This window comes from Moschus berezovskii, chromosome 17 (assembly GCF_049115385.1).
Source record: "Moschus berezovskii isolate FMDL1 chromosome 17, NW_MosBer_1.0, whole genome shotgun sequence".
Lineage (NCBI taxonomy): Eukaryota > Metazoa > Chordata > Mammalia > Artiodactyla > Moschidae > Moschus > Moschus berezovskii.
Window position 1 is genome coordinate 65,429,691 of NC_142476.1, and position 143,375 is coordinate 65,573,065.

General features: G+C 47.8%; 1 protein-coding gene and 1 pseudogene across 2 annotated transcripts; one reads left to right on the forward strand and one right to left on the reverse strand.

Moving 5' to 3' along the window:
* Positions 1 to 3,214: 3,214 nt before the first annotated feature.
* CAPN8 (calpain 8) lies at positions 3,215 to 78,418 on the forward strand. Of its 2 annotated transcripts, XM_055418844.2 has the most exons (21): positions 3,215 to 3,451; positions 13,400 to 13,469; positions 41,871 to 41,989; positions 42,765 to 42,898; positions 43,934 to 44,102; positions 45,103 to 45,186; positions 47,185 to 47,270; positions 49,624 to 49,698; positions 50,419 to 50,579; positions 53,587 to 53,759; positions 57,922 to 57,933; positions 61,111 to 61,322; positions 62,409 to 62,445; positions 62,736 to 62,804; positions 65,529 to 65,586; positions 67,526 to 67,590; positions 73,486 to 73,554; positions 73,959 to 74,037; positions 74,575 to 74,691; positions 75,863 to 75,921; positions 78,395 to 78,418. In XM_055418844.2, exons 1-21 carry the CDS (start codon positions 3,215 to 3,217, stop codon positions 78,416 to 78,418), a joined length of 2,109 nt encoding a protein of 702 aa, XP_055274819.2. The 2 variants fall into 2 exon arrangements, with proteins under 2 accessions (XP_055274819.2, XP_088701194.1); XM_088845068.1 differs by lacking the exon at positions 57,922 to 57,933.
* Positions 78,419 to 119,429: 41,011 nt separating this feature from the next.
* On the reverse strand, positions 119,430 to 128,939 carry LOC148775189 (NADH dehydrogenase [ubiquinone] 1 alpha subcomplex subunit 3 pseudogene; annotated as a pseudogene).
* Positions 128,940 to 143,375: the final 14,436 nt, after the last annotated feature.

Sequence of the window (143,375 nt, forward strand, 5' to 3'; positions counted from 1 at the left end):
GGAGGATGGGGCCACCCAAGTGAGACCAGGAGCAACGTTAGTGAAGTGAAAGTCGCTCAGTCGTGTCTGACTTTTTGCGACCCCAGGGTCTATACAGTCCATGGAATTCTCCAGGCCAGAATAGTGGAGTGGGTAGCCTTTCCCTTCTCCAGGGGATCTTTCTGACCCAGGGATCTAACCCAGGTCTCCTGCATTACAGGCAGATTCTTTACCAGCTGAGCCACAAGGGAAAAGGTAATCTTGAAATTCGGATGCGCTTACTATTGGGGCAGACGGTGAATCAAGGTGTGGTTGAGGAAATGCAGGTAGGACCCCCAGAGAGATGAGGGCCTAGCCAGTCTGTGATGCTAGCTTGAGTCTCCGAGGGTCATTTTTTGGCCTTGAATCTCTGGTGAAACCTGAAACCGTGTCTTATGCCGGATGCCTTGGGAGCAGACACTTCTTTCTCTTTGCCCAGACCCACCTGCCTGGTGAACTGCTTTACATAGAGACAGTGGCTGGCTTAGAAGATGGGAACCTGGGGGCCTCAGAATTCAGCTGGTTCAGAGCTTCTCAAAGTGTGGACCGTGGATCCCTGCATTTGGCATCATCTCTGTGATAATAGTATAAAAACTGCAGACTCCTGGGTCCTACCCCACACCCACTGAATTAGAACTTTGGAGGGAGTGGAGAACAAAGGCAGGAGTCAGCATTTTAATTTTTTAAAAGCTTAAAAAATTTTTTATCTATTAGGTGACGCCATCAGGTGGGATCTTTGTTCCCTGACCAGGGATCAAACTTACACCCCTGCAGTGGAAGGTGGATTTTTAACTCCTGGACTGCCAGGGAAGTCCCAGGAATCAGCATTTTAAGCAAGTATTTCATGGGAGTCTCACACACCCTGGATTTGTTTCCTGTGGCTGCTGTAACCAGTTAACAAACTTGTGGCTGAAAACAGTGGGACTATGTTCTCTCTCAGTTTTGGAGGCCAGAAGTCTACAATCATGGGGCTGAAACCAAGGTGGTGGCATGGCCACACCCCTTCCAGAGACTCTCGGGGAGATTCATTTATGGCCTCTGTCCGCTTCTGGTGGCTGCTGGCATTCCTTGGCTTGTGACAGCGTCACCCCAGTCTCTCTGCCTCTGTGGGTACCTTCTCCTTTTCTGTCTGTTGTTAAAACTTCCTCGACCTCTGTCTCATGAGGATACTTGTAATTACACTTAAGGCTATGATAGTCTTCTCATTTAAAAATCCTTAACTTAATCACGTCTGCAAAAATCACTTTTCCACATAAGGTGTATCCTATTCACAGGTTCCAGAGATTAGGACTAGATATCTTTGGGAGACCATTTTTCAGCTTCCACCACCCCCAAATTTTAAAAATCACTGATGTTCCCATCTTAGGGTAGACCAGGCCTAGGAAATTGGAGCCCTGAGAAAAACGATAAATGCAAGGTCCCAGAGCCTATTTCTCTACTGAGATTAGAACCCACAACTCTATCTTTTTTTTTAAGATGATACTTCCAATCCAAATTGAGGACTGGCAGAATTTTTATTTAATCTTTTTGATCTTAAGTATGAATCTCCCTTACCCCATTTCCAGAATTTGAGTTCTAACGGCACCAAATTATAGAATTAGAATATCAAATACTTCTCCCATAATATGCACGCAATAATTTCAAAACAATGATGAAAATTTTACTACTAACCGTGTGTTTAGTGAAAATCGTGTAAGATTTTTTCTTGTGGTTTCATAAGTTTTTCTTCCAAGATAAGTCGTATTAAAGGTTGTAGCCAAATAACTTGTGTTTTTTAGCCACTTTGAACTTCTGAATGGTGTGCTACCAGTATGTTCATACCATTTTATTTGATGGATTTTTTAAACGACAATTTTTAGGATTAAATATTTACACGTTCCAAGTCAAACCTATAAAATAAGTCTAGTTTCTGTTCTGGACTGCCCCTCCCTATTTCCTGCCTCCCCTCCACTCTTCATATTACATTACATTTTCTTTCCTGTATTAATTTTCTATTTCTGCCATAACCAATTATAACAAACTTAGTGGCTTTAAAACAACACAAGTTTGGTTTCTATAGTTACATTGCAGAAGGAAATGGCAACACACTCCAGTATTCTTGCCTGGAGAGCTCCATGGACAGAGGAACCTGGCAGGCTATAGTCTATGGGGTCACAAGAGTCGGACACGACTGAGCCACTAAGCATAGCACATAGTTACATGGGTTAGAAGACTGACAGCTTTCACTGGGCAGAAATCAATTTGTCAGCAGGCTCTGCACCTTTCTTATGGCTCTATGGGAAAACCCATCTCCTTGCTTTTTGCGGCAAGGATGGCTTTCAGAGGCTATCCACAGAACCCACCACTCTTGATCCTCAGGCCTTCTCTTTCTGCTGCTGGTTCCCAGGAATGATGATGACTGGTTATTTACTGAGTGCTTCTTATGTACTCTTCTAAGCAAATTCTATGGCCTATTTCATCACCCTTCCAAACAACCCTATATAAGGTAGGTCCTACTATTACCTTCCATTTTACAGGTGAGAAAATTGAGGGGATGAGAGGTTAAATGACTTGCCCCAGGTGACAGGGCTAATTACTGGTGGAGTTGGGATAGATGCCCAGGAAAAGGCCAAGCCCTTCACTCACAGGTGGGGCCCCTTTGCTTGGGGTTACTCTGATGCTTTCCATGACTCACCCTTTTCTGATATTTCTGTCTTTCTAGAAAATATGTAGCCAAACTTTTCTGGAAAAAAGGGTGACCCCTCCAACCGCTTTCCCTTCTGCTGAGAACCAATTCTTTGGTAAATACTGGCCTTAAGCTACCCAATAGGACTTTTCATCTCAGCTGATGGTACCAATGACGGGTAAGCAGGTCTTGTAAAGAGATGGGGATGGGTGACTGTGATCCTCAGGAATGTCTTAGGCCTATGGCCTGGGAGGGGCCCTGGAGAGTTCCTAGCCTCCAAACTGTCTGCTGAAAGGCAGAAGGGGAGGGCAGGGCAGGTTCACCTGCACCCTGGGTACATATTTGCTCCTGGCCCTGACTCACTGCTCTCTGGAGCGGGGCCAGTGGGGCGGGGGCCCTCAGGGGAAATGTTTACCTGCTCCACCCACCCCTCCCCTGCTTCACGATGCCTTATAGCTTCCCTTCCAGCGGGACAGGTCTCTGAGAGCACGGAGCAGCCCTGCCCTCTGTCTACCCCACCGAGCCCTCAGCATGGCAGCCCTGGCGGCCCGAGTAGCCAGGCAACGTGCGGCTGCCGAAGGCCTTGGCTCCAGCCAGAAGGCCGTGAGGTACTTGGGCCAGGACTTCGAGACCTTGAGGCAGCAGTGCTTGGACTCGGGGCTCCTATTTAAGGACCCAGAGTTCCCAGCGTGCCCGTCAGCTTTGGGCTACAAGGATCTGGGACCTTGCTCCCCCCAAACTCAAGGCGTTGTCTGGAAGCGGCCCACGGTAAGGAGATGGGCTTGCTGCTGAGAGTCAGGATGGAGGTCCCTCACTTCTGGGCAGTAGTTGAGGGAGAAGTTATGGTTCTTGACCCTGTGTTCCTGGATCCCATATTTCAGACAACCGCCACCCTCCACACCCCTACTTAAAATTTTTTTTTCAGAGACAATAAAGTATAGAGGGAAGAGTGTGCATGGGCTTTGGAACCAGACAAGTTAGATTGGAATCCTGGGATCAGAATCATCCCTTACCTCCAGCTATCTCTTCCCTTTCTGTTTTCATCCTATCAGTTTTACAAAACAGTTACCGCCCCTGGAGAAGGAAGTGGCAACCCACTTCAGTATTCTTGCCTGGAAAATCCCATGGGCAGAGAAGCCTGGCGGGCTACAGTCCATGGGGTTGCAAAGAGTTTGACACGACTGAGTGACTGAGCTCTGCCTCTGAGCATTAACTCCTTGGCCTGGCCTCCCTCCAGCCCCTCCATGGCCATTTTCCACCCCTCTCTGGAGCCTATCTGGGTACTTTGGGATGTTGGCAAAATCCAGGTTGGGCTTATGGTCTAATGTCAGGAGTTGACAGCCATGTTTCATTTCAACAGATGGTTTTTTTTTTCTTTCTCTTTTTAGGCCTGTTTTGGGCCAGCTGTTGGCTCTGCCCTGTTTGGGAAGGTGGTTGGGGAGAAACTGAGGGATCAACTGTGGTCTCAGCTCTGATGGAGGTTGTGGGGAGGCAGACAGGTGAATGAAGGACTGACATCCTGGGCAGAATGAAGGAAATGCCAACACAGACATAAACCATGGGTGTGGGACCCTGGGGTGTTAAGACTGATTGATGGAAAGACTTAAGGGAAGAGGATGCATTCGAGTGGAATGAAGGCCCCCAGGGAGCCTGGGGGAGGTGAGATGGGTAAGGTGGGAGGGGAGAAAGCTTCATTTGGTGACCAAAGTCAGGTATCGTTAGCCTTTGCCTAGTGTTTCTCCTTTGTTTGAAATTCCTGTGTATATATATATATATATATATATATACACTGTGTTCATTCATGTCCTACTGTTTGCGACCCATGGACTATAGCCTGCCAGGCTCCTCTGTCCATGGGGATTCTCCAGGCAAGACTACTGGAGTGGGTTGCCATGCTCTCCTCCAGGGGATCTTCCCAAGCCAGGGATTGAACCCAGGTCTCCTGCATTGCAGGCAGATTCTTTACCATCTGAGCCACCAAGGAAGCCCATATATATATACATATATATATATATATATATACATGGCTATATTTGTGTGTATATATATATGATGTGTGTATATATGATGTGTGTATATATATATATATATTTGTGTGTGCCTGGACTTAGTTGTGGCATGCAGCATCTTTAGTTGTGGCGTGTAAACGCTTCGTTGCAGCATATGGGATCTACTTCCCTGAGCAGGGATGGAACCTGGGCCCCTGCATTGGGAGCACAGAGTGTTAGCCACTGGACCACCAGGGAAGTCCCTCCTTCATCTGAAACTCTCAGAGCCCTCACCTCCTCAACCACCTTCTTCTCTGGATTGTGTCTTCACCTGGCCTCACTGTCCATATAAATTTGGTAATTTCAGAATGGAGTGCTGATTTGTGCCTGTCAGCAAAATGCTATAAAATCCAGATGATGAGGTAGTAAGTAGAACCTGATTAGTGTGAAACCTAAGGACTCCCATTATTGAGAGTTTTCAGATGAGTGAATAAAAAGCTTGTCAGAATTGACCCTCTCACATTCCCAGTCATCAGTGAGGATTCTCACATGGCTGCTTTCGGCTAGATTGTGCTCACACGTCACATGGCATGTTCTAGGACCCAGCTTTATCCTCTCTGATCTTACAGGTTTTTGAGTAGGCTCCTGAGTTGGTAATGACCCTGATTCTGTTATTAGAGATGTGCCTCAGGATCTGGGAAAATCAGCCTGATCCCAAATGCTTCATTTCCTTCCTCCTTGAGGTCTCTCAGGGGCCTGCAAGAAGGTTGGGGTGTCCAGAAATGAGGTGCACCAATGAGTTCATTTGCCTTCTTCCCTCCCTCGCCTCTCTTCTTCCCCTTCCCGCTGCCTCTTTCTTCCATCTTTCCTTCCTTCCTTCTTTTCTTTTTCTTAGATTGTGGTAAAATACACACAACATGAACTTTACCATCTTAACCAATTTAAGTGTATAGTTCAGTAACAGTAGGAGCATTGACGTTGCTGTGCAGCTGTTGTCACCAGCCATCTCCAGAACTTTCACAGCTTGTAAACATGAAACTCTGTACTCACTAAACAATAACTCTGCGTCTCTTCTTCCCTTCTACTTCTGTCTTTATGAGTTTGACTATTCTGGGTACCTCCTATATGAGTGAAATCATGCAGTGTTTGTCCTTTTATGACTGGCTGATTTCACTTAGCATAATGTCCTCAAGATGCATCTTTGTTGTAGCATGTGACAGGATTTTCTTTTTTAAGATTGAATAGTATTCCACTGTATGAATATTTCACATTTTATTTATTCATTCATCCATCAATAGACACTTGGGTTGCTTGTATCTCTTGGCCGTTGTGGATATGGTGGACAAACAGCTCTTTGAGACCTCTGCTTTCATTCCTCTTGGGTCTGGATCCAGAAATAGAATCAGTAGATCATATAGTAATTTATTTTTGATTTTTTGAGGACTAATTATATTGTTTTCCTTAGCCAGTGCACCATTTTATATTCCCACCAGCAGTGTACAGGCTTCCAATTTTTCCACATCCACATCCTCACCCTCACTGATTATTTTCTGTTTTGTGGTGGTGGCCATACCAGGGAGTGTGAAGTGCGATCTCATTGTGGTTTTGATTTGCCTTTCCCTAATGATTAGTGATGTTAAGCATCTTTTCATATTTTTTTTCCCATAAATTTTCTTTCTTTTCAAATTTTCTTTGTTTATTTTTGGCTATGCTGGGTCTTGGTTGCTGTGTGGGCTTTCTCTAGTTTTGGGGAGTGGGGGCTGCTCTCTAGCTGCGGTGCTGGGCGTTGTGGTGGCTTCTCTTGTTGCAGAGCATGGGCTCTAGGGCCCATCTAGTAGTTGCAGTTCCTGGGCTCTAGAGCACAGGCTTAGTAGTTGTGGCATGTGGCTTTCTCTGCTCCTCACTATGTGGGATCTTTACTGACCAGGGATTGAACCCGGGTCTCCTGCATTAGCAGGTGGATTCTCTACCACTGAGACATCAGGGAAGCCCTCATGTGCTTGTTGATCATTTCACAAATCGTCTTTGGAGAAATGCCTTTTCAAGTGCCCAGTGTTCCATGGATTTGTCTGTTTTTTGCTTTACTTGCTGCTTTTGAGGATGGCCCTTTACCTCCTGGTTTTAGGCACCTAAAGCCAGCTGCCCGGGTGTGGCTCTTAGAACCCTTGTTCCCACAAAGATGTTAATTTTTACTTCCTTTGGGAGAAAGGCGATGAGATGGGCTAAATTTATATGAATATTTGTTTTTTCCCTTCTCAATCGTATATAAAGCTTGATACTTAGATGTTTTCCGAACTCATAAAATTTGACATCCTGCCCCTGCTGGGCGGAGAAGGCAATGGCAAGCCACTCCAGTACTCTTGCCTACAAAATCCCATGGATGGAGGAGCCTGGAAGGCTGCAGTCCATGGGGTCGCTAAGGGTCGAACACGACTAAGCGACTTCACTTTCACTTTTCACTTTCACACATTGGAGAAGGAAATGGCAACCCACTCCAGTGTTCTTGCCTGGAGAATCCCAGGGACGGGGGATCCTGGTGGGCTTCCGTCTATGGGGTCACACAGAGTCGGACACGACTGAAGTGACTTAGCAGCAGCAGCAGCCCCTTCTGGGTGTTTCTGCCTATTTTAAGTCCTGAGTGAGAGGTTTGGTTGGGCTCTTGAAGTTTTGGAGGACAAGTTTGCCCAGACTGAAGATCTCATGGTCAAGCTTAGGTTCTCAGGAGAAACTTTGGCTATTCATGATCCTAAGACAACACTGCTTTTACTAGTGTTGGACACAGACCACAGTCCTATCACAGATGATATGACTGCCTGTGGGAGCGAGGAGTACTCCTAGAAGCGGCTTCTCATCTCCCTGCTTCCCCATGGCCCTGGGTTGATGTCCAGCCTGGCCTCTCTGGTTTGAGGGATGCTCAGTGTGTGCAGGCCCCAGTTTGGCCCAATCAATGATTTTCTTCTCTGTCCTTTTTTTTTTTTTCTTTCTGTAATTAAGCAGTTTATTGATCCTAAGGAGAAATACAGAGAGAGAGAGAAGTGAGACAATGTCAGCTGCATGGTAAGGACTTGTGGAACAGCCACCTCCAGTTAAGAGAAACCTGCTGGGTTGACCTTTGGGAGATTTGGATAAGGATGAGGGGGTGAGGCCTCAGTGTGGCGCTTTCACTCTATCCAGCTGCTGCCACTTAGGTGAATGAATTTGGGAATTTTTAACTCAGCCTTGATTTATTGAGTGCTGGTCATGTACAGATGCTAGTGTGGAGCCTTTGTGAAGTTTTGCTAGCCAGGGAGACAGTCAGATAGCGGACCAGCAGCAGAATGGCCAAAAGCTTGGGTTTGGGCGACAGGTGGATCAGGATTCTGGTTCCCTCTCTGCCATTTATTAGCTGTGGGGCTAAGTTACTGACCTCCCCAGGAATCAGTTTCCTCATCTATAAAATGGGAATAATGGGACTTCTCTGGCAGTCCAGTGGTTAAGACTCTGTGCTTCCACTGCAAGGGATATGGGTTCAATACTTAGTCAGGGAGCTAAGATTCCACATCCCACATGCCATGCAATTTGGCCAAAAAACAAAACAAAACAAAACAAACAAACAAACAAATATGACTTACCTCATTGGGTTATTACGGAGCTTGAATGAGAGAATGAATTTAGCCCAGTGCCCGGCGTGTAATAGATGCTTGATTCTATGAGCTGTCTCTAGCTATTATCGTAAGACAAAATGTCCAGAGAGTGAAATATAAATATGGACACAGTGTACAGGAGTTCAGGGGCAGAAACAGTTAAATTGACTGTGGGATTGGGGCAGGTTAATTACTGCAGACATCTGAAGTGAGGCGGGGGTGGATGCTGGTGAAAGAAGAGGGTCATGATCAAGACCGAGAAGGCATGGTGTGAGCAGAGGCACAGGGCTGTGGCTGTTCATTCAGAGCTTGTTCAGAGGACGGCAGTGGCCTGTAGTCAGAGGAGAAAGAGCACCGTGGGAAGCAGAGAGCAAGGCTGGAAACGTCAAGTGGGGCCAGACCCTAGATGCACAGGAGTGCTGGGCTGAGTCCCATGGGCACAATCAATGCTGCTGCTGCTGAACATGACAGCATCATTGGGTTTCCCGAAAGTGCACAGCCAGGGCTCCTCAGATGCCAAACATAGACTATCAGACATGGAATAATACCCTGGGGAGCAGCATTTCCAAGTCAAGTCACTGAGGATGTGATTTAAATCACTTCCTACCTTGAATTTCTTACTGATACTGGTGTTTCTCTTGTGACTGTTCATCAGAGGCTGATACGATTCTTGAGTTTGTGGTGTGTTTTGATTACTTGAGAAATTGTAAACATTTTTGCTGCTGCTAAGTCACTTCAGTCGTGTCTGACTCTGTGACCCCATAGACAGAAGCCCACCAGGCTCCCCCGTCCCTGGGATTCTCCAGGCAAGAACACTGGAGTGGGTTGCCATTTCCTTCTCCAATGCATGAAAGTGAAAAGTGAAAGTGAAGTCGCTCAGTCGTGTCCGACCCCTAGCGACCCCACGAACTGCAGCCTACCAGGCTCTTCCATCCATGGGATTCTCCAGGCAAGAGCACTGGAGTGGCTTGCCATATATTTGTTCTTAAGGAAGAAAATATAGTGTCCCAAGTGTAGGGAGTTGGGAGCCTGCCTCTTTGCAGGGGCTTGCCTCTTCTAAACGTCTTTGACTGCAAGGTTACTTTGTATCTCTGATCTGATCTGAGTTCTGATAGAAAGTTAGTAATGGAGAGAAGACTTTGGGAATACTCTTCAGGCATAATGCTGAGATGTGATCTCCTTGCAAGGCTGAGGACATTCTGTGGCCCCTGAGAGATTCATACAACATATAAGTCAGGGAATTTCCTGGTTGTTTTCTCTTGGGGAGTGGTGGTGTATATTTTGAGTTATGCTAATGAATAACATGTAATCAAATGAGCATTCCATCCCCTCACAACCCTCTTGGGCTTCCCAGCTGGCTCTAGAGTTAAAGAACCCACTGGCCAATGCAGGAACCGTAAGAAAACGTGCATTTGATCCCTGGGATGGGAAAATTCCCTGGAGGAGGGCATGGCAACCCACTCCAGTATTCTTGCCTGGAGAATCCCATGGACAGAACCTGGCAGGCTATAATCCACAGAGGTGCAAAGAGGTGGACACGGCTAAAGTGACTTAGCAGGCACACACAGGAACCCCTTAGCACCACTCTGGTTATAACACTTTCTGTTGTCTCCAGCCTTTGCAAACCACTCTGTTTTTCAAGCCAAACTTAACATTTTAGCTGAGCTTGGTAGACCTATTAGGTATGAGTCTAGTGCACTTCTACCACATAGACAGTGTGACATGGGTAATTGAATGTACAGCTCAGGGGAGTGATTTGGGAGCATCAGCATAATCTATAGTTAGCAACTGAAGCCACAGGTCTGGATGGCGTCACCCAGGGAGGAGGCTTCGGGCATGTGATTGCTCTATGAGATGGGGTCATGCCCAGTACTGAAGACCCAGCTCAGGGGTCCCTGGTCCTGAGGATGAACAGAGCAGAGGAGCTCTTGAAGGAGACTTGACAAGGAGTAGAGAGGTGAGAAAGTCAACAGCGCGTGAGGATACAGACGCCAAGAGAGGAGGGTTTCAGACGGTGGACCAGGCAAGCGTATTGAGTGTAAAGAGCAGTGAGATGGAGGAGGGTGCGGCTCATTCTGTGAGTGCTGGTGACTCAGGTGAGAGGGGTTCCATGGAGCCCTGGGAGATTGGAGCCAGGCCTCAGGAGACGGATGGATGGATGGGAGGTGAGGAGCTGGAGACTCTATAAAGAAGGTTTTTAAGGAGAGCAATTCTGCCTAACCTCTGTTCAGCGTGTTCTCAGCCCTTCCTTTTTAAGACAAAACAAAACAATACATGCAACATTTCTTTTTGTCTCTCCATTTTTATTAATTAAAATTTCAAATCTCTCTACCTTCTGCCCACCAACCGAGAATGTCTGGACTCTGGGATCTTCTTGATCACCTGGGATTAGAATTTGCTGCTGCTTACTTTTAGAACCCCTGGTTTGGCTCATGTCACTTTTGTCTATAAATTGCCACTAGAGGGACAATTGGTGATCCAGTGGTTAAGACTCCGCGCTCCCGATGCACCGGCCCCAGGTTTAACCCCTGGTCAGGGAACTAGATCCTACATGCTGCAACTAAGACCTGCTGCAGACAAATTAAAAAAACAAAAAGTTGCCGCTAGAGGTTGAAACAAACAAGCAGGACTAAGCTCCATCACTGGAAGGCTGGCTAAATAACTCATGGTGCTTATAATGAAATGATAAAACTCTGTCTATGCTGAGCACAGATATACAAAGCAGAAAATGTATATATGTAAGGTGTGAGTCACTCAGTCGTACCTGACTCTTTGTGATGCCATGGACTGTAGCCCACCAGGCTCCCCTGTCCGTGGAATTCTCCAGGCAAGAATACTGGAGTGGGTAGCCATTCTCTTCTTCAGAGGATCTTCCCAATCCAGGGATTGAATCTGGGTCTCCTGCATTGCAGGTAGAGTCTTTACCATCTGAGCCACCAGGGAAGCCATATATATGTAAATGTGCTTTTACATCAAAAGACTTTCTGGAAGGGTATACAAGAAATGTTAACAGCAAGGAATCTAAAGTGAAAGGAATTTTTTTGTTTGTATAGCATTATTTGCTGTTACTTTTTTTTTAACCTATGGGCATACACTTTTTAAATAAAAAACAAGTTAATGATTTTTTTTTAATATTTGGAAGAAAAAAAAGTCAGCCTAAAGGTTCTATCTCTGCCCGTTTAGACAGGAGCTTTATACAAGGATGTTAGGGCTGCCACTCAGAAGCCTCCACCCCTCATGGTCCCAGAATCTCAGAATCCCAGCTCATGGCTGCATACCCACTCTCTCTGTCTGCCTTCAACCCATTATTCTCTTGCTTCCCCTTTCCTTTTTGACTTACGGTTTCTTCATGGAGTAATATGGGCTTCCCAGGTGGCGCTAGTGGTAAAGAACCTGCTTGCCAATGCAGGAGACACAAGAGACTAGGGTTCAATCCCTGGGTTGGAAGATCTCCTGGAGGAGGGCATGGCAACCCATTCCGGTGTGCTTGCCTGGAGAAGCCCATGGACAGAGGAGGCTGGCGGGCTATAGTCCGTGGGGTCACAGATAGTTGGACATGACTGAAGTAACTTAGCACGCAGTCACTCATAGAGTAAGGTGGAAATATTTCCCATTCTTTGTGGTCATACAGTCCCTGATGTAGCAAAACCGGGCTGGCTTCCTTTTTGTCCCTTGAGGTCCCATCTTGCCCCCTAAGAGTGTGCCTGGTGGTGAGACAGACACACCTCTCCTTTGGGAACCAGTCTTCACATTTGCTAAGTCACTTCAGTCATGTCCAACTCTTTGCAACATGATGGACTGTAGCCTACGAGGCTCCTCTGTCCATGGGATTCTCCAGGCAAGAATACTGGAGTGGGTTGCCATGCCCTCCTCCAGGGGATCTTCCAACCCAGGGATCGAACCTTTGTCTCTTATGTCTCCTGCATTGTAGGCAGATTCTTTACCACTCGTGCCACCTGGGAGGCCCGTAGTCTGTCCTAGATTCTGCTTTCCTCATGCACATGTATCATCTCCTATCTGATAAGTCTTTTCAGGCATAATCCCTCGTGGGCATTTCTCCCTTTTCTCCTTTTGTTTTCTGTGGTCCAGTATTAGGCACAAGGCTTTTCCTCTGATTTTTTTTTTTTTTAAAGAAAATGTTTATTTATTTATTTATTTTTTTGGCCATGTTGCGTGGCCTGTGGGATCTTAGTTCCCCAACCAGGGATCCAACCTGAGCCCCCTACAGTAGAAGTGCAGAGTCCTAGCCACTGGCCCGCCAGGGAAGTCCCTTTTCTCTGGTTTTTATCATGGATCTCTATCTTGGTTTCCCACATCAGCTGAAAGCACCTGGAGGCCAAGAACCTTGTGTGTTCTTTTCCTCTGTGTCACCGTGCTCCCTTCTTTCTCCTGCCTGATATGGCACAACTAGCACTTTGTATAGAACAGGCGTTGAGCACATCCTTGCTGGGTAAACAGAAGAAAGGAGGCCTACAGGATGCCTTCTTGTGCCCTAATAGAGCTCTAGGGCCATGAGCTTGCCTGTGACAAATGCCACCCCGAGATAGATGAGCAGGGAGGCGGGGGAGTGCAGGTCAGATGTGGGAGTGAGGTGGAGTTCTCCTCTCTGGACAGACACTTCCTGAAGCCCCAGTGTTTCCATCAGCACACAGGGTCATCATCACGGAGTCAAGTGTTTAATGAGTGTCCGCAGGGTGCAGAGCATTTTCTTAGAGTGCTAAACATTAGCCTCATCCTCTCCCTAAAAACAGGGGTGTTGTCCAAACGGTGAGATCATATTTCATGTCATTATCAGCCTTTGCCTTTCTCCTGCCTCCCCCGCCTTCACACCCACACACTCACACCATAGGTATAGTGATAAAAAGCCTGCTCACAAGGGGAGCTGTGGACTCCAGTTCCTGCTTTGCCACCCCTGGCTGTGTGACTGTGGGCAGCTTTCCTGCCTTCTCTGGGCTTCAGAATCCTCAGCAATAAAATGCGGTTCGTGCAATAGATAATCCCTTGGGTTTCTTCCATGAATTTTGTGACGATCAAGCTCCTTCACCCTTGGTGCCACCATCACTGGGCATCTTTGTGACTTGTGTTTTGTCCCCTGTTGTTTCCAGGAATTGTGCCCCAGCCCTCAGTTTATCGTTGGTGGAGCCACGCGCACAGACATCTGTCAGGGTGCCCTGGGTGAGTCATTGGGGAGAGTCCTATTTGTTTTGGGAGAGGGCAGGTGTGTGTGTAATGAGTAACATCAGATTAAACTTCACTGTCAACACTAGGTCTGTCACTCACCTGTATGAGTCCTTGAGACTTCACTCTCCACTCTGGGTCTGGAATACTGGAACTCCCTTTGGTTCCTTTTAACCAAGAGATTTCCCATATGCTCATTTAACCCTTTTTAATGCTAGAGTCACAAACTAGGATTATAGGCATACAGTAGATAACTGTGCTAGCTGTGTTCTTTTTAAAAAATATTTATTTATTTGACTGCTTCAGGTTTTAGTTGCAGCATGCTGCATCTTTAGTTGTAGCTTGCAAACTCTTAGTTGCAGCATGTGGGATCTAGTTTCCTGACCAGGTATCAGACATGGGCCTCTTGCATTGGGAGTACGAAGTCTTTGCCACTGAACCAGCAGGGGAATCCCTGTGCTGTGTTTTGATAATAGTTTTCCGTAAGTGGACATGATTCGATCTGTGGAGTGGCCACATGTATACAATTAAGCATGCGAAATTTCTTCAGTCATTTCAGACTCTTTGAGACCCCTTGGACCATAGTCTGCCAGGCTCCTCTGTCTGTGAGAGTCTCCAGGCAAGAATACTGGAGTGGGTTGCCATTTCCTCCTCGAGGGGATTTTCTCGACCCAGAGGTGGAACCCACGTCCCTTAGGTCTTCTGCATTGGAGGCGGATTCTTCACCACTAGCGCCATCTGCTGTCACAATAGACGCTCTTATCATGAGTAAGAAAACAAAAATCCTAGCTTTGTAGCCAAGCTTTCTTTCCTAGGCCAGGAATCATGGGATTAAGAACCTTCACTTCCCAATCGTTCATATTCCCTCCAAATCAGGCATAGTTAAGTTAGAGGAATAATGTATTTTGTTTTGTAAATTCTAGCCTTAAGTGTTGGAAACCAAGGTTCTGTTTGATAGCAGATTAGCATTGTTGATCTCATAAGCCCTCCTGATCCCAGGATCTCATGGTTTCTGCATTGAGTTGGACAACACTGACATTTTAGGGACAACATGGCTCTGAATTGAATTCGCCGGCTTTCCAAACGGCCAGCCAGTGACAGCTGCAGGATATAGAACTGGAAACGAAGACAGGAGGAAATAAATCCTGCTTGCTTGAAATTCAGCCAAACAAACAAAATCTCCGCATCCACGTGTCCCCATCGCCCTTTATCTTTCCGGAGATTTCCCCTCCGTCTTTCTTCTCCTTGCACCACAAACCTGTTCTCTTCAGCCTGCTGGAAACCTTTATGATTTTGAAAATCACCGGCATTCATTTTAAATGCTTCCAATGTTCTCTCCTTTAATGAGTATAGCAAATATCCCCTTAGCCAGAGCTCATGGAGCGTGAATACAAAGCAGTGAGAACCATTCGGGTACCACATAGTCGTGTGCCCCAGTCCCTGAAAGCCACAGACTCCGTGTCCTTAGCCTTTGAGCAAGGTGAAGGCTCCCAGAGGGGTTGTGTTCTGACCTCTTCTCGTTCTGGTAAGTATGCTGTGCCTTTTTACTTCAAGCGAAATGTTTAACCTAATATAGCACGCATCTCAGGGAAACACAACTTCACATTTATGCTTTTAACAACTTCTTGTTGTAGACAGGTTGACTTTGGAAAAGGTGTTTAGTAAGTGTCTTTTAATTGATTAACTTGGCGAGGTCCTCCTTTGAATAGTTTCAAGCTCGGAGGGAAGAGAGTTTCCCAAAAGAGGCCAGAGCGTTACCATGGTGAGCGTGTGCTGCTGATGAAGCCGGCGGCTGGAGGAGCAGGAAATGAACTCGACTCCCCGAATCCAACTCACATCAAAGTGCTGGGGCAACGCCGTGGAGGCCGCCCTGGGTTAGCCCGGCGCTGCCTTGGTGGATTTTAATGAACAGAACGGAAAGGCTTGTTGAGTCCAATTTCCTGAAGGGTGCTTGGTACGGGGCCAGAGGGCCTGTGGACCAGATGGAGCCGCAACAAGCATTGAAGTGGGTACCTGGGCGCTGGGCCTGCAACTTGGCCCCAGGGTGAATGCCAGGGGCTGAATGACAGCAATCCGTGTGGCCTATGAGACTTGGGCCTGGCGGCTTTAACAGTGGGTGGATCGTGGTGAGATTAAGAGGCGGTGTTACATGGCACCTGTCAGGGAGTGACAGGGATTAATACTTGCCCTGTGCCTTGCAGGCTCGACAGAGTCCAACATAGCGCAGTGGGGTGTAATGCATAGTTTAAATATTATTGTTACTTTTTTACAGTTTATCTATATAATGACAGTGATGTCCTTTACACAGCTTTGCATCACTGTTGTTTTATTTTTATTTTCAGTACACACTGTTCAAAAATGACAAATGAAAGGTCCAGAGTGAAAATTCAGCTTCCATATATTTCCATCTATTCTACTGTTTCCCTGCAACCTTTTAAAAATCCATCCAGTATTTCTTTATGCAAATTCAAGCAAATCTTAAAATGTAGTCTAATATGTATCTCTTTTTTGCCTTGAAGATAGCATTCAGGAAATACTGTTTAGTACTTTGCCATTATTTGTCATTATTTCACTTAATAAAATGTCTTGGAGATCTTTCCAAGACAGTGTATGAAGGGCTTTGTTCTTTTTTTTTCATTTTTATTTATCTTTTGGCTGCACCTCATGCTGTGTGGGGAAAGAAATGGCAACCCACTCCGGTATTCTTGCCTGGAACATCCCATGGATGGAGGAGTCTGGTAGGCTGCAGTCCATGGGGTCGAGAAGAGTTGGACACGACTGAGCGACTTCACTTTCACTTTCATGAATTGGAGAAGGAAATGGCGACCCACTCCAGTATTCTTGCCTGGAGAATCCCAGGGATGGAGGAGCCTGGTGGGCTGCCGTCTATGGGATGGCACAGAGTTGGACACAACTGAAGTGACTTAGCAGCAGCAGCAGCATATATAATCTAGTTCTTGCAAGAGCTTCGTGTGAGTCCTCACCCAGTGAGTCCTTGGCTCCTACCAGAGTCAGTGCTCATGTGCAGTCCAGGAGCTAACTTTCTTTGGAGACATTTTTATAGGATGAAGGATTGGGAAGTCTGCGATGCTAAAGAGTAAGTTGCTCCAGATAATTACTCACAGTGTCGTGTGCATATTGTTGGGTGACTCAGTCTCGGCCAGAGAACATGGTGGTTTGCCTTCACACACATTATCAACGGGGGGTCTGGTGATGAAACAGCCCCTAGACAAAAGCCCTCCCTGGATCCTCAGGCCTGGCGTGCATCACCTTGGTGCACTAAGAAGGGGTCCCCTTCAGCCTCAGCCTTTCCGTGCTCCATCTTCCTGGCAGAGCCCACACTCACCAGATCTAGCAAGGGCCACACACGCGCTGTCCCTCCAGTATGCGGGGATCTAGGGGGCCTCACCGTGTCATGAGCGATTAAGTTGTTAAGTGTGGGATTCCCTGTAGGGCACGTCTGTGGTGCCCGTTTCCAGCAAAGGCTCATGGTTGGTGCATCACCCAGGGAACTGCAGGCACCTCGCTGGTCCCTCTGCTGTTTGTCAGGACTGTCTGTCTCTCTCTTGTTGACCCATGCGTGTCCCTCTGAGGCCACAGAAATAGATCCTGTCCCGCCATGAAGTTCATGTTTCTGGCTTCATTCACCTGATGCAGTATGTCATGACCGTGCACTGGGCAGAACTCCTTTGGTCACTGCCTTCAGAAGTCCAACTCAGTCAACTTAAGGAAACAGAAGTTGTTGGCTCATCCCACTGGACCATGGGAAGGGGAGGGCAGCGCTGGCCTGGGGAAGGCTGGGGCCAGGATTCTAGATGTTCCTGGAGCTCTCTCTGCCTCTCATGTTTCCACTGGTCTCTGTGTGTCATCCACCCTCTCCCGTGCCAGGAAGGTTCCAAGCAGCGGAAGAGATGACCACTAGGGTTCCAGATGTCAGCTTGGTACGATCATGAACCAGTTTTGGTTTACTCTCAGAAAAAGTCTCGGGTCTTGTGGTTGGGTTCTTTGCCCACTCCTTGGGGTCTTTCAGTCGGAGGGGTGAGGTACTCTATGGTTGGTTTAACCTGGGTCATGGGCTTACTCTTGTGACTGCAGGCCTTCCCCAAAAACACTTCTCCAAAAGGAGGCGGCACTGGGCTGAGAGAATGGAGAAAGCCTACCTCAGTGTGTCCGTGGGCTGGCAGGCATCAGGTCTGGCCACACGGTGCTCTCCCCACCCCAGGTCACCCCTGCTCTTCTGACTCATTGGTCCTGCCCTCTTCTCTCCCCCTCCAACCCCTGCCCCTGAATCCACCACCCTGCAGTGCTCCGGGAAATGCTCCTCCCCGAGGGCCGTTCTCCTCTTTCTCTGGATCTGCCACCAGAAGTACCTAGTTCACAGCTGGAGTGCAAAGAGCCCTGCAGGGAGATCTGGGTCGGGTCTTCACAGTCTGCCTGTGGCCACACCACCTCAGTTAGCACAGCTGTACAGTGGGGATATAATCACACCAGCCTGCCTGGTGGTTGTGATGGATAGGGAATTGACACGGCTCCTTGTCCTCCCAGCAGTGGGCAGTAAGTGGGGGCGGAAGTGGATGTAATAACCCTGGGTGCCCTGCCTATACACACCATGGGACTGACTCTCTTCTGCATCTCTGTAATCCACAGTGCCTGGGGGTGTAGCAGGGCTCCATGAATGTTTGCTTGTATCTGATCTGTTTTCTAAAATCTTTGCCTTGTATCATTATTAAATAATGGAAACAGGGTAGCCTAAATCAGAGGCTACTTGTGTTTTTACTTCCTTTATTGCCAATATCACTCTTAGCAATCAGGCTGGATCAGGCATTTGGAATATATTTGGAATAAAAAATCCCATCCTGAAGTTGACAAAATGTCTTTATTTTTCAGTTCAGTTCAGTCACTCAGTCGTGTCCAACTCTTTGTGACCCTGTGGACTGCAGCACGCAGGGCTTCCCTGTCTGTCATCAATTCCCAGAGCTTGCTCAAACTCATGTCCATCAAGTTGGTGATGCCATCCAACCATCTCATCCTCTATCGTCCCCTTCTCTTTCTGCCCTCAATCTTTCCCAGCGTCAGGGTCTTTTCCAATGAGTCAGTTCTTCGCATCAGGTAGCGAAAGTATTGGAGCTTCAGCTTCAGCATCAGTCCTTCCAATGAACACCCAGGACTGATCTCCTTTAGGATGGACTGGTTGGATCTCCTTGCAGTCCAAGGGACTCTCAAGAGTCTTCTGCAACACCACTGTTCAAAAGCATCAATTCTTAAGTGCTCAGCCTTCTTTACGGTCCAACTCTCACATCCATACATGACTACTGGAAAAACCATAGCTTTGACTAGATGGAACTTTGTTGGCTTTTTAATGTCTCTGCTTTTTAATATGCTGTCTAGGTTGGTCATAGCTTTTCTTCCAAGGAGCAAGCATCTTTTAATTTCATGGCTGCAGTCACCATCTGCAGTGATTTTGAAGCCTAAGAAAATAAAGTCTGTAACTGTTTCCATTGTTTCCCCATCTATTTGCCATGAAGTGATGGGACTGGATGCCATGATCTTAGTTTTCTGAATGTTGAGCTTTAAGCCAACTTTTTCACTCTCACTTTTGTCAAGAGGCTCTTGTCTTCCTCTTCACTTTCTGCCCCAAGGGTGGTATCATCTGCGTGTCTGAGGTTAGTGATATTTCTCCTGGCAATCTTGATTCCAGCTTGTGCTTCATCCAGCCTGGCATTTCACATGATGTACTCTGAATATAAGTTAAATAAGCAGGGTGACCATATACAGCCTTGACGTACGCCTTCCCCAGTTTGAAACCAATCTGTTGTTTCATGTCTGGTTCTAACTGTTGCTTCTTGAGCTGCATACAGGTTTCTCAGGAGGCAGGTCAGGTGGTATGGTATTCCCATCTCTTGAAGAATTTTCCATAGTTGGTTGTGATATACACAGTCAAAGGCTTTGGCATAATTAATAAAGCAGAAGTAGATGTTTTTCTGGAATTCTCTTGCTTTTTCAGTGATCCAGTGGATGTTGGCAATTTGACATCTGGTTCCTCTGCCTTTCCTAAATCCAGCTTGAACATCTGGAAGTTCATGGTTCACGTACTGTTGAAGCCTGACTTGGAGAATTTTGAAAATTACTTCCTAGTGTGTGAGATGACTGCAATTGTGTGGTAGTTTGAACATTCTTTGGCATTGCCCTTCTATGGGATTGGAATGAAAACTGACTTTTTCCAGTCCTGTGGCTACTGCCGAGTTTTCCGAATTTGCTGGCGTATTGAGTGCAGCACTTTCACAGCATCATCTTTTAGGATTTGAAATAGCTCAACTGGAATTCCATCACCTCTACTAGCTTTGTTCGTAGTGATGCTTCCTAAGGTCCACTTGACTTCATATTCCTGGACGTCTGACTCTAGGTGAGTGATCACACCACTGTGGTTATCTAGGTCATGAATATCTTTTTTGTATAGCTCTTCTGTGTATTCTTGCCACTTCTTCTTAATATCTTCCACTTCTGTAAGGTCCATACCATTTCTGTCCTTTATTGTGCCCATCTTTGCATGAAATGTTCCCTTGGTAACTCTAATTTTCTTGAAGAGATCTCTAGTCTTTCCCATTCTATTGTTTTCCTCTATTTGCATTGATCACTGAGGAAGGCTTTCTTATCGCTCCTTGCTATTCTTTGGAACTTTGTATTCAAATGGATATTCTTTCCTTTTCTCCTTTGCCTTTAGCTTCTCTTCTTTTCTCAGCTATTTGTAAGGCCTCCTCAGACAACCATTTTGCCTCTTTGCATTTTTTTTCCTTGGGGAAGGTCTTGATCCCTGCCTCCTGTACAATGTCACAAACCTCTGTCCATAGTTCATCAGGCACTCTGTCTATCAAATCTAATCTCTTGAATCTGTTTGTCACTTCCACTATATGAAGTGTAAGGGATTTGATTTAGGTCGTACCTGAATGGTCTAATGGTTTTCCCTACTTTCTTCAACTTAAGTCTGAATTTGGCAATAAGGAGTTCATGATCTGAGCCACAGTCAGTTCCTGGCCTTGTTTTTGCTGACTGTATAGAGCGTCTACATCTTCAGCTGCAAAGAATATAATCAATCTGATTTCTGTTTTGACCATCTAGTGATGTCCATGTGTAGAGTCTTCTCTTGTGTTGTTGGAAGAGGGTGTTTGCAATGACCAGTGTGTTCTCTTGGCAAAACTCTGTTAGCCTTTGCCCTGTTTCATTTTGTATGCCAGGGCCAAATTTGCCTGTTACTCCAGATATCTCTTGACTTCCTACTTTTGCATTCCAGTCCCCTATGATGAAAAGGACAACTTTTTTGGTGTTAGTTCTAGAAGGTCTTGTGTGTCTTCACAGAACCATTTAACTTCAGCTTCTTCAGCATTACTGGTTGGGGCATAGGCTTGGATTACTGTGATATTGAATGATCTGCCTTGGAAATGAAGAGAGATCATTCTATCATTTTTGAGACTGCACCCAAGTACCGCATTTCAGACTCTTTTGTTGACTATGATGGCTACTCCATTTCTTCTAAGGGATTGTTGCCCACAGTAGTAGATATAATGGTCATCTGAATTAAATTCACCCATTCCAGTTCACTGATTCCTAAAATGTTGATGTTCACTCTTGCCATCTCCTGTTTGACTGCTTCTAATTTACCTTGATTCATGGACCTAACATTCTAGGTTCCTAGACAGTATTGCTTTTTACAGAATCGGACTTTACTTCCATCACCAGTCACATCCAGAAATGGGCGTTGTTTTTGCTTTGGCTCCATCTCTTCAGTCTTTCCTGAATTATTTCTCCACTCTTCTCCAGTAGCATACTGGGCACCTACCGACCTGGGGAGTTCATCTTTCCAGTGTCATATCTTTTTGCCTTTTCATACTGTTTGTGGGGTTCTCAAGGCAAGAATACCAAAGTGGTCTGCCATTCCCTTCTCCAGTTGACCACGTTTTGTCAGAACTTTCCACCATGACCCCTCCGTCTTGGGCGGCCCTACAGGGCCTGGCTCATAGTTTCATTGAGTTAGACAAGGCTGTGGTCCATGTGATCAGTTGGATTAGTTTTCTGTGATTGTGGTTTTCATTCTGTCCACTCTCTGATGGAGAAGGATAAGAGGCTTATGGAAGCTTCCTGATGGGAGAGACGGACTGAGGGGGAAACTGGGTCTTGTTCTGATGGGCGGGACCATGCTTCTTAAATCTTTAATCCGGTTTTCTGTTGATGGGCGGGACTGCGTTCCCTCCCTGTTGTTTGACCTGAGACCAAAGTGTCCTGGAGGTAATGAAGAGAATGGTGACTCCCTGCAAAAGGTCCCATGCATGCACTGCCCCTCACCCTGCAGCAGGCCACCGCCGACCCATGCCTCTGCTGGAGATTCCTGGACACTCACAGGCAAGTCTGGGTAAATTTTCTGGGGGTTCTCAGTCCCTTTGCCAGATCCCCAGGTTGGGAAATCTGTTGTGGGTCCTAGAACTTTATTAACAGTGTGAGAATTTCTTTGGTATAATTGTTCTGCAGTATGTGGGTTGTCTTTATTTTTAAAGGATTTCAAAGTTCATGCAAACCAGCTTGTTGGCTTATTTATCCTCAGATCACCAAAAGTACTTAGGTCCCAGGGACATCGGGAATGACATTGTCCCAAGGCCCTGTGGTGGCTGTGAGTAAAGGAACATGGGGAGGAAGCCAGCTCCTTCTGCTTGCTGGATCTTGTGGCCCCCAGGGGAGGACTCTGCTCTGAGTCAGCCTGTTTCTCCCGGGCTCAGCAGAACCATGCAGGCCCACCACCCTCGCCATATTGCATCCTCAGGTGGGGAGACACTGAGACAGGGTATCACTTATGCCTACAGATGTGAAAATGCAACAGGGCTTTATGTGTCTTTGGGCATCTCTTGTGCCCTGCTACTTTCAGGAATGAGGAGCAGAAGATTTTCTTCCTTAACAAAGGAGAAACAGAGACTTGAAGAATTTAGATAGGAATTAGAGTTCTTTCTGAATAACAAATGTGAAGCAATGTTAATCCAGGCTTTTGATCTAGTGGTGGTTTATTTTCTGTGCAGAGCAGGATTAGTGAGGGAGCTAAACTTTTCTCTGAAGGGTTTGGTGAGTACTGGGGTCTCTCTCTTTATCCTGCTATTTTCCACTCTCCGTCTTCTCTCTCTGTGTGTGTTCATGTGTGCTTATCTCTTCCTTTCTCTAGTGACTTGGTTTTTCTCTTCACCTTTATGAAATTGATATCTTTTTCATCTTTGTTGTATTTATCGAGTAGGGTTTTTATATTTGATATTTTTGTTTCAAAAAAGGAATGACTGGCTGGTTTCATTTGTCTCTACAGACAAAAAAGAGGGAACAAGGACACCTAAATCCACCCACCTTCTCTGATGCAACCCTTGCATCAATTTTTCTCTGTGAGCCACACTCCCCCACCAAGAGAGTCCTGCTCTCCTGCAACAGAGGCCAGGCCCCCACAGCCCTCAGCATTTGGGGCTGGTGTCAGCATCTACACAGGCATTTTTCTTGATACCTTTTGATCTGTAGCATCCTTTGAGGGCTGGGGCAAAGTAAGTCAATTCACTAGTTACTTTTAATGAGAAATCCAGGGAAGCCTCAGAGAACTCAAAGGGACCAGACCCCCTCATTGGTTCTGGAGAGTACAGGTTAGACTTCTGCAGATGACAGTAACTTGTAGCCCACTCATTATGTGACATGGGGAAGTTTGCTTTTGTTAATGGTCTTCTGCTTTCAGTGATTCCCCTTCTTTGTGAAATATCTTTCCCTTCTATTTGGTCCCTAGTGCTTAGTGTCCTCATGTTTGGTCCCGCTAACACCACTGTCTCATCTACTCTGAGAAAAGGGCCCAGGACAGCCATTTACACTTTAGTATGAATTTGAACCAGTGTATTAAGGAGGATTTGTATGTAGAACAGAATCTTAAGAGCATGAAAGAATTGTACTCTTACATCTTTAGTTACACTAACCCTCACTAAGTTATTTCCTTTTGGTATGAATGCAAGCAGTGAAGCACAGTAATAGAAATCATGGATTGTATTCATATTACATTACGATTGTTGCAAATATCTCAAAATACCACTTATATTCATCATTACTTCATAATTATGCTGTTCATTAGACCCCACTCCAAATCTTTTATATAGAATATTAATAAAGAAGTAGAAACCTTACTATAATTTTTAAAACGTATTTCAATAATAGTTTCAATATAGTTTCTGTAGTCCTATATTTTATTTTATCCATTTAGAAACATTATCCTGGGATCAGATCTTGATTTCGCTAAACTGCCAAAAGGTCCAGACATAGGAAAGATTAAGAACTCTGCATTACTAGGATATTAGGCTGCTTCTACTGTTGGAGAAGACTCTTGAGAGTATCTTGGACAGCAAGGAGATCCAACCAGTCCATTCTAAAGGAGATCAGTCCTGGGTGTTCACTGGAAGGACTGATGCTAAAGCTGAATCTCCAATACTTTGGCCACCTCATGTGAAGAGTTGACTCACTGAAAAAGACTCTGATGCTGGGAGGGGTTGGGGGCAGGAGGAGAAGGGGACAACAGAGAATGAGATGGCTGGATGGCATCACTGACTTGATGGACATGAGTTTGAGTGAACTTTGGGAGTTGGTGATGGACAGGGAGGCCTGGCGTGTGTGATTCATGGGGTCGCAAAGAGTCGGACACGACTGAGTGACTGAACTGAACTGAACCAGGGGTAGATTTCTTTTTGCAGCAAAGGGAATTTTGTCAGTGCCCTTCAGTTTTACTAAGAGATGTCCTGACTATCCCTCACTTCCTAAGAGAGATGCAAAAAGTGCAGGCCAGTCTCTGAGTCCCTAGGGAGACCACCTCTTGCTCTGGAGGTTACTAACCTGATAAGTAGGTGGCAAGTGGTACCAGCCAGTGGGGGAAGAGCTTGTCGAGCTCCACCTTGGCTGAGCAGCCTGAGGTTTGGGTCTGAAAACCCAGTTCAGAGTGTGACTGATTCCTGCTCAGAGAGGTGGTGGCAGACACATTGGGTTGGCCAAAAGGTCTGTTCAGATTTTTCTGTAGTGGCTTACGGAAAACCCCGAACGAACTTTTTGGCCAACCCAATACTTCTGCCCTATATTTTTAGAGGACCATAATTGTAGTGTCATCCACGGACCCAATAGGACCCCCACTGTTAAGGCCTGACTCTGTGCCTCAGGGAACTCCCATCCCCGGGTTGCTGCTGCTGCTGCTAAGTCGCTTCAGTCGTGTCCGACTCTGTGCGACCCCATAGACGGCAGCCGACCAGGCTCCGCCGTCCCTGGGATTCTCCAGGCAAGAACACTGGAGTGGGTTGTCATTTCCTTTCAGACACCACCCCAGGGCCCAAGGACAATTTCCCCATCAGGCACCGGCTGTGAGTCTTGGGTTCCTTCCACCCTCTCTGGATTCTTAGGGGGCACACCACTGAGCCCCCAGATGAGGCCGGTCAAAGAGCATCCCTCCAGGAGACCGGGGGCCGGCAGCAGACAGTGTAGTTGACAGAGCACTGAGATGCTACGCCCCAAGCCTGCAGGGAGCCTGTGTGTGCTGCGTGCGGGGGCTCCTCACCGAGAAGAAGGAGCTGAGGTGGAGACCACCTGGTGTAGGAGCAGGAAGCATGAGGCTACTGGCTGTGCTTGGGCCTCCATGAAGTTTGGTTCAGTCTGGGGGCATTTACTAGACGCTTCTGCAGGTGCGTCCGAGCTGCGATCTACAGGTTATCCCTTTGGTTCCCACCACCCACAGGACAGAAACATGGGTCCTCCTTTCCCCTCCTCTGCTCTCTCCGCCCACAAGAGCTGGTCCTCCCGGAAGCACATCCATGCCACCTGCTCACCGGAGGAAGGACAGATGCTTCCTTTGTTCTAAGAGGCTGCACTGATTTGAAGACGGAGAACAAGCAGTGTCTCCATTGCCCTGGTTTAGCCTTTTACAAGCCCTTCCCAGATGCCTGTCTCTTTCAGGGACTTTCTCCTGGCCCTGTCAGTTTCTGTCACCTCCCTCTTGCCATCTTACCCTTTTGCCTGCTCCTCTAGGCCAGGAGTAGGTAACAAGAAAGAGCAGTGGTGACTGGCAAGCTGGAGACCACGCCCTGCACGACAGGGAGCCATCCCCCAGCTTCAACTGGATGGTACCCAAGCAACCAGGAGGCTAACCCTGACTGCCCTACTCTCAAATGCAGTCCCCTCGTGACTCTCACTCATCCCACCTGGCTTCCTTTTCCTTCATGGCATATATAACCACCTGGCACGTGGATTTATTTAGCTTGTCTTTCCCACTAAAATGGAAACTCCATCCATCACATGGAGGATTTCCACCCTCCCCCGCCACACTGTTATATCCTTAGGGCCTAGAATATTGCTTGGCACAGAGTAGATGCTTAATGAATATTTGTAGAATGACTGGAGGAATTTTGGCTGGATTTAGTAGTTTTTAAGAGAAGCCAGAAATCTGGTTGTTTATGTGCAACCTCCCAATTCAGACACGCTCATCACTATGCCGGCTAGCACTGCCCAAGCCCAGCAGATCTGCAAGCTAGTTGTGACTGGTTTATCCTCTTTTGTCTACACTATGGCCGAGTTATGCCATTGGCCCTTTGGACTTTCTGCATTCTAATCAACTTTTACCCTGCCGAGCCTCTTGAACTGCTGCTCTCCGTCCTTGCTCTCGTCTTCGAAGAAACACTATTCTTTTTTAGACCAGCCCCAGGCACGCCTGCCCTGGCTGCTGCTGGAAATTGCTTTCTCTTTGGTCCCCTGCCCAGCAACCTGACCACGGTCACCTCTGCCCCTCCTCCTAAGAGCTTTGATTCCTTTCTGTCTCTTTTTGAATCCTTTTGCTCTTAGCCACTGTACTCAGGATGTTTCCCCAGCATAAAAATACCTTGTTTTCTGTTGACAACACCCTACTGGGCTCCAGGCACTTTATATCTGAGCTCGCTTACCTGCTCTCTCTTTTTGTTTGTTTCTTGGCTCTGCTGCATGGTGTGTGGGATCTTAGTTCCCCAACTGGGGATTGAACCCATGGCCCCTGCAGTGAAAGCACCGTGTCTTAACCACTGGACTATCAGGGAAGTCCTTTCACCTTATGTTTTAGTATGTGGCAGGCCATCCTCATCTTGCCGTGGAGACTCTCCTTTAGGCTGTGTTTCATGTTTGTTGCACTTTGAGGACCCACATATACATTTGAAAGCCTGAGGATCCCAGGACCGATTTGGGGGCGCCACACCGTTTACCATCGTTTTTGCAATTAGGTGTTTGATAAGCCATGTACTCTGCTTCAGGCTTCCTAGGTGGCACTAGTGGTAAAGAACCTGGCTGCCAATGCAGGAGATGTAAAAGAAGCAGGTTCGATCCCTGAGTCAGGAAAATCCCCTGGAGGAAGACATGGCAACCCGTGATGGAATATGTTCTCCAGTATTCTTGCCTGGAGAATTCCATGGACAGAGGAGCCTGGCGGGCTACAGTCCATGGTGTTGCAGAGAGCAGGACATGACTGAAGCGACTTAGCCTGCATGTATGCTTATTCTGCCTCAGCACAAACAGTGAAGGATCACTTTTTACCTCATTGTATTTCAGCCTTGACCAGAGCTGGTGATGAATCTTCAGCACTTATCTTTTTATTTCTCTCTCCATTGGAACCTGGCTTCTGGCGTTTGAATCCAAAGGGTATTATAATTAAACTCAGTAAGCAAGCCAGTTCCTGGAAACTAGTTCTGAGATGTATTTACATAAGCCCCACATGTATTTACTTACTGATTTTTCCCCTCCTTTGAATCAATTTCATTTTTATAATCTATATAAGAAATTCCCCCTTCTAAATAGAATTAAAGTTATGATTTGAAACAGGGGATTTGGGGATAGGGTGTCCTCAAGCAGTTTCATGTTATCAACCTATTCCTTCAACAATAGGAGAAATTAGATGAGAATTGGCCAGAGTGGGGGGGGGGGTGGCGCTCCCTGAACAACTAGAAAGAAACTCTGAAATAATTTAAATAAGTTCCCTCAACTGTGAAGAGTTTTCTTTTTTCTTCCCCACTGATCACTTTGAAGGTAAAGCAAGATGGCCTCTGATTCAAAAGATGACCTGCCAACCTTTCCCATTTTCTTCTTCTTTTTGGATGTTGCATTAACTCTCTGGGATGCTCTGAGCTCCTGGAAGCTGAAGACCCCCCCATGCCCATCCCCTTGCCCAGAATTACCCCCTGCCGAATGTAGTGATGGGTTCTAGCTGCCTTGGGTGCCCAGCTCTGCTGTCAGATGCGAGGGCTGCCTTCTGGGTAGTCATGGGAACCAGGAGTGGTGATGTGAGCTGACTTATGGGGGGAGCTGCAGAAGTGGATTATTTAGTGTGCTTTATTATATATAGTGCAGCTTGAAAGAAGTGATTTTGAGGATGTAAAAATTATACTTGCCATAAGGAGTCATGCCACCATTGTTCAGAAAAATACCGATAGGATTTTGGGGGCTAATCCTGGAAAATGTGTTGGTGATATTCCTCCCAGGGTTACCCCAGTATCCCACCCCTGCTTCTGGACATTCAAAATACTAGGGATTGATGTGCTCTGGGATCCTGCTTCTAGAACAATGGTACCTTGCTCTAACGCAACCATAAAGTGAAGAAGATACTCCAGTAAGGTGTGCTGCTGCTGCTGCTAAGTCGCTTCAGTCGTGTCTGACTCTATGTGATCCCTTAGACGGCAGCCCACCAGGCTCCCCCGTCCCTGGGATTCTCCAGGCAAGAACACTGGAGTGGGTTGCCATAGGTTCTTCATTTACAGATACAGCAGGAGGTGGGGATTAGGTGGCAGATTTAGGGGTGGTTGACAGTGGGATGCTCCCAGGAGTGAAGTGATGTATGTCTTAACAGACATTTGAATCTGTCAGAATCAGGAAGAACTTTCATAGCTCATTCCTTCATTTTACCCATATTAAGTGTCTTTGAACAAACTGGCACTGTGTCTCCTCTCCCAGTGAGGAGGGTTTCAGGCAACGGAAGGAATATAAGCAAAGGTTCTTCATCTAGGAAAAGTGGGACACCAGGGAGGACTTGAAGGAAAGTGGTGGGGCTGCAGCCCAGACGGAACAGGGGTACAGAGGCTGGGGATGGAAAGCAGGGAGCTGCCAGAGGGTGCAGGGCTGTGATGTTGGGGGAAGAATTTGGGGCTCTGGTCCTGGGTGGTGGGGCCATGTGGAAGCTTGTCATCAAGGGCAGTTCCACTAGACGTGCTGTAGTAGTGGGGAGAGTGGACACACCCTTTGACGGACAAGCCGCAAGACGAGAAACCCTCATTATATGAGGATGAGCTGTATCAGAAGAGGCCCACCTTCATCAGTAGATAGTGTCTACAAAGGTTTCCTGTATGCCACTTTGAAAAATGATACAAAAAATTCTGAAAAATGTTTCCTTAGATTTTTGCAGCACTCATGTAATAACTGCAGCTTTGTGCTGGATCCTAGAATGAACCAACTGTTGGCTTCTTTTTCCGGTTTTTGTTTTTATTTGATCTACAAGGACTGTCCTTTCATCCTTTTTCTTTCATGGGCCTCACAAATCCAGGTATTTCCAAAAGGCCATGTTAGATCTCCATGACTATAGTTTTCTTCTTTTCTTTTTTAATGTATGCAGTTTAATGGGTTTCGAGACAGCACACACCTGCGAAACCATCACCACAATCAAAGTAATATCTCTCACCTCCAAAAGTTTCCTCCAAAAGTGTTCCTTTGTTTCATTTTATTGACTTTTCTGGTAAGAACATTTCACGTGAGATCTACTCTCTTAAACTGTTAAGAGCACGATAGACTATTGTTAACTATAGGCACCGTGTCAGATATAGTATGTCCTATAGCAGATCTCTAGAATTAATCTTAGACAACTGAAATTTTATATCAATTTAATATCTCTCCATTTCTCCCTTTCAATAGACCTTGGCAGCCACCAAACGGCAAAAATTCAGTCTTGTGTATGGCCGCATTGTATTCCATTCCATCAGCCCCCTCTTCTTATATCCGCTCATCTATTGATAGACATTTAGATTGCTTCAATCTTTGATGTTTTTAAATAAAAATATTATTTATTTATTTGGCTGTGCTGGGTCTTAATTGTGGCACACAGGATCTTTAGTTAAGGCATGCAGCATCTAGTTCCTTGACCAGGGATCAAACCTAAGCCTCCTGCATTCGGAGCTTGGAGTCTTACCTGCAGACCACCCTGGAAGTCCCAGTTGTTGACTTTTGAGGGGTGTGTTTTTTCTGAAAAAAAAAAAAAAAAAAAAGACAAGGCCACGGGATGTGACACCTTCCACTTCTCCCTTGACTTCTGATGTGGAATCATGGAGATGTTCAAGGCTTCCCCACTCTCCCCAAGGTCCATTTTCAATCCTTGGATGCTCTCACTGCTCTCTTGCAGTGCCCACTGTGCTGGAACCCCGTCTTCTCTTCCTTAGCTGTCACCACTGTCACTCTTCCAGGTACTCTTTGGGTTTGGTTCAGGAGCAGGTCTCCAAAGTCACTTTCATCAAGTTCATGAAATCCTGCAAATGATCCTCTTGCCCAGACGTCTAGGGCGTAACATTTCATATGGCGGGATAATTCCATTTGGTTTGGCTTCCGAGGGCTCCGCAGGGTGTGGGAATGAAGCAAGCTAATCATCTTGCTGGGCTAGACCTGACTCTGACACTGACTGACCTTGAGTTGCTCAGGGCCTCAGTGTTACGCATCTGGAAAGTGGGGACTAGATGCCTGCTTTACCCAGTGCAGAGCCAGAAAGGTCCACATGCAGGAAGACACCCTCCTGCTGTGGGGAACACTAACAAGGATGGGGGCACTTATGTGATTTCAGGGAAACTCTTGGGAAGGTGAAGGGCTGAGTCTGGAATGCCTTTTCCTCTCATTTCCATTTTGTAAGAACTCACAGAAACCATCAGATTAACCTACCTCAGGACTTGGTGGGATTTATCCCAGAGTACACCTGCAGGTTCCAAGAAGGTGCAGGCATGTTACACGTGAGCCAGATCGGGAAGTGCTAACTCTGAATGGACCCGGGCAGAGAAGCCGGATATAGGGGCTCATGTCTGCCGTGTGAGTGTGACCTGTTCCCGGATGCGTTTCCTTTGACCCAGGAAAGAGACTGCCTCAGACAGAGCCTGAGAGCCCTGGCTGCTATTCCAGGAGGCACAGAGGCTCCTGTTTGGCCTTAGGAAGGCCACTGGAGTCGTCGCTTCTGAGCAGAAATGTTGCTTATTGTGGGAGACTTACTGAAAGTTCATCTCAGGCAGCCTCTCTGGAGTCTCTGGGTTTGGCACTTAGAGCATGTCTGAGATCTAAAACTGCTTTCATCTTCCTCAGGAGCCCTGCCTAGCGAAGTGGGGAACTACACTTAGTCCAGTTCAGCCTGAAGCTTTGTCCAATCCAGTAGTTGAAAGAGCCTTCTTTGGTGTAGCTTGGTCCCTTGGGGTAACTGTTTAGCCTTCCAGATCCCTTTCCTCTGCCCTCTCCTCCCCAAGATGGCACCGGAGGCCCGGTTGGCTGGGGCCCCGTGTGCAGACTAGCTATGTCTTCCAGGGTTGCTCAGCCTGCTTCCTGCCTGCACACTGGTGGCCTTTGCCCTTTTTTAAAATTGAGGCCACAGGGGAACTTGGGGGATTTTCTGAGAGTCAGCCAAACACCTGTGTCCATCATGGCTCACCACATTCTTAATTCGGTGGAGGCTGCCCACTCCGTCTGTGGTGTGGAATATCGGGGTCCTGCCCCGATATGACCCAGGGTATCCTTGGGATGAACGGCGTCGGCGTCAGAGAGAGAGAGAGAAAGAGAGAGAGAGACAGGGGCTGATGATTCCTTGGTTTACGCTGGAAACCAATAAAACCCCAGCACGGGGCTTGCTCTGTTTACGTAGGCCGCAGGCGCCCTCTCGAATCACTGGAGGCACCCCACCAGGGCACCCCCTCAAGTGAGTCTTAGAAGCCCAGGCAGATAAGTAAACTCAGAGGGCCCAGCGCTCCAAGAATCTCAACCAGAAAAAGGAGAATAGAGAAAAGGATGGAAAAAGAGAAAGAACGACACGGGGAGACCAAGCTTCAGTGAGCAAGGCCCAAAACTTTATTTTCCAGTGCTGCTTTTATACCCTAAGTTATGCGCATAAGAAACAGAGAAAGGGAGGTATAGATTCACACCAAAATCACGTGGGGTCAGCAGTCTTGACCCTTATCAGGATCAGGGCTTATTTTTGTGTGATAAAAGTTTTAGGTGATTTACATCATCTTCTGGCCAGGGGGCCTGCTAACAGTTTTATGGCCCTCTCTCCTGACAATAGGTTAGTTAGCAAGTAAAAGACTTTTCTTTTAAGGTGACTTTCCTAAAGTTAGGTGGTAGACACATAACAAAGTTACATTCCTATAAGGCACCGGTGTAGTGAGCTGCAAGAAAGGAATTTATTAACTTAAGATCTGATGTGGTTAAATCAAAGGATTAATATAGTTCCAAGGATACAATAGAGGAAACTGCAGCAAGCATTGATTCAACAATGAAATCTTTTCTAGTACTATTCTAATGATTTTAACTTCTTCAACAGATTCCTGTATTTTAGAATATTAGGCTTTCTGTCCTTGCATGGCTGGGAGGCTATAAACAGTCACAGTCATAGTTGTAAGAGCCCGGACAAACTTGTCATGCAAGTTAGAAAGCTATCAGAGGGGCTTGGATTGGAACACTCCTATTAAGCCGAGGAGAACTTTTAAACTACAGCTCTGAATTAATGTTTTCAGAGAAAGGTGGTTGGGGGAAGCCCCTGTAAGTATTAGAGGACTTGGTAAGAGGCGTAAGATAGTAAAGCAGTCAGATTCCAGTTTTCTTTGGGGTAGATGCTCAGGTAAGTCCAGGGGGCTCCTCGAGTCCTGATTAGCCTTTGCCCGTCAGGCCTCTTCCCCAGTTGACCTTTGCCACGGGTAGGATTTCCCTTGCTGGCTCCCGGCAGTGGAAGTTTCCCCACAGTGGTTTTCTCTGAATCCCAACTGGGGAGGGCCCAAGAGAAGTTGTCCTCTGGGCTCTTCTCACCCCATTCGGGCCCCTGCTCCTTGCTCTGGAGTTTTAAGGCCCACATCTTATTGCTCATCCCTCTCTGCCCTCTGAAACTGTATTGGTAAATGGGGTTGGGGTAGAGAGAAGCTGGCTTACCCTCAGGGGACCATTCAAGATACTCAAGAGACCCTCTAAAAATATGTCTGCAGTTACATGTACATCCGTGTGCATCTTTTATATTTTTTTATGTCCTGAGGTCCTCTCTACCCAACTGGAGTTGCTATTTATGTTTAAATATCCCTCTTGCTACAAATAAGTTCTTTTTGCTCAAATGGTCCTGTATGATAAATTGTGAGACGTAAACCCATTTTACAGATTAGAAAACCATGGATTGTAAGAATTAAAGAATTGCTACACGTTACTTGGCTGGCAAATCGGGGCCTGAGAATTTAAACCTAGGTTTTCTGAGGGCAAAAGCCATGTTATTTTGACTCCTTTAAGCTTGCTGGCTTCCTGAAGGCGGGGTCTTGTCTTTTACATCTCTCTTGTCCCAGTGCTTGTTAAGTGCTGGTGAGTGATGGTGACTGACATACAAGACATACTCCCTAAACCCGAAGGAAGGGAACCTCCCAGAGGTGTTTTCCAAGGAGGGTTGGAGGCAGGTATGAGGTGGGGGAGATGTACTAAATGATTCAAAGAAGACTGGAATGTCAATGGAGGGTTCTGCTAGGATGCAGGGAGTGTGAATGTGGCTGATTCATTTATTCCCCTGGTCCTGTGCACCGCGAGGCCAGCCTGGGCAGGCACTGCTCCAGGGAGTGATGTGGCTTGGGGGAGCAGGGAGCAGTTGACAGTAATGTCAGAGTAAACAGGACCCCTGAGGATGCCAAAAGACCCTTGCAGAGCTGCAGCCAGACTCTCCTGGGCTGGCAGGCATCTGTGCTCCTGGGCCAACCCTAGAAAGGGGTGTCTGGGATGGAGGCTGACCACCGAGGCTGCAGAGAGGGGGTGAGGGGCCCCAGTAGCACTGATGTTGTGCAGGTTCAGGAATGTCTAGCTTTGCCTTGGCCTGCAACGGTGAAGGCTGGCGTCTGTGTGATTTGCAGGAAAGAAGAATGGTAGAATGATGTAGCTCAGGAGGTCTGCAAGAGGTCAAATGGTCACTCTTCCAAATCCAGGTAGAGGGGCCTAATCATGCTATGCCTGGGATCCTGAGATGAGCGAATGCTGGAAGCGGGCTAAGATGACACTCTACTCTGGCTTGGGTGCTGACCTTCAGGAACAAGTCAGAGCTTTCCTTTGGGTGTTAAACAATTTTCTTTAGTGAAGACAGGCGTGAAAGAAGGAAGGGGGAAGAAGAAAGTAGCTTCCAGAAGACTTTAGGAGTAATGGACTAAGGAAACATCGTTATCATCCTCATCAGCGACATCTTCATACTGAACCATTGTTGAGAACTGGAGTCATATGCAAAGCCATTTTGTCCAGCCTTCTCCAGTGCAGACTTCCCTCATCCCCTATCCCAGGGCATGTTGGCAGTGTCTGGAGACATTTTTGGTTGTCATGCTGGGAGGCAGGTGGTCCTGGCACCTGGTGGGCAGAGCCCAGGGGTGCTGTTGAACATCTACAGAGCACAGGATGGCTGGCAACACAGAGTCATCCAGCTGAGTGTTAGCAGTGCTCAGCTAGAGAAACCTGCTCTGGCTGGATATACTATATTATGGGAGATTTTTTATTTTTAATGTTTTTCCTTTTTAAAAAAATTAAAAAGTTGATTTGTAATGGTGTGTTAGTTTCAGTTGTACAACAAAGTGATTCAGTTTGAAGAATCATGAATAATATATACGTATCCCTTTTCAGATTCTTTTCCATTAGGTTGTTAGGTTCCATTATGATGTTGAATGTAGTTCTCTGTGCTTCCATTATGTCCTTGTTGTTTATTTTATACATGATAGTGTATATCTGTTAATCCCGAACTTACAGGAGCTTTATTAACTAGGATGCTGTGCTGTGCTTAGTCACTCAGCCATGTCTGACTCTTTGCATCCCCATGGACTGTAAGCCCATCAGGCTCCTACACAGGCTCTGTTCAAGGGGATTCTCCAGGCAAGAATACTGGAGTGGGTTGCCATGCTCTCTTCCGGGGGATCTTCCCAACCCAGGGATTGAACCCAAGTCTCCTGCATTGCAAGTGGATTCTTTACCATCTGAGCCATCAGGGAAGCCCAAGTATACTGGATTGGGTAACCTATCCCTTCTCCAGGGGATCTTTCTGACCCAGGAATTGAACTGGGGTCTCCTGCATTGTGGGCAGATTCTTTCCCAGCTGAGCTACCAGGGAAGCCCCTATTAACTAGGATAGTAACTCTAAATTCTCAGTCTGATTCTAGTCTTATGCAGCATGAATGTATGCTGTATTATTTCTCCCGGTTCAAGATCTCAACTGCAAAATGGGCTAAGTTATGAGACTTCCTTGCTCATAATTAAGGTATGAGTTTTCAGATCAGGTCGGCCAGTTTCCTACTGGAATGATTTCATTCACTGAAGCATTTTATGCTGAGGTCTACGAAGACACAAGCTTACTGCCTGCCTCCAGTCAGCTTTTGGTCTAGCCAGAGAGCTGGGAATTGTCAACAAAGCGAGAATGGCCGCAAGCATGTGTGTATGTGTTTCAGTTCATCCAAGAAGGCAGAAGTTGAATGCAGAGGGCTGGAAAGGGCCTGTCCACCCATGGGAGGGAGGGGAGGAGAGAGGCATCAGCGATTGCTTGGTGCTGATGTGCAGAGTGAAAACAGCAGCCCGAGTGTGAACCACTGCAGCCATCTTACAGCGAGGAGCGGACCCAGGAGGCCTCAGCTGTGACAAAACAGCAAGGATGGGTTTTTAGGAAACGAGCACCCAGCAGCACGTCAGAGTCTCTGCGTTACATTCAGATATGCAATCACCACGCATTCTGTATCCTCCTTGCTTCTCTCAGCTTGCTGGGGAGCCCCAATTTCCACTGACCATGAGTGGGAGGGAACTGGCAACCAGCCAATAAAAGGTATTTCTGCCTTGGCCTGTTTTGGGTTCTTGTCCCTTTTGGGTAAATGCTCCTCCTTCAGTCTCTCTATTTGGGTGATATTTTTTTCTTTGCTTCTTCAGGGCTGGCCCATCTCCAGCCTCCCCAGGACGGCGCCAACATGGAAGGAAAGGCCAGATGTCCTCCAGGCTGTTTCAGGAGGGTGGCTGGCCCCTGTGTCCCGCTGGTTTCGTGGAGTTGGGGATGGTGTGCGTTGTGAGGTCTGTGCTACTGGTGCTGTTGGGGTCCAGTGGACCTTCTTCCCTGGCTGACCCAGGCTTGCCTCAGTATGCCGTCACACCTCCATGGCCCTGAGCCAGGCGGTCACCCATGGCCTCTGTGGTGGGATTGACCTGCCTTCTGTCCCCTGCCCTTAGCCCTGATGGCAGAGGAAGACTTGAGGGTGCTCTTTTTTTTTTTTTTTTTAAAGCATATTAGTATTTTTATTTATTTGGCTGCACCAGCTATTAGTTGCGACATGCAAACCCTTAGTTGTGACATGTGGGATCTGGTTCCCTGACCAGGAGTCAAACCCTGGCCCCCCTGCACTGGGAGCGTGGGGTCTCAGCTGCTGTACCACAAGGAGGTCCCGAGAGGGCGCTCTTTTCCACCTTTTCGCATCTCTCCCCCGAGCTCTCCGCGGTGCCATTTTTATTGCGTTTCCTGTGTCCTCGGTGGGAAGCTGGGCATAAATCCTCTCTGCTCTGGCTTCCTCTTTAAAACTCTCTGTGGTTTTGCTATTGTTTCTGCTCCGGCCATTGGTCAACCTCCCGGTGGAAGAGGAATGATGACAGGAGTTCCAATGTCTGACCCTTTCTCTCTTTTTTTCTCTTCCTCTCTCCTCCCGGTAGCCCAGAAGCATCTCTACTTCTTCCCTTGATGCTTGAAAAATTCGTTTAGATTATAGCCCCAGTTCTTTATACCTAGGGCTTATCCTAACACTGGGTGTTTAGATCATCAAGCTTTGATGGTAACATGTAAATGGAATTTTTGAATTTGGAGTGTTTTGTTTGTTTGTTTTTAACAAAGCCTGACTCAGGATTATTATTTCCTCAGTGGCTTAAAACATGTTTTTCACAAAGCAGGGCTTCAGCTACATTATAATGACTGGGATCCACCTGCTGTTTACTGGAGCCCTGAAGCCTGCTGATGCAATGAGTGGGAAGTTTGAGTGGAGTGAAAAATAAGTCAGCTTATTATTTTAATAAATATTAAACCTGTTAAATATCTAAAGTGAAGAAGGAGTGGGAAGAACAAAGCTTCGGTGGTTCCAGACTTCCCACGAGGACGTACGCAGGAGCCATTCTCTAGCTCCCTGGTTGGTGACTCTCTAACCGGGACCTGCCCTCGTTGGAGGGTGGTTGGGGAGGAGGGCCTTGACCATCAAGATTCTTTCCCAGTTTTTTCTGTTCATCTTATTCACCACTTAACTTAGATCCAAAAGCCGCTCAGTTGCTTTTGGATATTAACATTGTGCTCAAAGATAAAGTTGTGCGTCCACGGAGGAGAAGTCGATGTATATGTTCAGGTGTCCAGGCAGATCCCCAAACACATCTCTGAAATGTTTTGAGCGACAGCATAAACGTCCATCCTCCCAAGAGGATTCTCGGAAGAGGAACATGCTCATTTGGATCTGTGCCTTAGAGAAAGCATCTTTGTGATGACTGTGCATTGACATCTTACGGAGCCCCTGGCAGGCATCCCAGAGCCCGGTTACCCTCTGCATCTCCTCGCAGCTCTGTGCTGGCTGCGAGAACCAGGCAGACCCAGGGAAATGTCAGGAATGAGGCAAATTAAGAACAAATTAAACTCTCCTCCAGCTGGGCAGCCCCTTTGGTGTCAGCAGTTGAGGGACACTTTGTGTCTTTGCGGTGAATTGTAACGTCTAAGGAGTACTCTAGTGGGCTGTTGGAAGCGGCCTGTCTGGCAGCAAGAGCATTGGTATCAGAAGAGAACCAAGGCAGCAACTTGTTGTGAAGGGAGGTGTGCTCGGATTTCTGTGAGAGGCCACCAGCCTCAGGGAGGGTTGCGGACTGGTCGCTGCCCACTCCCAGAGGCCTGCGCGTCTGCAGTGGTCTTCCCTTGTTTCCCTCTGCCCTCTAGCACTAGAGGCTGAGGCCCTGGATACTGGCGGAGCTGACTCTTGTCACGTTCAGGGCATGTCCTCCTTGGGCTCCACCTCTCCACACACCAGGGATGTTCAGGTGCAAGCATGTGAGGTGCTGTTGGGAATTTGCACAAGAACAAAAATATGAATCATTGATTTATTTGGTCATGTATATGCATGCTAAGTCACTTCAGTCACGTCTGACTCTGCAACCCTGTGGACTCCCCTGTCCCTGGGATTCTCCAGGCAAGAATACTGGAGTGGGTTGCCATTTCCTTCTCCAGGGGCTCTTCCCCCACCCAGGGATTGAATCTATGTCTCTTATGTCTCCTGCATTGGCAGATGGGTTCTTTACCTCTAACACTACCTTCACATATTTACAAATTTTTAAAAAGTCTTTAAAACTTTTAAAGTTATAGTGATTTACAACTTTTGTGTATAGCAAAGTTATTTGGTTATACGTATATAAATTCTTTCTCATATTCTTTTCTACTATGGTTTATTATAAGGTATTGAATATAGCTCTCTGTGCTATGGTAGGACCTTGTTGTTTATCTGTTTTATTTAGTAGTTTGTATCTGCTAATTCCAGAAGTCTAATTTATCCTTCCCATCCCCCTTTGGTAACCATTAGTTTGTTTACCATGTCTATGAGTCTGTTTCTGCTTTGTATATAAGTTCATGTGTATCATATTTTAGATTCCACATATAAGTGAAATCACATGATACTTGTCTTTCTCTGCAAACATTTATTTTTATTCATTAAACATTCATTGAGTCCCTGCTATGTATTGGCTACCTGCTGGGGATGCCAGGGTGAAGGGATCCATGTGCCTGTTCTGCAGGAAGAGATTGCAGAGGCCTGGGTTGGGGAGGGAGTGGGGAATACAGTCTTGTTCAGGTGGCCCAGAAGGGTGCTGGGGGCTCTGGGGGTGGAGCACGTGGGGGCACCGAGGTGGGTCAGGAATTGGACAGGGAAGAGCTCGTGCACCGAGAAGTACTGGACTGGCCAAAAAGTCTGTTCAGGTTTTTCCGTAACAGTGTGCAGAAAAATCCAAACGAACTTTTTGGCCAACCCGATATAAACAAGGTCTTTGGGAAACAAAGAAAAAGAGGTGACCTGTGCCTGGAGGGTGAGAAGCATCAGGGAAGGCTTCATGGAGGAGGAGAAAGGGGATGGTGTTACAGCAAGGACTCTACAAGCTGGGGGGATGGATGAGTGAAAACGTGCACAGGGAAAGACCAGGGCATGGTGTTTATGCAGAGCTGAGTTCATCTGGAGACCAGACTCACAGTGGGAGGACAGTGGGAGGCAGGCAGGGGAAGTAGGAAACAGGCATGTCTTGAAGGGTCTTGATGCTCCATTAGTTTTTATCTTGCTCTTGAGCAGTGGAAGAAGTCAAAGATTTCTGAGCAGAGGAAAGAGATGGTCACATGTGTTAACAGGAAGAAGGCTGAAGTGAGAGAAGGGAATATGTTATTTTATCTACTCTTTGGAAGTTGTCTTTGAAAGAGGTACTGGCCCCCTCGCGTCTTCTTTAATGAGAAGCTGCAGTCCCATGCCTGCTGTACCAGTTTTTGTCTCCTCCAGCTACTGGGTCTGGGCCCACCTGGAGGCCCTGCTGCCTTAGGGAGGAGGGCGTTTGCCAGTGAGAGTGGGAGGCAGGGAGTAGGCTGCCTTCTGGGTCAGAAAAACTCTTCAAAAAGTAACTGTGTATGAGAGAGGGAGAGAGAGAAAATGCATGAGCCTGGTTGGGTAGAGGGAGAGGGAACGGAATTCCTATGGGACCAAATCAGAAACCTTTCTGTTGGGAGAGATGAGGGCCGGTAGACCAAAAGGCTTTCTGGGATGACCTGGTGATGGAGCTGTTGTGAGCAGGTGATGGATGCTCGGAGGTGGGTTCCTGGACCAGTGTTCACTTCCTGCCTGCTCAGGTAGCCTGCATCTGAGAGAACCTTGCTGTGTTCATCTTGGACAGTGTATGCGACCTGGGCCATAGCATTGAGAGAAAACAGAGAGTTGGACAAGGTCCTCAGAGGAACTCTGAAAGGTTGAAGGCACTTCCCCTGAAGATAACCTGAGGCTGTTCAGATTTTGTTTCTGTGGACAAGGTGAAGGCTGTGATACATGAGCTGGGTTTTGGAGCCATTGGAGTGGGATAGGAATGGGGCAAACTGTCACCAAACCCTGGACTTCTGGAAGTAGGGCTCGGAATGAAACTGGGAGGAGGCAGCTGTTGAACTGGTAGGATGGACTTACTCATTCATGCAACAAGCAGCGCATATGGGACACTGAGATCTCAGAGACCACATAAGCAGGTAGACGGATGTGACACACGTTCACATCAGTTCCAGGATGCTGGATCCACCCCAGGGTGCTAAGGTCAGTAAGGGGTGTCTGGGGCCTGTGCTTCACCTTTGGAGTCAACACCATGGGGGATTAAGTTGCCCTCAGGGGAGGAGAGAGAAAAAGTTGGCTTAAAGCTCAACATTCAGAAAACTAAGATCATGGCATCTGGTCCCATCACTTCATGGGAAATAGATGGGGAAACAGTGGAAACAGTGTCAGACTTTATTTTTTGGGGCTCCAAAATCACTGCGGATGCTGATTGCAGCCATGAAATTAAAAGACGGTTACTCCTTGGAAGGAAAGTTATGACCAACCTAGACAGCATACTGAAAAGCAGAGATATTACTTTGCCAACAAAGGTCCTTCTAGTGAAGGCTATGGTTTTTCCAGTGGTCGTGTATGGATGTGAGAGTTGGACTGTGAAGAAAGCTGATCACCGAAGAATCGATGCTTTTGAACTGTGGTGTTGGAGAAGACTCTTGAGAGTCCCTTGTACTGCAAGGAGATCCAACCAGTCCATTCTAAAGGAGATCGTCCTGGGTGTTCATTGGAAGGACTGATGCTAAAGCTGAAACTCCAATACTTTGGCCACCTCATGCGAAGAGTTGACTCACTGGAAAATACTCTGATGCTGAGAGGGATTGGGGACAGGAGGAGAAGGGGATGACAGAGAATGAGATGGCTGGATGGCATCACCGACTCGATGGACATGAGCTTGAGTGAACTCCGGGTTGGTGATGGACAGGGAGGCCTGGTGTGCTGCGATTCATGGGGTTGCAAAGAGTCGGACACGACTGAGCAACTGAACTGAATTGAACTGAACTGAGGGGCTTGGGTCTGGGGTGTCCTGACTTGTACAGAAAGCATTTTTCTGTTTTCTTTTGCATTTACTTGGATCTCCAGAGTGACCAGCGCTGAGCCCTATCATTTTTAACCTCTCTTAATTTTTGTTTGTTGTGCGTAAAAGTATGATAATTTCATGCTAATTAATATCTCAGGAGTGTTATAAGCCATGAGAGATCAAGCCTGTCATGGTGAGCTCTGAAACGTAAAAGGGCAGTCCTCCAACAGACACAAAGAGGCAACTCTGTTACCCAAGGCCAAGGAGCAAGGAACACACACACACACACACACACACACACACACACACACCCTGCGCTGGCCACATCAATTCAGTGTTTCCCCAACCACACACACACACACACACACACACACACACACACACACACACACACCCTGCGCTGGCCACATCACTTCAGTGTTTCCCCAACCAAACGTTTTCTCTTTTTAATATTTATTTATTTGGCTATGTCAGGTCTTGGTTGCAGCATGTCGGATCACGTGGGATTTTCATTGCATCACATGGATTTTTCGTTGCAGCGCACGGACTCTTTACTTGTGGCACGTGAGCTCAGTAGTGGCGGCACATGGGCCTTGTTGCTCCGAGGCATTTGGGGTCTTAGTTCCCTGATCAGGGATCAAACTCACGTCCCTTGCATTGCAAAGCAGATTCTTAACCACTGGGCCACCAGGGAAGTCCCCCAGATATTTTCTTAAAGTTGCTGTTAAGGAATCAAAGAGGCTGATTTTTGCTTCTTCTTTTCTGTTTTCTACTCCACTCTCGAGTGCTTAGGACATGTGGAGTGGTCAGCGTGTGTGTGTGTTGGGGGGGACCTAAGAACTTCCAAGGAGGCTACAGGACCTTCACACACTGAGGAAGAGAGTCCGACTATCTGACCTAGAAGGGAGTCACATGACTCTGGACTGAACGGGCCAGGAAATCAACGAAAGCAGAGAGTCTGCAGGCCTGGCCTGACCAGTGTGTGTCCCCCTTGACCTGGCGCAGGTGACTGCTGGCTTCTGGCGGCCATTGCCTCCCTCACCTTGAACCGAGAGCTGCTGTACCGCGTGGTCCCCAGGAACCAGAGCTTCCAGGAGAACTACGCGGGAATCTTTCATTTTCAGGTATCCCACCTAGCTCTCGGCCTTTGACTGTACTTTCTGTGGTCTGGGGACCCACGCCAAGAATCGGAAATCTGGGTTTGGGGTCCAGCAGCCTAGGTTCTAGTACTCTTGCCTGGAAAATCCCTGGTAAATCCCTGGAGGAGGCTGGTGGGGTGCAGTCCATGTGGTCACGAAGAGTCAGACATGACTGAGCGACTTCACTTTCACTTTTCACTTTCATGCATTGGAGAAGGAAATGGCAACCCACTCCAGTGTTCTTGCCTGGAGAATCCCAGGGACGGGGGAGCCTGGTAGGCTGCCGTCTATGGGGTCTCATAGAGTTGGACACGACTAAAGTGACTTAGCAGCAGCAGCCTAGGTTCTAACAATCCCTCCGGGGCATTCTGATGGTGCTTGAGTTTGAGAACCATTGCTTTGATGCATTCATCCAATCACCGTCATGCCTATCCCCTCCTGTCTCCTCCAGGCCATGTGGCCTTGAGGAAAGCACTTGGCATGAGGGTCAGGAGATGTGGGCTCAAGTCACCCACTGCTGCCACAGCATGGTACAGGTTCTCTTATTCACAAATTCGGCCTTTTAACCTTTTTTCTGCTTTCACTGGCGTCTCCCATGGGCATGGTCAAGTAAGACAGATCCTGCTCTTAAATAACAGATTCAGTTCATTAAAGGCTGGAGCGTTGGCCAGCTCAGAGGCTCATTCCGAGGTCCCCTGAGGACGCCGACTCTGCCTGTCAGCGCATCCCTGTAAGCGGCTGCTGTATTTCCCTCCCCCAGTTCTGGCAGTATGGAGAGTGGGTGGAGGTGGTTGTGGACGACAGGCTCCCCACTAAGGATGGAAAGCTGCTCTTCCTGCATTCCGAAGAAGGCAGTGAATTCTGGAGTGCGCTGCTGGAGAAGGCCTATGCCAAGTAAGTGGGGCAGGTAGGAGCTGGGAGACCGCACAGAGCTGGGGGGGCTTGCCCCCTCCCCCCGACTCTGGGTGCCCTGACCAAGTCTTTCCCAGCACCCAGACCCCCATGTGCAGTATCCCCGATAACTAAGAGAAACAGAAATTTGGGCTAGGAGTTCAGAGCTCAGCTCTGTCCCACATGAATGTGTGAATTGGGACGTTGGTTTTGTCTTCTTAAAGCCTCCAGGTCAGTTCTCAGGGCAATGTGATTTTTAAAGAGTGATGAAGAAGAAGAATACAGCAAATATGCTGAGATATCAGACTCAATAAAGTCTCTCCCCTTTGTTTGGGAGTCATTCTTCTTCTCACATTCAATGTTCAAAGTCTTCTTTGGGGTTCTTTTAATTCATTTTATTGATTGGTCCCCTTTTTCTGCAATCCCTGTTCCTTCCCAGCCCTATTCCCAAAGGAGGCCTCTCAGCCTTGAGAGAGGGTCCCCTTCATCCTTACCCATGCTCAAAACTCCCCCAAAACCCAGGATATCAAGGTCAGCTCTGGAACGATTACACCTTGCTTTTTATTTTATGTATTATTTTTTGACTGTGCTGGGTTGTCATTACTGCGCTCAAGCTTTCTCTCGTCGCAGCGAGTAAAGGCTATCTATTTGCAATGCTTGGGCTTCTCATTAGGGTGGCTTCTCTTGCTGTGGAGCATGGGCTGTAGACACGCAGGCTTCAGCAGTGTCCCGTAAACCCGTGTCCCTGCATTGGCAGGGGGGTTCTTAACCACTGGATGCCACCAGGGAAGTCCTGCACTTTGCTTTTTGAAAGAGCGCTTGGCTTCGTGAGAGGTGTTCTGAGATTCGTACCTGGCAGAGTGCTGAGCTGGCCTTGTGAAACTGTGCCTAAACCCCTCCTTGGCCCACAGACAAAACTGACTAAGGCCCTCCTGTGCCCTCCAGGGTGCACCACGTCCTAGCAGCGCCCCGCCGCATCCTGTGTGCTCCCTTTGCTAACGGTTGTGGATGATACCCGTGTTCTTTCTTGTCCAACAGGCTCAACGGTTCTTATGAGGCTCTCACTGGAGGGTCCACGGTGGAGGGGTTTGAGGATTTCACAGGTGGCATCTCTGAGTTTTATAACCTGAAGAAGCCACCGGCCAGTCTGTTCCAGATCATCCGGAAGGCCCTCCGCTCGGGGTCTCTGCTGGCCTGCTCCATTGACGTGAGCTGGGATGGCTTCTCTTTGCTTCTCCTCCCTGCGTGTGGTAGGGAAGGGAGCAGATCAGGGGCTTGAGACTGGGAAGGCTTTGGGCCAGAGTCTGGGGCTTACGGGGTAAGTCCCATGATATATTGGTCCCTAGCAGGTGGGAGCTGGTGGCAAGACCTAATTAATGGATAGGAACCAGAGTTTGGTCTCAAAAACTCAGATATTTTAGGAGCCCTAAGTGTCAAGCCCCTTTAGTTCTATAGGAATTGCTCTAAGAATGCAGTCTTGACCCCTCGATCCTGGGCCCTACCTTTGCTACCCCCTTTTGGCTAAGTAATCTTGGGATTTTGGAAATACAGTGATCAACAGTATATGATGGGGGCTTGGAGCTCACTGAAGAAAAGGGAAGAGGTTTTGAACTAGGGGTGATGCTCTGTCTGAGGGATGACGGTATGTGGTTCCAAGGTGGCCTGGAGACCAGAGCCTGGATGCCACCAGCCCCTCCACCTGCTCTTTCTCTCCTTACCTGGTGGTCTCACACATATGAATGACCAGGCAGGAACAATCTCCCTTTCTCCTCTCTATAAAAATCCCAGCAGGATATGTGTATTTTTTGGTAGAGAAGTGATATGGACCCTGGGGAGGGTATGGGACTATTGAGGAGGGACTCTGGGGATCCCTGCTGGTGAACTGGGACCAGTCCAGAGGGGTTGTCATGGTAAGTCTTCTGCAGGCAGTCGTGGGATCCCTCTTGGGGAATAAATGACTTCCCAGCTTCCTATGTCATTTTAAAGGCTTGTAAGTCATTTTCCAGGACTGGCAGGCAGGCCTGATCAAAGAAGAGTGGTTGGAGAGAGCTCTGTTTACTTGGGGTTAATTGCTTTGCCTACGTGTATCCCTAGTCCTGCACTGGGACCCTCTGGCTGTGTAGTATGTGCTTAGAAAGCCTTGTAGGACTGGTCCCAAGAAGGTCAGGGTCAGCCACTCTGAGTGGACTTCTTTATTCTCAATTCAGGTCTCCAGTGCAGCCGAAACAGAAGCCATCACCAGCAAGAAGCTGGTTAAGGGTCACGCATACTCTGTCACTGGAGTCGAAGAGGTAAAATTGGGCAGGGATGGATGGGTAGGGTAATGTGTGACAGTATTACCGTAAATCCCTGGCATCCTAGAGAGAAAGAGAGGGGATCACCACCTAGTGCTTTCCTGCCCTGCTGGCGTGCAGTCTCTCTGGTTGCACAGAGCCCCTGACACCCTCCTGCTCATTACAAGGGCCCTTCTTACTCTTACACTCAGAGATGGATTACGTAACCTCTCTGAGCCACAGCTTTATGGGTTCTAACTAAATGCAGGCTCTCCTCTGAGATGTGGCCAGGAAGAGACAGACGGTTTTGGAGGAAAGTTGTAGAAATTGTCAGTTAGATCACCTTTCTAAGAGGTATGCTTGTACAGGTAAAGCACTGGAAACTCATAGGATCCTCAAGGTGAAAAACGCAGTAATACCTGCCCCAGCTTTCAAGGTGGGGTATGATAGTGAGAGGAACCCAGATATTACTTACTCTCCAATCCAAGGAGAAAGCATGGGCCAAGCTTTTCATTATTTTTATTTACTATAGTCTGCCTACTTCCAAAAAGGATGTGCGGTGGTTTGCAGTGAAAAGCACAGACTCAATAAAACCATACAGCAAAGGCAAAATACAGAAGACAGTCTAGGCTAAAGACAGTGCTCCAGTGGAGAAATTAATTTTGCTTTGGGTTTCCTGAGGGCTAAGGCAAAAAGGGAAATGCAATGGTGTCTTAGTTTTTGTTATTTATTAAAAAGCCATTAATGTTCACTGTGTGTATTTGTGTTTCACAAATACGCTCCTTAATGAAGTCAGTTCCCAAACATGAATTCAGCGTGTCTGTGTAAACACTGGGTTGAGGGCATGACGGAGGATACAAAGGAAGGTCAGATACTGAAGACTGAACAGTTCTTCGTGTTTGTGTATGTGAGCAAATACACAAATGGGGTTCCAGAGAGTAGGGGAAGGTGGATGAATGCATGGGCTTTCAGACAGGCTGCCTGGGTGCCTGTCTTCCACCTACTACTTCAGTTCAGTTCAGTTCAGTTCAGTCGCTCAGTTGTGTCCGACTCTGTGACCCCATGGATCACAGCACGTCAGGCCTCCCTGTCCATCACCAACTCCCGGAGTTCACCCAAACTCATGTGCATTGAGTCGGTAATGCCATCCAGCCATCTCATTCTCTATCGTCCCCTTCTCCTCCCGCCCCCAGTCCCTCCCAGCGTAAGGGTCTTTTCCAGTGAATCAGCTCTTCGCATGAGGTGGCCAAAGTATTGGAGTTTCAACTTTAGCATCAGTCCTTCCAATGAACACCCAGGACTGATTTCCTTTAGGATGGACTGGTTGGATCTCCTTGCAGTCCAAGGGACTCTCAAGAGTTTTCTCCAACACCATAGTTCAAAAGCATCCACCTACTACTTACTAACTGGGTAATCTTGGATAATTCAACCCTTCTGTCTAGGTCTCAGAGGTGTTGTTTTTTAAATTTTTATTGGAATATATTTTATTTACAATGTTGATTTCAGGTGTACAGCAAAGTGAATCAGTTATCCACATACATATATCCACTCTCTCTGTGTCTCAGAATTTTGAGGGAGATTAAAATGAAGATAATAACAGTACCCAGCTTATAGGATGGTTGTGAAGTTTAAATGAGGTGATAATGCATCTGAAAGGCCCAGCTTGGTGCCCAGGTCACAGCACTGGCTCATGAAATGCTAATTGCTCTGCTCTTCGTGTTTGTTGGAGGGCATTTATTATCAATAGGTCTCATATATTAAGAACTGAGTCAGTCAACTGTCAAATTTTAAGTCAAGTTAAAGCAGACAGATGCTTATTTTTTTTTATGCTAGACTCACTGTTTATTCAACCAGATTGTGAAAAATAGAGCTAAGGCCTGAAAAAATGTGTGAAAAGAAGAGATGTTTAGAGGCTTTTGAGGAATTGAATACAAGTCCGCTCAGGTGCAGATATGAACGCAGGGTGGCAGGGGTTGGGTGTGGAGATTCAGTTGCCTTTGTGTGTGGCCCTTGCAGGTGGATTTCCGGGGCTGTCCAGAGAGGCTGATCAGACTCCGGAACCCGTGGGGCGAAGTGGAGTGGAAGGGGGCCTGGAGCGATGAGTAGGTTCTCCCCTTCCTCCCTGCCCGTGTCCACCTCCCTCTGCGGGGTAGGCATCGGGCAAAACACACACAGTGATTCTGAGACCCCCAGGGCAGTGTACTTACAGCGCTTCCTGTCTGCAAATCACACTGCCTGTTTAGAAAAGAATGTTAGATGGTTCCAGGTGGGGAAAAGCCAAACAAAACCCACTCAGCAGTAGTCTTTGATTCCTTGCTTTGCTCTGGCATTTGCAAGTTTGGCAGCTCAGTGGAATTTTGCTTAGTGCCCGAGGGTTTGCTTGTTTTCTGTGTACCACGGCGGTCATCCAAAGGTGAGACCCATCACTCTCGATCGAATTCTTTCCACTTCGCAAAGTCTGGTTACTCTGACAAAGGCCAAACCCCTCAGCACAAGGAAGAAACGCACTTAGAAAGAGGAACTGAATCTTAGCGGAGCCACTGGCCGCTGCAGGCAGGAGGATGAACGGGAGGGGTGCCTGCTCTCTGAGAGCTCATTTCTGGTGGGTACTGATCTCTCTTGACAAAACCATTAATGACCGGAGGTACTCAGGCCTCTCAGAGATGGTGCCTGAACCCAGACAGAGGCCTCCCGTTGTGTCCCGGGACAGCTGTGTTCTGGAACCAGTGCCACCGTGGTGCGGGAGGTTGGAGAGAGCATGGTCTGGTTTTCACCCTAGTTAGCGCTACTGGCACAGGGGGGGCAGGTTGGCGCCACTGGGGGAGGATGGAGCACTCACCAGTGTCACGGATGAAGAGCCGCCAGAAATGGGAATGGTCATAAAAACAACCCCCCCAAAAACACATCCTTAAGCCTCATATGGACCCCATGTGCTGTCCATACTGCATGATGCCACCAGGGCTTTGGAAGGGAACTTTATTACTTTTATGAACTAATCACACATCATTACTGCTCATAACTGCAGTCCTTCCCTTCAGGTTTGTGTCATGAAGAAACACACGTCCCCAGGGCCACAGATGGCCTCCTGTATTAAAGACTTTTCATTCTACTGCCTGTGATGGAGCAAAACCCAAAACCTTAGTTCCACCAACTGCCCCAAAAACATGTCATGGCAGAATGAAATCGAAACCCTGAGTTTTGGCCATTTTAAGCAGCAGCTGTTTCCCAAGCTGTTTACAGGGCTTATGGGACTTTATCTCCTTTCCCTGATGCTGCTCAGTCTCTAACAGGCTGGGACAGGTCCAGGGGTTTGAGGTGATAACTTGCGGGCCCCACCATCTGGAGATGCAGCCTGGGGTGTTTCTATATGGATGTTGTGGGGGAGGGTGCTGCAGCTCTGTGAGACGCCCTCCTAGCCTCAGTCCAGTGTCTTTAAATTAAAAAAAATTTTTTTCCAGTTAGTTTCAAGAAACTAACTGGGACATTTAGGTCAGATCTCAAATTCTCCAACTTGTCTCCTAATCTTTGTTTATGACAAGCACATTCTGAGCTTTGGTTCTGATTCAGTGACTGTTTCCATGAATTACAGAGGCCCTGAGAGCTCCCCTGCATGATCCTTAGGGGACCTGAGAGCCCCCCTGGAGGGAGAGGCTGGCCTTAGTTCATGCAGCCAAGGGGAGGTCTTCATGTTTTGCTGAAAGCATTCAGAGAAGGAATTTTTTTTTTTAAAGATGGATCTCAATGCTGCTTAGTTATTTAGACACTGCATAATATTTCAGGGAAACCTCACTTCTTAAAGGTCAGGTAGCTGGAGATGGCATTTGAACAAAGTATGTGGGTATTGCCACGGAAAGGCTGGCAGCAGGAGGCCTCGCAGGGTGCCATTACTCCAGGGAAACTGTCACAAAACTGGGTGTTACTGGCATTCCGTGGGCTCAGGAAGGGACTGCGTTTATGTGTCCGAGATGCTTAGGCCCTCTTACGGTATCTTCACCTCAGACAGATAAGCCAGAAGGATGTCTCACCAACTGAGAAGAGGATGAGGTGGCTTTTCTCTGCTGGCCATCCTCACAGCTCTTCCCCCGGACTTGCCCAAGCCGGTGATCCAGGGTCTGGGGGCCTGAATCAGACATGAATGTAGAACTTGGCTGGAGAGTGAATTTAGAGAAAAGCCATGGCCCAGTGTTCCTCCTGCTGCATGTCTGGGGTCACCCTTCTGTGGAGTCCTGTCCCTTCCCCAACCGCACCCCCTACCATCTCATATCCTCCCTCCTCCCCACCCCCCCAGTCATTTCGGTATTCCCCATGTCTGGGGTTGGTGGCGGGGCCAGGAGGTGGGGAGGGTGGGAAGCTGAGAGCTGCAGTAAACGGCTTGCTCTGCAGCAAACTCTTCAAGAACCATCACCTCTGCTTCCTTAAAAAACAACAACAACAACTTTATTCTTTCTTTCCCAGTGCACCGGAGTGGAATTACATAGACCCCAGGCAGAAAGAACAGCTGGACAAGAAAGCCGAGGATGGAGAGTTTTGGTGAGAGGGTCTGCAGGATCGCTGTCCTATTAACTGTGGGTTCCTTCCTGGTTTGGGCAATTCTCTCTAGGTGTTCCAGGAATTCAATGTGGTTTCCGGCCGGGGGGCTTCTTTCTTCTTCCCCTTTTACTCCAGTGAAAGGTAGAAACCAAGATATCTGGGCCTCAACATGGATTAGCTATCAGTTCTCAGTTTCTGTATCTTTTCAAAGTCCAAGGTTTAGATTAGCATCAAAATACGATAACTTCCTTCACTCCCTAAGGAAGATAAAAAGGACACGGTCAGACTATGTGGCTTAGGGACCATCTCTAGGCTGGACACCAATCAGAGTTAACCAGTCACCCTGAGGTGGTGACTTGGTTCATTTTACCTCCCAGGGTCTCTGCAGTTTACGGTTCAGTCTCTTTGCTGGTTAGTTGGATATATGAGGGGAGCTTTTTAAGAACAGAAATGCAAGCTATAGTGAGGAAGTTGCCAATACTGCACACTTTTTCCACTGCTGTTAAGATACCATTGTTTGACTGGTAAATTATAAGTCATTTAAAAAGAAAAAGTGAGACATTTGGCCAGCAATCACTGCGTATTTGTACAGTGGGCTGTAGGAAAGATTTAGTTAGCCCACGGCCTCTACTCTGTCCTGTGCCCCCTGGGCCACACCTTCCACCACCTTTCCAGCCCTGCTCTCTTGACCAAGAGCTCACCGATCCCTTTGCCCCACAGGATGTCTTTTTCGGATTTCCTGAGGCAGTTCTCTCGGCTGGAGATCTGCAACCTGGCCCTGGACTCACTGAGCAGCGAGGAGGCGCGCAAGTGGAACCTGGTGCTGTTCAATGGGCGCTGGACCCGGGGCTCCACGGCTGGAGGCTGCCAGAACTACCCAGGTGAGATGCGGGGGGAGGAGGGTGACACTGCGTCCACCTCGTCTTCTGTCTTGTCCTCCCCGGGATGGGCATCCTTATCCGTTAATCTTGGGACAATGCCTTTGCACTCTGTCCTCTGGCTCCTGACACCACTTGAAAGTGGCCCAGCCTCTTTCTGGGGCTTGGAGGCCAAGGCAGCAGGGGTGGGTGGTGACTCTGCAGCCCCTTACCTGCGGCTCGATCTCAGGTAACGTCATTCTTCAGCATCTCTGCGTGTTCAGGCTTTCTGCTCCACTCACCTGCCCCTTACCCCCAAAGGCTGTTCTTCTTTGTACTAACCGTGCACTTGGCATCCTGCACCAAGGTCTCTTGTTCTTCTCTGGGGCTTCCTCCATCTCCACCCGGCCCAGCTGGCTGGCACCTGGCCCACTGCGCCCTGGGACAGGTGCAGCATCACTGTGTCGGTAGACTGTATCCGAGCGGCTGTTCTGCTTTGTTTGCACCTAAGTAGAAGGTGGCGGGGCCTGACAGCCTGATCAGGGGTGGTCACACGCAGGGCGTGGGAATGGCCACTGTCTGCTCCCCCTGGGAGTCATCTGAGCACCCTCCCTGGTGGGGATCGTCTGGTGCAAACCATTGCTGCTGTGCTAACCTGGGCCCTCATTCTATTAAAGGTGGGAAGCCTTCCCGCTGGCGGGAGATCACTAATGTCTCCACATACAGGCTCCTCCTAGGTCGAATCACCTGAGGCAGCAGCAGAGGAAGAAACTCCGAAAAACAGCCCCACATCTCTCAGGAGAAATGAAAGAAAGCAAAACCCACCCTCTCCACTTCCCACCTCCCCAGGCTCCATGCTCCCTCTCCTAGTTTGATGTTGTTATTGTTGATGGACTTAGACGTGTAAGCGCTGGGCCTGGTTCTCACGACAGAGCTCAGTGCAGGCCTGTGCTCAGGGTGTGGAAGCAGCGTTAGGACAAAATCCCACGTGGGTAGAATCCTGGGGCTTGACTGGGTCTCTGGTTCTTTGTCACCCTTCAACCTAAGCTCCCATTTCTGATGGCTGAGATGAGCACTGAGCAGAGAGGGAGGAGGGAGTTCCTTTCATGCCACAGTTGCTCAGATGCTCAGTCTAACGGCTTTGGGACCCTGGGAGGGTCCCTGTTCTAAGCTTCAATTTCCCAATCGTCAAGTGGAGGGATAACACCAGCTTTTGAAAGTGCTTTGTAAATGGTGTAGTGTTATACAAATGGGATGTGTTATTTTTATGACCCATTCTCTTCTTCGAGCTCCGTTAAGGAGTAAACAAAAATATGTAGGGATTGCAGTAATGTTGCATTTGGGAGAAATTAAAATATGCTCACCATTAGCAAGCTCTTAGAAAATGTGTTGGAAATTTGCATGGATCATTTTGGGAGTTTGGCACTGTAGGGGGTGCCTAAGGTATCTGTATGCACGAAATCGCGACCCCATCTGTGCCGCCAGCTAGCTGTCGAGAAGAGATGGATGGTTCCTGCCCTTTGGTAATGATGTAAGTACAGAAGATTACAGAATTGTCTCTGGCTCCTCTGGAGTCGGCAGATATTTGGCTTTAAAATCTACACACTTGTGTCCTAAAAAAAAAAAAAAAAATTGAAAGTGGAGGTTCTGGGAAGGTGGGAGTGTAATTTTATTGTTAAGAAAATATAATAACCAGTGGCTGTTGGTCATTTGTGAAAGCCTTGTTATTTCATCAAGTTGGACCCTTATTTAGAGGATCCCTTCTTCCCCTACTACTTCCCCCGCCCCACCGCACCCCGCCTGCCCCCAGGCACATCATTATTGACATTGTTGAGGCCCTGGCATGGAGATGGCCCATCAAGCCTGTCTTCTTCAGTTATGTTCTGCCACTTGAGTCTGTCATAGAATTGCTGTATGCCCCGGGTGACCCATTTACCCTCTCTGTGCCTTAGCTTGTACAGTCGCTGTTTGGAGAGATTTTTTTTAAGATTATATTTGAAATGAAGCAGTCTTTTAAAATATCCACAGGTGCTGTGGCAGACATGCTTATTAATTGCCAATTAGGCTTCCCAGGTGGTGCTAGTGGTAAAGAGCTCGCCTGCAAAGCAGGAGACAGAAGACACTTAGGTTCAATGTCTGGGTCAGGAAGATCCCCCGGAGGAGAGCATGGCAACCCTCTTCAGTATTCTTGCCTGAAGAATCCCATGGACAGAAGAGTTTGATGGGCTATGGTCCATAGGGCCGCAAAGAGTTGGAGACTCCTGAAGTGACTTGAAGTGCTAGTCACTCAGTCGTGTCCAACTCTTTGCGACCCCATGAACTATATAGCCCACCAGGCTCCTCCATCCATGGGATTTCCCCGGCAAGAACATTGGAGTGGGTTGCCGTTTCCTTCTCCACTGTACTTTTGAGGGAGTGTGTCTCATCACTGGCTGCAATGCCAAGTCATCTAGAGGGGCCCCTGGGCCTCTGGACAGAGGATCCGTAATCAGGGCTGTTTCAGGCTGTGATCTGAAGATGGGGCTTCCTGGGGCAAGCGTGGTCATCTTTACAGCCTGCCAGGAGAGGTCCCCTTGGTTCCTAGTCTTCACTGGACTTTTTGTTCTCATCTGAGCCAGAGACCAGCTTGTTCCCCAGACACCTCCTTCCTCCAGGAGTTGGGTTCATCTTCACAGGCCAGGAGCTGGGAACAAGGAGTTGTTAACCATTTCCCCAGAAAGATTTGGCCTTCCCCCAGAGGGACCTCGTGTAGCCCTGGGACCTCGGGACCTTGAATATCCCAGTCAAGCAGATCAGGGCCCCTGGTTGATGAAATGGACAAGTGCAAAGTTTGCGCATGCTGGGGGTGTGTGTGTGCTGGTACGTGGGCAGGGTAGGGAGAAAGGAGGAAGTGCCGACTGCCGGCTTCCCTGGCACAGTTTGGCCAGAGTTATGCTTTCTGGGGATGATCACCGTTCCTCCCTTTCATTTTGTTCTTCCTGATCTCCTCACCTGCCTTGTGGGGAACCACCGTCTCCTGGGTGACTTCCAGCCACTTACTGGACCAATCCCCAGTTCAAAATCCATTTGGACGAGGTGGACGATCACCAGGAGAGCGTTAGTGAACCCTGTTGCACGGTGCTGCTGGGGCTGATGCAGAAGAATCGCCGGCGACAGAAGAGGATGGGACAGGGCATGCTCAGCATCGGCTATGCTGTCTACAAGGTACTCCGGAGCTGGGGTCAGCCGTCATGGCACACCTGATGTCTTTGGTCGGAATATTTTGGCCAGCAATTGAAGTGCATCTTTCTTTTTGTTTGGCTGTTCCTAATCAAGCGTTCTCCTTGCTCCCCTAAAATGCTTCTCTCAATGGCCTTACTGAGGCCTGAATTTCACAATTGGAGATTCATTCCTTTGCCTTAAATCTCTATGATTAACATCGAGATGTGTAATTCATTAAACTTTTGCCTGTCATTGCCTGATCAGTGTAAACACACTTATTAGACTCTTTCCAGGTATAGGCTTCTCAGGGGACAGGAGCCAAGAAGATGACACAGGAGTCTGAGGACATCACAGAGTAGGGAAAAGGAAGCTGGTTATGGAGCCAAAGACAAACACCCTCCTCTCGGGGCAACCCCAAGACACACCAGGCTGGGGTAGAAGGAGCCACAGGTCATTTTTAGTTCTGGTGTCTCTGGACTGAAGGTCATAGCTGGCTCTTGGCCCAGGCTGCGGTGCCTGGCTTAATACCCCAGTTTGCCCTGGTAACCACCTCTGTATAGATTTCACAGCCTCACAGATATGTTTGAGCAAGACCTCTGGGTCTTGATAAGCCTAGCCAGGATCAAATTGGAATCCACTTTTTAATACAGGCAAAGACTTTCTATAACGAATTCTGGAGGGATTCATGGTGGTTGTTTTTATAGAATTTTGTTAAAAATGAATTTCTTGGGAAAAATACAATTCTAATCAGAAGGACCAAGAGCTGGCTGGAGGCCCAACACCTCAGTATAAATTACTGCATGAAAATGAAGTATTATAATAAGAAACCAGTAAGGAAAATTGTGACTATTAAGCTCATACAACTTCCAGCCCGTTTCTTTCTCTTATTCAGGAACTTAGGACTTTAGAGTTTAGGGTGTATGTGTGTGTGTGTGTATTTTGTGTTGGAGGAATGGGGAATTGAAAAATAATTGCTGTTTGATGGCTGGAGAAAAGAATTTCAAATAAATAAGCTCCAATTCTATTCCAGCTTAGCCCTTTCACCTCCACCTAGACTGTAAGTAACACCCAACCAGATTCTTTTTTTATAGAAAGTGAAAGTGTTAGTCACTCGGTCCTGTCCGACTCTTTGTGATCCCATGGACTGTAGCCCACCAGGCTCCTCTGTCCATGGAATTCTTCAGGCAAGAATACTGGAGAGGTTTGCCATTCCCTTCTTCAGGGTAGCTTCCTGACCCAGGGACTGAACCCAGGTTTCCCACATTGCAGGCAGATTCTTTATCAAAACTGAGGAAGCACTTACCCCCTGCATATCAATTCAACCCATCTTTAGTGTGTGTCCACCAGGTGCCTTGCTGAAGGCTGAGATACAGAGGAATAGCACAAGGTTATTGCCCTCAAGGTGCTCATAATCTCAAGGGGAAAACCACACACACACACACACACCACTAACTGCAGAGTGGTCAGATCTGCTATGATGAGGGCCAAGACTGTGGGCTGAGGTCTCCTCAGAGAGGGATAGCTTCGTGGAGAAGACTTTGATCAGGGAGCCAAAAAGTGAGCTGGATTTCAAAGATGAATGAGGGAGAACTTTCCAGCCATAGGGGACAGCGTGTGCTTCTTGACAGCAGGAGAGAAAGTGACAGTTTTGGAGAGCGAGCAGGAGGCAGGTATGGCCGAATGGTGGGCTGCAATAGGGACTGTGGCCACCAGCTTTCATCCACAGGCTCTACCTTATATAACAGGGTCAGAAAAGCTTTCTTTCTTTGGAACATGAGCTAACACACGGAAATAGCTTTGTGGGCATGGCATTTGCTCTCATAAATAATATATACAGCATGTCAGTTTTTCAGACATCAGTTTATAGCTGCTTTTAAAATAACCCCATGTATGTGATCTGTGGACCTTGTTATAGCCAGAGGTTTCTAATCTAGAGCATGACATCTGTGAATACAAACTTTAGGGTTAGGATGAGGGCATGTGGAGTGCTGTAGGGATGTCTGAGGGTGGAGGCAGTGTCTGGGCTTTTCAAAGGACCTGGTGTTGGACAGAGGGAGTGGAGGGGTTGTGGGGGGTACTGTTCTCTGACCCTTGGAACTGCCTCCTCTGGCTTTGAAGGTATTAGCCGCTGAGTCGTGTCCGACTCTTTGCGACCCCATGGACTGTAGCCCACCAGGCTTCTCTGTCCGTGGGATTCTCCAGGCAAGAATACTGGAGTGGGTTGCCATTTCCTTCTCCAGGCGATCTTCCTGACGCAGGAATTGAACCCGCGTCTCTTATGTCTCCTGCATTGGCAGGTGGGTTCTTTACTGCTAGCACCACCTGGGAAGCACCCCACCCCGCCTTTCTGGCTTTAGCTGTAAACTGGAGTCTGGCTTGAGGTTGGAAACTTGACACTGATTGAGAAGCAGCCAGAAAGCCCTGAAGGCTGAAGAGCCCTGCTTGTCTGGCCTCGATTCTCTCCCCTGTTATCTTCCTGTGGTGACAACAGGCTCCTGCCAGGCAAGCCTGTCATTTGCATTCAGGATCCTACATTTCAAAGGTGACTGTCCCTTTCCATCCATCACTGGGTGAGGCTGGCCTTGTCTCCTGCCTGGATGCTGCCTGACTGGCTGGATGGCTCAGTTCCTGTCCAGGGACTCTTGGCTGTGGATTCAGAGCATACTGCCCGAGGCGGTGGGCGGGTTAAATGGAAAGACCTTGGAGGTGGTTAAGGGAGTCCCTGCTGAGGGGGTGGTGAAGGCGGTTAGACAGGTACTAGGAGGCAGTCCCCTGAGGACCTCTGTTCTCCCAGACAGCCAGGGCCTCTGCTTGGGGGAATCTCAGCTTTAGACACAAAGTCAGAGGAGTGACAGTGGCCCCAGACTTTTCCACCTCTGCTGCCAATTATAAACGGGGGCTCCAGAGTAAGGATGCCAGCCGATCCAAATTTCCTTTTTTTCCTTCAGTGTTGGCAATTGCCCACAGACCTAAGCCATAAACAATGCCCTTCCTGCTCTTCTGGTCTAAACAGCCAGTGTGGCAGGGGCAAAGGTGGGTTGAACCCTCTTCTCTCTCTGGGCTTGAGGGGCCTCCCACTCTGCATCCGAGATCTCCTGTGGGCATCACAGTTTCCAGTTGCAAATAATAGAGCCAACTAGACTAGGGGCTTCCCTGGTGGCTCAGCTGGTAAAGAAACCGCCTGCAATGCAGGAGACCTGGGTTTGACCCCTGGGTGGAAAGATCCCCTGGAGGAGGGATAGGCTACCCACTCCAGTATTCTTGGGCTTCCCTGGTGGCTCAGATGGTAAAGAATCCACGCGCAATTGAGGAGGCCTGGGTTTGGTCTCTGAGTTGGGAAGATCCCCTGGAGGAGGGCATGGCAACCCACTTCAGTATTCTTGCCTGGAGAATCTCTATGGACAGGGGAGCCTGGTGGGCTACAGTCTATGGGGTTGCAAAGAGTTGGTCACGGCTGAGTGATTAAGCACACAAACAGACTAGAGAAAAGGAATCTACCAGCTCATGTAAGCAAATCCAGAGAACGACAGGAATGCTTGGGACAGGGGACCTGCCTGCTCTCAGGACCCTTTCTCTCCACGTCTGCCCTCTGGTGTCAATGCCACCCTCCCGGTCTAGCTTTCTGCACAGTCTCCCTAATGTCGCCTATGTAAAAGAAGAACCCTCTTCCCTTAGTTCCAATTCAAAAATCATAGAGAAGTCTGTGATGGACTCGACTTGGGTCATGTGCCTCTTCCAGGACCAATCCCTGTAGTGAATGGTGATTAAATTGTGTCTCGACTTGAGTGACACTCTCTTCTGGACAAGCCCTTGATCTGGAGGCCAGGTCTGCAGGCCTGCAAGATGTTATTTCTCATGTAAACCCCAAGGATGTTACTCTTAAAACATTTGGGATCCTGGTAGATTATACAACAAGAAAATTAAGTAGAAGTCTTTTTTTCCCCTTTCTTTCAGATTTCTAGGGCTCAGTAGTCTACAGATGGTCTTGCTATTCACCAATGACTTTCCAGATTCAGAGATGCTGATGAGTCTCTCACTTTAGCACAGGCTTCATCCCAGTGGCCCAGGACTGCACAGTCTGCGCTGGATGTGGGGAGGGACGAAAAGGCACAAGGGGAGGGGCGAGGCACCCTTGGGTGACCTGCTCTTTTCTCCTTCCCTTTAGATACCCAAAGAGGTATGTTCACGCTGATGGAGATGTCCTCTGTTTGGTAAGGAACAGCTGGGCAGCCTCTACGGATGGGCACCTGGCGACATCAGCTTCCTCTGATGGAAGCTGGTTCTCCCACAAACCAACTCTACAGGATCTGGTGAGCTGGTAACCTAGAGACCTGGTAAAGACACTTGGGACCCACCCGCCAAGAAGGGCACAGTGGTAACCCTTGCCCCCTGTGTGCCTGGTGCTCTGATCCAAACAAGATGACTGTAGCTCACTCAGGCTCCTGTTTATCTAGCTAACAGGAATAAATGCCCTCATGTCTGATAAGAAAAGGAAGCACCAGTTTTATCTTTTTGGCTCCTGGCTGTTCCCGTGCTCCTCAGTGATTTACAGCTGGGTTTGAGAGAGACATCATCAAGGTCTTAGTTACCTCTGGGGTTTCCTGCTGCCGTCTCAGACCTCAGCCAGCAATGCCCGCAGCCTCATGGGCAGGGGCTGCTGGCAGGGCACAATTTAAGAGTGCCTTGTCCACGCAGCTGGTACCCAGTTAGGTCCCAGCTCATCCCAACCCAGCAGGCCTCCCCTCGGCTGCACGCTGGGGATACCAGGGAACTCTTAGTCATCTCATGCCCTGAGCAATTGTAGCAGAACCTCTGCGGTGATTCCAACATGCAGCTGAGGTTAGGAAATGCTTCTGTCTGGAGTTCCCCCAGCCAGAGTCTGTTATTCTAGTTATGTAGAAGTACGTTTGCCTTGCTGTGCTTACCCCTACCCGCCAGGTTCTCAACCTTGGCCACCTGGTAGCATGTGCCAGTGAAGCCCAAGTTCACAGGCTTCAGCCCATGCCTTGGTCCAAAGGTGCTGACCACTGATCTACCCTGCCCGTTGACTCCCAAATGCATATTATTGGTTATAGCAGTGACAGAAAAGAGGGTATGGATGATTCAAGGCAAGCCCTTGTCACTACTCAAAAGTAATTAAACTCAGACTTGTGTTAAGTCTGATGGGTGGTGATTCCCATCAGAAATGGCCAGATGCTGGGAGAGGCCCCTCTGCACGCCCAGCAGAGCCTCTACCTGCAGAGTTTCCCTGTGTCCTCTGTGTGACTCTGTGGATCCTGTGATCCCCAAGTGTTGGGGGATCTTTGGTCAGTGGTTCCAAACCACTGCTCAAAAACCCCTGGGGGTTTGTGAAAGTATTAGCCTGCTGCTCCCCACCCCAGAATCTCTGAGTCTGTAGGTCTGGCGTGGGGCTCAGGAACTTGCGTTTCCAACGAGTCCCTCAGGGCTGCTCCTGCTGGTCCTGAGCCCACACACTGGTGGCTGGGTCAGGCCACGGGGAGGTGCGAGAGCTGGGGGCCTGGTGCACGTGTGTGTGGAGTCTCCAGTAAGATGGAGGGGTGCCAGCTTCTACCTCTATGTTCTCCACTTCTCACTCTGGCCTCCCAAATGAGGCTTCTGTAATCTGTCCCAGCCCTCGGTTCTTACTAGAACTCGATTTGCCTTTTTCCCAACACAATCCCCACCCCCACTTCTACGTTACTGGTACCTCCCCCTGCTGATTGCTGTCATCAAGGACAGCAAGAATGACATTTAGCCCAGTAATGCTTAGACTTGGCCAAGACCTTGCTGGCATGCCCCCAGAGTATAAAAATTTTCAAGGAGAAATCCCAAGGCTGTGGCTGCCCTTGCACCTAGGTCATCAGGCGCTTGCTGGTGGGTCCTATGGAGTCCTGACCAGGGCAGTGGGGGCTGGTGACCCTGCCTTCCTCCCCTGTTTAGCAGACCTGGGATCTAAAGAGGGTCTGGTGACCATGAGTGAACACTGTGAGTCTGGGGTGGGCAATCCAGCTCCGGGTCACACAGAAGTCACTGCCCTTGTAGCTTACCAGCACCTGCCCTCTGCCACAGGTATCTTGATGAAGATTGATCATAAAATACAGTGCTAAGAGGAGGCTTAATTACAGCAATAATAACATGGGCATCTGTGTTTTCGAAGCACTCTGCAGCCACTAATTAGCTGGTGTCATCACCCCTAGCCTCTGCCTCCCTCCAACAAACAAGTGGGTCATGGGAGCATCTTTTCCCTCAGGTGAGAGCCAAGGCACCAAGGGCGGTCTGGCTGTGGCCGCCTCTTCTGTCTGCCTCCCTGATTGTCCAGCCTAACACCTTGGTTACCTGGCAGGGCAATTTTCCCAGCCAGATAAAGAAGAACAGGCCCTTCTGGCTGCTGATGCTTGAGAACTGGGATTTAAGCCACAGGCCTGTACTGGGTAGCTCAGAGCCACTCCCCAGGTATAGATGCAGAGAAAGAGTCTGTTGGATTCAATGAGGGGTGATTCACAAGGACAAATATCCAGAGGGAAGCCAAGCACACAATGGAGACCCTGTTGACCAACCTTTATTTAGCTGGGAAGAGGGCGAGGGGTCTGGCCAAGGTCATGTAGTCAAGGTCAGTGCTTCGACCGGGGCTGGGCACCCAGAAGGTGTTCAGAATACACCTGCGGATGGACACAGGGTGAGTACGCAGAGTCCAAGGCCTATGGATTCTCAGTCAGTCAGTCAGTTCAGTCGCTTAGTCGTGTCCGACTCTTTGCGACCCCATGAACCGCAGCACGCGAGGCCTCCCTGTCCATCACCAACTCCCGGAGTTCACTCAAACTCATGTCCAATGAGTCGGTGATGCCATCCAACCATCTCATCCTCTGTCGTCCCCTTCTCCTCCTGCCCTCAATCTTTCCCAGCATCAGGGTCTTTTCAAATGAGTCAGCTCTTCGCATCAAGTGGCCAAAGTATTGGAGTTTCAGCTTCAACCTCTGTCCTTCCAATGAACACCCAGGATTCTCAGCCCAGGGTTAAAGATCAGTTCAGTTCAGTTAAGTCGCTCAGTCGTGTCGGGCTCTTTGCGACCCCATGAATCACAGAACGCCAGGCCTCCCTGTCCATCACCAACTCCCGGAGTTCACTCAGACTCATGTCCATCGAGTCGGTGATGCCATCCAGCCATCTCATCCTCTGTCGTCCCCTTCTCCCACCCCCAATCCCTCCCAGCATCAGAGTCTTTTCCAATGAGTCAACTCTTCGCATGAGGTGGCCAAAGATCAGCGAGCCCTAAATCCAGGCAATAGAGCCCAGCTCCGCGGCCTTCACCTTCCAGGATGCGGGCAGGCACTGACCCTAATGTTGCTCTGCGCAGCTGGGGAGCCACACGGCCGCGCACCTGGGCCGGGACTTCTTCCAGGGCCGCGCGCCTGCCGCCCGCTCCAGCACCTACGTTAACCTGCGCGAAGTCTCGGCGCGCCTGCGGCTGCCCCCCGGGGAGTACGTGGTGGTACCGGCCACCTTCGAGCCCTTCCAGGACGGCGACTTCTGCCTGAGGGTGTTCTCGGAGAAGAAGGCCAAGGCCCTGTGCGTGTCCTTTCCCTGCGGGCTGGTGGCGGGGGCCGCAGCGGGACCTGGCCCCGCCAGGGTGCAGGGAGCTGTCGGTGTGTGGGACCCACCCCCGGCCCCCGGAGGAAATCTGTCGCCCCTGCGAGGGTTCTTCATTAGGGGGGCCCCCTCCTGCCCCTCCACGTTGATCTGTAGGAGGGGGAGAGTTTTCCCTCTAAAAAGATCAAGAGAGGGCAGCAGTAACAGCTGGGTGGGAGCGTTTTCCTATCAGCGGGGATGGGCGCCACAGAGAGGAGGAGCTGGGTGAGAACACTGCCTCTTCTCTTACACACACCACACTCTCACGCTCCACACACACACACCACACACGCACACACTGCATGTACCATGCACACACACATCACATACACAACACCACACACACACAATGCACGCACATCTCACATACACACACCACACACATGCCACACGCATGCAGACCGCACGTCCCTTACATATATATACCACACATACACACCGTACACACACCTGATACACTTTCTTTACATACACACATCACATGTATCACACACATACACACCACACACATACTACCTACACACATAAAACCACACACACACACAAACACCACATACATACACTTAACACATAGCATCGCCCCCCCATACCACACACACACACACTCTGCACCGCATACCATGTCCATGTATGCGTGGACTCGTGGGTTGTGGCCTTGGTGACCACAGATACCATTTCAGCAGGCATTCACATAGCTGGGAAGATGAGATTAGTAACTGGGAAAGGCAGGGAGAGAATTCCCCAGAAGAGTGGTCCTCCAGGGTGAACATTCTTGATTCCATGAAGGGCCCACTGAACTTGGCAGCTCTTGTCTCTGGTGCAAAACTCAGGGTGGGGTGGGAGTTGGAGACATGAGGGCAGGGATCCTGGTTCAGTTTATGCAGTTTGGTGATAGTAGGAACCAGATCTTGTGTTTTGAAGCTGGTCCCTCAGCAGGGTCACAGACTTCCTGAAAGAACCTAGCCATCAGCTATACGTTTTGTTAATATTTATCCATGTTTGCTTTTTCCTTTCTCTGTGTTTCAGGGAAATTGGGGATGTGGTAGTTGGAAACCCACATGAGGTATGCCACCTTTTAAAATGCCAGGCTCTGACACTGACATGTAGCAGTCATTTGGGGCTTCTTGTTGATTGCCTAGGAATCCCCTCAACCCCTGAGCCTGGCTGGATGGGAAACCTGGGGCCAGGACCTTGGACCCCTCCTCCACCATGCCCGCCCGTCCCTACCTAGTGCCCAGCACACAGCAGACTTGCAACAGATGTAGTGAATGATGCACGAATGAATTTTAAATCTTCATCTTTCATTTTTCTCAGTGAGTCCCATCTTAACTTTGCAACTGCCCTGCCTTTTAGCCACGACCCAACGAGGTGGAGCAAGAAGACGGCCAGCTGAGGAGCCTGTTTGAGAAGTTTGCCGGGAAGGTGAGTGGAGGGTGAACACGAGCTCCCACACGGGCAGGAGAGTGTTCGAGAAAGCTCAGGTCACTTGAGTCTTTTGTCCTTTGCATCTCCTTGAGTAGCAAGGGCCACAGCTCAGGCCTCCCAGGTCTGTCTGTTGCGTCTTCCTGTTTGAAGCCTGAGGTCTTTCCTGCCCTGCTGGCGAGAGGACTGTGGGACCGACCATGGCCACTTTTCTTGCTGTGTCATTTTGCATTTTGAGAAAGTAGAAAATTTGAATCTCTGGGTCCTGCCAAAAGCCTTTCTGTGTGTAAACTGGCCCTGGGGGATCAGAGCTCTGACTGGAAAACCAGGAGGCAAAACTTCCTTATATCCTTCAGAGATGAGAGGAATCGCCCAGGCCAGGTGGCCAGCAGCTCAGTCAACCCAGCCTGGGCTAAGTGCTTCCTGTCCTGCTGTCTCGTCTGCCCTCAGAGACACCGACGGAGCTGGGATTGTGGAAGTCATGCTTGGCCCAGGTGCCAGCGCCACTCGGGGGCTTGTGGAGCTGGTGTGCCCACTGCTCCTTCCCACCCCATCCTGCTGACTTGGCTTATTGTGATTCCGGTCCTGAGGGGCTGTAAGTCAGAGCAGACTCAGGACTCCAAGTGTCACAACTGGCCCCATAAATACAGCGAATGCACTGCTCTTTGAAGGATAATAGGTTTGCCAGAGGGCCTGGAAAGGCGTCCGTCATCTTGGACTGCTATAATAAGGTACTGCAGACTGGGAAGTGTTTGAACAACAGAAATTTATTTCTCACAGTTCTGGAGGCTAGCAGTCTGAGATCAGGGTGTTGGCCTGGTCAGATTCTGGGGAGGGCTCTCTTCTAACTTGCGGACTCACGTCTCACTGTCTCGTGGCGGAAAAAGTATTAGGAATCCATCTGGGGTCCCTTTAGTAAAGGCACTAATTCCACTCATGAGGGCTCCACCCTCATGACCTAATCACCTCCCAAAGGTCCCTCCTTCTATACTTTAACATTGGGGGTTGGATTTCAACATACAAATTTTGGAGGATGCAAACATTCATTCCTTAACAGAAGGAGAAAAACAATGCTCTCCACCCCCGGAAAGCTCTGAGCCACTTTATAGACTTGAGGACAGAGTAGAAGAAAATACTTTAAAATCCTTTGCAGAAAATAAAACCTGGGAACACAGTTCCTTTATATAGCCATTAAAGAAAGCTTTGCAAAAATGAGGCAATTTATGTTTTAGATAGACACTTAGACCAATGTTTTTGCTAACAAAACCTTGTTGCTTTAGCTTCCAAGGGACCATATTTTATTTGGAACATCAAGACTGATAACAAAAGAAAAGTTCCTATTTGTGTAGTTCTTCATGTACCTTATCTTTTCTCTCTTGCCTGGTGGGGCAATATAAGTCACTGTCGCTGTTCTACTGGTGCAGGGTCGGGCCCAGAGAGGTTAAGGAGCTAGCTGGGGCACGAGGCCTTGTGAAGGACAATCAGAGTTTCAACAGCCCATTCTTGGCCTGGAGGCTTTTCAGGATGTCCCTGGGTCTTATTATTGAAACTGACCGTTCTGTGCCTGAATGAGGCCAGCTGCACTCACAGGCAAGCTCACAGATCCCACCTCGCTTGTTTCCAGTCGAACAGCCTGGGCCTGGCTGGTGGAAGAGGGGAGAAATGGGGCCCCGTGTGGACAAGTGTTAAGACCACACCTCACCAGGGGAAGTGACCTGGCTAAGGTCCCGTGGCGAATAAGGGGAGAGTCACGACTGGAACCCAGGTGTTAGTCTGGCACCCCTTCTCTGAGCCTCACTGTCTCTGGGCTTCATTTGTCATCCTGCCTGAGGTCTGTCCTCCAGCTGGTTGTTAAGGGACCAGTAATCCTGAGGCTCAGTGCTTATCCCCTGCCCCGTGCGGGTGAAAAACCCTAGTCCCCAAAATCTCTACTTCCAGAATGAGATGGGCTTTATGTGAAGTAGCAGCTCCCCCAGATGCAGTGGGGAAAGCGAGTGCTTTGGTGTGAGACAGACTTAGGTTTCGAATCCCAGTTCTGCCACTGGCGACTGTGAACTCCAGCAGTTATATCACAGGCAAGTGGCAATTGCATGGTAAAGGTATATGGTGTTTGGTGGTGGTTTGGTTGCTAAGTTGTGTTCAACTCTTGTGACCCCATTGACTATAGCCCTCCAGGCTCCTCTGTCCATGGCATTTCCCAGGCAAGAATACTGGAGTGGATTGCCTTCTCCAGGGGATCTTCCCTGACCCAGGGATTGAACCTGGGTCTCCTGCATTGCAGGCAAATTCTTTACTGACTGAGCTACCAGGGAAGCCCATATGGTGTTCAGCAGTTTACAAAGTCACAGCTTCCTTCACCCTAACATGGGGACAGGGCTGTTGTGAGGTTTTGAGGATGCTCCACCCCGGGTGCGTGGCCGTCAGCACTGGCTCCTTTACGCTTCTCGCCATGTCTTGGTCTTGGGTTGGGCAAGTCTGAGAAAGGCTGTAGACCCTGTGTGATGCCTTCTGCTCGGAGTGTGCCCTGCTCACGCCATTAAGATACACTTCTCGCTGGGCTATGGGGGCCCCAGAGAGCCTGTGAATTGGATTATTTTTTAACGCTGTCACAACTTTTTAAAAGTCACAGGGTCAGTGGACCTGGTGTCTGAATCTATGTGAATTTTGTGTCTTGAAACATGCATTAGGGTCTGACATGCTTTGCACTCGGGTTCCTCTTTCTAGGATTCTGAGATTGGGGCCAGTGAACTCAGGACAGCTCTGAATGAAGTGTTTTTCAAACGTAAGTTCTTCCTGGGGGCTTTTCAGAAAGTCTGGGAGCCTAAGGGAGATGTTGAGAGCCAGGGAGGGTGGGGGTGGGCACTGGGCTAGGGGCACTGCAGATGGGGACCAGGGCCCTGACGGAGAGAGCGTCTGGCAGGTGCGAGAGGCTGGAGCAGAGGGGTGGTGGGGAGGGTGAGGGCGGGGCTGATGCTGGGGCCAGTCAGCCCCGCAGCAAAGAGTCCTAAGTCCTGGCGGGAAAGAAATTGGGCTGAGAGTGACGTAAATGAAATTCTCCCACAAAATGAATAACTTGGTACTGTGGAAACTGTGCAGCTTGAAAATCCTGTTCTGTGCACCTCTGGGGAGGGCATGTGGCGGGGAGGATTCTGCCTGTCCTCTATCGTGACAGTTCTCCATCTTCAGACTTCAGCAAGTCCTGAGCTCTGGCAGAGGATCAGACTGCACCCAGGCTGAGGAAAAGTGTGCTCCTCCCCTATGAACCGCAGATCCATGTGAACTGGCATGGAGCTGGTTTCTTGTCCAGCCTGAGGATGGGCCAGGTTAAGGCTTCTGGCTGGTTGAGCGATGGGTATGTTCACCCATGGCAGCCAGAAAGGGTCAGAGCATGAAGGACACAGGGGCAAGGCCAGATGTGAGCCCACCCTGGGACTGAGCGCCTCCCGGGGTTGAGAGCCCAGGCTTGGAGGCCCTCCCCACCCTCTGCTCCAGCTATTCCTCCTGCCTGGCAGAGAAAGAGCCCAGAGAAGTAGAGAGGGCTGCAGGGTCTTTGGTGTCTTCCTGCCTTGGCTTTCAGGTGTGAGCAAGTTGAGCATGGAGCCAGGGATGACTGTAGATCCCAGAGATGCCTGCAATTTAGCAGTAACATTAACAGTTACTGTTTGAGAGGCTGTGTGTTGTGGTTAAAAGCTTGGGCTATGGAGCCAGATGGCCTGCGTTTAGATCCCAGCTCTGCCTGGGTTCTGTGATCTTGAGCAAATTATTTAACCTCTCTGGGCCTCTGTTTCCTTACCTATAAAATGGGTGTGAAGGTATTTACCACATGGGGTACAGTTCTTAGAGGGCTTCCCTGGTGGCTCAGTTGTAAAGAATCCACCTGCCAACGCAGGAGATGCAGCTTTGATCCCTGGGTTGGGAAGATCCCCTGGAGAAGGGAATGCAAGCCACTCCAGTATTCTTGGCTGGAGAATTCCATGGACGGTGAAGCCTGGAGGGCTGCAGTCCATGCATGCGTGCTAAGTCACTTCAGTCGTGTCTGACTCTGTGATCCTATGGACTGTAGCTCACCAGACTCCTCCGTCCATGGCATTCTCCAGGCAGGACTACTGGAGTGTGTTATCATGCCCTCTTCCAGGGCATCTTCCCAATCCAGGTATCAAACCCACATATCCTGAGACTGCTGCAGTGCAGGCAGATTCTTTTCCGCTCAGCCACTGGGGAAGCCTGGGCTGCAGCCCAAGGGATCTCAAAAGAGCTGGACTTGACGTAGAGACTAAACAAAATAGAGTGCTTTGAACAATACCTGGCCAATAAAAAGCTAGCTGATTTGTTAAGAACTTGTCATAGACTGAGCACTGTGCTAAGAACTCCACTTACATTATCTAATTTTATCACCAGTTAGCTTTGGGGGCAAGTATGATTGTTGTTCTTATTGATGGAGTAGAAAAGCATAGCTCAGAGATATTAGCTTGCTGAAGTCCCATGGCTTGTGAGTAGCAAAGCTGAGATTCTGACTCTGAACCCTGAGGCCAGCATCCACCTCTGGGACCCCAGGGGGCCTCTTCCCAGGAGCCCGCCGACTAGCTCGCTCATTTATGTGGAGCTCACATTCGGCTCTGTACCCTGGCTGGTGTCTTTGGTGGCCTCCTACCAGGGAGATTATTTCCCGTGCCCTCAAATGATCCTGACTCTCCCCCATCCCTTTCTATTTAAATATTTAGGAACAGACATCAAATTTGATGGATTTGACATCAATACTTGCAGAGAGATGATCAGCCTGATGGATGTATCCTTTAAATGTCACATTATTTTTACTTTGATCCTGGTTTTCTCGACTCCTCCACCTGAGATGGAGGCAGGGGAAAGAGAGAGAAGGGAACCAGCATTTTCTGAGCATATGGCAGGTACCCTGAGCTGGAAAGAAAAGTGTCATCTCATTTTTGCTCCTCAGTAAGCCTGAGATGCTCTGTTTTACAGGTGAAGAAACTGAGGTGTGCCATGTTTAAAAGACTTATTTAAAATCCTCTTTTTTTTTGGTGATTCACATTTTTTTTTCCATTTTCACCAAGAACTTAATTTTTTTATTGGAGCATAATTGCTTTCCAATGTTGTGTTGGTTTCTGCTGTACAATAACATGAATCAGTCATAATTACATATGTATCCCCTCCCTTTTGAACCTCCTCCCTACCCCTATCCCACCCCTCTAGGTCATCACTGAGCACCATGCTGAGCTCCCTGTGCTATCCAGCAGCTTCCCACTAGTTTCCTACTAGCACATGGTAGTGTATACATATCAATAATTCAGAGATAGCGAAAATGGCATTTGTGGCCTTCCTCCCATTTATCACGGCATTCCTCCCATGGGGCTTGGTTCCTTCTCCTTCCTCTCCCTGGCTCTTTCCATCCCCATCTGTCTCCGTCACCCAGGCTTGACACCAATTGTTGAGAATTTGATCACACAGGATAAAACCTGTTTGTTTGCTCTGACCTGATTGAACTCTTGTTCTATGTTGAAGCATGAGAAAGAGATTTGGGGAGGAATGGAGAAGGTCAGGGCATTCTAGGTGGAAGGAATGCCTTGAGCACAGAGTGGGGAAGGGCAGGGCACCCCTTCCTTGAAACTTGGCCTTGGGTGGGTCCAGGTACCATGTCCCATGGTGCTGCTGCTGAAGGCGATTTCTTTGATAACTGGAGCCTTGGAGGATATACTTCAGCTCTGGGGACTTCATCTGTGATGAGATATGATGACCTCTGGGGTGGGAGGAATGAGTTGTACTTGCATGGTGGCCACGCAGAAGGGGCCTGGACAACCAGCTTGAGTGTGCTGACCTCTGCTGGGGGTGTCAGCCGCGGAGAGCTGGTTCTGTCCTTGTGGTCCCGGAGTTTCAGATGCTGGGCCTGTCCAGCCCTGTGGCCTTCTACGAGGCCAGCGTGGTCGCTCAGTGAGGTCCATGTTTAACTTGTGGGCCGTGAAGAACTGTTAATTGTTGATTCACTGTTCTGCAAACAGTTCCTTTATTTCTGAGTCATTCTTCTCAAACTTGCCTATGAACTTTCATTTAGATTTGAGGGTGACCATGTGGTCCCTCAGGCATAGTTCCCAGGGGTGTTTGCATTTTCATGGTTCTAAGAGGACCACGACTCAGTCATTCTTCAAGAGTGTATGTTTCACCATTTGGATGCTTTGGGGGACAGTGGTTTTGAACCAGAAAATATAGCAGAACTGCCCATGGTGAAAGTGAAGGTTGCTCAGTTGTGTCCAACTCTTTGTGACCCCATGGACTATACAGTCCATGGAATTCTCCAGGCCAGAATACTGGAGTGGGTAGCCGTTTCCTTCTTCAGGGGATCTTCCCAACCCAGGGATTGAACCCAGGTCTTCCACATTGCGGGTGGATTCTTTACCATCTGAGCCAGAAGTGAAGCCCCATGGAGCCTTGTGTAAATGTTTTTTGCGTGTGTGCTCAGTCATTCAGTGGCATCTGACTCTGCAACCGTTTGGACTGTAGCCCACCAAGCTCCTCTGTCCATGAGATTTTTTCAGGCAAGAATACTGGAGTGGGTAGTGATTTCCTCTTTCAGGGGATCTTCCTGACCCGGGGATGCAACCCGTGTCTCCTGTGTCTCCTGCATTGCAGGTGGATTCTTTACCTGTTGAGCTATCGATATCAAGACAGAATTCACGTACCATCTAATGTACCCATTTAAAGGGTACAATTTCATGGTTTTTTAGTATATTCACAGAGTTGTGCAAATACCACCATCCATTTTAGAGATTTTTATCACCCCTAAAAGGAACTCTGCACCCATATTTGAAGTCACTCGCCTTTCTGCTCAACAACCTCAAACCCTCTGCCCTACTATCACTTTCTGTCTCTATAGATTTGCCTATTCTGGATATTTTCATGTTCAGTTCAGTTCAGTTCAGTCACTCAGTCATGTCCGACTCTTTGCAACCCACGGACTAGAGCACACCAGGCCTCCCTGTCCATCACTAACTCCCGGAGTTCACTCAAACTCATATGCATCAAGTCCGTGATGCCATCCAGCCATCTTATCCTCTGTTGTCCTCTCCTCCTCCCGCCCCCAATCCTTCCCAGCATCAGACTCTTTTTCAATGAGTCAACTCTTCGCATGAGGTGGCCAAAGTATTGGAGTTTCAGCTTTAGCATCAGTCCTTCCAATGAACACCCAGGACTTATCTGCTTTAGGATGGACTGGTTGGATCTCCTTGCAGTCCAAGGGACTCTCAAGAGTCTTCTCCAACACCACACTTCAAAAGCATCAATTCTTTGGTGATTAGCTTTCTTCACAGTCCAACTCTCACATCCATACATGACCACTGGAAAAACCATATCCTTGACAAGACGGACCTTTGTTGGCAAAGTAGTGTCTCTGCTTTTGAATATGATATCTAGGTTGGTCATAACTTTCCTTCCAAGGAGTAAGTGTCTTTTAATTTCATGGCTGCAATCACCATCTGCAGTGATCTTGGAGCCCCCCAAAATAAAGTCTGACACTGTTTCCACTGTTTCCCCATCTATTTCCCATGAAGTGATGGGACCAGATGCCATGATCTTAGTTTTCTGAATGTTGAGCTTTAAGCCAACTTTTTCACTCTCCTCTTTCACTTTCATCAGGAGGCTTTTTAGTTCCTCTTCACTTTCTGCCATAAGGGTGGTGTCATCTGCATATCTGAGGTGATTGATATTTCTCCCGACAGTCTTGATTCTAGCTTGTGCTTCTTCCAGCCCAGCATTTCTCATGATGCACTCTGCATACAAGTTAAATAAGCAGGGTGACAATATACAGCCTTGACGTACTCCTTTTCCTATTTGGAACCAGTCTGTTGTTCCATGACCAGTTCTAACTGTTGCTTCCTGACCTGCATACAAGTTTCTCAAGAGGCAGGTCAGGTGGTCTGGTATTCCCATCTCTTTCAGAATTTTCCACAGTTTACTTTGATTCACACAGTCAAAGGCTTTGGCATAGTTAGTAAAGCAGAAATAGATGTTTTTCTGAAACTCTCTTCTTTTTCAATGATCCATCGGGTATTGGCAATTTGATCTCTGGTGCCTCTGCCTTTTCTAAAACCTGCTTGAACATCTGGAAGTTCACGATTCACATATTGCTGAAGCCTAGCTTGGAGAATTTTGAGCATGACTTTACTAGCGTGTGAGATGAGTGCAATTGTGTTGTAGTTTGAGCATTCTTTGGCATTGCTTTTCTTTGGGATTGGAATGAAAACTGACCTTTTCCAGTCCTGTGACCACTGCTGAGTTTTCCAAATTTGCTGGCATATTGAGTGAAGCACTTTCACAGCATCATTTTTCAGGATTTGAAATAGCTCAATTGGAATTCCATCACCTCCACTAGCTTTGTTCATAGTGATACTTTCTTTCTTTTTTTTTTTTACACATAATGCCCTTTCATTTTAAGAAACACACATGATGCTAACAGACTCACCAGTTGCAAATGTTGGAAACATTGATATGTATGGCCAATGACCAAGTGACTTAATTAAGTGACATTTGTCACTGGGTGATGGAGAAGTTACTGAGCCTTTGACACACTTTTGATTTTACTGGTTTTTAAAGCTTCCCTTATAGCTCAGTTGGTAAAGAGTCTACCTGCAATGCAGGAGATCTTGGTTCAATTCCTGGGTCAGGAAGATCTGCTGGAGAAGGGATAGGATACCCACTCCAGTATTCTTGGACTTCCCTGGTGACTCAGCTGGCAAAGAATCTGCCTGCAATGTGGGAGACCTGGGTTCGATCACTGGGTTGGGAAGATCTCCTGGAGAAGGGACATAGTGATGCTTTCTAAGAACCACTTGACTTCACATTCCAGGATGATCCCACCATCGTGATTATCTTGGTCATGAAGATCTTTTTTGTACAGTTCTTCTGTGTATTCTTGCCACCTCTTCTTAATATCTTCTGCTTCTCTTAGGTCCATACCATTTCTGTCCTTTATCGAGCCCATCTTTGCATGAAATGTTCCCTTGGTGTCTCTAATTTTCTTGAAGAGATCTCTAGTCTTTCCCATTCTGTTGTTTTCCTCTATTTCTTTGCATTGATCTCTGAGGAGGGCTTTCTTATCTCTCCTTGCTATTCTTTGGGACTCTGCATTCAGATGCTTATATCTTTCCTTTCCTCCTTTGCTTTTCGCTTCTCTTCTTTTCACAGCTATTTGTAAGGCTTCCCCAGACAGCCATTTTGCTTTTTTGCATGTCTTTTCCATGGGGATGGTCTTGATCCCTGTCTCCTGTACAATGTCACGAACCTCCGTCCATAGTTCATCAGGCATTCTATCTATCAGTCTAGTCCCTTAAATCTATTTCTCACTTCCACTGTATAATCATAAGGGATTTGATTTAGGTCATCCCTGAATTAACATTTTCATGTTAATAGAATCGTTTAACATGTGGTCCAGTGTCGCATGTATCAGCACTGAAAAATCATGGAGTTTTAAAAATCCAGTTGCCTGGGTCTTGCTCCTGGAGAAGCTTATTCAGGGCATCTGGGACAAGGCCTGGTAGTTGGCAGCTCCATCTGGAATTGAGGATATCTTGGTGCTCTGAGACAGGGCTTTGGAACAGACAGGAGTCCCAAGTTTTGGCTGCACCACAATTCTTGAATACTGTGAACCTCATGTCTTCTCCTGGAAAATGGGATAACAGAGTGTATCTCCTGTGGTCTTGTGAGGCTGAAATGAGATACAAGTATACACAGGTCTGGCTCAACCCCAGCATTAGCCCTCTTTGCAGATTACTATCCTCAGGTTTATTGTTAGACGTATTAGTGAGGATTGGAAGGTTGTGGTGCATCCAACACTCTGCATAGATTGTGGAGATAAAGACACAGACTTCCCTAAAGGGTGAGGTTTACGTGTAAACACGACTTTTTGTTTGGCTAGCTGAAGGAGGTGAGAATGATGGTCTGTTTCAGAATTTTAACACCCAAGTTGTAACACTCTGGTGTCTATTGATTAATTGGGATGGCTGAGAAAAGGGTAGTTTCAAAGAGACTGAACTTCACAAACAGTTCAAAAGTACCCCCCAGGTCTAGCCCAGTGCTTAATCAGTATTCACGGGACACAGGGGATCGCACAGAACCCTTGGCCCATTTCGACTGAGCCAGCTGTCCTCCTGGGACCATGTCCCAGGATCCCTGGGAATCAATGTTGAGAAGCTCAGAGCCCCTTCAAAGCACCAGACAAATATGTATAGACTGTGTGTGGCTAAGAATCCCAATCTCATGCTCCTGAGGACTCTTGTACCATTTTGCCATCAACTCTAATATCAATGGCAGACATTTAAATCTGGAAGAGAATTTACTACAGACTGTTTAGCTCCACCCTCTCAATGTCCCACAATTATGAGGATGCTGGACACTAAGTGAATGATATTGTAGGAGGACTTTAGGCTCCTGACTTGTCCTTTGCCCCTAGATCTGTGCCTGACCTCAAATGAGGGCCTTCGTGAGCGTTTGACTCTTTAATCTTTATTTGAACTTGTCTCCCACCAATCCTTCCCACCATGACCCCCAGGGCCCTATTTACTGCAGACATGGATGTTCACTGAGGTCTTAAGACACTCACTGTGCAAGGTCACAAGAGAATGTGGTCCATAGAGCATGTGGAATCTGGGCTTGATCGTGTTGGCCTTAACTCACCTAGAGCAATGGGACAGGCTCCCTGGAACTGGTGGAATTCAAGACACTCTGGTTGAAGATCCAGAAGTATCTGGTAACCCTTTTCTCCCTGTTGGGTATCCTCTGGGCTCTGGTCACTCTCCTCTGTTCTGTTCCTAGCGCCTTGCCCTTCCTGACACCCATTCCTGATCAATTTCCTGCCCTGATCTGACCAGATCCTTCATCATGGTCAAAGTGAACACCAGACCTGGGTCCAGGAAGGACTAAGCAGGCCCCTGCACCAGTGCCGCCAGAGGAAGTCCCACTGTTCGCAGTGCAAAATGACTAGCACTGGCTCTCAGCATAGGCTCCTATTTTTGTTCTGGAGAATTCTTGGGAGGAATCAGTGAAGCCTCTGAGGGTGTCCCTGGCCTGTTGAAGAAGCAGTGGGGTGGAGGGAGATGGTTCTGCAGGGGCTGCAAACAGCTATTTTCACCTGGAATTTTTCTCCTGCTTTAGGAGATCTTTCGGGAGACGGATCATAACCACTCGGGGACTATCAATGCCCATGAGATGAGGACAGCCCTCAAGAAGGCAGGTGAGGACACATCCTGCAGGCAAGATCTTGAGACTGGGATGTGCTCATTTTAAATGTGCTTAATGTGATGGTGGTTGCTAATGACCATCAGTGGTAATTACCTTATGTTGGATGTCAGTGTGATAACAAAGATGTGTTGAATACCTTCCTTATCTGGGGAGCAGGGAATGTTGCTGGATTCTTTAGACTTTTTCCAAGGACTTTGCCTGTTCCTGGGAAGGTGACAGCAATCACAGGACTGGGCTGTGAAAGGAATGGGCAGGAGAGGCAGTCCCTTCACCTTCCCTGTTTTTTTTTTTTTTGCTATGGTCAATGTGATGCAAAGCTAAGTCAATGCTGGAGCTCCAGGCCTATTTTTGGACCAGGGAGTAGGTTCATCCTGTTGAGGATTTTATAAAAGGAAACGGATTTGATGGCCAGAATCCTCTGGAATCCTTTGAAGGGGGCAGCGTCAGGCCAGAGTTAGCCCTGAGTTCTGTTGGAGACAGAACTGAGCCCTCCATTCCATCTATGACCCTGGCCCTGCTCTGCCCACAGGTTTCACCCTCAGTGACCAGGTCCAGCAGACCATCGCCATGCGGTATGCATGCAGCAAACTCACCATGGACTTCGACAGCTTCATTGCTTGCATGATCCGCCTGGAGACCCTCTTCAGTGAGTCCCTCAGTCGTATCTGACTCTTTGTGACCCCGTGGACTGTAGCCCACCATACTCCTCTGTCCATGGGATTTTCTAGGCAAAAATACTGGAGTGGGTTGCCCATTTCTTCTCTAGGGGTTCTTCCCAACTCAGGGATCAAACCGGGGTCTCCTACATTGCAGGTAGTTTCTTTACCATCTGATCCACCAAGGAAGCCCCTCACCCCCACCCTGGCCCATCCCACTTCTCCTGAGGTATAAGAAGGGGCAGGGGGCAGAACCAGAAAGGCTTAGATAACTGTGGCATCCTTGGGGAAGGGGCAGCAGAAACTGAAGGGGCTGAGGAAGTCCAAGCTGGCCATGCCCAAGGTGTTGCCTTCTCTGGGAGATTTTTGTGCACCTATTGTGTGCAGTCACTGCAATGGTCCGTAAATGGCTTTTGGTATCTGTTCGCATCTATGGGAATCATATTGAGAGCAGGTATCACCTCCCAGAGAGGGAATAGGGGTCTCCTTCTGGGAGGCTGTGGATAGTCTTCTGCCCGCGTGGGCTTATGCTGTAATGCTGTGCTTAGCCCCTCAGTCATGTCTGACTCTGAGACCCCATGGTCTGTAGCCCACCAGGCTTCTCTGTCCTTGGTACTTTTCAGGCAAGAATACTGGAGTGGGTTGCCATTTCCTCCTCCAGGGGATCTTCCTAACGCGGGAATCAAGCCTTCATCTCCTGCATTACAGGCAGATTCTTTACCCACCCAGCCATTGAGGAAGCCCCATGCTCATGCTAATATATCCTATTAAGGGAGGGAGTTTGGGGAAAGGTCAGGCAGCCAGAGGCGAAGTTTAGTGTCTGGATTACCCACACATAGGGGGCCCCAGCCCCCACCCCTGTTGAAAGAATTCCAAGTTTCCAGAGCTCTGAGTGTGCAGATGGCGAAAGGAACTTCTCTGCTCACAACTGGAGGTTTGTCTAATTGGGCGAGTGGACATCTGCTGCCGAAAGCCCACTGCTCTGGGCATTGGATCCAGAGCTAGCCTTCCGGGGTCCCTGAAGCAAGGTGGGAGCTGGAGAGGGTGCAGGAGATGGAGGGAGGGTGCCAGGTGGGTGTGGGGTGGACAGAGGCAGCTCTCCGGCTGTTCCAAAGTCCAGGAGCATCCTTATCTGACTTCATTCCTTCTCTGGCATTCTAGAACTGTTTAGACTTCTGGACAAGGACCAGAGTGGCATTGTCCAGCTCTCTCTGGCTGAGGTAAGTAGTTTTGGTAAACTGCATGCTCACGGTACTTGAAAATTCTTGGATGGTATTGCTGCCAAGTGCTGTTTATTGACACTGGCTTATCTTATTTCTTTGTGGAAACAATGCATGTTCTGTGGCAGGCATTTCTGGGAGGAGTGTGATTGTCATCAATTATATCTCAGATCATTTCAAGGATGCAAGCTCTTATTAATCTGGATGAAATTGGGGGTGGTGGGTACAGTTTAAAGCGCCTAACTTCTCAGGCAGAATGTCTTTGATTGACATAAAGAAGGAAATCAGAAACAAAGAATTAAATTGCAACAAGGTAGAGTAGATGCTGAAGTTCCAATACTTTGGCCACCTGATGCAAAGAGCCAACTCATTGGAAAAGACCCTGATGTGGGGAAAGATTGAGGACAGGAGGAGAAGGGGGCGTCAGAGGATGAGATGGTTGGATGGCATCACCAACTCAATGGATGTGAATCTGAGCAAACTCTGGGAGTTGGTGATGGACAGGAAAGCCTGGCCTGCTGCAGTCCAGGGAGTCAAAAAAAGTCGGACACGACTGAGTGACTGAATAGCAACAAGGGTAGATGCAAAATAAATGGGTGTAAATGATTGTGTACAAGGCCCATACAGGGCCTTTACTGGCCTCTGGAGATGCAGATGTGGGCACATCCTGAGGATTCAGGAGTGGGGCATTGCCCTCGACCTGCTTCTCAGGCAGAAGAGCTAGAGCACTGGCTTATTCCTGGTCCTGCCTAGTTGTCTGGGTATAACCACTTCTCTTCTGCTCTAGAATGGCAGTGTTGCTGACCCCTTTCCAGTGATCTAAGGAAGGCCTTCCTAGAAGCACATTAGGCTCAGTTGGGTTGAACCTGAAATTTTTGGAAGTCCCTGTGGGGCTAGTTTGAGCATTCTTTTGCATTCCCTTTCTTTGGGATTGGAATGAAGACTGATGCAAAAGAATGCTCAAACTACCACACGATTGCCCTCATCTCACACGCTAGTAAAGTCATGCTCAAAATTCTCCAAGCCAGGCTTCAGCAATATGTGAACCATGAACTTCCAGATGTTCAAGCAGGTTTTAGAAAAGGCAGAGGAACCAGAGATCAAATTGCCAACATTCGCTGGATCATGGAGAAAGCAAGAGAGTTCCAGAAAAACATCTATTTCTGCTTCATTGACTATGCCAAAGCCTTTGACTGTGTGGATCACAATAAACTGTGGAACATTCTGAAAGAGATGGGAATACCAGATCACCTGATCTGCCTCTTGAGAAACCTGTATGCAGGTCAGGAAGCAACAGTTAGAACTGGTCATGGAACAACAGACTGGTTCCAAATAGGAAAAGGAGTACGTCAAGGTTGTATATTGTCACCTTGCTTATTTAACTTATATGCAGAGTACATCATGAGGAACGCTGGGCTGGAAGAAGCACCAGCTGGAATCAAGATTGCCGGCAGAAATATCAATAACCTCAGATATGCAGATGACACCAACCTTATGGCAGAAAGTGAAGAGGAACTAAAAAGCCTCTTGATGAAAGTGAAAGAGGAGAGTGAAAAGTTTGGCTTGAAGCTCAACATTCAGAAAACAAAGATCATGGCATCTGGTCCCATCACTTCATGGGAAATAGATGGGGAAACAGTGGAAACAGTGTCAGACTTTATTTTTGGGGGCTCCAAAATCACTGCAGATGCTGATTGCAGCCATGAAATTAAAAGATGCTTACTCCTTGGAAGGAAAGTTATGACCAACCTAGATATCATATTGAAAAGCAGAGACATTACTTTGCCAGCCAAGGTCCGTCTAGTCAAGGCTATGGTTTTTCCAGTGGTCATGTATGGATGTGAGAGTTGGACTGTGAAGAAAACTGATCGCCGAAGAATTGATGCTTTTGAACTGTGGTGTTGGAGAAGACTCTTGAGAGCCCCTTGGACTGCAAGGAGATCCAACCAGTCCATTCTAAAGGAGATCAATCCTGGGTGTTCATTGGAAGGACTGAACTTAAAGCTGAAACTCCAATACTTTGGCCACCTCATGCGAAGAGTTGACTCACTGGAAAAGACTCTGATGCTGGGAGGGATTGGGGGCGGGAGGAGATGGGGACGACAGAGAATGAGATGGCTGGATGGCATCACCGACTCTGTGGACATGAGTTTGGGTGAACTCCAGGAGTTGGTGATGGACAGGGAGGCCTGGCGTGCTGTGATTCATGGGGTCGCAAAGAGTTGGACACGACTGAGTGACTGAACTGAACTGAACTGTGGGGCTAAGCTTTTCCTAAGTTGTATTTCCATGGGGCTCTGGCTGGGGAGCAGTGACTTAGCGAAGGGCATCCTTGCTTCCTCTTATGGAGCGAGGCCCTTCTTGGGGAAGGAGCTAGAGCATGTTACACCCACGTGAGGCTGGAGAACATCTCTGGTGCAATCACACCAGCTCTCAGGACCCCTGAGCTTACTTCTATCTCCTTCTTTTGCAGTGGCTGTGCTGTGCGTTGGTCTGACCCAGGGTTTCGGTCATCGGTGACGCTCCATGACAACCTGCCTGCATCTTTTCTCCTCTTCTTTGCAGTTTTGTGAATTTTTATCCTTAAGGGGGCATTCATTAACTTTTCATCTCTTCCTTGTTGTTTATTGTTTCCTGAAATCCTGGCCTGTCTCACCGGAGCAATCAGGGAGTCTGAGATCTCTTTCAACAGCATTGACACCGATCCCAGGGCACCATGGAGGGACAGAAATTGATTAAAGTTGTGGGCCAAAAGGGTTTCTGCCTTTCTCTATTGATACACAATCTGGGGGTTGCTCTGGGGTGTTACCGCTTTAGGAAAGAAGATGTCCATGAGAAATGACCCAGCCCAAAGCTGCTGCGAGATGAGAAATGTGGGTGGATTTCTTGGAGAAGAGGCCTGCTACAGATTAAGCTGCCTCCGGGGACCACCTGCAGGAGAGGAGCTGCTCCCCAGCCTTCTGAGATAGGTGCTGGGGTGAGCTGCAAGGGGAGGAGTTCTTTCTTCCTCACTTGCAGATGGAGAAGTTGCTACATTGCAAGTCAGCATTGCCCACGGGAAAGGAAAGGGAGGGAAAATTCTTGCTGCGGGGAATTCTTACTTGAGGGGAGATGAGGTTCAGGTTAGTTTTGCTCACAGTGAAACAGGAGGATCTTTGTTATTGGTAAGAAAATAGATGCTATAGCCCAGTGTCCTGATGGGCACTTGGGGACGGAGCTGACTCTCACGCGCTGACTGTGGAAATGAAGTATAAAGGAAGATGAATGTCTTAGTCTATTTGGGCTGCGCTAGCAAATACCAGAGACCAGGTGGCTTATAAAACACAGACATTTATTTTCTCACAGTTCTGGAGGCTAGAAGTCTGAGATTGGTGCAGCACACTTGGGTTCTGGTGAGATTTCCTTCTGGGCTACAGACTGTGGACTTCTCATTGTGTCCTTACATGGCAGGAGCAGAGAGGAGGCAGGCTCTCTCGTGACTCTTGTAAGGACACTAATCCTAATCCCATGGACAGAGGAGCCTGATGGGCTAGTAGTCTATGGGGTCACAAAGAGTTGGACATGACTGAGTGACTAACACTTCAATCCCATTCATGAGGGCCCCACCCTCATGATTTTACCTGTGTGTGTGTGTGTGTGTGTGTGTGTGTGTGTGTGTTAGTTGCTCAGTTGTATCTGACTCTTTTGTGACCCCATGGACTATAGCCTGTCATGCACCTCTGTCCATGGAATTCTCCAGGCAAGAATACTGCAGTGGATTGCCATTCCGTTTTCCAGGGGATCTTCCTGACCCAGGGATTAAATCTGGGTCTCCTGCATTGCAGGCAGATTCTTTACAGTCTGAGCCACCAGGGAAACCCTTATTTAACTAACCCTAATTGGTTCGATCCCTGGGTCGGGAAGATCCCCTGGAGAAGGAAACGGTAACCCACTCCAGTATTCTTGCCTGGAGAATCCCATGGACTGAGAAGCCTGGTAGGCTACAGTCCACGGGGTCGCAAAGAGTCGGACACGACTGAGCAACGGAACGGAACGGAATGGAATTATAACCTACAGTCCAACATCCTAAAACTACCACAGTGTGGTGTGGGGTTTCAACATCTAAATTTGAAGGGGGTGCAACCATTCAGTCCACTGCAATGAGCTACTGGAGAGAAAGCACATACTCACACCTTGGTCTCGGTAGTAGTCTGATTAAGGGTTAGTATTTGACCTCTATAAATGCAACTGGATGAATCTTCTTTATAGGAACATGACTTACAAGTATGGCATAACACAAGTCAGATTTTTTAAAAAAATTGAAGTCTAGTTGATTTACAAGATTGTATTAGTTCAGGTGTAAGGCAAAGTGATTCACTTATATATATATTTTCAGATTTTTTTCTATTATAGGTTATTACAAGATATTAAATACAGTTCCCTGTACTGTACAGTAAATCCTTATTGCTTATCTATTTTATGTAAAGTAGTTTGTATCTGTTAACCCCAAACTCCTAATTGATCTCCCCACCACCCTTTCCCCTTTGGTAAGCATGTTATCTATGTCTGTGAGTCAGTTTCTGTTTTACATATTAATTCATTTATATTATTTTTAAGATTCCACATATAAGTGATAAGTAATATTTGTTCCGGAGAAGGCAATGGCAAGCCACTCTAGTACTCTTGCCTAGAAAATCCCATGGATGGAGGAGCCTGGTAGGCTGCAGTCCGTGGGGTCGCTAGGGATTGGACACGACTGAGCTACTTTACTTTCACTTTTCCCTTTCGTACATTGGAGAAGGAAATGGCAACCCACTCCAGTGTTCTTGCCTGGAGAATCCCAGGGACGGGGGAGCCTGGTGGGCTTCCATCTATGGGGTGACACAGAGTCGGACACGACTGAAGTGACTTAGCAGCAGCAGCAGCAATATTTGTTCTTCTTTGTGTGACTTATTTCACTTAGTATGATATTAGGTCCATCATGTTACTGCAAATAGCATTATTTCATTCTTTTTTATGACTGAGTAATATTCCATTGTGTATATATGTGTGTGTATACATATATATATATAATACATGTATATGTGTATATACCATATTTTCTTTATTCATCTGTAGATGGAGACTTGGTTTGTATCTATGTCTTGACTATTATAATCTTTTCAAGTTAGTGTTTCTATTTTTTTCTGGATATATACCCAGGAGTGGAATTTCTAGATCACATGGTAGCTCTATTTTTAGTTCTTTAAGAAGACTTCATACTGTTTTCCATAATGGCTCTACCAGTTTACATTCCTACCAACAGTGTGGGAAGGTTCCCTTTTCTCCACACCCTCTCTAGCATTTATTATTTGTAGACTTTTTGATGATGGCCATTCTGACTGACCACCAGTCAGCTTTACTACTGCTGTCAACTCTCCTAAGGCCCAGGGGGAAGCAGAGGCAGGCCCTTAAGTGAAGGGGATGCTAGGAGCTCTGGGACCTCACTTCTAGGGAGAGGCTTTGGGATGGCGCCCCTGCAGAGAAAGCTCAGTTCATTGGAGGGTGGAGAAAGAGCTCTATTTGGTTGGCAGCCTGTGGGTTCCAGAAGGAAAGAGGTCCTTCCTTGCCCAGTCAGAGGTATGAGGGAGCTTTCATCACCAAAGCTGCCATCAGCGGGACCCAGTATGTCCAACTGCCCTAGGCTACCTGGAGATACCACCCAGCCTGCCCCGTCAGCCCAAGTGGTGTTAGTCTGATGCTCACTGACCAGGTACAGGTTTCTGTCCCACCCTATTTAGAAATAAAATGCTACATTATATAGCACAGGGAACCATATTCAGTATCCTGTGGTAAACCATAATGGAAAAGAATATGAAAAAGAATATATGTATGTATAACTAAATCACTTTGCTGTAAAGTAGAAATTAACACAAAATCATAAATCTACTATACTTCAATAAATTTAAAAAATTAAAAGGGATACAAAGCAATTCTAATATTTTGCATATAGCATGGCTGCTTCAATGAACTGTGTTATAATTGACTTGCAACAGGTAGCTTTATTTTGAAGGCCTACTGGCTACTTTAGGGGATAGTTTGCTAACGAAAAAACTTATATACCTTCAGTACAAAATGGATTTGCTTTAGGGGTCTTGGGTCCCAGGTAAGGTTTATCCTGAAGACTTCTTACCAGTATAGCCCATGAGGCCGGTTAAGGATCTTAACACCGCATAGCTTTCCTGTTAAACATCTGAGAGTTTGCTTTATGCTCCTTTCTTTCCCCTGGATTAAGGCTGTGGAGCTGCTGCATTTTGGTGTGGCCTCTTCACCACCCCAGATGTGGCTGTGTCTCAGGAAAGCTCAGCCCCTCCTGAACGGCGGCTCCTGCATGGATTCTGCAGGGAGGCTCCCCTGGCTTCCCGCACTCCCCACATGCTGTTGCATTAACATGTTTCACGGCTTCCCTGTTGCCATGGATGGTCAGTGAATGCAGTGTTCCCAGTTCGCCCAGAGCCTAGAACAGTGCCCGTGAAGAGTAGGTGCTCAGTGAATGAAATCCGTGTCCTTTCCTTTGCAAATGAGGAGGCTCTGTAGCTTGGGTCCTGCTTGGTTTTCCCAATGGACACTGGGTTTGCACTGGTCCCTCACAATTTCCAGCAGCAGAAGCCCCAGGGGGACTTCTGGTATTTGGATTAGAGCCAGCCTATGTGGGTGGGTGAAGGGCCTGAGGGGATGGGAAGAAGATGTGTCCCCTGGGGGGTCCCCTGATGAGCTGTTCGCCACCCCCACAGACTCAGGGCAAGGAGTAGAGGGAGCTGTTGCCACCAGTGACATGGCTGCCTCCTATGATTTGTGTGAAGAATCCATGGGGGCTCTTGGGTCCCCCACTTTCTGGAAGGAGAGTGAAGAGGCTCAGTGGAGGCTCAAGGTGGCCTGGGAGGCAGCTGTGGGGCTTGGGTGACCCTCCCTCTCTCCCTGTCCATCCTCCCCCACCTACAGAGCCCTGTCACCTCTCAAAGGCAGAGTTTGTTTCCTCATTAGTAAATGCGGAGACACAGATGCCCCCATGCAGCCCCCAAACTCAACTGAGACCTCGGGGAACAGGGAACCTGATGATGGGGTGGGAAGCGATCAGGGTATAGCAAATATTCTGGGTAATTCCACACTAGCAAGACATCTCTAGCAAGTCCCCTTTCCTGAGAGAGCTCAGGGCCTCACATTATTAGCTTTCTCTTCACATCACATGCCCAGGTTAGGCTTTTGGTAGTTATGTACAATTGCAGAAGCCACGTTGAGCAGGGTTGGGAGAATCTAGCCAGTGGCCCTGCCACATGTGGCAGGGGCTCTTTCCACCCAGGTCCTGATAGCATCAGGTCTCATAGCATCCCGTGCATCCTGCCGTTGTAGCTGGTGGAGGCCCCCACCCTGCTCAGTGCTCCCGTTGCTCCTCTCTGCCTCCCTAATGCCAGCCGCTCCTCTGGGCTGGGGCAGTGGGGCCATGGAACAGAGTCCTCCCTTTTTTGGTCAGCTGTGCTCACCCCGCTGAACTAGGGCCGACTTCTTTCCTCTCACTCCAAGCTTCAGGTTGTCTAGCCTTTCAGATGCCCAGCGTCTTTTCAGCTTTCGAGGTCCCAGTTTCTCATCCTGTAATTGCTTCTGCTCTGGCTTCAGGACACAGCCACCCCCTGCACCAGCCATGCTTCTCTATGCTTCTCCTATGGGGGGCCCCATTTCCCGATTGTCATCTCCCTTCATACATGAACTGTTCCCTTTGATTGGTGGGCTGGGTCAACCTGGAGAGTTCACATAGTTGACAGCCGACAGTCAAGACCCTCTGCCCCCACGCCACTCTCTGCACTTCAGAACGGTATCTGGAAGGACCTCATGAGGGGACACTTGCCCACTTTGTTCTGTTCCTCAGCTCTGTGTTATAGGTGGGGTGATGGGAAGCCCATCTGTGTGATACAGACAAGGATGGAGACACGCATCCGGATCCCACCTGCCATCAGTTCTGTCTGATGCACACCTGTCAGGTCTGTGAAATAGAGAGCAGCGGTCACTTAACTGGGCTTCCCTGGTGGCTTAGCGTTAAAGAATCCACCTGCAATGCAGGAGACTTGAGTTCATTCCCCGGTTCGGGACGATCCCTTGGAGGAGAGCATGACAACCCACTCCAGTATTCTTGCCTGGAGAATCCCATGGACTGAGAAGCCTGGTGGGCTAGTTTATAGGGTCGAATGAATCAGACACACCCGAAGCAACAGCACACACTCACAGTTACTACTAGTGTAACTCACAGTAACTCACAGTAACTCACAGTTACTTACTAGTGGCAGCTGCGTGGAGACAGAGGGTCCCTCAGTGGGGGATAGAGGGATGATTTGGAGTTTGCAAGTCGTCAAGACAGATGTCAGCTCTTACAATTTTGGGAGACCTGTGCTTGCTTCGCCAGTTGATTAAACATAGGGCAGGATGGAAATAAGGCAGGAACACTGTCCCACGCTGACCTTCACTGACTTATAAAGGTCTCATGAAGGCCAGTGATGCTTCTCCCATCTCCCTTCTGTGCCTGGTGCAGAGCCAGGGGGGCAGGCATGTGGGGACACCTGGCAGTTTACTGCCTTCTGCTGAAACTTGCTTTTTATTTTTGAAAAATTTTATATTCATTATATTCACATTCTTATATTTTATAAATTTATTTCTATTAAAATGATTTTATGTTGTTATTATCCATTTATGTATTTAAGTTTATAAATTATTGATATATAAATATTAAGATACATAATAAATATCAACAACATATAAGGGAACTGTATACTGAAGTCTCATGTATTATTCATTAGAGTGAATGATTTTTAATATTTTACCATATCTGTTTTATCATTTTTTTACTGAAGAAGTTTTTGTTAAAGTTAATCACAGATATCATGACATTTTATCCTCTGCTATACGTCTCTAGCAAAGGACATTATTACACAGCCACAGTACTGGTATCCACCCAACAAAATTAGCAATAATTCTCAGTCACATCTAATAACCAATCTATACCCACATTTTCTTGATTGACTTTAAAATGTACTTTTGCAGTTGGTTTATTTAAGTGGGAATTCAACCAACATCCTCATTTTACCAGTTTTAACCTACAGCAGTGTCAGACTTTGTTTTTTGGGGCTCCAAAATCACTGTGGATGCTGATTGCAGCCATGAAATTAAAAGACGCTTACTCCTTGGAAGGAAAGTTATGACCAACCTAGATAATATATTAAAAAGCAGAGACATTACTTTGCCAACCACGGTCCGTCTAGCCAAGGCTATGGTTTTTCCAGTGGTCATGTATGGATGTGAGAGTTGGACTGTGAAGAAAGCTGATCACCGAAGAATTGATGCTTTTGAACTGTGGTGCTGGAGAAGACTCTTGAGAGCCCCTTGTACTGCAAGGAGATCCAACCAGTCCATTCTAAAGGAGATCAATCCTGGGTGTTCATTGGAAGGACTGATGCTAAAGCTGAAACTCCAATACTTTGGCCACCTCATGCGAAGAGTTGACTCACTGGAAAAGACTCTGATGCTGGGAGGGATTGGGGGCGGGAGGAGAAGGGGTCAACAGAGAATGAGATGGCTGGATGGCATCCCCGACTCGATGGACATGAGTTTGGGTGAACTCTGGGAGTTGGTGATGGACAGGGAGGCCTGACGTGCTGTGATTCATGGGGTCGCAAAGAGTCGGACACGACTGAGCGACTGAACTGAACTGAACTGAATGTTCCTTTTCTTTGAGGTCTTGAATGACTGATACATAATTGCAGTTTTAGGGAAGAACGTTGGTGATATGAATCGCTGTCTCTTGCTTCTCAGTCTAATTAAATCTCTTGCAGAGTGCCCATCCTCTCCAGCTTCCACCCTCTCCCCAGGAGCATGCAGGATGGTTTTTAGGGACTGGAATCTCAGAAAAGGGCGTCTAGTGTTCCCTGCACTGTGGTTGCCATCCAAGCACGCCCAGTCTTGCAGGTGGCATCTCCTGCTGGTGGCCCTTTGGCTCCACGATCATCTAGGCTGGAACCTCCCTTTTGGGCCTTACCTGTTTTTTGTTCAAGTTGTCTTGTTCTCTGACCCCAAGGTTCAGCGAGTTTCCCAGAGTCCATGCACCAAGGTGCTCTTTTCAGCCAGTGGGTCTGGGCAGTACTTGTCCCGGCCCTGAGGATACCAGGCTCTGGGGAGGCAATGGGTGGGCACTGTAGACCAGCAATCTGCCTCTGAGTATTCACAGAGGGGAATGGCTCTGTTAGTAAAATCGCAGGAAAGCACATGGGAATTCTCTGGGGTTTAGAAGGCACGGTGGTTCCGTGTGGAGTGCAAGCCTTCAATTTTGGCTTGTTGAATTGAATTCAACAAGGAAGAGAAGATTAGGAGATGAGAGACATTATCTGGTGATGAAATTCAAGCCAAAATGTCCCTGTAGTCAGTTACTCTGTATGTGCTCTGGCGGGGGGGATTGGCAGGCAGCTCGTTCCAGAACCTCACAGACACTTAAGCGTGGATTTGCACGGTGGGCTTTCTTGGTGGGCATGAAGGGCTTCTGTTTGGTCCCTAGGCCCCTCCTGGAGACCTGGAGTAGAATCCCCTCAGCCTTCTGAAGGCAGTGGGATGGGCGCTCAGGAGGTGGAGCCACGCTCTTCAGTCTACCCACTAATTCAATAAGTGACTGTCTAAAGCACCAACTACAAGCCAGGCTCAGTGCTCACCTTGGGAGTTGCAGGGGGGTGGGGTGGGGCTGAACTGGGGTGGGCAGTGCAAATACGAGTAACAGAGATGTCTGCCTCCCAGAAGCTTAGAGGCAAATGGGGGAGACAGATTCACACACAGCTAACAACAATTTAAAGCAGTGTAACATCAGTGCTGGAAGAGGTACAGAAAAGTCAGGCCACAAGAGAAGGGAGGTCAATGCTGTCTCAGGAAAGGCAGCGGGCTTCCTGCGAGACGGATAGGAACTGAGCAGCTGGGACTGCATTCATTCACTCATTTGGTAAATATTAAGCATCAGCTATTTACTATTCTAGTATATATATATATATATATGTATATATATGTACAGATATATACACATATATGGCACTTGGTCGCTCAGTTGTGTCTGACTCTTTGCAACCCCATGGACTATAGCCCGCCAGGATCCTCTGGCCATGGGATTCTCCAGGCAAGAAAACTGGAATGGGTTGCCATTTCCTTCTCATATATATATATACACTATTCTAGGTTATATATAGTCAAAGCTATGGCTTTTCAGTAGTCATGTATGGATGTGAGAGTTGGACCATAAAGAAAACTGAGCACTGAAGAATTGATGCTTTTGAACTGTGGTGTTGGAGAAGACTTTGAGAGTCCCTTGGCCAGCAAGGAGAGCAAACCAGTCAATCCTAAAGGAAATCAATCCTGAATATTCATTGAAAGGCTCATGCTGAAGCTGAAACTCCAATCCTTTGGCCACCTGATGCGAAGAGCCGATTCACTGGAAAAGACCCTGATTCTGGGAAAGATTGAGGGCAGAAGGAGAAGGGGACGACAGAGGATGAGATGGTTGGATGGCGTCACTGACATGGACATGAGCCTAAGCAAGCTCCAGGGGACAGTGAAGGACTGGGGAGCCGGGAGTGCTGCAGTTCATGGGGTCACAAAGAGTCGGACATGCCTTAGTGACTGAACAACAACAAATATTCCAGGTATTATGCAGATACCCGCCAGTGAGAGGGAAAGGTTTTCCAGATGGAGGGAATGGCATGAGAGAAGGGAACAGCATTGGAAAAGACAGCCTGTTTGGAGAGGCCTGGGCTCTTCTGGAAGATTCGGGGCTGTGCTGTGACATTGAGGCCATCACTGCATCCCCACAGGACCTCCTGGGCAGAAAGCAGCCACCTTCCTTGCTCATTCCTGTCTTCTGTGCCATGATCCTGCAGGGGGTGGGAGGGCACTTTTCCTTTCTACATCACAGGGAAAGAATTTCAGTCTATTTCCCAGAGAGGGCCTCCTGAGGTTCAGTTGTGGGGTAACAACCACTCCCTCTTTTCCCAGGAACAGAGGCACCCATGGAGCTCTTTGGGCAACGGAGAGCCACCTTGATATACAGCCCGCCATGGCCTCTGCAGCTGTGTTCTCACCGCCCAGGGTGAAGAAGAGAGGGCCAAGCCCCAGAAAGCCCCTGAAGGAGGCAAGAAACATTCCTCTGGAGCTGAAAGCGAAGGAAGTGCAGCCAGCCTCCCACTTCCACCTGCACTCCTGAAACATTTACTACTAATTAATTTCTGAATAACCCAACAATGTACTTCCTAATTACACAGGGGAAGCACTAGAAGCTATAAGGGGGTCATTATTTATTGCACAAGTGATTCTAATAGATGTTCTCCCAGAAATGAGAGAGAGATGGAGGGGAAGGGTGGAGGAAGGAGAGAGCTGGGGTGAGAGAGGTTGACTATGGATCAATCGAGACAGAAGGAACGCCTGGCTGGCAGGGTCCTCTTAGTCTCAGAGGCTGGCTGTCATCTGGAAGAGCAGAGTTGTCTGGGGAACCTCAACAACGCTTCTAGGAGACACGCACACGTCTCCGGGCTCAGAAGGAAAGCTTTCTCGGGAACCCTGCCAACTGTGCAAACACCAACACAGAAATGTAAATAATAACACGCAGACAGGATGCAAACATAATTATAGCTGAACATTACGAGGAGAGAGACTCACTGGGGACTGGCCACATTTTCACGTCTGAAAGTCCCATTTTGCATTGTGGTGATTAAAGCAGACCAGTTTTTTTCCATTTTGTTTTTACTGCCACATGGAATTTTTTTTTTTTATACTAGGTTGGATAGTACATTAAAACAAGTAAGTAGCTTTCTTTCATATTGTTTTGGAATAGATGGATTATCACATGTCTATTAGGCTCACCAAACTTACTGAGCTCCTACTGTATGCAGGCGGCATGCTAGCCAGTGGGTTACACAAATAAGATACGGCCCCTACCTGCAGGTCTGTCCCCGCAGTCTAAGGAGAGAGACAGGTGTGAACACAAGTGGCTTCAGCATGAGGTGGAGGCAGGCACAGGGAGCCATGAGGGCACTAGCTGCCTCTCAGGGTTCGGGCAAGTCTGCATGGAACAGAGGAGAGCGTGAACTAGGAGTTCCCTCCACTCTTACCTGGATCGTGAGGGTTGGAGCTCTCCCCCACCCTCAGCATCTCGCTTACAGGTAGAATGCCAGGTACAAAGTCTGTCAGCTATGGGTGGTCCTCCTGAGCGGTGGGTTGTTATCTGCCACAGTCCATCAGGGGACAGAAACCACAGCAGTTATTTGAACAGAAAAAATTAAGCATAGCAAATTGTTACCTAGGTAGAAAGTTATAATTAGTAATTGAGTGGATAAGAGGAGTACTTAAAGGTACTGTGGAGTAACAGCTGCGAATTATTAAAACATCGAAATTTAGAGACCCTCTCGCTTCCCCCTGCCCGTGTCAAGCTGCAACTCACACCGTAAGAGAGCCGGGGTCTTTGGAGGGGGAGGTTGCACCACAAGGGGGCAGGTTTTACAATTGTAGGAATAACCGCAGAGCGGGTTTACTGCTGCTGGCGCCCTCTGTTGGCAGCGCCTAGTATGGTAGCCGCTAATATGGGCTTCCCTTTGGCCACCTCATGCGACGAGACTGGAAAAGACTCTGATGCTGGGAAGGACTGGGGGCGGGAGGAGAAGGGGACGACCGAGAATGAGATGGCTGGATGGCATCACCGACTCTGTGGACATGAGTTTGAGTGAACTCCGGGAGTTGGTGATGGACAGGGAGGCCTGGCGTGCTGTGATTCATGGGGTCGCGGAGAGTCGGACACAACTGAGTGACTGAACTGAACTGAACTGAATGGCAGTTCTATTTCCAGTTTTTTAGGGAATCTCCACACTGTTCTCCATAGTGGCTGTATTAGTTTGCATTCCCACCAACAGTGTAAGAGGGTTCCCTTTTCTCCACACCCTCTCTAGCATTTATGGTTTGTGAGAGTTGGACTGTGAAGAAAGCTGATCACCGAAGAATTGATGCTTTTGAACTGTGGTGCTGGAGAAGACTCTTGAGAGTCCCTTGGACTGCAAGGAGATCCAACCAGTCCATTCTAGAGGAGATCAATCCTGGGTGTTCATTGGAAGGACTGATGCTAAAACTGAAACTGAAATACTTTGGCCACCTCATGCGACGAGTTGACTCACTAGAAAAGACTCTGATGCTGGGAGGGATTGGGGGCGGGAGGAGACGGGGACGACAGAGCATGAGATGGCTGGATGGCATCACCGACTCGATGGACATGAGTTTGGGTGAACTCCAGGAGTTGGTGATGGACAGGGAGGCCTGGCGTGCTGTGATTCATGGGGTTGCAGAGTCGGACACAACTGAGCGACTGAACTGAACTGAACTGAGACTTTTTGACAGCAGCCATTCTGACCGGCTTGAGGTGGTACCTCACTGTGATTTTATTTGCATTTCTCTGATAATGAGTGATGTTCAGCATCTTTTCATGTGTTTGTTGTCCATCTGTATGTCTTCTTTGGAGAAATGTCTGTTTAGTTCTTTGGCCCATTTTTAGATTGGGTCATTTATTTTTCTGGTATTGAACTGCTTGGATATTTTTGAGATTAATTCTTTGTCAGTTGCTTTGTTTGCTATTACTTTCTCCCATTCTGAAGGCTGTCTTTTCACCTTGCTTATGGTTTTCTTCATTGTGCAAAAGCTTTTAAGTTTAATTAGGTCCCATTTGTTTATTTTTGCTTTTATTTCCATTACCCTGGGAGGTGGGTCATAGAGGATCTTGCTGTGATTTATTCCAGAGAGTGTTATGCATATGTTTTCCTCTAGGAATTTTGTAGTTTCTGGTCTTACATTTAAATTTCTAATCCATTTTGAGTTTATTTTTGTGTATGGTGTTAGAAAGTGTTCTAGTTTCATTCTTTTACAGGTGGTTGGCCAGATTGCCCAGCACCACTTGTTAAAGAGAATGTCTGTTCTCCGTTGCATGTTTTTGCCTCCTTTGTCAAAGATAAGGTGTCCATAGGTGTGTGGAAAACTCCCTTCTTTATAGTCTTTTACATCCTAGCTGACAGACAATAAACAAAAATACATGAGAAATTATATAGTATATTAGCATATTATATGAAGAGAAACAAAACATAAATGTGTGTGAGTGTATGTGAGAGAGTCTGGGGCAAGCATTGATTAATTCAAAGTATAGTTGATTTACAGTATGTGTTAGTTTTAGGTATACAGCAAAGTGATTCAGTTATACATATATTCAGTTATATATATATATCTTCTGATTCCTTTTTATTATTGGTTATTAAAAGATATTGAATCTAGTTCCCTGTGCTATACAGTAAATCCTTGTTGTTTATGTATTTTATATATAGTGGTATGTATCTGTTAATCCCATATCAATCCTAATTGATACCCACCCATCCCCCTTTGGTAACCATAAGTTTGTTTCCTATGTCTGTGAGTCTGTTTCTGTTCTGAATATAGATTCATTTGTATCATTTTTTAAAGATTCCACATATAAGTGATATCGTATGGTATTTGTCTTTGGCCCCTTCATTCAGCACGATCATCTCTAAGTCCATCCATGTTTCTGTAAATAGCAATACTTCATTCCTTTTATATGGCTGAGTAATATTCCACTGTATAAATATACCACATCTTCTTTATCCATTCCTTTGTCAATGACACTTGGGTTGCTTCCATGTCTTGGCTACTGTGAGTAGTGCTGCAATGAAGATTCGGGAGCAGGTGTCTTTTCGAATTAGAGTTTTCATCTTTTCTGGATATATCAAGCATTCAATTTTAAATAGGCAAGGCATTTCTGAGAATAACAAGGCATCTTGGAGAATGTGGTCTATTGGAAAACACTTTGGTTTGGGAGGAAGCTGTCTGGATACTCATGGAAATAGCAAAGTAGAGAAAACAAAAGAACACAGATGTTTGAGGAAGAGCAAGGAGGCCTGCAGGGCTGAAGCAGGAGGTGGAGGGAGAGAGGGAGCAGCTGCTGACTCATGGCGGGCCTGATCCTTACGCATCCTGCTGGGGACTTTGGGTTTAACTTTTGAGATGGGAAGTCCTTGGAATTTTTGAACGAAAGCCTGACAAGTTCCTACTGCATTTTTTGCTTGTTTTTATAATTTTATTTATTTATTTTGGCTGCAGTTGGATCTTCATTGCTGCAAAGGCTTTTCTCTAGTTGTGGTGAGTTGGGGCTACTCTCTAGTGTCATTGTGAGGGCTTCTCATTGCTGTGGCTTCTCTTGTTTGCAGAGCATGGGCTCTAGGGCAGGTGGGCTTCAACAATTGCAGCTCCCAAGCCCTAGAGCACAGGCTTAATAGTTGTGGTGCAGGGGCTTAATTGCTCCTCAGCATGTAGGATTATCCCGGCTCAGGGGTCAAACCCATGTCTCTTGCATTGGCGGGTGGATTCTTTACCACTGACCCACCAGGGCAGCCCCTGTCCTACTGCATTTTATGAGGACCATTCTGGCAAGTGAGTCCAGGGGCAGTGGGGACTGTGGGAGACTGAGGCCACAACCTGCGTGAGTGGTGACAGTGGCTTGGACCAGCCTGGCAACTGTGGAGCTGGTGAGGCAAGTTTATAGGATCTGCTGTCGGTTAGACATGGGGCATGAGTGGGAGGGAAGAGTCAAGGATGATTACAATATTTTTGGCTGGAGCAGCTGAAGGATGGAGCTGATGTTAACTGCAAGTTTTTAACAAATATGTATGCCATCTATGATGATAAAGTTATGAAAAATTTTTATTTTAGTTCATTAAGAGAAAATTAATCTGAAGAATGCAGTCTTAATAACCTGAGAGATAGAAATCATTTTGAATAATCCAGGATATTTGCATGTTTCCTGTTCACTGTGCTGTGCTGGGCTTAGTCCCTCAGTTGTGTCCGATTCTTTGCGACCCCATGGACTGTAGCCCACCAGGTTCCTCTGTTCGAGGGGATTCTCCAGGCAAGAATACTGGAGTGGATTGCATGCCCTCCTCCAGGTGATCTTCCCAACCCAGGGACTGAACCCAGGTCTCCTGCATTGCAGGCAGATTCTTTACCGTCTGAGCCACCAGGGAAGCCCAAGAATACTGGAGTGGGTAGCCTATCCTTTCTCCAGTGGATCTTCCCTACCCAGGAATTGAACCAGAGTCTCCTGCATTGGAGGTGGGTTCTTTACCAGTTGAGCTACCAGTGAAACCCTTATTGTTCACTACTCTGATAAAATTCTTATTTTCCCAGAAGAAGAATTTAACTTCAATTCCCTAAGAGTTGAAATGATTTTGGACACTCTGGGGCTTTATTTTCTCACAAAAAACCTTCTCGAGTCGTTTTGTTTTTGCGTTTTTGACTCCTGCAACCTATCCCTGGGTGCCCTCCCCTGACTCATTGCTAACTACAGAGGATGTGTCTGTCCTCATCTTTATCTGCTTAGCATTCTCCAGAGTTTCCTTCTTGATTTCTCCTCTTTCCCTTCTCAGTATCCTCTGGCTCCTTTAGTGAAGTCAACCTCCAGACCCCTCTCCTTTCTCCAGCCCAACTACCTCTTACTTGGTCTTGAGTTTCCAACCCCTTTCTGGGTATCTCCACAAGACTGTTCTGAAGACCCATGAGGTTATCAAATGAATATCAAATGTAGCCAAATGAATTCAATCTTCTCCCTTTATACCTGATTTGCACCTACCCCTCCCAAATCCTGGATGTCACATAACATGGTCGCCCAGTCATTCTGGCCCAAGCTCAGGCATCTTTGCGTTTCTCTTACTTATCCTCAAAGCTGATCCATCACTGATTCCTACCAGCTCTCTTTTCACTCCCTCCTAGTTTCCTCCTTTCCTTTCCACTGCTCGAATTCAGGCTATTTCCCCGTCTCTCATGGCCTGTCCCGGTGCAGAGGCCCCCTAATTAATCCTTCCCCTTTGGAGCTCTCTCTTCTCTGTCCCCTGCATCAGGAACTGCTTTATAAAGCATCGATGTAACACGCTGTCTACCCTCAAAGCTTTCCATGGTGTCCTTGCCAGTAGAATGACAGTCAAACTCACAGTGTCCAAGAGCCTCCTGGGATGGGTCCCAAGCCATCTTTCCAGACTCCAACCTAGTCTCACTGCTGTGTTTTAATAATGCAGGATAACTCAGTATTAACCAATATCACCAAGCACACTCACTTTGCTGGGACTATTCCTTCTACCTGTGTGTCCCTCTTCCCCTTCTACAAATGCCCCACCCACCCTACCCTACTTTTCCCCAGCCTCCATGAAGGTGAAGAAGATAGTTTCTTTACTTTTTCCCAACATGCCCAAACTCAAATTATGTCCCACTCAGTTCAAGCATGCCAGTCTGGCAGAGGAAGAAGGCACAGGGCTGTGAATTAGAGAGTGTCTGCAGAACCCTAACTTGAGCCCCTGATGGCCCATCTGCCCACTCCAGGCACAATTTCAGTCCAGTCCAAAAGGTGGTTTTCTACCATGTCTCTGGAGAAGGAGGTGTTGCCTTGCAGTCTGTCATGGGCAGGCCTTTGTATGTATTAACCAGCAAATTCTCTGTATTTGGGCTTCCCAGGTGGTTCTGTGGATAAAGAATCTGCCTGCAACACTGGAGATGCAGTTTTGATCCCTGGATTGGGAGGATCTCCTGGAGGAGGGCATGGCAACCCACTCCAGTATTCTTGCTTGGGAAATTCCATGGACACAGGTAGGCTACAGTCCATAGGGTCGCAGAGTCAGACATGACTGAAGCAACTTAGCACCCACACATGTCCCCTTGTATTTAGCTAAGTGTCTTCAAGGAAAACCACTGCAAACTGGAGGGGTGTCTTCTGGACTGTCTCTGGCCTTTTGCTCTCACTGAGTTCCCAGTATCCCATGGCCCCCGTGTAGCCTCTCTTTAACTGGAGCTCTCAGGACCCCCTTCTTGGGTCTCTTCCAGCAGCTGGGGCTGCCCTCTGTTCAGCATCATGCTAATCCCTCACCCCTGGGCTCTAGAAGGGAGAGATGGGCACTCCTGGGTCAGTCCTGCTTGTTCTTCCCCAGCAGGGCAGTGACTGCTTCATTGGCTTCTCTTTTTTCCCCAGGTGAGCTCTGGTGAGTGTTTTTATTTCTCTCTCTCCCTTGGCCCCACCTCCCAACCATGCCCCCAGGTGAAGCCTACCAGCATGGGGGCCTACCTGGCTCAGGAATGTACCACCAGGGACCACTCAGGGTAAGTCCACACAGCACAGCGCTTACCAATCCTTGGGTTCATCTGCTCATAGCCTCCGAGCTTTCCAAGTGGACAATTCCTTAGAGGTACAGCTCTCAGCCAAGGGGATTAGAGGCTCCCCTCCCCAGCCAGAGAAGGAAGAGATCGCACTTCAGAGAGGTCTCAAGGTGGATGTCACAGTGGGGCTGGGAGTCCCTGTCTTGGCTCTGTCATGAGCTGTCCGGCGATCTTAGAGAAGTTGCTTCACCCTCTCTTGCCCTCGTGAAGGCTATATGGGGAGATTGTGTCCTAGTTCTGGGGGCTGTCAAGGAGGTGTCCCTTGGCTCCTTGGAGCAGCTCCTGGGTCGTCCTGGGAGTGGGACGATGCTCCCGAGAGTGTGCAGAGTGAGGCTGTGTCCTGCACGCCCGCCCATCCTGCCTCACCAGGCCCTCAGCCCCTTCCTGGCAGCCTGGGGCTCTGCTCTGCATTTCAAGTATGTCGAGTTGATTATTACGTTGGAATTCAGCATCCATAAATTCTTTTATTTTGTTTCATACGCTGAGTCTCTAGAGCCCAGTATGCAAATTTATGGAAAGCAATATGCAAAGAAGACTGTAGGACATTAAGCCTGCAGTAGAGGAACTGTCAGGGGACCCAGGCTCCCTGCTGGCTCCGCTCTGTGAGTTTCCCAGGTCTCAGTCTCCTCACCCGTAACATGAGGAGCCTGGGCTAGAGGGTCACTCAGTTCTTTCCCAGCTCCCCAAACCCAACCTTCTATCTTGGGAAAATTACATAAATTTCTGTGGATGGAGAAGCTTCTGAAGTGGAACTCTGTCTGCAGAGAGGTGGGCTAGAGTGGGAAGCAAGGGACCCAGGGTTGTAGGGTCCCTCCAGTGGAATTTCTACATCACTCTCCTGTTTGGCTTTTCCTCTCCATCCCACTAATGTGCAAAATTAACAGCAAAAACAGCTAACAGTATTTGAGTTTTTCTATATGCCAGAATTTCTATGAAATGTTTTATGCTTTATCTCCTCTAATTGACAGAGCGTATTGGCTAAGAGTAAGGGGCATGGAGGTGACCCTCTAGCTGCCATCTAGCTGCCACTCAGGTGGCTTTAGGCCACCTGGTGATTTTTTACTTTTCTGATCCTCAATTTTCTCATCTGACAGTGGAAAAAAATATGATACCTACCTCATAAGGTTGTGATCATGGTTAAATGAATGGGTCCATGTGTTCAGAACAGTGTCCAGCATGTGGTCAGTACTCCATTAAAATCTCGCTATTAACACTACAAATGACAGCCTTCCCAAAACAGAGGGTACTGTTATTCTGGCTGGCTGCTGAGGAAATTGAGGCTTAGAGAGGCTAAGGGTAGGTGGCAGTCTTGGTCCATTCCAGCTGCTGTAACGAAGTACCATAGCCTGGGTGAAACAGACATTTACATCTCACAGTTTTGGAAGCTGGTGCCCAAGACCAGAGTGTCAGCCCAGGCAGTTCTGAGGAGGGCCCTCTTCCAAGTTGCAGACTGCTGTCATCTTGTTGTGTCTTCACGTGATGGAAAGAGGGTTAGGAGGCTCCCTGGGGTCCCTTTTACAGGGGCACTAATCCCATTCATGAGGGCTGCACCCGAGACCCCAGGCCCCACCTCCAAACACCATCACACTGAGGGGTGGGTTTCACATGAATGTTGGAGGGAAATGAGCACTCATCCCTTGTGGTGGCCAAGGAGGAACTCCAGCCTGTGACTGTGCAAACACGTCTACTGCACAGCACTTGGTGTTTCCAGACTGGCCCTCCCTAGCTTGCTCCTCCTTGCTTCCCTCCCCTCGGGGCACAGTCTCTAGCTGCTCTTGTGTGTTAGTCCCTCAGTGATGTCTGACTTTTTGTGACCCCATGGACTGCATGGTTTTCCTTCAAGATGCTTAACTAAATAGAGGGACATGAGTGGGTGCTAAGTCGCTTCAGTCATGTCTGACTCTGCAACCTTATGGACTATAGCCTGCCAGACTCCTCTGTCTATGGGATTTTCCAGGCAAGAATACTGGAGTGGGTTTCCATTCCCCTCTCCAGCGGGTCTTCCTGACCCAGAGATCAAACCCAGGTCTCTAGCATTGCTGGCAGATTCTTTACCATCTGAGTCACCAGGGAAGCCCAGCTGCTCTTGGAGACTCTCAGATTGAGAGGAAAGCAATCAACAAGTCAATTCACAGATTTTTCTCCTGGAATCAAAGGGAAGGCCAAAAGGCAAAGCAACCAGTGAGGAGGTCTTTTCTGGATGGATGCTGCTCTTAGGGCTAATGGCTGTGGCCCTGGAGGGTCCATGGGCAGACCCAAGGCCATGTTGCTGGCCACAGACTAGAGCTTTCCTGATGCACTGGGGCTCCTGGCACTGGTCCACTTGAGCCTGTCTCTACCCACCACACCCACAAACACTGGCTTATCTACAGGGTTAATGAATTCTGCCAATACCATAATCAGCAGGAATGGAAAAGTCAACCAGAGCTAATTCTTTCCAGAGTGCAATGTAATTAATTGAAAATGACTTATTTAGTAAAATGGTAATGACGAGGCTAATGTTATCTCCCCAGATGACAAGCCTATTAGTTGTATGCTGCCTTCAGGGTGAAACAGGGGAGCAGGCCTTCTCACAGAAGTACAGGCTGTCCTGCCAGGTTGCCTTCCCTGGCTCTTTGGCCTCTGCCCAGGGCTGCAGCTTGATTGCTTCTACGTCTCCCCCAGGACAGAGCAACTGTTGGAGGCTCCTTCCCTCACTGCCATGGTGCCTAGGGACAAGCCCCATGCAGCCAGGTGGCCTTTTCTCTAATTGTCCAGGTGACACTACTGTGGCTGGAGGGAGGCTGATGGATGCTTTTAGTTCAGAAGGGAGTTTGGGGGAGCATCTTACAGACTTAAGGAAGCGTCTTCTGTTTGGGTAGGCCTAGATTTATATCGCATCGCCACCTTCCAGTCACCTGGTTGTGTGACCTTGGCTGAGTCACTCAACCTTCTGGTCAGTTTCCTCACCCTTAACTGAACAGGGCACCTGCCTCAGCTATTGCTCAGGTCCTCCTGGCTGCAGTGGGTGTTCAAGGCAAAGCTACGGCCCATGCAGAGCACAGACTTTATGGACATATTTGGCATTTTAATCTTCATTTATGTGCCCTGTTACTTTTTTCTTCTGCTTCTGCTTTTAATTCATGCTAGCTGGCCCTTTATGTAGTCTCACAAGGCTTCTTAACCCATTTCTGGAATAAAGTGGGGGATAAATCAATTACAAGTAGTTGTGAGGATGAAGTGACAATTACGACATGTCTAGCACTTTACATCTTTCTCTCCCTCCCTCCCTGCCTAGTGGGATTTCTTGTCTGTTTCGGGGGTGAGGGGGTGGGGGTGGGTTAGGGGGCACTGATCCTTCAGGGAAGTGGGCAGGGGGAGCCAATGAGCTGACACTGGAAGCAGAGTCTGATGCAGCCAAGGTCTGAGGTGAACGGATGGTCCAAGAACTAGGTCACCAGAAAGTCAGATGGGAAATGCAGAGTAAGCAAATGATGTGAATTTAGGGGTTGCTGCTGATGAGGAGGGCCAAAGTGGATGGTGTGGGTTCTTAAGCTGAGATGGTCACACTGACAGCAGGGTTTATGGGGTGGGTAGGGTATGTTAAAAGAGTCAGAGTAGGGGAGACAGTTGGGATCCCATCTGGTAACTACTGGGCACAGATCATTTAGAAGGGTGCTGTGTGTCCAGGAAGGATGAGGGAGGGATGATCTGGGGGTGGGGATGGGGGCTGATTGACCCCAGACAGACAATGCAAGTGCTGTAAGCCAGTGGACAAAGTCCAGGCGACCAGCCTAACTGAGGTTCAGTAAGCTCTTTTCAACTGCCCCACTGGCCAAGCAAAACTGTTAGAGTGTGCATCTCAGGGAAGTGTGGCTGGAAGGCTGGGCTGCCAATAATCCTTCAATCCTAACCATCCAGCGGCATCAGTACATCATGCTCTGACTCACATTGGCAGAGAGAATGTTTCTGGAATTTGCACTCTGGATCAAGAAATAAGTGAGCATCTAAATGGGTACAACATTCTTTCTCTGGGCAGAGTTTCATTTTCTTAAGCCTGACAAAAATTAAGTATTAGAAGCGGTATAAATAGAGAAAGTTTAGACAAGATTCCAGAATAAAGCCAGGATGAGTGTTAACTAAAAACTCAAGCTCTGAGTCAGACAAACTCAGAATCTCCATTTCATAGCCATGTGACCCTGGATGAGTTACTATCCACTGAAAAAAACATGTACAGTGTAAAATCTGAGAGCTATGTTTTATTCGGTGAACATTCTTAGGACTCCAAGCCTGGGAGACAGCATTTCAAATAACTGAAAGATTGCTCTGAGGAGGCTGGTGGTAGGGGTTGGGGGACAGGGGGGCAGAGGGGGCAGGTTATATCAGAGATTTTGCTCAAAAGGCAGGTAGTCTGAATGTCAAAAGTTTCAGTTCAGTTCAGTTCAGTTGCTCAGTCATGTCCAACTCTTTGTGACCCCATGGACTGCAGTACAAAAGGCTTCCCTGTCCATCACCAGCTTCCGGAGCTTACTCAGATTCATGTCCATTGGGTTGGTGATGCCATTCAACCACGTCATCCTCTGTTGTCCCCTTCTCCTCCCACCTTCAATCATTCCCAGCATCAGGGTCTTTTCAAATGAGTCAACTCTTTGCATAGGGTGGCCAAAGTATTGGGAGTTTCAGCTTCAGTATCAATCCTTTCAATGAACACCCAGAACTGATCTCCTTTAGGATGGACTGGTTGGATCTCCTTGCAGTCCAAGGGACTCTCAAGAGTCTTCTCCAACACCACAGTTCAAAAGCATCAATTCTTCGGTGCTCAGCTTTCTTTATAGTCCAACTCTCAAATCCATACATGACTACTGGAAAAACCATAGCTTTGACTAGACGGAACTTAGTTGGCAAAGTAATGTCTCTGCTTTTTAATATGCTGTCTAGGTTGGTCATAGCTTTTCTTCCAAGAAGCAAGTGTCTTTTAATTTCATGGCTGTAGTCACCATCTGCAGTGATATTGGAGCCCCCGAAAATAAAGTCTCTCACAGTTTCCATTGTTTCCCCATCTATTTGCATTGAAGTTAAGGGACCAGATGCCATGATCTTAGTTTTTTGAATGTTGAATTTTAAGCCAACTTTTTCACTCTCTTGTTTCACTTTCATCCAGAGACTCTTTAGTTCTTTGCTTTCTGCCATAAGTGTGGTATCATCTGCATATCTGAGGTAATTGATACTTCTCCCGGCAATCTTGATTCCAGCTTGTGCTTCATCCAGTCCATCATTTGTCATGATGTACTCTGTATATAAGTTAAATAAGCAGGGTGACAATATACAGCTTTGATGTACTCCTTTCCCAATTTGGAACCAGTCTGTTGTTTCATGTCCAGTTCTAAACGTTACTTCTTGACCTGCATACAGATTTCTCAGGAGGCAGGTCAGGTGGTCTAGTATTCCCATCTCTTTCAGAATTTTCCATAGTTTGTTGTGATCCACACAGTCAAAGGCTTTGGCATAGTCAATAAAGCAGAAATAGATGTTTTTCTGGAGCTCTCTCACTTTTTCGATGATCCAGTGGATGTTGGCAATTTGATCTCTGGTTCCTCTGCCTTTTCTAAATCTAGCTTGAACATCTGGAATTTCTCAGTTCATGTACTGTTGAAGCCTGGCTTGGAGAATTTTGAACATTACTTTGCACGTGAGATGAGTGCAGTTGTGAGGTAGTTTGAGCATTCTTTGGCATTGCTTTTCTTTGGGATTGGAATGAAAAGGAATCAAAAGGTTGTTGTTAACTAAAAAAAAAAAAAACAAACACAAAACACCACAGATATCTCAAGGAATTTAGCTCTTTACTATGTATGAAAAGACGCAAGAGTCTGGGCTTGCTGAAATCACTCTTTTGTTATGGACCTCAGCTATATGGGGCCAGGATGGTGTGTTTTCTTATCCTGAATCACCTCAGGTGCACCGTCAGGGGTGGCTGCAGCGGCTGATTCCTAGGTGGACTTGGCAGCAGGCAGTCTGTCTCCATCCTGTGTTCCCTCAAGGCTCACCACCTAGGGGGATGTAATGTGATAGCTTGATCGTGGCAACATCCTTTGTTTACTGATATGTCAGGAAATACTTAGTCCTCATTACTTAACCTCACCAAGCCTCAGTTTCTTCATCTGAAAATAGAACCACAGTGGTTCTGACTGGCCTGAGTTGCTGTGAGGGTTAATATATGTTCTTGAGTTAATGTATGTTCAGCTCTGGGTTTAGGCTTGGGCCCAGAGCAGACATTCCATCAATGTCAGCTCTTCTCATTATTAAAAGCAAAAATCCCATTCAGAAAAATTTGCCCTTTAAAAATACATTTTCTTCCTCTACTGTCTTGACATTGGAAGATACTTAGCGGAGAAAATACAGTAACTTCTTTTGTTACAGTAATTCTCACAACTGCTTCCACTGTCTGACTTTCACTCATTTTTCCCAACCTGATAAAAGTAACAAGATGCCATATTGCTGAAGAATCCAGTTTCCAGTAGCTCCATTTGAAATGAAAATTTAAAACATTTTGAAGTAAATTCTATTACATTAAAAAATATTGTGTGACTGGGGACTTATTTACATCTAATTCACCAAATATAATTATTTTAAATGCAAACAAGTTAGACATAATCTATTTTTCTATTTCCTTACACCTACGAGTTTGAGTGAACTCCAGCAGTTGGTGATGGACAGGGAGGCCTGGCGTGCTGATTCATGGGGTCGCAAAGAGTCGGACACGACTGAGCGACCGAACTGAACTGATGGGAGACTAAAAAATACAACCTGTGGGGATAGCAACACGTGGAGGGACCGAGTGGGGCGCCGTGGGGTGGTGGGGGAGGGGCTGCTGCACAGCCGCGCTTTGCGAGTGTTCCGGCGCAGTCGGGGAGAAGGCGCACGTGGTGGAGAGGGGCTTTGGGTGTGAGTTGGCAAAGGAAGGATGGTGCAGGCCTCACGCTGGTCCTCTCCCCCACCCCGTGTCGGGAGCGGAAGAGCTGCCTTTTCCGTCTTGGGGAGGCACAGTCCGGGGAGTGGGAAGCACAGCAGTGGAGGCCTTGCCGTATCAGTCCGCGGCTCGAAAAGAATGGAAGTGAAACATGGCGTTACTTCCGCCCTGAGTGTTCCTGGTTTGGGGAGCACGGGGCAAAGCGCCAGGTGGACACCCCAACTCTGTCCGGAGCCAGGAGGCACAGGGAGAAGCTGCCACCAGTGCCTTCTGCACAGTGGTCATCGAAAAGGAGGCGACCCGGGCCAGCGGTGCTGTGTGGCTCACCACATCAAGACAGCTGAGTTACCTACCACGGGGTCCTCTGACTCACAGCTTCTAGATTATAAGTCTTTCTCCTAAAAATAAAATCCTTTTGGGGGTAGGGATTATATGGAAAACTTTTTTTTTTATCTTTCCCTCAATTTTACTGTGAACTGAAAACTGCTCTAAAAAATTGTCAATAAAAAACCAAAACCCCGGCAGACGCGGGAGACGCCCAGCTCCGGCGGCGCAGGCGCGGGAGACGCCCGGCTCCGGCGCAACCGACCACGTGCAGAATCGTGGCTGAGATGAGCTACCCCGCGCCCAGGGTTAGGGCGGTGGCCGTGAGGAGCTGTATCACGTTCAGGAGGCGGTGGCTGCTTGAGAGGAGCTGATCTACATTCAAAGCAGGAGGCGCGGCCTTGAGGAGATACCCCTCGTCCAAGGTAAGGTACAGTGGCTGCGCCTTGCTGGAGCAGCTGGGAAGAGATACTCCACGACCAAGTGGAATATAAGAATCCAGTGTTCTGGGGAGGAAGAAACAAGATGGCGGAGGGATAAGATGGCAAGACCACTTTCTCCCCCACAAATTCATCAAAAGAACATTTGAACGTGGAGTAAAGTCCACAAAACAACTTCTGAATACTGGCAGAGGACATCAGGCTCCCAGAAAAGCAGCCCATTGTCTTCTAAAGGAGAGAGAAGAAATCCAGCTCCACCCACCAGAACACCGACACATGCTTCCCTAACCAGGGAACCTGGACAAGTCACCCGTCCAACCCCACATACAGCGAAGAAACTACGTAATAAAGAGAACTCCACAAACTGCAAGAAGAGGGAAAGGCCACCCCAAGCAAAGCAATATAAGCAAGATGAAGAGGCAGAGAAATATCCAGCAAGTAAAGGAACAAGATAATTGCCCACCAACACAAACAAAAGAAGAAGATATAGGGAATTTACCTGGTAAAGAATTTCAAATTTTGATGGTGAAAATGATTCAAAATCTTGAAAGCAAAATGGAGTTACAGATAAATAACCTGGAGAAAAGGATTGAGAAGATGGAAGAAAGATTTAATAAGGACTTAGAAGAAATAAAAAAGAGTCAATATACAATGAATAATGCAATAGATGAGGTCAGAAACACTCTGGAGGGAACAAACAGTAGAATAACAGAGGCAGAAGACAGGATAAGCGAACTAGAAGATAGAATTGTAGAAATAAATGAAACAGAGAGGAAAAAAGAAAAACGAATTAAAAGAAATGAGGACAATATTAGAGACCTCTGGGACAATGTTAAACGCTCCAACGTTCGAATCATAGGAGTCCCAGAAGAAGAAGACAAAAAGAAAGACCATGAGAGAATACTTGAGGAGATAATAGTTGAAAACTTCCCTAAAATGGGGAAAGAAATAATCACCCAAGTCCAAGAAACCCAGAGAGTCCCCAACAGGATAAACCCAAGGCGAAATACTCCAAGACACATATTAATCAAATTAACAAAGATCAAACACAAAGAACAAATATTAAAAGCAGCAAGGGAAAAGCAGCAAATAACACATAAGGGGATTCCCATAAGGATAACAGCTGATCTTTCAACAGAAACTCTTCAGGCCAGAAGGGAGTGGCAAGACATACTTAAAGTGATGAAAGAAAATACCCTACAGCCCAGATTACTATACCCAGCAAGGATCTCATTCAAATATGAAGGAGAAATCAAAAGCTTTACAGACAAGCAAAAGCTGAGGGAATTCAGCATCACCAAACCAGCTCTCCAACAAATGCTAAAGGATCTTCTATAGACAGGATACACAGAAAGAGTGTATAAACTTGAACCCAAAGCAATAAAGAAAATGGCTACGGGATCATACTTATCAATAATTACCTTAAACGTAAATGGGTTGAAATTTTCAAAAAGGCTAGGAAACAATTCTCATAGCCATCAATAGTTCAGTGTTGAGTTCATGAATAGTTTTTAAAGTTTGGGACAAACTGTAGTATTTGCTATTTGAAGTACTATTTGTAATTGGCATATTACGATGTAACATTGGTCTTCATTTCCATCTTAAAACGGCTAAAAATGCCTAACAGGTTTTTAGATTTGTGAATTTTAGTTGAAATGTATTTTACGATGTTACTAAACCTGCAGAAATATTGAAATATTTCAGAGAACTTATTCACTGTACATTTAATTTATTTTATTTATAAAAGTTATGAACTGTAGAAAGTTTTACTTGTTGGGTCAAATGCTTGTTGCTTCAAATGCTTGTTGCATTTGAAGTGCTAGTTACAAGAAAATCAAATACCTTCAATGTATAAATGCTATTAAGTTTTTAAAGGACTCTGGAGTATAAGTAAGTTTGTTTAAAGAAATTTAGTCTGTTCAACTTGAAATAAATAAATAAATAAAATTGGAAAAAAATAAAATAAAATAAAAATTAAAAATTAAAAAACCCAAAACCCCAGAGTTCACTGGAAATTAGCGCCAGACCATACAACAAGGCAGAAAAGGGGTTAAACCCTAAAAATAGCAAATTAAAAAACAAAATCCTTTCCTGTAGTTTTAATGGGGCTTAAGGGAGGGGGAAATGGTAGAAGAATGTGTTCAATCCACTATCTTTATGCAGAAGTATACTTAAAAGAAAATTTTATTTACTTATTTGGCTGAGCTGGTCTTAGTTGCAGAACATGATCTTTCATTGTTGCATGTGGGTGTAGTTGCCCAGCTGCATATAGGATCTTAGTTACCCTACCAGAGATCAAACCCATGTTCCCTGCATTGGAAGATGGATTCTTAACCACTGGACCATCAGGGCAGTCTATTTCGTGTCAGTAAGTTGTTTAGGAAATCATTCATTTCACCCAAGTTTTAACTTTATTGGCATAAAAATGTGCATGCATTTTTTTTTAACAATGTTTAAGGTATTTGAAGTCATAGCCTGTTTCATTCCTGTTTTATTTTTTTGTATTCTCTGTCTCTTTGATGAAATCTTGTTTGAATCTTGTCTGTTTTCTTGGTGTTTCAAAGTGTTGGCCTTTCCACACTCCCTGTTTGTATCATTTGAGATCAGGCTTGGCTTGTCACCGGGATGGGTCTCTTTTTGTTTGTTTCAAGCTCAGAGCTAGGACCCAAAGTTTCCCCCCTAAAGGATTGTGTGCAGACTTTTATACAATTGTATTTTATTTCTGAGAGCTTCTTCACACTGAGAATGAAGCCGACTTAACACCATCCAATTAAACATGGAGAGAATATGTGTGGGGGTAGTTTGACCTTGAGCTGTCCTTGTAAATGACATCTAACTAATGCTAAATGCCTCACTATTGGAGGAAAGCAAATTGCCCTTAACAGGCTCCAGGAGAATAAAGAATTAGCAACCCCAGATAAAATGGAAAAATAATGGTTATGTTTGATCATCTCACTCTCTGCCGAGAATTAAAAGCTATCATAGGTAGAATCAGTGCCACTGTAAGTCCCCCACATCAGGGCTGATTTAATATTTTAAGTGGATTTTACTGCCAGTGATTTTTTAAAACACATGCACATGTCTCTTGCTATCTGCATGTGGCAACTGGGAAATGAAGACCAGGCACAGGGTCCCTGCTGACATTTAATTCTCAGGATGCCATCGACGACTTCCTCCAGAGAGACCTGCTTTCCTGATTCGGTGTTTGTCTCTGCCTCTGGCGATAATTTTCCCCTGCCATCTCTAGCATTTTATATATATGACAATCACTTACAGGAAGAGTTATTTATGTGGCACCTTGCAAAGTGCTTTATAAATACAACTGCTATTCGGTTATTCCTTACAACTCCCTTGTGCTGAAGATCATGTCTACACATCAAGCTTTAGAGGATCCGGAGGCATAATGCTTCTTGCTTGGTTCCCATAAGAAGTCACAAACAGGAATCCTGGCTGCCACCCCAGGTCTGCCCTCGGGCTCGGGCTATCTGTATTTACGCTAGAAGCTTCCTCTGTAGGAGATAGTTCCAATTCAAATGGGAGATTTGTGGGGATCAGAAGGATCAGGAAAGCAGGGTAGCTGGTGTTTGGTTAGGGCGTGGAGCTCAGGGCAGAGTTGCAGGAACTTTGGAGCAGAAGAACTCATCTCTACAGACAGTGACTTCCCGGAGGACATGCTTCCAGAATGGTCCACGTGGGCTGTTGTTCTCACTTAGATAATCACTGACTCTGCAGTATAACTGGGATACAGGTGGGTTCCGTCCAGGCACTCCCAGGGTGAGGTGGGAGGGAGGTGCGGCTGGTGTCCTTGGTCTCTGAAGGTCAAAACTGCTCCTGCCAGGTTGTTGAAGCTGGGGGTAGGGAGAGCAGCCCCTATGAGGGCAGGCCCAGGCTGGGCGGCTGGGAAGGAAGAGGCAGGAGGAAGGAGCCCAGACCTAACACCAGCAGCTGTGCCCCTTTGTGGGGGTAAATAAGAGACAGTTCCCAGCGACTGGGGTGGGCAGAGGTGCACCTGTGATTCCTCAAAGGAACCATCCAGACCTTGGCTGATGCTCCGAGTGTGGGGACTCATGGGAGGGCTTCCCTGCCTGCCTCGTGCCCACTGACCTGGGGGCTCAGAGCTGTGTTGGGGAGAGAGAATACCTGCGCTGCGACAAAGTACAGCCTCTTGCTGCTGCCGGGAGCCCCGAGGCAGAGTGGGGAGAGGAGTAGGAAGGGAGATGGTCACGGTGATGTCACAGTGCAGGAAGAGCCACCCCCACCTGGCTCATCTCTTTTAATGCTGGAGGCAGTTCTGCACAGTCCACATAATTAACTCCATTTTACAGATGAAGAAACCAATATTCAAAGTGGTTATGCGGCTTGTCCAAGATTATACAACTAATTAGAAGTGGAGAGTGGGCTCATTAGCCTCTCCAATGAGCCAAAGTACCTGTGTGCCTCTCTGGGGCTCCTGTTTCCTTAGGTATAAAATGAATGCTTTGCTTTCCTTCTGCCTTGATGGTCTGCACCCTCTGAGCTGCTCCAGCTCTCACCACGGGGTTAGCTGAGGCTAAGTCTGTGTCCAGACTCCTCACTTCCCATGATCTTTGGTGAAATCTCACTTTTCTGTGGTTTCTTGGAGGAAGCTGAGTGGACACAGACAGAGGCCATGTAACTGCTGAGGTCAGTGGGATTCGGTCACCAAGGCAAGTGGAAGAGGCTGGGACATTTTAGTGCGTCCCATCTCCATCTTGAAAGAGGAAACACCTGGCCCACATGCCCCTGTTGAGAATGGGGACCTTTGCAAATCCAACACCATTCACCTCTGAACGACTGTTCTCTTGAAAGCCGCTGAGTTTCAGCTCCTCTGAAGGGCCCTGCATGATGCATTTGTTCTAACTCGAGAGTGCTGCCCTCAGTTTCCCTGGGAATGTGAACGAGGTCCTTCTATTTTCTGATCTGAAGGCAGGCTTTCCTGAGGTCAAGCCTGGGACAGGTTCTCTCATCTCTGTGGGGATCGCCGTGCTTCTGTCAGTAGCTCTTCTCCTCTGGGGTCTCCAGGCTCCTACTGCCTGGGCACGGCGATGCTTGCAGGAGATGGGAGAGCAAGACAGTGACAAACACAGAAATAGTTTCATTCCTTGTTTCCTGGACCAGGCTTACCAGATGCTTCTAGGAAAGGAAGAAGGAAAATGGGGCTAGTTCTTGGTGCCTGTGATGGAGGTTACTGAGCCTGGGCATTGAGACAGACTGAGTGAGCACTGCTCCCAGCTGGCTCTTGGATATTTTACTTCTTACCTTGTGTCTACTGAACACCTACTATGTGCAGCACATTAGCTGTGGCTTCAGAAAAGGGCAGAGTTTGTTATCAGTTGCTGAACCAATAACCTTTCCCAATCTCTTCCTTTGTTTCTGGTCCAGCAGGCCACCCCCAAGACCCAACCTTGATTAAGGAGCCTGCAAGGAAAGTCACACACACAAAAGGAAAGTCTTCTAGGGAAAGATTTTCTCTGTGGAAAAAAGAGAAATGGGGAAAGAGGTTGTCCTCCTGTTTTGTGATGTGATTGCCTGAGGCTGTGTGGTTGCCACTTTGAGGGGAACAGGCAGACACTAAGGATGGAAGAGTGGGAAAGTGGAAGGCAGTAAGTCTTTGATGACTTCATCACACTGAATTAACCATTTCTAGACCTGGGGATATGCTTGGGCTTCTTGATGTGTAAGATAATCAATATCCTTATTGTTTCAATTATTTTGATTGGGATATGATAGTCTGTTTCTTATAGCCAAAAGCATCCTATAAACACAGACAATAGAATCTTTCCCTTTAAGAGATTAGCATCCAAGGGAGATGGGAAATGCACCCCTGAGACCTCTGGAAAGCCCTGACTGACTCATGCCATACTCATAATGCATGCTGGGTCTTATTTTATTAAAAAAGGTCTTTTCATAGAAACCATGTGTTACACAAGTTATAACTCTCCAGTGACTTCATAACTGTTTCTGAGATACGTTGCCTGAACTAATGATTGGTATTCCACTCACAACACCTCTTAATACCGTAGAGTTTCTTTCCTCTGTTTTGACAAGTGGTAAACATCTGGGGGTGGGAGGCGAAGGGGACGACCGAGAATGAGATGGCTGGATGGCATCACTGACTCGATGGACATGAGTTTGAGTGAACTCCGGGAGTTGGTGATGGACAGGGAGGCCTGGCATGCTGTGATTCATGGGGTCGCAGAGAGTCCGTCATGACTGAGCGACTGAACTGAACTGAACTGAAGATGACAATGACTGTAAGTAATTTGATATCTTGGTAGGACTCTGGAACAGAAAAAGGATATCAGGGAAAAGTACTGAAATCTGAGTAAACAGTGGAACTTAGGTAACAGTAAAGCGGAAACTCCAATACGTTGACCACCTGATGTGAAGAACTGACTCATTTGAAAAGACCCTGATGTTGGGAATGATTGAAGGCAGGAGGAGAAGGGGATGACAGAGGATGAGATGGTTGGATGGCATCACTGACTCAATGGACATGAGTGTGAGTAAGCTCTGGGAGTTGGTGATGGATAGGGAGGCCTGGTGTACTGCCGCCCACGGGGTCACAAAAAGTTGGACATGACTGAGTGACTTAACTGAACTGAACTGAAACATCTGAAAATCCCTATCATTCAAATGAAGTGTTTTGTAAACAAGGTATCCTTTACCAAATAAGTATTACTTTATCTCGTTTAATTTCAGATTTTGGAAATAAGTGTCCTAAAGAGAAGGGTTTCTGCTGAATATCAGGCTGTATGGTCATATCAATTATTTCCAAAGACCAGACTTGGGATGTTCATACCATCATTATTCCAAGTGTTCAGTCAGTTCAGTTCAGTTGCTCAGTCGTGTCCGACTCTTTGTGACACCATGAATCACAGCACGCCAGGCCTCCCTGTCTATCACCAACTCCCGGAGTTCACTCAAACTCATGTCCATCGAGTCGGTGATGCCTTCCAGCCATCTCATTCTCTGTCGTCCCCTTTTCCTCCCGCCCCCAATCCCTCCCAGCATCAGAGTCTTTTCCAGTGAGTCAACTCTTTGCATGAGGTGGCCAGGGTATTGGAGCTTCAGCTTTAGCATCAGTCTTTCCAATGAACACCCAGGATTGATCTCCTTTAGAATGGAATGGTTGGATTTCCTTGCAGTCCAAGGGACTCTCAAGAGTCTTGTCCAGCACCACAGTTCAAAAGCATCAATTCTTCAGCGATCAGCTTTCTTCACAGTCCAACTCTCACATCCATACATGACCACTGGAAAAACCATAGCCTTGACTAGACGGACCTTTGTTGGCAAAATAGTGTCTCTGCTTTTTAATATACTATCTAGGTTGGTCATAACTTTCCTTCTAAGGAGTAAGTGTCTTTTAATTTCATGGCTGCAATTAGCATCCGCAGTAATTTTGGAGCCCCCCAAAATAAAGTCTGACACTGTTTCCACTGTTTCCCCATCTATTTCCCATGAAGTGATGGGGCCAGATGCCATGATCTTTGTTTTCTGAATGTTGAGCTTCAAGCCAACCTTTTCACTCTCCTCTTTCGCTTTCATTAAGAGACTTTTTAGTTCCTCTTCACTTTCTGCCATAAGGGTGGTGTCATCTGCATATCTAAGGTGATTGATATTTCTCTCAGCGATCTTGATTCCAGCTTGTGCTTCTTCCAGCCCAGCGTTCCTCATGATGTACTCTGCATATAAGTTAAATAAGCAGGGTGACAATATACAAACTTGACGTACTCCTTTTCCTATTTGGAACCAGTCTGTTGTTCCATGTCCAGTTCTAACTGTTGCTTCCTGACCTGCATACAGGTCGTGGCTCAGCTGGTAAAGATGGGGAATTAGGAAGTGGATTTCAAGAAAGAGAGCTCCTGCTGAGCCCAAGGCAGGAGTCATTCATTACCACTCCCCTGCCCCTGTTGCCCCCCTACTCTAGCTCTCTCCTCTTTAGAAGTCTAGAGGCCAGTTCTCAGACTTACTTGATTGGTGAGTGGTTTAATTCTGCCAGTGAGATGCCCTGGAGTTAGATTTGAAAGCCAAGTAGCAGTCAGAGCTATTCTTTCTCCTCCAGCGTGGCAGAAGTAGTGGATGCTCCAGCCAATTTGAATTTTCCTAGTGGATTCTCTGTTTTCCAATCAGTGTCCTGCCTCAGGGCTGATGGGAAGCTGTGAACATCAGCAGTGGTTTCTGCAGTTTTCAGACTCCAGGTAGCACAACAACTTCATGATCTTTAGGATCACTGCCATGGTGATAAACCTGAAATTCTGTGATGGGTTGGAGAGGCACTTCTAAATCTCTCTCCTCTAGCCTTTCCAAGAATTTGATTGACACCTGATTTCTGCAAAGTTAGCCAACTGGAAATATAAAGGGGACTTTCCACTAGACTTCTCCTACTTCTGACGCCAATTACAAGTTGAAGAGCTTCCAAAAGAACTTCAGTTTTGATAATTCACTAGAAATACTCCTAGAACTCATTAAGGTTGTTATAATCACAATTATGGTTTATTATAGGAAAAGGGTATAGATCAATATCAGTCAAGGGAAGAGAAGCACACAGCAGAGCCCAGGAAAGTTCCAAGTGTGGGCTCTTCATTTTCTTCTCCCTGTGGAGTCAGGATGCTTTAGTCTCTTGGCATGTGTGACAACACACACAGAGTACTGTCAACCAGGGAAACTTACACTCTTCCACCTTTCTGATGAAAATAATGAGTGGTTTCTAGTTTCTTGTCTGAACCATGACCAATACAGGGACATGGAAGATACATCCTCCTTCATCTCAAGTCCAGATGAAAAAGCTTTAAACACAATCACCCAGCTCAATATGGATCCCCTTCAGATTGGAGGGTACAGTAGTCCATGGTCTGAGTCCCCCTGGAAAACATAAAAGGCAAGAGACAGCAGCTTTGTGAGGAGAAGAGCAAGGCTGGGAAGTTTCTGCAACCCCAGGATTGACCTGCACTCCTGGCATCCACCAGGTCAAAGGGTGCAGGGTGATACCCTGGACCACTTTTGACCATGTGTCAGAGAGGGCTAGTGTGGGCCATCTTAGGACCAGTCCAAGAGAGTCACCTGGAAGGACAGACAGAACCAGCTGAAAGAAGTTGAAGGGAGTGCTGACAGCTTAGGGGCTGCGGAAAGAGTAAGGGACCAACAGGAATGGAGGTACTTTGACACAGGTCAGGGGAACTGTGGACAAGAGAGCCCCAGGTTTGACGGTGTCTCCAGATGTGCCCTCATAAATGCACTTGAGATAAGAATCTTCCTTCACTTAAGAGGGAGTCATGCCAGATCACCCAGCAGTGCCAGTCAAGGGAGAACTTTCTGCTCTCCACTGCCTGTTTCTCTTCCCTCCATCAGCCCAGTTCCAGTCCAGTTCTGAAGCCGGACAGAAGGACTAGAATCCTATGGTTGGAGGGGTTGGAGAAGACGGTGACCACATCCAGCCTCACTGACTGTCCAGCCTCACTGCCCCCAAGGCATGGGATCCAGGAGTGGAGGGAGAGGTCTCCAGCTTGGATCAAAAGTGGAGTCTTGACTAATCTTCAGGGCTGGCATTTTAATTATTAATATTAAACCAAGGGTTGTGATCATGAGGACTGGAGAACTGTTATATTACATAGGAGTGGTCAGGAGAGTCATGGAGCTGCCATCTTTTCATCCAAGGGCAGGGAAAATGGGCTTCCAGGAATATGGTTTAAAGGAAATTGGGAGGTAAAACTTGAGTTGTTGATTTAAGGTAATAGTTATACAGATTTGCTCTCTTTTCTTGGTGGTTTCTTGACTGTGGCTGGGGTGTTTGTGTGTGTTTTATTTGCAAACCTCTATAAGTTGTGCCTGGTACCTTACTTTCAATAAGTGACTGGGGGATGAGTGTCAGTTTCTTTGGGTTGCAAGGTACTATATCAACTATCAGCTATTGCCCAGGTGACTCCACTTAACAAGCTACCCCAAGCTTAGTGGCCCCAAACAAAGAATATTTGTTCCTTGCTTATGGGAGGGTTCAGTTGATCTCAGTTGAGTTGATCTGGGCTTGACTGCAGACTGTGAGGTGGGTCCGGGTCTGCTTCATTTGTCTTTCCTCTTTGGGGGCAGGGGCCACCCTGGGTGTGTACTTCCCATGGTGAGAGGCAGGTGTGCAAGAGGGCAAGCCCAGCTGCTCCTATTGTTCAAAGTGAGTAATGTGGATGAAATTCAAGCAGCAGTGAGATGCACTTGGGCTGACCTTGAAGTCAATACGCTGAGAGGGGAGTGAGAGATTAGGGTCAGTAATTCAATTGGCTGTAGCTACCAAGTACATTTTTGGTCCACACCTAATCAAAGATAAGGGATGGCCTTGAGTCACTCACTTTGTGAACTGAGGTCTCAGGTGCAGGAGGGGGTGCTAAGGCCACTGCTGGGAAGTCAAGTCACTGGGGACACTTGGCCTGGCCTTGGGAGCTCTGAGTGCTCAGCCTCACTCTGCTGAAGTCCCAGAATTCTCTGGGTTGAGACTCTTGACTTCAAAAGAGGGCCTTGGCCCCTTCGGCTGAAACTAGCACTGGTCAGTCCCAGAGCGGGGAATGACCCCTGTGCCCTGGGTAGGGTCCATGCTTGATGTAATGCTGTGCTGTCGCCATCTTGAAGTACTGAATCATAGTTTTGGACAAGGAGCCCTATGGTTTCATATTGCACTGGGCTCCACAATTCCTTTAGCAGGACCCGCCCATGGGGATGCAGGTTTCCTGAAGATTTACTGATGTAATTCCAGCTTTGGAGAGACTGCAGCTTACTCGCTGCTCATTCTTTCAGCAATAATAGCAAAGATTACGGCCACCATTTATCCAGTGTCCTGTAGCACCAGACGCTATGCTAATAAAGATTTTACAAACATCATTCCAAGCCTTACATCAGCCTTGCAAGTTTTTCACGAGACTAAATGTCATTGTATTGAATAACATATAATTCATCCAAGATCACACAGCCAGCTCCTGAATCTAGCTTCATTTCTCTCCCGTGCCTTTCTGTTAAATGATTTTGCTGTTTTGTCGTACAAGCTTAATAGAGATCTGGGGATGCAGGGTACAGACCCTGCTCTCAAGGGGTTAAACATCTTACTAACGATACTTGCAAACACATAGCACTGTGTGTCAGACAATGTTCTAAGCAATTTATACGTATGTTAATTCATACAAAAGCAATCCATGGTTTTGGGACTCATTTTATAGAGAGGGGGCTTCTCTGGTGGTTCAGATGGGAAAGAATCCGCCTGCCAATGCAGGAGACTAGGTTCAATCTCTGGGTCGGGAAGATCACCTGGAGAAGGGAATGGCTACCCACTCACTCCGGAATTCTTGCCTGGAAAAGTACAGAGGAGTCTGGTGGGCTGCAGACCATGAGGTCACAAAGAGTCGGGCATGACTGAGTGACTAACACTCCCACTTTCACTTTACAGGGGAGAACACTGAGGTATAGCGGAGGTGACTTCCTCGTCCATGGTAGCTTGGCTGGAAGATGGCAGGGCCAGGCTTCAGGCTTAATCACTTGCTATACCACCTCTCACCTTGGCACAGCCAGGCTCGTCTCTGCTTTGGTGATGAGCAGAGAAACATAAGTGAACTATTTCTACCCTGTATCAGGTTCTGTGGATATAGCTGTGGGAGTGGAAGGGAGACATGCTGGGACCTGAGACCTGGGACCCTTTACCAGAGTCCTTGCACCTAGACACACCTCTCCTCCAGCAACAGAATATGAAGAAACTACAAGGGACTGAAAATAACTGCACGCATGCTCAGTTGGGACAACTATAAGCAGTGAGATACGAAAAGGCCACGAACCAACTGCCACTTCTGAGCTGCCAAGAGCAAAAGCGGGGAACTGTGCGTGATCCTCCCATTCTGCACCACTACAGGGATGGGCAGACCATCCCCCTGCCCAACCCTGTGCCTGCTGTTACCCCATTTAAGGAACCAGCTGGCACGCTCCCCCCATCCCCCAGGGAGTGGGCAAGGGCACCTGTTACTAGTTTTCATTCCCTCCTGCTGTAGCATGAGTCCCAATAAAAGCCTTGCCTGAATTTCTCTTTTGGGCTCATCAATTTCTATTGATTGAAGAGTCCCAGGACCCAGGTCAGTAACAGAAGGGAAATGGGGGGCAGGTGAGCTGGGAGGTTGGGACTCTGATGTGACATGATAAGGTGCTGAGGTATGTGTGTGGCCGTGGGACACGGACATGAGGAAGCAGACTCTGCACACACAGCTAGAGGGAAGCTACCCCTTGAGGGGATTCAGAGCTGTCTGCTCCACATGCTGACTGCTTGTTCTGTGCTTGGATCCCGGGGGTTTATTTTTTCGTCTCCTCAGCATACGGTCTGACCAGCCTGCTCCCTTTTGAAGAAAAGGCTTTCCATCCACCCATCCTGAGTCTTTTGATGCCATTCGTGCCTCCCAAGTAAAGCCAGACTTGAGGAAAGGCTTAGCCAGGCAGAGCCACCTCCAGGCCTGCCAGAGACTGTGGCGCTTTGTTGGGGGACTGTGTGTGCTTATCACTGCAGTCCTGTTCGGCCCCACACAGAACTCACCTCACACCAGGGACCCTGCCTGCAGAGGTTCATTTGAACAGTAACTAGCAGAGGCATGCGGGGAGCTGTGGCTTATGAAACCATCTCCCACATTCCAAATGGCAGTGTCTGTGGTTCTGGGTTGGTTTTGCTGCCTTTGATCACCGTTCAGATAACTGAGGACCGAGGGGTGATCTTTACTAGTATCTAGGCAAGGACGGTCTACTGCGTGTGTGAAACCAAACTTGGATGGAGGAGAGCCTGCCGGGTGAGTGAGAGCAGGTGAGGGAGGGAGGGACAGAAAGGGAGGAGCAGGGTGGAGAAGATGGGGGAGAGTTGGGGAGATGGGGAGGTCAGGGAACAGGCTATGGCTCCCTGCAGAGTTTGGGGGCTAGACTGTGATGTCCAGAGGACTGGTGGGGTCCTCTTCAAAAAGGCTTTTTAAAGAGAAATATTACACCCTGGTGGTTCAGTGGTGAAGAACTCGCTTGCCAACGCCGGAGATGCATATTTGATCCCTGTGTTGGGAAGATCCCCTGGAGAAGGAAATGGTAACCCACTCCAGTATTCTTGCCTGGAGAATCCCATGGACAGAGGAACCTGGCGGGCTGCAGTCTATGGGGTCACAAAAGAGTCGGACGCAACTTAGCAACAACATCCCGTGGTGAATGCCTAGAGCAGTTCTGTGTTGCTGTGTGGCTCCAGGGGTTTCCCAGATGGTGCTAGTGGTAAAGAACCTGGCTGCCAATGCAGGAGATGCAGGTTCAATCCCTGGGTGGGAAGATCACCTGGAGGAGGCTATGGCAACCCACTCTAGTGTTCTTGCCTGGAGAGTTCCATGGACAGGGGAGCCTGGCGGGCTGCAGTCCATAGGGTTGCCAAGAGTTGAATATGACTGAAGTGACTTAGCACGCCCATGTGACCCCAACATGGAGCCCCAAGACCCAGAGAGACTGCTGGCTGGGGTTTCAAGCAGGGCTGAGAGCTGACCCTCCTAGATGGGCAAGAGCCCTCCCTTCCCCCAAATCTCTGCCTGTGGTCCGGGTGCCATCTCCAGACACCTTCATCCTGAGAAAGGGTGTTTGATGTCACATGAGACAGAGATGCGGCTTTTCCCTGCCTTCAGTGCAGATCCCCATGTCTCCTGACGCCCAAGGGCTGTGCCTCTCCTTGCAGGTGCCTCTCAGCCTGGGGCATGGGGTGAAGGCAGCAGAGAGGGAAAGGGCAGAGGGATGTAATTGAAGTCATTTTCCCTCTTCTTCTGTATCTTTTCTTCCCCCTTTGAATAAAGATTGAGGCAAAGTCAATTAAATGGAAAAGTCAGTATGCTTGGGTTGAGAAATTAAACAGAAAATCAGACTGAGCGAGCATTACACAGTTCTTACAGGAATGTTAATTCAACTTAATGGTGGAGTTTGGGCTGGGTCGTGATTCTGATCATTTGGAAGCTTGCAAGAGAACTGTATTCATAATGCAATTTTCATCATTTCATATTGAAGGCATTCCTAATACAGTTTATGAGCCTCCTTGCTCAGGTCACTATCATAAATGAGAAGTTATTCCCGAAGGATATTATCTGGGACAGTAAGTGGATAAAAGTATTGAATTTATTAACATCTAAATTAAACAGTCTGAAAAATGGAGTTGTTATTAGTCAACTCACAAACATTTACCCCCAATGATAAGGTAACAGACTCTTCAGCAACAGCCAGGAATGGGAGACATAAAAATTTTTTTAAAATAATAATAATATTTTCATAGCAGCTCCTTTCTGAGAAGTTCAATGTGATCCCCACAATGTTTATCACTTAAAGACTTTATGAAATGGAAGCAGGTAATTACTGTGTTTTCTTGGGCTTTCTAATGTGGAAATGAGGCTGAGAGGGTAGGGTGTGTGCCTTTGCCCAAGGTTGTGGTGTTGTCAGTACACACTGCTCTATTTAAAGTGGATAACCAACAAGGACCTACTGTACAGCACAGGAGACTCTGCTCAGTGTTACGTGGCAGCCTGGATAGGAGGGGAGCTTGGGGGAGAATGAATACATGTATATGTATGGCTGAGTCCCTTCGCTGTTCACCCGAAACTATCACAACATTGTTAATGACTATACCCCAATACAAAATAAAAGGTTAAAAAAGAAAAGATCAGGAAGATCATGAGATGGGTGTGGCTTTCTTAGTTTGCTCCTTCACTGACCTCATGCCCTCTGATTTTCCAGTTCCAGCTGTGCGCTTCGAGGGTTTCCCTGGTAGCTCAACTGGTAAAGAATTCGCCTGCAGTGCAGAAGACCCCAGTTTGATTCCTGGATTGGGAAGATCCCCTGGAGAAGGGATAGGTTACCCATTCCATCCAGTCTCCTTCCCACTCGCCCACCCTGTCCCCCATCCTGTTCAACAGCCCCCAGCACAGCCCTGCCTTCACACCTGGGTCCTCTTAGGCGTTCGCCAGCATCCCAGGACCTGTTCCCTGGACCTCAGCTTCCCCAGGGGCCGTAGCACCAGGTGAGAGGCATGATCCCCCTAGAGCCTCCCTGGAGCCCTCTGGCTGGCCCTGCATCCTCCCATCACAGGCTGCTGGGAGGCTCAGTCTCTGGCCTTCTCTGGTAGGAGGTCTTCACAGAGTTATTCCCTTCTATTCCTGTCTGATTCATTGACTCTGTACTCTGACCTCTCATCTCCTGGGCTGTCTTCCTGGGGCCTAGTCCTTCCCCAAAGGTCATGGGGGTGTTCCCTCCCCTCTCCTGAGTTCTACTTGGAGCTAGAAAAGGCTTGCTTGGGCTTGCCAGATGGTGTTAGAGGTTAAGAACCTACCTGCCAATGCAGGAGTCAGAAGAGACACAGGTTTGATTCCTGGATCAGGAAGATCCCCTGGAGAAGGGCAGGAAAACCCACTCCAGTATTCTTGCCTGGAGAATTCCATGGAGAGGGGAGCCTGGTAGGCTATATTCCATAGGGTCACAAAGAGTTGGACACGACTGAAGCAACTTAACACCGAGGTGGCTTGCTTACCATCAGGCAGACTGGAGCGTAAGCTGTGAGTGTCCTCACTTCCTGTCTACTATGGAACTGACTGGCAAAATCTTCACACCAGGCCCTAAATCATTGCCACACAACTCCTGAGCTCAGCCAGTGCTGGGAAGTCAATGTCACACTTTTGCTGGAAGAATGGTGGAGGAAGCTGTACTCCGTAGAGATATAGGTCACAGAACATCTTCATATTCGACACCTCACCTCACTGGCACCAATCCCTGTAAGGTAGGGACAGGCAGGTGAGACTAGTTCCATTTTATAGATAGCGAAGGAAAGTAGTATTTTTTGAGTAAGATTGTTTTGGGCAAGTTATATATGCTATCCTATCATTTAATATGTTAGGTAAATTTTTTTCCATGTTATTTATTTATTTTTAAAGAAAACTGATGCTCAGAGAGGTTAAGAAATTCAACCAAGGTCACACAGCTAGTAAATGAAAAAATCAAGATTTGAACCTAGACTCTTTTCCTTCACACCTGAGCTCTTCCTGTTGCACGGCTGGTCATGTAACCTTAGAAAGCCCAAATGAGTCTCTCAGAGTATACAGGCAGCAGAACAGAAACAGAAGGCCGGGTGCCTTGCTGGAAAGCCCAGCCTTCTGTATACCCTACGCTCCACTGCAGTGAGGTCAAGACCCGCAAGATCGCTGACAGTCACCTTGTAATCCAGTCAAGGCAGGGTGGGGTGGAGTGGGCCAGGTGCAACTTGGAGAGAGGCTTCTTTAATCCCCCTCTGTTCTGGATGGTGACTCTGGTCCCTGGAGGAAGAGGAGGTCCCCTGTCCTTCCATCTGTGCAGGTGCAGAAGGACTGAACTTCCTGGGAGCTGGCTTAGCCTTTATCACATGCCATCAACTCCCTGTGGTGGGAGTAATCACGCTCCTGCTCTGTTTGCTGTGAACTAATTAACTCTCCTCCTCCAAGCCATTCCCAGAGCCCTTATCATCTGAAGAGCTACAGCTCCAGGTTGGCTGCTGTGCCAACCTGGGAGGAGGTGGGAGGAGGTGACTCGGGGAGCAATCTCAATGATTCTGAGTCTGGGGGGCACTGGGGCCCAAACCTGTTCACGGCCACTCACCTCTGTTTTGGAGATGGACTCCATTCGAGAAGGGGATGGAAATGATTTTCTGTTTTTGTTGATTGCACCCTCTTTCTTAGTGCCCATTTATTTTCATTTATTCATTTGCTGTGAGAACTTGCTGCGTCACTTAGCTCTCTGTCAGTTTCCTTATCTTTAAAACAGCTACTTCATAGGGTTGTTGTGGGGTTAAGTGGAATAACGTGTTTATATCATTTAGATGGTGCCTGACACATAGATCGTGCTCAATGAGAGTCAGCTATCACTGACATTATTATTACCATCGGTATTATTTACAGCCTCCCTGAACATTTTCTCAGCTGTCAGATGTGCATGAATACACTCAGGGATGTGAGAGAGAATATGAACAAAGTACTTAGAACTACGTTTGTGCAGAGTTGAGTAAAGTCAGCCTTCCGTATCTACAGATTCCCTATATGAAGATTCAGCTATTTGGAAAGAGAAAAAATTCCAGAAATTTCCCCAAAGCAAAACTTGAATTTGCTGCTTGGAGCTTCTATTTACCTATCATCTACATTGCATTAGGTATTGTAAAGGGCTTCTCCGGTGACTCCACGATAAAGAATTCACCTGCAATGTGGAAGATGTGTTTTTGATCCCTGGGCCTGGGAAGAGCCCCTGGGGAAGGAAATGGCAACCCACTCCAGTATTCTTGCCTGGGAAATCCCATGGACAGAGGAGCCTGGCAGGCTACAGTCCATAGGGCCATAAAGAGTTGGACATGACTTAGCAAGTGGATGACCAACAACCAAGTTATTGTAAGCAATCTAGAGATGATGTAAAGTATATGGGAGGACGAGTGGAGGTTATATGCAAATGCTACACCATTTTATATAAGGGGCTGAACATCCATGGATTTAGATACCCGTTCTGGAAACAATCCCCTGAGGATATCGAGGGACGACAGCACCCTTGTGAGCTGCCTGTGATGAGTGATGAAGGGGAAAGGAAAGGGAATTCAGGTTCTCATTCATTCACTTAGTCATTCATTCAAAAACTAATTGTTGAAGACCAGTATGTTTCAATCTCTCTAGAGTCCCCTGGGCTAGTCAGTGTCTCTCAAGAGGTTCCAGGCATGAGAAAGAGCTGGAGCCTGAATTTGCCAATGGAAGGGAGTAGACAGGCAGGAAATACAGTTCAGGGACTTACAACATTTCCATCCTCCTCTTCAAGGACCTGGATCCCTCCCACACCCCTTGGTTTACTTTCTTTCCACCCAGAATGGAGCCATGGGAGAATTTTCATGTAAGAGAGTGATACGATGACCGAATATATTCTACCAGAGTATCAGTCTGTGGGTCGAGACAGGATCATGGGGGCAGGGTGATGGGAAAGGGGGGTGGTCTGGGGACAAATGCAATGCTAAGAGGACAGGGGCCTAAGGGGCTCCCCACCCCCAAGGCCTTCCCTCAGCTTCCCCACAGTTTCCTCCCCTTTTTGCCTACCTAAATGCTTTCCTTTCCATCCAATTCTCCTCCCCCTCTCTTGTGATGACTTCTTGGACTTGCCTTGCCCATACTTGATCTTTCCTTTCTTTGGAATGCTATTTCAGTAGAACTCAGAACTATATTCTCTAAGGCAATAGCTTTGAGTGGTTCAGTGTCTACCTGATCTTATTTTCCCAACTAGGTTATAAGCTCCTCTTGGGCAGGATCATGTTCTAAATCCCTTGGTACACTCACAGCATCGCCCCCTGTAAAAATCACCAAGTCTTCTGGAATCTCATCTTTATTCCACTGCCCACCGCAGGCACCTGGTTATCCAGCCACGTGAGCCCAAATGAGCTGGGATACCGGCCCTTCTCTGTCCCAGATCTTCCTTGTTTTTCCTGTAGTTGAAACAGAAATGTGCTGCCCATCCTTCAAGTCTGAACACCAGTGTCACATGGTCATTTCAGAGGATGCCCCAGGCAGAGTTAATTCATGTTGTTTCCACATCACATCTTTTGTTCTTAAAACACTTCTAGGCTTGTTGGAAGAGTGCAGGCTGCTACAAAGCCTCACATGCCAGGCTCAGTGGGTCTTCTGGAAGCATCGGTCTCAGGGACCCTCAGCACCTACCCTGCTCTCACACAGAACCTCACGGAAGTCCTTTTATGCTCTCGCCTCTTGTTTTACTATTTCTGTCAAGCCTTCACCTTACAGAAATGCTGCAAAGACAAATGAGATAATATGTAAGGATGCCTTAAACTCCAGAAGATGGACTACATTATTACAGCTGTAAAACTCTCTACTGGGGAAATCAAACTTGTTGACGGTGACTAGGGGAGGGAGGGAGGGAGAGATAGAAATATAGAGAAAGAGAGACAGAGACACAGGGAGAAGGAGACAGAAAACACACGGACTAGCGTGTAGCCTGGGCTGAAGGCGGTCTGCCCGGCCTCCACAAAGCAGCAAAGTGTTATGTTTACTGAAAAACAAAACACCCACATTTGAATTTGGTTTCTGCTACCTGCTCACAGAAGATTCATCCCCATCTCAGGAGAACAGCATGTTTCAGTGAGTTAAGAGCTTTGAATTCAGCCAGACCTGTCCTCGACTTCCTAACTGTGGTCAAGGGGCTCCCCACGTGTGGGTTTCCTCCAGCCTCCATGGTAGTTTGAGGATGCCAGGAGCATGTGCAGCCCTCACAGGGGCATGACAACCGCCTCGTGCCTCATCCCTCCCACAGGGCCCCCCTCTCCCCCCAGCACTGTCTCGAGGAGTCAGGCTAAAGCCTCCAGTTTTGGAAGGAGAGACCACATTCTTCACCCTGGTCCTGAAAGTCACCCACCAGGATCCCTGGGAAAGGAAGATGCACAACAGGAGCTGGGAGGAGGGTTCCAGGAGGTCAGGGTGTGACCATTCTCTCTTCTTGGCCCAAGGGCCCAAGAGAACCACCTAAGAGACGGTTGCGAGCAAAGACAGAAAAAGCGGGACCCAGGACGTGAGCCAGGGCAGGAGGCTTCTTGTCTTCAGAGGGGTCCATTGCTATCCTTTGGACACCTTGGGCAGAGCATCACTTGAAATTCCCCTTGGGATGCAGTTAAGTACGGGTGTTAGTAGCCGAGGCCTCTGTGCAGCACGGCTTGGAGGACACATCCTGTGCTCCAGCTGTGTGGGCGGGTGTTTATCTGAAGGAAGTGGCCCTAGTCTCTCTGGAAACCACATGCCGCAGAAACAAAGCACACTGCCTGGCATCACTGGCTGCCACCCTCTGTCCCTCTCTCATGGGTTGGGGGCAATGAAGGGCCTATATAATTCCTTTCATTATATAGGGAATTTGTCTACCCACTCCCCAAGAGATATTTCATTTTCTTGCTGAGTCAGTCTTAGTAATTACTTATTTGGTGCATCCTTAAGGGGGCAACTAAGTGGACCATCAAGGCCTTGGGGAGGAGAGTCTGTCTATCATGTAGTTTGTAATCAATCAGCAGGACCCCAGAAAAATCGAGGCGGGGGTGTGTGAAGAAAATATACGAGGCTTTCCCTGACCTGGGAGCCTACTCCTTGGCCCCCCGAAGTCCCTTCTAATACTCTCCTCAACTCCTTCAACACTTAGGGAAGGCTGCCTCCTCCAGGAAGCCTTCCTGGATAATCCTACCACTTCTACCCTGACTGGGCCCCTCACCTGATTCCCCACCACACAGGACTGTACCTGTGCATTTCCTGGTGCATACTTGTTGGTTGACTGACTGTCAGAACCCACCCGTCATGAACCTGCCCATGGATGCCATACTCAGTGGTCCTTGTAGAAAATCAGGAAGCTGAGCTCCACAGGTCCTTTCCTTTTTATCCCCCCAATCCCCTACATCTGCCTCGTTTCATCTGAAACATGGACGGTGAGAAAGGTTTTCCGCACATTCTGCAGGAGCGCTGGGCTGAGGGCTCCCTTCCCTGCTTGTTCCTCTTTCTGGGCCCATCTTTCCTTCCCACTCCCCCTCCTTGCACTGCACACCCCTGGGGAGGCTGGCCTGGCCAGCATCTGCTTCAGGTGTTTCCTCTCATGGCCTTTGGGAGCTTGGGACCAGGCCCCTTCAGCCATTTCAACACAGTGAGCATCAGAGCTACCTTTGTCTTTGGCTTATTGTAGTGGGTGGTTTTTTTTTTTTTTTTCAATTGTACTAAAATGTACACAACCTAAAATATACCATCTTCGCCATTTTTAAGGGTACAGTTCAGTGGCATTAAGTATATTCACACTGTGTAACATCAACACCATCCAACCATAGAACTCTTTCCATTTCCTAAACTAAAACCCTGAACCCCCCAAAATAACTCCTCACTTCCCCTCCTCCAACCCCTCAAACACTGTTCTACTTTCTGTCCCTAGGAACTTAGCAGTTGACTATTTTAATGGCACAAACCCCCTTAAGTATGGTATGCACCTGGAGCAGGCACCAACCAACTCGTACTGGAGACTTCTGTGCCGAGCTGTGCTCTCCTTGAGATGCGAGCTTGATTTGGACATGTCTCCCGGTGGCTCAGATGGTAAAGAATCCGCCTGCAATGTGGGAGACATGGGTTTGATCCCTGGGTTGGGAAAATCCCCTGGAGGAGGGCATTGTCCAGTATTCTTGCCTGGAGAATCCCCAAGGACAGAGGAGCCTGGCGGACTACAGTCCATGGGGTCATAAAGAGTCGGACATGACTGAATGACTAAGCACACACACTCCTCTGGTGGATGATCGAGCCCAAAGCTGAACCCAGGTCGTTTAACTCTAAACTCGTACTCAAAACTCATATGTGAAACAGATCGCCAGTCCAGGTTCGATGCATGAGACAGGGTGCTCAGGGCCGGTGCACTGGGATAACCCTGAGGGATGGGATGGGGAGGGAGGTGGGAGGGGGGTTCAGGATGGGGAACACATGTACACCCATGGCTGATTCATGTGAATGTATGGTAAAAACCACTACAATATTGTATAGTAATTAGCCTCCAATTAAAATAAATAAATTAATTAAAAAAAAAACCCTTCAAGGGAGGACTTCCCTTGTGGTCCAGTGGTCAAGACTCAGTGCTTCCAACTCAGGGGAAAGGCATGGGTTCTATCCCTGGTTGCCATGAGACACCACACACAAACACACACACACATACACACAAAGAACCGCCCCCCCCACCCCCGAAAAAAAAAAAAACAACTCCAAGGAATGGATTTTGAATGAGGGAATTTCAGGGACCTTGGTTGGGGACAGCAGGGGCTTTGGGGCAAGCTGTTGAGTTTAGAAAGCAGAGATTGTTGGCATCTCTTAAATCATGCTTGATTGCCTATCCTCAGACACCCAGGTTTCCAGCCTCTTGGTTTCTTTTTTCTGAGGGCTTAGTTATTACCCAGGAACATTCCTGGTTACTTGGAACAATCAGAGCGCTGTATTCACAAGAGAGCTGCCGTGGGTGGTGTTTCACGAGCCTTCATATGGGTTGCTGTGAACTGGGCACACACTCAACTTCTCTGCTTGAAGTACCTCCTCCTGGGCCTGGCGGGATGAGGTCAGCACTGGGAGGTGCATTTTAGTGCTGGCTTAGCCTGAAACCATGCTTATGCAGCCTGGGCTGGCCCTACCAGGCACTGGCTCTGGTAGGAATAGTAATCAAGGTAGCTCCCTTCTAGTAAGCTCCTGCCGTATGCTAGGCACTGTTTGAATCACATAATCTCATTTAGTCCTCACAACTGTTTTAGAGCATGTTGGCCAGAAGTGGATTTGAGATGAGGATTCTTGTGTGTGTGTGTGTGTGTGTGTGTATGCGCTCATTCATGTCTGACTCTTTGCCACTCCATAGACTGTAGCCCTCCAGGCTCCTCTGTCCATGGGATTTCCCAGGCAAGAATACCGGAGTGGATTGCCATTTCCTTCTCCAGGGGATCTTCCCGACCCAGGGATTGAACCTGCGTTTCCTGAATCTCCTGCATTGGCACATGGGTTCTTTCACCACTGAGCCACCTTGAAAGCCCCATGAGGATTCTTAGGCAAGTGATTTAATGAGTGGGCACCATCGTAGGTGTGAGGGAAGGGCCCTGAAGGTGCCAGGAGCTTGGGCTTGACCCTAAAGGCCATGGGGGATCACTAAAGGGTGCCTTGGAGGAGAAACATTAGCAGATGTGTGTTCTGTATGCCGGGGGGAGAATGGGGAGGAGGGTGTTACATTCATTTCTTCCAGGGAAATGTGAAGATCAAATAAAAAATGTGTGTGAAAGTGTTCTGAAAATCACAAGGAGTTTTGCAAATAAAATGTGTTAATTCAAGGAGAAGGGGCCGCAGGAGAGTAGAGAAGTTGCTGGAGATGCCTGGCTGGGGGTGCTATCTGGCTATTTCAGAGTCAGTCCTGGTCTCGGAGCTCCCCAGGAAACCATCTACCTTGCTGGGGCCTCAGTGCAGAGGCCCCACTGGGGTATGGGTCATTTGGACTGCCCCAGTGCTATGCCCCAATGCTTCTGGGTGGGAAGTGAGATGACCTTTTTTCTAACAGCCTCCATGGCCTTCATGGGCCCCAGAGACTGATCAGTGACTGGATCCTGAAGGCAGCTATATTATGGCCTTGGCAATGAACTGTAGACCTTGGGCTGCTGGGAAAACCTCCCAGGGCTTAGCCAGGGACCCCAGGAACCTGAACCCTCTCACCTTAGCATTTTCCTCCTTTGCCTTTGGGAAGCAGCTGTTTGCAAAGGCCCATGGAGCTTTCTCCTTCACTCTGCAAAAAATGTTAAGCAAACATTTAAGGAATAAGGGCTGTATAATGATGAGAGTAAACACTGAGGAATACCAGCTATTATGGAATATAAGTGTTTTAAAAAAATAGAAGAAAGGAAAAATAAATGGTGATGTGCTGTTTGTCTCAAGCTGGTCTCCCACTGACTTGCAGATGCGTGAGGAAGAGGGTGGACAGCCTTTCCCGTGCTTCACATTTTGGGCTGCAGCTCCCAGACCTAGGCCTGCACCCAGGCTCCTAAGAGCCTTGATGCCCAAGTGTTTTCAGATGGAATGGGATTTCCTCCTCTTGTAGGAAAGAGGAAAGCAGAGCAGATGGGATGCCAAGGCCGAAGGACTAACTCCACTGTGCTCTGAACTGTGCAGGAGGCCTGGCTGCCCCCCTAGAAAAAGATGGACAGGGAGCCAAGGAAAGGGAAGTGGGGCCACTCTGGGGATGGCCACAGCGACTTCACCACCACATGGAAAGTCCAGGCAGGGGCCAAGGCCTGCCCCAAGTCTGACTCTCTCATTCCTCCCCACACTGCCATACCACACGTGTGTCACTTGCCCCATGACTGCTAAGCCTTTTTCTGAATTCCCATCTGGTCGGGTCATTCAATTTTCTCTGAAAAGCAATGCCTCAGCCCCTCCCTGGGGGCATAGCATAGTGTTTGGAAACAGAGGGTCAAATCCTACTCCTGACACTTGTTGGCTACTGGCCTCAGTTACCTTCTCTGAGCCTTGCCTTCCTAATCTGTGAAATGGGCTAATAAAGAGCTTACCTCACTGGGTCGTGAGCACTGGATGAGGTGGAGCTTGAACCAGGCTGGGCTTGGGGTGCAGGATGTGCTGAGTGAGAGTCACCACTCTTATCCCTATCCCCTCTCCCATCTCAGGCTGGGAGCCAGTACTGTTCTTGGTGACAGCTGAGGTACACACTCTTAGAGACTGACTTACCAGGCTCACCACAAAGTGATCCTCCCTGGGTCCCCATTTGGGTCTGATCTCCTTCCAAACTGCTTGTCTAGCACCCCCTAAGATGCAGGAAGGTTAATGGCTTCTGGAGAGGGGGTTCTCTTTACCTCCCACTGGAAGCTTCTAATCTCTTTCTAGAATGACTTTAGAAATAATGCATTTCATTAAATTCAGACCTTTGGAAACCATTCGCTGCACCCCAGGCCTCCCCAGACTGACCAGGCAGAGTGAATGAACTGGGGCTGGAGGAGCCATCCTGTCAGGAAAAGACGGGGAGGAGTCTGTGTCTGACATTATGTACTGTTCAGAAGTGTCTGGTGAACTTTTTGCTCTGAATGAGCTAAAGGTGTTGGGAATTTCAGGGCCTTTCCGTCTCAGTGGGTTCCTTGGAGAAGTTGAGCTTGGGGGACTTAACTTGGGAGGTGGGGCTTCATGGTGGAAATTTCTGAGATTTTTCAAAACCTACCTCCTCTCCCAGCCCCTACCAGGGCATCTGGGAATCTTTACTGGGGTGGGACTGCTTGATAAAGCTCATACACATCCTGCCTCTGGCCGAGGGCCGCACACGTGGCTTCAGGATCAAAGAATAAGCAGTGTGTGGCAGTGACCACCCAGCATGGCTGCTACTGTTAGACCACGAGGCTGGAAAGTGGACCCCACCTCTGTGTAATGTATTTATCTATTTCATTCAACAAATGTATTTGAGTTTCTGCTATGTACAGGGTAGTTACCAACCTCAAAGAATACAAAGATAAGTAAAGCATAAATGTCCTTACCTTCATTGAACTTCTTTTTTTCTTAATCGATGTATGATTGATGTTGGAGAATACTCTTAGAGGCCTTTGGACAGCAAGGAGCTGAAGCTGAAGTTCCAATACTTTGGCCACCTGATGCAAAGTGCTGACTCATCAGAAAAGACCCTGATGCTGGGGAAGATTGAGGGCAGGAAATGGGGGCGACAGAGGATGAGATGGTTAGATAGCATCACTGATTCAATGGACATGAGTTTGAGCAAACTCTGGGAGATAGTGAAGGACAGGGAAGCCTGGCGCGCTGCAGTCCATGGGGTCACAAAGAGTCAGACATGACTTAGCAACTGAACAACAACAATGGTTGATGGACAATATTATATAAGTTTCAGGTGTTCAACATAGTGGTTCACAATTTTTAAAGGTTATATGCCATTTAAGTTGTTACAAAGTATTGGCTTTATTTCCTATGCTGTACAATATATTCTTGTAGCTTATTTATTTTACACATAGTACTTTTCACCTTTTAATTCTCTACCCCTCCCTTGCCCCTCCCTTCCCTCACCCCACTGACAGCCACTAGTCTCCTTTCTGTAGCCATGTGTCTGCTTGTTTTTTTTTTTTTGTTATATTCTCTAGTTTGTTTTATTTGTGTATTGTTTTATTTACTCCATTTTCACATTTTTATTGGGGGCCACAGGGGAGGGGCCTCTCCCTGGGCATGGAGGTGTTAATACTTTCTCCATCCACTCCAGGCTTGGGTCTTGGAGTCCTGGGGGTGGCTGGGCGGGTTCCCATGGCCTCAGAGGGGCACTGGATGGTTGTAGGCTGTACCTGGTTGATCTAGCCTTGTATGTAGTGTAGGGGCTGAGTGTGGGCAGAATTATAGGGAGGTCTGGGTGGTGAAGGATGGGACCAGCTTCTGCTCTTTTGTCCAGACATTGTTGAGGAAGGCAGTGAGTCTCACAGCCATCTTGGTCTCCAAGTTTGTGTAATTCATACCTGACAAACTCCTTCACAGATAGCACTTCACTTAATGTCCAAGGTTACACTCTGAGAGTCAAGGCTGGTGGTTCTCCAGTTCACAAATGAGAAAGTTGAGGCTCAGGTAGAACAGGTGCACACAGCAAAGATGGGATAAGGCTGAGCAAGAATCCAGCTCTTCTGGCCACACAGCCATAGTCCCAGTCCAGGCCATGCAGAGGGTGACCAGTGGAGCTGGGCTGTCATCCAAGTGTAGATGGGACACTTTTAAATGTGCATTTCAAGAGCATTTCTTCTATCCCTTTGTCAGACAGACCTTGAAAGGGTCCAGCCAAGTTGACACAAAACTTGCATCACACCCCTCCACATTATACAATCCCCATTCATTTCATCTAGGAAACTTAAGTCTCATCACCCTAAGAAACCACATCCCATAATAAGCAGGCAGGGCACCATTGGGTCAGAGGGGAGCCTTGTGCCTGCTCCACTAATGTCATTTTCAACCAAAGATGAATGTTTACAGGGATTCATTTGCATCTTTACCTTTGCTCGTAAACTTTAGACATTTTGTCATCTCTAGCATTTCCTTTTACCAGGGGCTGGCAAGCTGATTCAGTAAAAGGTAAATATTTTAGGCTATGCAGGCCACATATGTCTCTGTTGCATATTCTTTTTTTGTTTGTTTTACAACTTTTCAAAAATATAGAAATGATTCTTAGCTTGCTGGCTGTATAAAAACAGGCCGCAGGCTGCCTTAGCCTGTAGGCTGTAATTTGCCAGCCCTTGATTTAAACGTCTAATGTTTCAGGTGCGTCTGATCGCCTGACATTCCTGGAGCACTTCCAAGCCATGAGTGCTCTCCTCCAACCGCTTCCAAATCCAGGTGTTCACCAGAAACCGAAGTGACATCAAAGCTGCAAGGGCTGCAGGAAGAGAAGGGCTTCCTGCCCTCAGGTTCTGATTTCCAGACTGCCCCCTAAAGATGAGGATGGCTTCTCCATCATGAAAGCTTTGTTCCGGGAGAACAAAGGGCCAGAGAAGACCAGGAAAGGATACTGACCATGCCCTTTCTCCAGCCAACTGCTCTCCCAGTGCAGTCACCTCCAGTTCTGTTTGATGCTTAGGGTCCCCAAGAGGGAGCACTACCCCAGGTGGCCTGGAGGCTCCCCACACCTAGGCCAAGAGGAGGGCAGCTGCGTGGGCTGCTGGTTGAGGAGCTCAGACAGCTTTCGGTGGCTGGAGCACACTGAGCCTGTGTGCAGCCTGGAGCCGCCCTAGGCTGAAGCACATTCAGGCAGGAGGCCAGTCAGCCAGCCTCCAGGGGGCTTTTCAGTGATCAGGGTCATGGGACTATTAAACCCAGCGCTTTTGAGTGTGTGTAGGAGGGTGGGGGTGGCAGGTGGTGCAGACAGTGGCTTTTTATGAACCACTTGTGGATCAAGTCAACCACCCAATTCTGTTGGGTAAAGACTTTGTGAAAAATGTGAGCTCTTAACACTGGCAAATGCTGTTTTCGCATGTGTGTTCCCGTCTCCTGTGAGAGATGAATGAGAACAGAGATTGTTCCGTGCGCTGCTCCTCTAGTTTTGTGTTTGATCTGACTGTAAAGAACTCTTTTCTCAGAAGCTGGACTTTTCTTTCCTCTCCCTCTCTCCCTCCCTCCCTCCCTCTCTCTCCGCACGTCTAGCCTGTCTGCCACTACACTGCTGTGAGAGATCCCGTGTTACGCTTCTCTGCAGGTAGCCCAGGGGAGGGCATGTCTAGAGCAAATACGGAAGTTCTCTGTACATCTGTAGCCCTCTCTTCTTCGTTTGAAGTATTATTTCTGTGACACTAACAGCACAGTGAAAGCAGATCCAGCGTTCCAGGTCTCTGAAAGGCTGAAGAATTAAAATGGACTGAGGACTGGATTACCAGGCAAAGCCCCTTCTGGTCACAGTTCTCTTTACGGGTGGCATCTGCCCTCTAGCCCACCCTGCTCTGTCCTCAGAGGAGCCATCTTTGGAGTGTCAGTAGGTGCAGATCAGGCCCTTCAACTCATGGGGCTAGGCAGAGTGAATCATACATCATGGGCTCAGCAGTCTAAGACTTCTCAGCCCAGCACTGAAGATGGTGACCACATGGCAGTTCTACACCTGAAGGGACCCACCAGGATGAGCTGCCCCAGAACGGAGGGTCAGAAACATGCACAGAGTGAGTGTCACGTGTCTTGGAAGTTACTGCAGAGATACGCTTTCAGGATCCTTGACCTGATAGCAAATTCCCATAGATATTCTCTTGATTTTACACTCTTGGGCTAATTTCCAGTAAGCATGATAATATATTTCAGAAGAATGCATTGTGTTTATTTGAATAGCCTTTATTTCTTCATAAGTTTGCCTTTCAGTTTAATTAAAAATGTATTGTCACAGCTGCTGCTGTTGGAATCTCTGGAGCCCAGCCTGTGAATGACATTCTCCATGGAGACTGTTCTGAGTCTGCTTGGTGGTTCCAGAATTGTCCACTGAGACACCACCTGAGGTGTGTGCGTGAGGCCCTTCCTCCTGCTCCTGAATGCGGGCATTATACTGATTATTTCAGAGTTTGTACTTTAGTCCTACTTAATGTAAGGGCTTCGCTGGTGGCTCAGATGGTAAAGAATCTGCCTGCAATGCAAGAGACCTGGGTTGGATCCCTGGGTTGGGAAGATCCCCTGGAGAGAAAATGGCAACCCACTCCAGTATTCTTGCCTGGAGAGTTCCATCAGAGTCACCTTGTTTTATTGCTTTTTCTTTGTAAAGCAGAACATTTAAATTCGATCCTCTTATGGTAAACTGTTCAGATCCAACTAAAGTTCAGGAGACTATTAATAGGTGCTTGGAAAACCACAGAGTGTGTCTTCAGAATTTGCCACACGTGGGGCTATTATTTTAATTTCGGAGTTAATACAGGTTCTAACTCATGATAACAATGACTTTATGAAGACAGAAGCTGGATAACAAAGCTATTATCATCCTTTACTGAATGGTTCAGAAATCGTACTGCTTTAATCTCGTTTTAATATTTCTTTTTTGTTCCTGACTTTTTGAAAAATGTTTTATAATTCAGGAATGTAAGCCATCTTTGCATGATAGAAAGGGAAAGAAAAATAGCATTGTCATTCATGCATGTACTCATCTGATTTATTTCTTCATTTTTTTTAAATCAGTAAATTCAGAATAATAATAATACTTTCCTTATAAGGCCCATGAGGAGGTATAAGTGAAATAGTGTGTGCATAGCGCCCAGCAGAGAACCTGCCAGCAGAAGGTAATTGGTGAATGTCAGTTCCATTTTCCAACTTCCCCGTTCATTCTCCTCCCTCCTCCATAGAGATCTCATAAGCAAATGCCACGTGCTTCGACTGTAATACAGGATGCACAACGTTAAGGAAAGCCCCAAGTAAACAGCAACAACAATAATAATATAGTATGAAAAGTGTTATGGGGCTTTCCTGGTGGCCCAGTGGTAAAAAATCCACATGCCAGTGCAGGAGACACGGGTTTGATCCCTAGGTCAGGAAGATGCCCTGGAGAAGGGCATGGCGGCCCACTCTAACATTCTTGCTTGGGAAATCCCACGAACAGAGGAGCCTGGTGGGCTACAGTCCGTGGGGTTGCAAAGAGTTGGACACCCCTGAGCAACTAAACAGCAACACTACAACATCAGCAATAATGGAAAGTGTCACAGGATAAATGAAGTGGGGGATCTCATGCTCTCTCTGGTCTTCTCTTCTTTCTTTGGTTCTGCAGTTATGTGGTATTTCTCAGTTGACACTGATGGTGCCTCCCCCACACTTGAAAGTGGTGGGGCTGTTGACTTCCCGGGGTGCGGGTGGGGACAGGGTGTGGATATCTGTGCCAAGGAGCCTGAGTGACTTTGTTTTTGGAGAAGAAGCGATTTTCGACCTCCTGTGTTCAGAGGCTGCTAGACTCCTGGTAATATTTAGGGAGGCCACATAGCTGGGAAAGGGGATGTCCTCTGTGTCATAAGGCCTGGGAAAGGGAGGGTTACCCTACTTTCTGTGTGTGAGTGTCCAGGGAGGGCAGAGGAGGAGCTGTGCAGGGTGGAGCTCTGAGCTCGAAGTACTCCTTGGACCCCTGGTGGGGATGGCTGGTGTGAGCCTGGAGGAGCTGATACGAGGGCCCAGGGAACTGCAGGCAGCCCAAGGGGCACCAGGCAGAGGATCGTCATCCCTCAGAGACCAAGGGAGCCTGTACCTGAGGCAGCTGAGAGCAAACCCAGGGAAGGGGCACAGGGGAGCACCCGGAGTACTCTGGACTTCTCCTTAACCTTGTTTGTAAGTTTTCTTTGAGCTGGTTTTGTTTATTTGTAAGAAATAGAATGAGCTTCCCAGGTGGCTCAGTGGTAAAGAATCTGCCTGCCAATGCAAGAGACCCAGGGTTGGAAAGATCCCCTGGAGGAGGAAATGACAACCCACTCCAGTATTCTTGCCTGGAGAATCCCATGGACAGAGGAGCCTAGAGGGCTATGGTCCATGGAGTCACAAAGAGTCGGACATGATTTAGCGACTAAGCGCGCGTGAGATAGAATAGATAGGAGCCTACTTGCCAGCTGACTTTGCAGAACACTGGTACCAGTTACCCAGGCATACAGAAGGCCATGGGGACATGTTACAGCCGAGCTGCTCCTCCTGCCGATGTCTGTCACACAGGCATCCATCCTATGACTGTCACACCTTCCTCAGACATTCATTCATTCATTTGCTCCACAAACTACAAAGTCCAAGTTGTCTCATCTGTTTGTTCTGGAACCTTCCATGGCTCCCTATCACCTATTGAAGTAGGGGAAAGCCCTCCACAGAGCTACCCTTATCTTTCTAGTCTTAAATCTCCATCTTTCCTTTGTTGGCTGCTCTCCCCAGTCAGAACTGACAGACTCATTTTGAACTTCCAAACATGCCCTGGGTTGTCTTTTCTGAGCCTCTGCTAGTGTCCTTCTTTTGCTTGAAGTGCCCTCCGCCCCATTCCGCCACTCACTGCCTGTGTGCCCTCCTCCAAACTCTCTCCAAGTCCAGGTCAGCAGACACCGAAGTGACATCAAAGCTGCAAGGGCTGCAGGAAGAAGAGGGCTTCCTGCCCCTCAGGCTCTAATGCCCAGACCTCCCCCTAAAGATGGGGACGGCTTCTCCATCATGAAAGCTTTGTGCTGGGAGAACAAAGGGCCAAAGAAGATCATGAAAGAACACCGACCACGCCCTCTCTCCAGCCAGCTGGTTGCCCAGTGCAGTCACCTCCAATTCTATTTGATGCTAGTGTCCCCAAGAGGGAGCACTACCCCAGGTGGCCTGGAGGCTCCCCACACCTAGGCCAGGAGGAGGGCAGCTGCGTGGACTCAGACAGCTGCTCATGGCTGGAGTACATTAAGCTTGTGTGCAGCCTGGAGCCACCCTGGAATGAACCATGTTTAGGCAGTGAGGCTTGTCAGTAGGCCTCTAGGGGTCTTTTCAATAATCAGGGTCATGAGGTTATGAAATCTGGAGAACCACCCTGACCCTATAAGGCTTGGATATCTCATTGGAAAAGGAGAAGGATGTTACCAGACAGGGTGGTGGGGAGGTCAGCTTTCTAACTCAGCATCCAGTCAGGGCCGGCTCAGACACCACTGACCTTCAGCTTTTCCTGTTCTTCATTCCTGCTGTCATCACTCCTGTCTTTGAACTCCACATTTGATTTGTCTCTCTCAAGGCACATGTAGTTGTAAAGTCATACAGCTTTAAACTCCTGGAGTCAGGAACCAACCTGACACATCTTTGTATTCCCCTGCCATAGCCCACAGGATCCAGTAGGAATTATTCACTCTTGGTTGATTTGACAGCAGATAATATCAACCCACGTTTATTGACACTTTCTACACTGCAAGCATTTTGCATGGCTGTCTCATGTCTGCTTCCAGCACAGCCTCACGGGAAGGCACTCCGGTTAGCCCCACTGAGGTCTTAGAGAAGTGAAGTAATGGCCGGCAGACATCTGAGCAAGGGGAACGCTCAAGACTGAGTCCAGGAAGCCTGGTCCGTAGGTCAGCTAGTTGACGCTCGTCAGGTCCTTCTAGGAACCACAGTGGGATCACCTTCAGGAGCTTAAGAGCAATGTTCTCCTCAAAAAGGGATTAAGATGCTGTTTAGTTGCTTAATCAGGTCCGACTCTTTGTGACCCCATGGATTGTAGCCCTCCAGGCCCTTCTGTCCGTGGGATTTCCCAGGCAAGAATACTAGAATGGATTGCCATTTCCTTTTCCAGGGATTCCTCCTGACTCAGGGATTGAACCTGCATCTCCTGCTTAGCAGGTGGATTCTTTATCATTGAGCCACCAGGGAAACCGCAAGGGATTAAGAAAATTACCCCTGAAGACCAGTGATTCCCAGCCTTACCTGCACATGGGAATTACCTGGAAACTGTGTTTTGTTTTGTTTTTTTCAAATCAATATTCTTTAAATTGAAGTGTAATTGATTTAAAATATTGTATTGATTTCTTCTGTACAGCAAAGTGGTTTAGTTATACATGCATATATACATATTATTTTAAAAATATTTTTCCCGCTGTGGCTTATCATGGGATATTGAATATAGTTCTCTGTGCTATACAGTAGGATCTTGTTGCTTATCCATTCTGTATGCAAAAGCTTCCATCTGCTAACCCCAACCTCACACTCCACTCCAGCCCCCCTTGGGAATCACCAGTCTGGAGAACTGGGACTTTTTGTTTGTTTTTGGTTTTGGGTCGTGCTTCATGCATTTGAGATCTTAGGTCTCCAACCAGGGATTGAACCTGTGCCCCCTGCAGTGGAAGCACAGAGTCCTAACCACTGGACCTCCAGGGAATTCCCTGAAAAGTCGGGTTTTTGATGATACCTTGTGAAACCTGTGGAGAAAAACCTCTTTATTTATTTACCATGGTAAACTACAACATAACATCTACCATTTTAACCATTTTTAAGTGCACAGTTCAGGGACATTAAGTACATTCACATTATTGTACAGCCATCACCACCATCCACCTCCAGAACTTTCTCATCATCCCAAATAGAAACTCTGAACCTACTAAACAATAGCTCCCCTTTCCCCTCTCCTCCAGCTCTAGTAACCACCATTCTACTTTCTGTCTTTCTGCATTTGATGACTCTAGGTACCTCATCCGAGTGGGTGGTATACTTGCTAAGTTGTGTCCGAATCTTGGACTCGGAAATACTTATTTTTACTTTCGAATCTGAAAGTGAAAGTGGGATTCGCTCAGTGGTGTCCGACTCTTTACGATCCCATGGACTACACAGTCCGTGGAATTCTTCAGGCCAGAATACTGGAGTGGGTGACCTTTCTCTTCGCCAGGGGATCTTCCCGACCCAGGAATCGAACCGGGGTCTCCTGCATTGCAGGCAGATTCTTTACCAACTGAGCTGTCAAGGAAGCCCCATCTGAATTCAACTCTTGTATGAAACCGAACGTAGGAAATACTTAGAGCAGGGATGCTTTGATTGTAGGGGGTGTGGTCTCTGCCCACCCAGAATGGCCACGGAGGATCCCCCCTCCCCCGCCCCCTACCGGACCCCAGGGGTGCCGAAGGCACAGCCTGAAGACCTCTGGCTCTCCTGGGCACCTGATATCGCTGTGTTCTGTAATTCTGCCGTCATCTTACACTGATTGGGGTTCCTACTCCCGGGAAAGCCTGATGCAGCTGCGGGAGGTGTTTATAACATGCTCGCTGGCATCCTCCCCAGGCAGAGGCATGAATCGAGAACGCGCCTCCTGGAAGGCAGCTCTAATCGTCCTGTGGGCACAGCCAGGAGACAAAGGGTCCCTCCTGGACCTCCAGCCCCGGGAGCTGCCGGAACCCTCGGGTTCTTGCCCTGCAGTGGCGTCCTCAGCCTCTGCCATCTGCTAGGGCCCCTCTTTCGGGCTTGCCTCTTCAGAGCACCCCACTCAGAGCCCTCTTCCCCACTCTTCTGATAGAGCATCCCTTTCTTATAGGGCATCACTACCAAATATCCCCAACACCTTTTTCTGTTCTTACTTTCTACTCACTCAAGTCCTTCACTCCCCACTTTTCTCCAAGCCTCGGTCTTCCCGCCCCCAGCCTTCTCAAAGACTTCTTCTGCGGGGTGGAGCTGCACACACCTGGTGGTTCTTGGCATCCATCTTACCATGGGTGTGATCACAAGAAAGTTGCCTCGCTCTCAGGGACTCAGTTTCCTCATCTGTGAAATGGACACCATGCGTGTCTCACGAGGTTGTCGTGAGGGTGATATGAGATGACAGAGGTGAGACTTCTGACGTGGAGTGTGGCATGTAGTCAACTGCCAGGAACTGTTTCACTCCCTTCTAACCCTGCTTCTTTCTCTCCTTAATCTCAGAAACCCCATCTTCTTGTGGAAGACCGTCACATATATGCAGGAAGGAGTAAAGCAGGAGAGAAACTGCTAGAAACACGGATCTGAACCAGATTCGAGAAGACCTTGAATGCCATGTGGGGAATTTGGACTTTATTACATGGACAGCTGGGAATGGGTTGAACTGTGTCCCAATCCCCCCAAGTATATGCTGAAGTTCTAACTCCCCGTACCTCCGGACATGACCTTATTTGGAAATAGGGTTTTTACAGGTGGAATCAGTTAGGTTAGAATGAGGTCATACTAGAGTGGGGTGGGTCCTAAACCCACATGACTAGTGTCCTTATAAAAAGGAGACATTTGTAGACAGATACACAGAAAGAACACCATGTGAAGATGAAAGTGTGTAATCGTAAGGGTTAATTTTGAATTTATACTGGATCTGCTTCTGTGACTTTAACTCTCAATTTGCTGCTTTTACTATTATGTGTGCATGCCAGTTGCTTCTGCTGCTGCTAAGTCACTTCAGTCGTGTCCGACTCTGTGTGACCCCATAGACGGAAGCCCACCAGGCTCCGCCGTCCCTGGGATTCTCCAGGCAAGAACACTGGAGTGGGTTGCCATTTCCTTCTCCAATGTGTGAAAGTGAAAGTGAAGTCATGTCCGATTCTTTGCGATGCAATGTACTGTAGCTAGTCAGGCTCCTCTGTCCATGGGATTCTCCAGGCAAAAATAGCCCTCATCCAGGGGATCTTCCCGACACAGGGATCGAACCCATGTCTCTCATGTCTCCTGCATTGGCAGGCAGGTTCTTGACCACTAGTGCCACCTTATAGGCATACATAATAGCCTACCTAGGGGAGATAACCTGACCCCGCCCACCCATAAGGACTGTGACCTTCTTGAGTTCTTTGTATGGCAAATGGTGCCCCTCTGCTGCTTACCGGAGAGGCTCAGAAAATTCACATTTGGAGAGGCCAGAATTGTTGATAGCTGTGGCATCTCTGTTTGTTGATGTGACAGGAGATACTCCATTTCATATCACTCATGAAATGACTGTAAGGAAGTGAAATTAACACATCTGCCTGCCTGAGGCTTGCCATTCTAGGAGATATTTGCAAGGATTGAATGATCTTTTTACTTTGCTTCTTCATGTCCCCCCATCACTGACCCATAAATGAACCTGGCTTCCAGGCCCCAGGGAAGATGGTTATTTTCGATACGCTAGTCTGCCATCTTCTCAGTCAGCCAGCTTTCCTTCCAAATAAAGTTGGATTCCTTGCCTCAACACCTCATCTCTCAGATTTATTGACTTATCATGTGGCAAGTGGAGCGAGCTTGGACTTGGTAACAGGTGGAGATCAGGGGGATGCTTCTGCAAGCTAAGAAATGCCAAAAGTTACCAGCAAACCACCAGAAACTGGTGGGAGAGATCTGGAATATTCTTCCTCACGGTCCTGAGTGGGAACCAACCCTGTGGACGCTTTGATCCTGGACCAGAACTGGGAGTCAATAGACTTCTGTTGCTCAAGCCATGCAGTTTGTGGTACCTTGTCACAGCAGCCCTGGGAAACATACAGCTGGGACCTTCTTCAAGGTGGGAGCTGGAGTCAAGAAATGACAGGCGGTGCTGTACTGGGGGCAGGAGATGGGGCCATGAGTGCAGGTGATGCCAGGAGGGGGATGAGGTAAGCCAGAGCCACCACATCCACGGGGGCTGGCAGATGTGGAGACAGGCTAAGAGGGAAGGGCACAGTGACAGACCCTGCGGTCCAGGCCTGGGTGGCCAGCAGCTCTGTCTGTGCGTGTTGCCATGTGCATGTTGCCCGGACAGCTGTGGGTTCTGCCTCCTCTGATTGTGCGGGCCCTTCTGAAGCCTCTCGTGGACTTTGCCCTTGATGTGGATCAGGCCGAGCCCCTGTGCCAGCATGGGACAGAATGCTGCTTCTGTGCAGGTCCCACCAGGGCAGACCAAGAGCTGATCCTTGCAGACCCTCAAACCGAGTGTGAAGCAGTGACACCCAGGAGGCGGTGATGCTAGAGAACTTGCATTCCTCGAACACCTGGGGGTTGGAAAGTGGGAGGGGGGGCGGGAAGGTAACAGCATCTGTGTAATGAATAATCCTCCTCCTCTTTGAAATGCAAACAAAGAGCCTCAGCCTTCCAGGCAGGGTAGGGTTGTGGTGGGCAGGTGTGTAGACACCTGGCGCAGAGACAGGAGAGGGGCCTCACATTCCAAGACCTTTGTAGGCCTAATTTCTTCCCTTCAGGACAGAGGACTCCTGCCTGCAGAATAGACCCTTTATTGTTCTTATTGTTAGTTTTAATTTTATTGGAGTATAGTTAATGTTTACTTCCCTGGTGGCTCAGATGGTAACGAATCTGCCTGCAGTGCAAGAGACGCAGGTTCTATCACTGGGTCTGGAAGATCCCCTAGAGAGGGAAATGGCAACCCACTCCAGTATTCTTGCCTGGAGAATCCCGTGGACAGAGGAGCCTGGCGGGCTACAGCCCACAAAGAGTCGGACATGACGGAAGCAACTGAGCATGGAAGCATAGCTGATTTAAAATATTATGTTAGTTTCAGTTGTATGACAAAGTGATTCAATTATACATATACACATATCTATTCTTTTTTAGATTTTCTCATATAGGTTATACCAGAATGTTGAGCAGAGTTCCCTGTGCTGTACCGTAGGTCCTTGTTGGTTATCTGTCTTATAAATAGTAGTGTGCGTCTCTTTATTGTTGAAGACGTACGTTTTAAATAGCACTCACTGGTTCATTTATTCATAGCACTTACATTTTGAGCCTTTATTATATGTCCAGCAGAAAGATCAAGTTTAAAGTTCAGAGATAAGAAAGAGAGTGCCTGTCTTCATGGGGCTTACCCCCCAGAGACAGGTAGACAGCTAAATATGCAAAGTGATTTCGGCAGGTGGCAAGTGGCATGAAAGTTTGCAAGTCAGATAATGGGAGAGACATCACAAGTTGGTGGGGAGAGGCCTGTTTTAGATACAGTGGTCGGGGGAGGCTCCCCAAAGAAAATCAAGGGTGAAGTGAGAGAGTGAGTCCCACGGGGACCTGGAGGAGACCGTTGGGGGATCAGGCAGTGACTTGCAGGCCTGCAGGAAGTTTGTGTTTTGTTCTAGGTGTGGTGGGCGGCAGGGGAGCATGGGCTCCAGGACAGGTTTTGCAAGAACAGATGCAGAGAAGGCTGCTCTGTTGAAGGACAATTTTAAATGCTGACCGGTGCAGAGCTTATAGGGGCTGAAGTGCCCCAAGGAGAGGACTCTACTCTGGGTTGAGCGAACCCTCTTCCCGGTTCCTTGAGTTGCACCCCTACTCCACCGCCCTGTTCAAATCAAAGGCTAAATGAACAGCTGCTATGAGCTGCCGCCTGAATAGCTGGGCAGCTGAGGCTCTTCACAAGTACTATGCTGTGCTGTGCTAAGTTGGTCAGTCGTGTCCAACTCTTTGCTACCCCATGGACTGTAGCCCGCCTGGCTCCTCTGTCCATGGGATTCTTCAGGCAAGAATACTGGAGTGGTTTGCCATGCCCTCCTCCAGGGGATCTTCCCAACTCAGGGGTTGAACCCAGGTCTCCTGCATTACAGGCAGATTCTTTACTGTCTGAGCCACCAGGGAAGCCGAAGAATACTGGGAGTGGGTAGCCTATCCCTTCTCCAGGGGATCTTCCCAACCCAGGCATCGAACTGGGGTCTCCTGCATTGCAGCCGGATTCTTTACCAACTGAGCTTCCAGAATAGCCCTGTTCACAAGTGACACTGTTATAAAGAGAGTGTTAAGCATGAAGCGCCAAGGGCGCTCCACGTAGAGGGAGGTAGAAGGGAACTGTCTTGTTGTTATCATTGCCATTCATCATCATTCAAGGTATTTATTAAGCACCTAATTGAGCCTGATCCTGTGCTGGGGTTTTATTTTACTTTTCAGAGCTCTTAAGGACTAAGCAATGTTCAAACAAGGAAAACAAATATCCATATAAGGCAAATAATCCGTATCATTAATTTTCCTTTTCTCTCTCCTCTTCTTTCTCTTCAGAGTAGTTTCCGATTCACAAGCGTCATCACAGATGACTGGTATATGCCAAAGGCTATCGCTGGGCTGGTGCTGACCTCACTGAAATTACCACCTCATCCCTGTCCCTGCCCTCCCAACACACAAACACACCATGCACACACACACACTCACCACACATGTGCATTTTAAAAGATGCCTGGAGGAGGCAGCTGCTGTCCTGGGAGTCATGGGGAAAAGACTGAGCCCCTGGTGACCCTGTTATTTGCTGTTCAGTTGCCAAGTTGCGTCCAACTCTTTGCAGCCCCGTGGACTGCCCCACTCCAGGCCTCCCTGTCCCTCACCATCTCACGGAATCTCCCTGAGGGCATGTCCATTGAATTGGTGATGCCATCTTATCATCTCACCCTCGGTTGCCCTCTTCTCCTTCTTCTCCTTAGGGACTCTCCCTGTGGGCTCAGAAATGGAGGGAAAGGAGCTGAAGGAGGAGGAGAGCTGAGGGCAGCTAACAGGGCAGGTAGAATCCCAGCAGGGCTGCTACACGCTGGCTTCTGGGACCCTCCCCAGTCCCAACTGAGCCCCCCATCTCCTCCCCTCATCACTGTACCCTGACAAAGGAGAGGGCTGACCCCACTCAGATGTCACTTCCTCGGTAAAGTTTCCCTGGAGACTTTGTGTGTTCTTTCCTTTCATTCTCTGAAAAACTGGCAGAGCTCTTGGGCCTTGTTCTGGGACTGCCATGTTCAGTTTTGGGTTAGAGATATTTTGTCTGTGGTTTCAATCTGTATCAGTAAAACAGAACATGAATGACTCAGTTATTTAATAAACACTGAAGGATCACAGATTGTGTCCTATTCATGGTGGCTATATGTCAGGAGTACGAAGTCGAGAAGAAATGGTGTCTGCCCTCAGGCATTTCCAGTCTATGGAGGAGGCCAGACAGTCAATGTCACCACCTTCAGGAGCCATATCATGGGATGCTGGGCTAAGTCAGACCTGCACTGAGCTCCCCTTGTGCTGCTACTGTTTAGAATCTGTGTGGTCCAAACCCAAAGATGTCAGGCAGGTGTGCTGCTGCTGCTGCTGCTAAGTCGCTTCAGTCGTGTCCAACTCTGTGCGACCCCATAGACGGCAGTCCACCAGGCTCCCCTGTCCCTGGGATTCTCCAGGCAAGAACACTGGAGTGGGTTGCCATTTCCTTCTGGATCTGTTTAAATCAACCAAAAGCCTATGGCTGGGGCCCTTGGGTGCCGAGCTTATCCTGAGGGGCTGTCCTGTCTCCCCAGTTTGTCCCACATGCAGATTGATTTTCCCCACTGTCATTATAGATTTACAATTTTATCTCCATAAACTCTCCAAGCCGGAATATCACACTGCATTAGGGCTCTGCCTTCAATGCATTACTACTCTAATTCATCATGCTGTTTTCAATGATGGAGGCTCGGAGCCCAGTAAATCACCCTGCACTTCCTAGCTCTTGGTCTAATGAATATAGAGCTTGGGAAGAGATTGAGCTTGTTCTGGGACTCTCCTTCCTTTAGCACTGTCTTCATTAGAAAAGCTCCCTTTAACCAAGCTTGGGGGAAGGATGGGACCAGAGTGGGGTGAAGCCTGTGGGGACAGACTAGGGAGGGTGGAATTAAACACCGGTTTCCTTCCCTCCCTCTCTGCCTCTTTCTTTTACCTCCCCCCTCTTTCCCTTCCTTCCTTCCCTTTTATTTGAACAATTCTTTATTGAGTACATACTCCATAGCACTCTAAGTGTTAATACATCTTAAATTCCAGGTATTAAATACCTGGGTTTGCTTATTCTATGCTTATCTATACACACACACCATCCAAAAGTCATCCATCAATGCCATCTCTGCTGGAGAGTTAGTTAGTCCCGACCGACTAACTTAGTTCAGCAAGAATTGGTTGATCTGATGAAGCCTGGTGAACCCTGGCCCACTTGGAGCTACTGAAGGACTCAGCCACTTGGTAGAAACTGGTGCCTGGGAGCATCCTGGGTGACTATGGGGAGGG

Coding starts and splice junctions, on each gene's coding strand:
- CAPN8 (XM_055418844.2), top strand. CDS start 3,215: ATGGCAGCCCTGGCGGCCCGAGTAGCCAGGCAACGTGCGGCTGCCGAA. Junction 65,587..67,525: donor GAATGAAGTGTTTTTCAAAC/GTAAGTTCTTCC, acceptor TTAAATATTTAG/GAACAGACATCAAATTTGAT. Junction 74,038..74,574: donor GACAGCCCTCAAGAAGGCAG/GTGAGGACACAT, acceptor CTCTGCCCACAG/GTTTCACCCTCAGTGACCAG.